The sequence below is a fragment of the Zingiber officinale genome, chromosome 3A (assembly GCF_018446385.1).
Source record: "Zingiber officinale cultivar Zhangliang chromosome 3A, Zo_v1.1, whole genome shotgun sequence".
Lineage (NCBI taxonomy): Eukaryota > Viridiplantae > Streptophyta > Magnoliopsida > Zingiberales > Zingiberaceae > Zingiber > Zingiber officinale.
In genome coordinates this window covers 150801332-150945510 of record NC_055990.1, presented here as the reverse complement: position 1 = coordinate 150945510, position 144179 = coordinate 150801332, and the positions used below count along the sequence as shown (strand labels likewise).

At 37.1% G+C, this 144179-nt stretch overlaps 10 protein-coding genes across 15 annotated transcripts; 3 read left to right on the top strand and 7 right to left on the bottom strand.

Annotated features, from left to right (window-relative positions):
- Positions 1-25728: 25728 nt before the first annotated feature.
- Positions 25729-33270, top strand: LOC122052823 (binding partner of ACD11 1-like). The gene is made up of 5 exons (XM_042614537.1): positions 25729-25883; positions 28193-28296; positions 28383-28458; positions 32101-32184; positions 32274-33270. Exons 1-5 carry the CDS (start codon positions 25878-25880, stop codon positions 33054-33056), a joined length of 1053 nt encoding a protein of 350 aa, XP_042470471.1. The 5' UTR covers positions 25729-25877; the 3' UTR covers positions 33057-33270.
- An 827-nt stretch (positions 33271-34097) lies between these two features.
- LOC122054128 (probable calcium-binding protein CML18) lies at positions 34098-35033 on the top strand. Its single transcript, XM_042615953.1, has one exon. It carries the CDS (start codon positions 34420-34422, stop codon positions 34912-34914), a length of 495 nt encoding a protein of 164 aa, XP_042471887.1. The 5' UTR covers positions 34098-34419; the 3' UTR covers positions 34915-35033.
- A 2408-nt stretch (positions 35034-37441) lies between these two features.
- LOC122052820 (4-coumarate--CoA ligase-like 6) lies at positions 37442-44402 on the bottom strand. Of its 2 annotated transcripts, none has more exons than XR_006132101.1 (7): positions 44344-44402; positions 41642-42798; positions 40144-40333; positions 38314-38459; positions 38022-38146; positions 37846-37948; positions 37442-37643 (listed from the first exon to the last, which is right to left on the bottom strand). XR_006132101.1 is itself a non-coding variant. In XM_042614531.1 (7 exons), the coding sequence occupies exons 2-7, from the start codon at positions 42686-42688 to the stop codon at positions 37527-37529; spliced, it is 1671 nt and encodes a 556-aa protein (XP_042470465.1). In that variant the 5' UTR covers positions 42689-42798; positions 44344-44402; the 3' UTR covers positions 37442-37526. The 2 variants fall into 2 exon arrangements, 1 of the variants encoding a protein (XP_042470465.1); XM_042614531.1 differs by having other exon boundaries at positions 38022-38089.
- LOC122052822 (ubiquitin-fold modifier-conjugating enzyme 1-like) lies at positions 44219-58313 on the bottom strand. Of its 3 annotated transcripts, none has more exons than XM_042614536.1 (3): positions 57919-58313; positions 57601-57772; positions 44219-44416 (listed from the first exon to the last, which is right to left on the bottom strand). In XM_042614536.1, exons 1-2 carry the CDS (start codon positions 58311-58313, stop codon positions 57643-57645), a joined length of 525 nt encoding a protein of 174 aa, XP_042470470.1. In that variant the 3' UTR covers positions 44219-44416; positions 57601-57642. The 3 variants fall into 3 exon arrangements, with proteins under 3 accessions (XP_042470470.1, XP_042470467.1, XP_042470469.1); XM_042614533.1 differs by having other exon boundaries at positions 57641-57772; XM_042614535.1 differs by lacking the exon at positions 44219-44416 and having other exon boundaries at positions 57461-57772.
- Positions 57461-64893, bottom strand: LOC122052821 (ferredoxin C 2, chloroplastic-like). The gene is made up of 7 exons (XM_042614532.1): positions 64549-64893; positions 64410-64473; positions 63973-64061; positions 59539-59607; positions 59387-59431; positions 57919-59137; positions 57461-57772 (listed from the first exon to the last, which is right to left on the bottom strand). The coding sequence occupies exons 1-6, from the start codon at positions 64819-64821 to the stop codon at positions 59093-59095; spliced, it is 585 nt and encodes a 194-aa protein (XP_042470466.1). The 5' UTR covers positions 64822-64893; the 3' UTR covers positions 57461-57772; positions 57919-59092.
- Positions 64894-78732: 13839 nt separating this feature from the next.
- LOC122052818 (rhomboid-like protein 14, mitochondrial) lies at positions 78733-82803 on the bottom strand. Its single transcript, XM_042614530.1, has 2 exons — positions 82386-82803; positions 78733-79718 (listed from the first exon to the last, which is right to left on the bottom strand). The coding sequence occupies exons 1-2, from the start codon at positions 82632-82634 to the stop codon at positions 78939-78941; spliced, it is 1029 nt and encodes a 342-aa protein (XP_042470464.1). The 5' UTR covers positions 82635-82803; the 3' UTR covers positions 78733-78938.
- Positions 82804-83070: 267 nt separating this feature from the next.
- LOC122052817 (charged multivesicular body protein 7-like) lies at positions 83071-88756 on the top strand. Its single transcript, XM_042614529.1, has 8 exons — positions 83071-83434; positions 83932-83991; positions 85181-85351; positions 85444-85626; positions 85785-85915; positions 86818-86986; positions 87095-87224; positions 88446-88756. The coding sequence occupies exons 1-8, from the start codon at positions 83228-83230 to the stop codon at positions 88646-88648; spliced, it is 1254 nt and encodes a 417-aa protein (XP_042470463.1). The 5' UTR covers positions 83071-83227; the 3' UTR covers positions 88649-88756.
- Positions 88757-89921: 1165 nt separating this feature from the next.
- Positions 89922-93098, bottom strand: LOC122052816 (glutamyl-tRNA reductase 2-like). 3 transcript variants are annotated; one of them, XM_042614527.1, is made up of 4 exons: positions 92953-93098; positions 92589-92824; positions 91538-91779; positions 89922-91430 (listed from the first exon to the last, which is right to left on the bottom strand). In XM_042614527.1, the coding sequence occupies exons 2-4, from the start codon at positions 92683-92685 to the stop codon at positions 90297-90299; spliced, it is 1473 nt and encodes a 490-aa protein (XP_042470461.1). In that variant the 5' UTR covers positions 92686-92824; positions 92953-93098; the 3' UTR covers positions 89922-90296. The 3 variants fall into 3 exon arrangements, with proteins under 3 accessions (XP_042470461.1, XP_042470462.1, XP_042470460.1); XM_042614528.1 differs by having other exon boundaries at positions 92944-93091; XM_042614526.1 differs by having other exon boundaries at positions 92589-93094.
- A 25461-nt stretch (positions 93099-118559) lies between these two features.
- Positions 118560-122644, bottom strand: LOC122052815 (protein disulfide isomerase-like 1-4). The gene is made up of 12 exons (XM_042614525.1): positions 121957-122644; positions 121549-121678; positions 121068-121233; positions 120858-120976; positions 120695-120775; positions 120096-120179; positions 119906-119980; positions 119678-119746; positions 119507-119587; positions 119298-119432; positions 119061-119117; positions 118560-118952 (listed from the first exon to the last, which is right to left on the bottom strand). The coding sequence occupies exons 1-12, from the start codon at positions 122547-122549 to the stop codon at positions 118764-118766; spliced, it is 1779 nt and encodes a 592-aa protein (XP_042470459.1). The 5' UTR covers positions 122550-122644; the 3' UTR covers positions 118560-118763.
- A 6219-nt stretch (positions 122645-128863) lies between these two features.
- LOC122052814 (probable aquaporin PIP2-2) lies at positions 128864-130262 on the bottom strand. Its single transcript, XM_042614523.1, has 3 exons — positions 129863-130262; positions 129294-129730; positions 128864-129202 (listed from the first exon to the last, which is right to left on the bottom strand). Exons 1-3 carry the CDS (start codon positions 130164-130166, stop codon positions 129089-129091), a joined length of 855 nt encoding a protein of 284 aa, XP_042470457.1. The 5' UTR covers positions 130167-130262; the 3' UTR covers positions 128864-129088.
- Positions 130263-144179: the final 13917 nt, after the last annotated feature.

Here is a 144179-nt window from a genome sequence, read left to right as displayed (position 1 = left end):
GGGACTCCTCCGGGGCGTGACAGTATTGGCGTACATATTTGTAAAATTGAGTTATATTTGCTAAATACAACTTGAACCTTCACAAAAGAAGTTGCGCTGTTGACTTACTATGATGGTTACATGAGTTTGTGTTTCTTGTAGAGTTTTGATTAGTTAGTGATATACATATATAATCGCAATATATTCCCCAAACACTTGCTTTCTTAACTTGCTGATGCTCACTCATACTTGTGTTTCTTGCAATGGTAGTTATCTCTCCAAGTCTAGATATGTAAATAAAAATGACTACCATGGAGTAACCTACTAAGGCGTACACTAGTAGCCAATAAAAGAAGACTAAATGATTATTGTTGTTCATAGACTTCCATAGCAAGAAACATTCATGTATCAAGTCTAGGTAAGAAAAATAACATATGAATTAACTAAGCATTGGGAACACTTTATTTTTACACTTTACAGTGGGTAAATGGAATTGTTAAAATTGTAAGTTCAAACTCAAATTGTTAAATCTTGATGACCTAAAAGTCACTACATTATGAAATTGTAAGTTAGCTTTAAATAATTATGTTATAGTTGATTAATTGCGTTCCTTCTTTTTGATAAGCTGCTCTTTGTTGTTTTGTCTTCAATGATAAGATTTATCTATAGTTACTTTTAATAATGTTTAACTAAATAGCTGAATTTAGGTAAAATGCAGAATGAGCGAAGTTGGATGTATAACAAGAATTTGCCTAATCGTCGGGGGTTAACTCCTGAGTTTATCACTGGCCTCAGGCAATTTTTGAATTTTGCATCTAGTCAAGTTATGTATATGGATGGCAAGAAGATAAGGTGTGCGTGTAGAAAGTGTCACAATGGCAAATTTTTACCCACCGATAAAGTTGAAGAACATCTTTGTAGATTTGATTTTACCCCGAATTATTATAATTGGACAAGTCATGGCAAACCGTTCATACCTGATGAGGATTATGGACGTAATTTCCAAGCCTCTATTAGTGGGGATCAGAGTTATTATGAACAATTCAATCCATATCAGAGGATGGTAATTGATGCAAGCTGTCAGAATTATATTCCTGAGACGCTTGGTGCAAGTTCTAGTTTTCCTCCAACAAATGAACAAATGTTTGCCACTAATACATTGCCGTTGGAGGAGCCTGATGTACCAGGTCTGGATGAAATATATTACAAATTTCAAGAAGTATTGAGTGTCGCAAATGAACCATTATATTCCAATTGTGACAGTCAAACTAAATTATCTCTCACCTCCAGACTATTAAATATAAAGGCAAATCATAATATGTCGGAAGATTGTTTTAATGATATTGTTCTAGCGTTTGACGATACATTGCCACGTGATCACAATTTGCCTCTTGATTTTTACAGTATGAAAAAACTGGTGAAAGATTTAGGTCTTCCGGTTGAAAGAATTGATGTTTGCAGAGATGGTTGTATGTTATATTAGGGAGATGATGCAGATGTAGAGGTTTGAAATTCTGTAATCAAGATAGGTATAAGACAACCAGAAGGAGTCAACAACGACGTAAATCACACAACCAGTTGTTTTATTTACCTTTAACTCCTAGGTTACAAAGATTGTATGCATCAAAGGCAACTGCGGAACACATGACTTGGCATGTAACTCATCAAACAAAAGAGGGTTTAATGTGTCATCCATCAGATGCAGATGCGTGGAAAAATTTTGATAGAACATATCCAGATTTTGCAAAGGAGACTAGAAACATTAGATTATGTCTCTGTGTTGATGGATTTGCTCCGTTTGGTAAATTGGGAAGAAATTATTCTTGTTGGCCAGTTATCTTAACGTCGTATAATCTTCCACCTGGGATGTGCATGAAAACACCTTATATGTTTTTAACATTGGTTTTACCAGGTCCGTAAAATCCAAAGAAGTTAATAGATATTTATATGCAACCCCTGATAGCAGAACTTAAACAACTATGGGATGAAGGTGTTCCTACATACGATGTTCATTCTAACCAGATGTTTATACTGAAGGCTACTCTTCTTTGGACAATAAATGACTTTCTAGCTTACGGTATGCTATCAGGTTGGAGTACTGCTGGGATCTTGGGATGCCCCATATGTATGGAGAGATCAAAGTCATTTAGATTGAAACACGGAAAGAAACTAAGTTATTTTGATTGTCATAGGCAATTCTTACCAACAAATCATAATTTCAGAAAGAATAAAGATGAATTCACTAAAAATAGGATCGAAAGAACACTTCCGCCATTGAGATTGACAGGTCTAGATATTTGGTACAGAGTGCTTCACTTTCCATCTGTTATTGAACAACCATATGGTATAACATATGAATATGGGAGTACACATAAATAGACTAAACGAAGTATATTTTGGGATTTGACATATTGGTTTGGTCATTTGATACATCATAATCTTGATGTAATTCATATTGAGAAGAATGTTTTTGATTATCTGATAAATACTGTGATGGATATCACCGAAAAAACAAAAGACAATCTCAATGCAAGAAAAGATATGCGACTCATATGTAAAAGACCCACTCTTGATGTTGATGAAAATAGTAGGGGACCAAAGCCAAAGGCAGTTTATACATAAATAAGGATCAACGACGTGCCCTATGTGAATGGTTGAAATCTTTGAAATTTCCAGATGGGTATGTCTCTAATCTTGGAAGATGTGTCGATATAAAAGAATGGAAGTTAATTGGTATGAAAAGTCATATTTGTTATATCATAATGCAAAGACTGATTTCTATTGCTTTTAAGGAACTCTTACCACAATTTGTATGGGGATCGATTACAGAGTTAAGTATTTTCCTACATGATATTTGCTCAACAGTTTTGAGACGTTCACATATGGAGAAGTTAGAGAGAGATATTCCAATCATTTTATGCAATTTGGAAAGGATATTTCCACTCTCTTTTTTTGACTCCATGGAGCATCTTTTGGTTCACTTGCCATATGAGGCCAAAGTTGGAGGACCCGTCCATTTTCGGTGGATATATCTATTTGAAAGGTAGAGTGTCTTTTTTGTATAATTTGACTGTTTGAATGTAAAAAAAAAAAAATTACTTCTACTCCTGGATCATATATTTAATATAATTTTATATATCTCCAACAGATTCTTATATCATTTGAAGAAAAAAGTGAAAAATAAAGCACGAGTTGAAGCCTCTATTGTTAATGCATACATTGTGGAGGAAGCCACCACTTTTGCATCATATTATTTTGAACCTCATGTTCAATGCAAAAGGCGAAGAGCGGGCAAAAATGATGAGGGTCCTATTGATCCAAATGTTACCTCATTTTTAATTTTTAACTACCTTGGTCGACCAAGTGGACCATGTAAACAAAGATACTTAACTGGTAAAGAATGGCGGGCAACCCAAACATATATTTTACTAAATTGTCCACAATTATCGTCATATTATGAGTAAGTATATATTTTTATTTTTATTTTTTTTATTTTGTCAATTGTTTGTGTAACAATATGTTTTTTGAGTAGGATATTTAAAAACTTATATTCTGAATTATCTGTTGGTGCAACCTTAGGTCAAGGTTGACCTGGGTGACTCGACTCGAGTTGACCTGACTCGAGGTATATTTTGATGTTTGACAAGAATGGAGAAGTTATACTTTGATGTTTGACAAGAATAGGAACTTGGGGGATTGTGGGTGCAACCTTTGGTCAAGGTTGACCTGGTTGACCCGACTTGAGTTGACCTGATTCGGGAGAAGTCCAAGTATGGAGACTTGGCAAGGAAAAGTCCAAGCAGGGAGCTTGGCACGGGAAAAGTCCAAGTATGGAGACTTGGCACAGAAAAGTCCAAGCTGTTGGTGCGGGAAGCATCCGACGATCGAACCTGAGTTTTGATAATAGCAAAGGATTCAAAGTTAAGGTTTGTGGTGATCTAACGTGTTGAATAAGTGTTTCAGGAAAGTACTAGCTGCGGTTAGGCAAAGGGAAAATCCTAAGGGGTGGTAACCTTAGGTCCTAGGGGGCGGTAACCCTAGGTGAGGGAAACCCCTAAGGGGTGGTAACCTTAGGTTCTAGGGGGCGGTAACCCTAGGTGGAGGAAAACCCTAAGGGGCGGCAACCTTAGGTCCTAGGGGGTGGTAACCCTAGGTGGAGAAAACCCTAGGGGGCGGTAACCCTATGTCGTAGGGGGTGGTAACCCTAGGCGGAAAGTCCAGTCGGTCTGGAGGACCGGACTGACATCAGGTAATCTCTCCTTAGGGGAGTAGGTGAGGACGCGTTCCCCGTAGAGGGAACAGTAGGCGTCGGGTCGACCTAGGGTTTCCGGTTGGGAATCCGAAGTCAGACTCGGACAGTCCGAAGACTGTCAGTTATTCCTTATTGTGTTTTATCAGATTCTAACACTGTCTTGCAGGGTATATTGCTCGGACTAACCTTTGTTTGCAGGTAAGGAACCTGCTGGAAAAAGGTGGTCCGAGCGCCCGGGATGGATCCGGGCGCCCGGAACAGGTCTGGGCGCCCGGGACCAACTTTTATCCCCTGCGCGACTTTGCGACGTGGAGCAACCTGGTTGGCTGGCCACGTCACACTCCAGGCGCCCGGAAAGGTCCCAGGCGCCCTGAACCTCATATAAAAGGAGAGTTGAGGAGCAGCTTCAAATAACAACGAATTCTAAGCTTTCTTCTGTGAAGTGCTGCCAATGAGACGACCTTGAAGTGCTACTACTCGACGTCGACAACCCAAAGCTCAGACTCTTCGATCTTTTGTTGTCGGTATTAGTTTACTTATTGCATTAATTGTAATTCAAATTGTAATCTTTCCGATATATAGTTGTTGCCCACCGAAAGCGGTCAAGGACTGCGGGCCTTCGAGTAGGAGTCGCCATAGGCTCTGAACGAAGTAAAACACCTGCGTCTCTGTGTGTTTGATTTTACTTTCCGCTGCGTTTCTATTCTGTGTTATAAATCGTTAAAATAGCCACGAGCGCTATTCCCCCCCCCCCCCCCTCTAGCGCTTTCGATCCATCAATTGGTATCAGAGCGGGGTCATTTTGAATCGGTGCAACCACCATTCAAAATATTTTTTCGTGGTATTTTTTTTTATTTATTTTCGGAGTCGATTAGAATTTAGCCTCATAGCTATATTCTAATTCTTTTTCCCTCGAATCGGTTTTTTTCTCGGAATTGGTGCAACACCACCCGAGTTCGTGATCCATTCTTTTTCCCTACCGCACTACTAAGCCAGGACCAAGTCCTGGGACAATTTTTTGGTTGTTTTTCGCTTTAGGTCTTTCTAAAATGGCTCATCAAGAAGGCTACAACACTGCTCGCCCACCGCTCTTCTCCGAAGATGATTTCGGAGATTGGAAGGGTCGGATGAAGGCGTATCTCCAGACTCACTTTGAAGTCTGGATGATCGTCAAAACCGGGCTTCAACTGCCAACTTACGGTGCCGGCAAGCCACTACCGTACGAGAACTGGGATGCGAACCTTATCAAAAAGGTAGAAGCAAACGCAAAAGCAACGTATACACTTCAGTGTGGCTTAACGAATAAGGAGCTAAATCGCGTCGGCCCATTCTCAAGCGCCAAGGAGTTGTGGGAGAATCTGATTGAGCTACATGAAGGTATTCTTGATACAAAAATAGGTAAGCATGTTTTAATAAACAAATTATTTGAGCAGACTAATGCTATTCCGGCCGAGGAAGGTATTACGATGGTTGCAGGTACAAGTAAGACAGAGGAAAAGATATGGTCCGAGTCTTCAGATGAATCCGGGTCCGACGAAGAAGAACCGACGAGCTTCCTCGCTCTACCAGTACAAGCAACCGTGGCGGAAACTGAGTCCGAGTATGAGTCAGAAACCGAGAGCGAATCCGAGACTGAGTCTGATCGAAGCCACGGATCCGCATCCGTTTCCGAAGGGTCAAACCCCTCTGTAAGTCAAAATAGGTTATATTGCATAATTAATTATTTAATACATAAAGTAGCTAAGTCCAAAATTTGAATCAAGTCGTTCCTAAAGGAGGTAACACTCCTTAAAGAGACGACTAATAACGAATCCTTGACTGATCTAGTTCAGACTGGAACCTCAACTCAAGTTCAATAACTTGAGGAAGAGAATTCCAACCTGAAAACTCAAGTCAAGGATTTGAAGACAACCTTAGAACGATTTTCCTTGGGATCCAAGAATCTTAACTTGATTCTTGGAACACAAAGGGCAATCTACAATCGAACTGGACTAGGATACAAAACGAAAAACAAATATAGGTCATACCTATCTCTCATACAAAGAACAAATAGAAAAATGGTCCAAGCATGGGTTGCCAAGTCCAACCTGATCAATCAAGTTGGACTTGGACAATATTGGGTCCCTAAGGATCAAATACATTACCTCAATAGATCTTATCGAGGCTATGATCCAGGGGGAGCTAAAACAATTCAAATTCGAAATTAATTATTAATTATTCAAAATTCAAATTCGAAATTAATTATTAATTATTCAAAATTCAAATTCAAAATTAATTATTAATTATTCAAAATTCAAATTCGAAATTAATTATTATAATTCAAAATTCAAATTCGAAATTAATTATTAATTATTCAAAATTCAAATTCAAAATTAATTATTAATTATTCAAAATTCAAATTCGAAATTAATTATTAAAATTCAAAATTCAAATTCGAAATTAATTATTAATTATTCAAAATTCAAATTCGAAATTACTTATTAAAATTCAAAATTCAAATTCAAAATTAATTATTAAAATTCAAAATTCAAATTCGAAATTAATTAATTATTCAAAATTCAAATTCGAAATTAATTATTAATTATTCAAAATTCAAATTCAAAATTAATTATTAATTATTCAAAATTCAAATTTGGAATTAATTATTAAAATTCAAAATTCAAAATTTGAAATTAATTCAAAAATCCAAAAATCAAGGAGGGTCCAGAATAGCTGGCAACTCCGAAATCTATTTACCCGATTAGGTAACCGAACTTAATCTACCCGAAATGGGTAAACAAGAGTAGATTACCCGACAGGGTAAGTAAGGATAGATTAAAAGAGTTAGATTTAACTTGAAACACAGTACTGGTGAAGTTTTTGGATGATAGTACGTTGGGGAAGCTTGGGCATCGCATGTCTAGGAAGATATGGCTTCGACCTGGTGCATTTGGCTAAGTGGAACTGACCGAAGCTACCCTTAAATGGATCCTAACTAGTTAGACCAAGGTTTAGCATTAAGTTCAATGGGTAGGACTATTTGGAAAACCTCGAAGGCATGGTTACTTTAATGAGTTCCTTGTGACTCACCATAGCCCAGAAGTTTATCTAAAGAATGCTTACTTGTTAAACCCAAAGCTAAACCTGAATCTAACACAAAGTTAAACCAAACCCTTAAATTGAACCTCAATTCATCTCACAAAAATTATAGGATTCCTTGATTGAAAATTCAGATTGGGTTAGATGACTAAGTAATTAAAAACAAACTGATAATTAATTCAAATTCAAATTAATTTCAAAATTACTTCAAAACTTAATTTTAAAATTCTTTTGAAAATCATTTAAAAATTATTTTAAAAGTCCTTTAAAAAATTATTTTGAAAATCATTTTAAAATTCTTTTAAAAGTCCTTTAAAAATTATTTTGAAAATCATTTTAAAATTCTTTTCAAAATCTTTTCAAAATTATTTAAAAATCTTTTAAAACCGAATTTTAAATCCTTTAAAAATTATTTGAAAAAACTCTTTTAAAATTCATTTAAAAAATCTTTTGAAAATTCATTTCAAAAATCTTTTGAAAATGCATTTCAAAATCATTAAATTTTTTTTTGAAAATCATTTCAAAATGTTATTCAATTAATTTAAAAGGGTTTAAAAATCTTTAATTCTCAAATCATATTATAAAATTATGATTGCAAATGTTAACTCCATCTCACGTTCACTCATATGCTAAACATGCTTGTTTATCTAGAATGAGTGAGATGGAAAGATAAGAAATTTTTTTTTAACCTCTCATGCTTGGACTCCTGAACTCAAAAATTTATTAAGGCATTTATTAAGGAGAAGTGATTTTAAATTGGTTTTAAAATTATTTTTTCGTTAAAATAAAATTTTAACTTGACCTCAAAATTAAAAACTATTTTTTACTTATCTTCAAAAATTCAGGTTATTCTTAACTTAACTTTAAAATTGAAATTATTTATGACCTGGCTCTTAAATTATAACTCTTCTAGAATGTTTTCAAAGCTAAGCCTTTATGTAAAACCTCTTTAAGCTAAGTACTTAATCAAGTCTTCTTTAACTAAGCTTAGTTAGACTATACTCTAAACTTAGCTATTTGGCAAGAAGTTTTCTCAAGGCAATCAGTTTTAAGCTGAATATATAGCTAAGTATTTTCAAATTTAGCTAAGTATTTTTTAAAGAAAAAAAAATTAGCTAAGTGTCTCTCAAAGCAATTGTTTTCAAATGCTAAGTTCTGCTGAAAATGCTAAGTATTTTTCAAAGCATTCTCAAAATTTCATCAAAACATTTTTTTAAAAAAACTAGGTCTTTTTAAGGTTAAATACTTAACAAAACTATTATCTTCATAAGTTTAGCTAAGTCTCTGATAAAAGTATTTTAAATTTAAAAATCTTAGCTAAACTGAGTCTTGATCAAGTTTCTTTTGCTAAACTCCCTCTTTAAAAACTAAGAATTTAAAGTGTTGTGATATCACAAACATTTGCTTAGTTACTTGTTAAAGACAAAAATAACCTTATGTTAGCTAAAAGTATCTCTCAAACTAAAGGAAATGGAAATATTAAGATTAAGCATACTTGTACTTTAGGGCTCTGATACCTTACTAAAACAAAATGGCAAGCTATTAAACATTAAGGTTATCGCTTCTCCTTTGCCTTAAGTATTCTTGAAATTCATTTCAAAAACATGCCTTAAACAACTTTTCAAAAAACTTCTCCAAATTTAAAACTTTCAAGTGTCCTCTATTTTGAAATTTTTTTTTTGAATTTTGTTAGAAAATTATTTAAGCTGAAACTTTTTTGAAAATTCGTTAAGTTAAAATTTTTTTCTTAAGTTAGAAAATTCTTTAAAGTTTGAAAAATTTTGTTAAGCTGCAATTAACTTCTTTAAGTTGAAAATTTTCCTTGGAAATTTTCTTTAAAAAACCTGAATATTTTTCCGGAAAATTTCTGAAGTTGAAAATTGTGTTTTGAAAATTTTTCTGTGAAAATTTTTGGAAACTCCTCAAAATACACTAAGTTAAAAAGAGCTCCTTTTTGCTATATCTCTTCAAGCAAAATCAATTCTAAGGTGTTTCCTTTCACTTGCTCCTTGCCTAAGTTAAAATGTTTTCTGCTAAATTCTGTCTTGAAAAGTTAAGTTTTTCAAAATTAGCTCATTTTTGATATATGGCAAAGGGGGAGAGTAGAGAATTCAAAGAAAATATTTTAAAGGGAGCTTGTATTAAGGGGGAGCTATGACTATTAGTAAAAAATTCAAAGAGAATAACTTATATTAAGGGGGAGCTATGTTTATGCTTATCTTGCTATCACGCTTATCTTGTTTCTTGTGCTTATACATAACTGCATATTTTTTACTTAACATTGAATTTCGGTTGCCATTATCAAAAAGGGGAAGATTGTTGGTGTGGGAAGCATCCGACGATCGAACCTGAGTTTTGATAATGGCAAAGGATTCAAAGTTAAGGTTTGTGGTGATCTAACGTGTTGAATAAGCATTTCAGGAAAGTACTAGCTGCGGTTAGGCAAAGGGAAAATCCTAAGGGGTGGTAACCTTAGGTCCTAGGGGGCGGTTGTCACGCCCCAGAGGAGTCCCTGTCCGAGAAAATTTCGGCAGCATCTCCCCTGTACGGTGGACAATCTGAAACTTTTCTACATCTCACAAATACCTCAGCCACAGGCGGCTGGAATAATAACAGTAAATAAAATCAATCACCACGCAGTTTATATATGTATTCAGCCTCTGGCTGTCACAACCACGCAGTTAATAAAATAAACAACATAGTAATACTCTGACTCGAAATCAACCCTACTCAACTACACTCGTAAAGCCCAAATCCGATTTTTCTTACCTCTTCTGCCGTCCAGGCAGGCATGTAGTAGAGTAAATCCAAATCATACTAAAAGTCCATCCAACGGAAAGATTCCATACAATATCCATATGTAAGTCCAAAACAAAACTAAAACAAAGTCTGATAGCGAAAAACTAAAATGAAACAACAACTCAAAAACCAGCAGCGGAGTAGCACTACGTGCAGTGGGGACTAGCGACTGGAACTCCCTCCTGACAGCATCAACCTGAAAATAACAACAATGGAGGCGGGGTGAGTCCAACACTCAGCAGGTACAATTGATATGCAAAGTAAAGAAACAACACCTAACACTAATCATGCGTACAGTCTCCTGATATAAGAAAGATATAAATATGCATCTGAAGTAAACAGGAGAATGCTGTACTAACCAGGTCCTGAGTATAAGGTCAAACAGTCCGAGTGGTATAGGAATCCTGTATGCATGTCAAACATAGGCATCTAAACAATATGCAGCAACCACAAACACAAGCAATAAATGCATCATGCATATGATGCCAATGATGCGTCCTGGTCACCCCTGACGCCAGTCGATCGTCTCATACAAAAGTGAGGCCGAGTGGGTAGGGCTGTGACAACCGTGCACTCTGTCGTCACTACTCTTGATGAGTGACCGAGTGGACGGGATGCTGTCGGAGTACACCTATCCTCCTACCCCAAATCATAGATGGGGGAGCGCAATGCTCTCAACTCCCGGTACACAATGACGGGGAGGAATCCCTGCCGGATAACACGTTGTGTCACACTACCCATGAGCGGACCAACGGTGCCTAACAGAGTCCCTGCTGCAACACACTCAGCCTGAATCGACCACTAACCCATGAGTGGTGGTGTGTGCAGATCCATGTAACTGGCGATGTGCTCAACAATAATGGAGCGGACTATCGCACAGCATGCAATCATGCAAATGATGCATGGCAATAACCATATAAACATCCTGACCTAATCCATACATATATAAAAATGCATCATAGGTCAACGAATCCAAAACAACCCAAAGGTATACAGAAGGTATAAAACCTAGGTCCTGAACATGGTAAAGCATGGTATATCACTACCCCTATAAGCATGTATAAACAGGTAAAATATACCTGAGATGCAAAACCAATCAATCAATCAAGCATGTAAGATCTGGGTAGTGATTAACCGAAACAGATAAGAAACACAATTAATGCAACCTGTTAATTTAATTACTAAGCATATCAAATGACATAAGTCAAAAGTACCCGCCTCCGAAAATAGAAAGGTCCAATCCGATATCGAGATACTCGTCTCGCGACCAAGTCCTGTAATAACCACATTTAATTTAGCTACATATATATCACATAGCTAAAGAAAATTCCTTATTTACCAGAACCCTAATTCGTTCCACTATAAAATTTGATTTAGGTCTAAACCTAAATCAACTTAAACTCTTCCAAATACGAACCTGATACCAGAACAAATTTATACACCTTACCTCTAAACAAACCATTAGATAGAAATCCAAAAACCTAAATCCAAGTACACCTGAATCTAAAACATGATTAACCACATGTTCCATTCTAAATTTATAGACCTCATCAATTAAAAAATGTATTAAGATTCCTACATCATACCTCAAGTTCACAGCCAATAGGGTTACTGGTTGAAGTGCTGCCGGCAAAGAAACCCTACTAGAATTTACCTCTCTGCCCTGTTCAAACATGTTGTCCACCACCCGAATACCCCAGTGCACAGAACCTCACCTCTTGGAATTCTTCCTCTGTTCAATTCTCAACCACAGATGGTTACTGCCGGAAGAAAATTCCACAACCAATTTACTTCAACAACCTAATGTCGCTGGTGAGCAAGGGAAAAAATATGAATCGATCCCATACATCTCAACCATCAAATGAAACATAATGCCTACCATCTTGATACACTTCTTCGTCTCTGCCGGCTTCTGATGGCGAAAAAAAATAAGATCCGGTGGTGAGGACTAAGGCACGGTGAAGAACTAGGGCTCGCCGTCGGCTGTGGCAACTTCGCCGGGAAGGCTCGGGTGGCATCATCGGCAGAGAAAAATCACGGCCGGTGCTAGGTAGAGAAGAAGAAGAAGAACAGTGGTGTCGCTTCGGCCAGAGGATAGGAAGAGAGGGGGGTCTCGGTGGCTGGCGGCTAGGGTGGCTCTCGTCGTCGGCGGCCTGGCTTCGGCGAAGGAGAGGGGAGAAGAGGAGAAAAGCACCGCGGCCGGCGGTTAGGGCAAGGAGAGGGTGCGGCTCGGCGTCGGGGGAGAAGAAATGAACGACGTCGGGGAGAGGAATAAAAGAGAAAAGAAAAACAAATAAAAAGGAAAAGAAAATAAATAACTTTTCCTCGCCTAAATGGGGTAGCCTAAACAGGCTTTCCCGGGCCCCGTTCTTGTCCCCGTTAACTCGTCCATACGAGCTCTGAAAAATTCCCAAAAAATGACCTAAAATTCCAGAAAATTCCCTTATTAATATTCGCCTATTTTTTGGTATTTTACAACGGTAACCCTAGGTGAGGGAAAACCCTAAGGGGTGGTAACCTTAGGTCCTAGGGGGCGGTAACCCTAGGTGGAGGAAAACCCTAAGGGGCGGCAACCTTAGGTCATAGGGGGCGGTAACCCTAGGTGGAGGGAAACCCTAAGGGGCGGCAAAATTAGGTCCTAGGGGGCGGTAACCCTAGGTGGAGGAAAACCCTAAGGGGCGGCAACCTTAGGTCCTAGGGGGTGGTAACCCTAGGTGGAGAAAAACCCTAGGGGGCGGTAACCCTAGGTCCTAGGGGGTGGTAACCATAGGCAGAAAGTCCAGTCGGTCTGGAGGACCGGACTGACATCAGGTAATCTCTCCTGAGGGGAGTAGGTGAGGACGCGTTCCCCGTAGAGGGAACAGTAGGCGTCGGGTCGACCTAGGGTTTTCGGTTGGGAATCCGAAGTCAGACTCGGGCAGTCCGAAGACTGTCATTTATTCCTTATTGTGTTTTATCAGATTCTAACACTGTCTTGCAGGGTATATTGCTCGGACTAACCTTTGTTTGCAGGTAAGGAACCTGCTGGAAAAAGGTGGTCCGGGCGCCCGGAACAGGTCCGGGCGCCCGAGACCAACTTTTATCCCCTGCGCGACTTCACGACGTGGAGCAACCTGGTTGGCTGGCCACGTCACACTCCAGGCACCCGGAAAGGTCCCAGGCGCCCTGAACCTCATATAAAAGGAGAGTTGAGGAGCAGCTTCAAATAACAACGAATTCTAAGCTTTCTTCTGTGAAGTGCTGCCAACGAGACGACCTTGAAGTGCTACTACTCGACGTCGACAACCCAAAGCTCAGACTCTTCGATCTTTTGTTGTCGGTATTAGTTTACTTATTTCATTAATTGTAATTCAAATTGTAATCTTTCTGATATATAGTTGTTGCCCACCGAAAGCGGTCAAGGACCGCGAGCCTTCGAGTAGGAGTCGCCATAGGCTCCGAACGAAGTAAAACACCTGCGTCTCTGTGTGTTTGATTTTACTTTCCGCTACGTTTCTATTCTGTGTTATAAATCATTAAAATAGCCACGAGCGCTATTCACCCCCCCCCCCTCTAGCGCTTTCGATCCATCACAAGCAGGGAGCTTGGCACGAGAAAAGTCCAAGTATGGAGACTTGACACGGAAAAGTCCAAGCAGGGAGCTTGGCACGGGAAAAGTCCAAGTATGGAAGCTTGGCATGGGAGGTCAGAGAGGGCTCGGTAGCTCGTTCTCTGGACTGGATGGAGTCGGAGAGGACTCGGTAGCTCGTTCTCCGGACTAAGTTAGAGAGGGCTCGGTAGCTCGTTCTCTGGACTGGATGGAGTCGGAGAGGGCTCGGTAGCTCGTTCTCCGGACTAGGTCAGAGAGGGCTCAGTAGCTCGTTCTCTGGACCGAACGTAGAGTTGGAGAGGGCTCGGTAGCTCGTTCTCCAGACTAGGTCAGAGAGGGCTCGGTAGCTCGTTCTCTGGACCGGACGTGGAAGTCGGAGATGGCTCGGTAGCTCGTTCTCCGGACTAGGTCAGAGAGGGCTCGGTAGCTCATTCTCTGGACCAGGAAGATGTTAGGGTTTAGGGCTGGGAAGCTCTAAAACCGACAGAGGCATTGGATCGGTCTGTTGACCGATCCAGTGATACTTTGGCTGTCTGGATCGGTCTGTCGACCGATCCAGTGATACCTTAGTTATCTGATCGGTCTCGTGACCAATCAGTAACCACACAGTAGCTCTCTGTGGGTTATCTGATCGGTCTGGTGACCGATCAGTAAGAAGAGAACAATAGGGGGATCGATAGGGGGATCGGTCTGTGGACCGATCCACCTATGGCCTGATCGGTCCACATACCGATCAGGGCTCTGCAACCACCTCACTGTGAAGAGTTGGGATCGGTCTGGGGACCGATCAGACTAGGGCATGATCGGTCCACAGACCGATCAGGGATTTCCTGGACCGATCAGGGTGGAGCTTGATCGGTCCAGGCCTAGCCGTTGAGACACAACGACTAGATTTCTGTCTTCTTCGCAGGTCCAAGTTATATAACGAGGTGGAGGGCCTTTACAGAACTTCTTCTTCTTCTTCCTCCTTGCGATCTGAGTTTTGTTGAGCTCTCTACTGCTGAAGCTTCGTGTGAGCTTCCCTCGGCTGGGTCTCCAACAACAGTTGCTGCTGTGGTTGGCATCTGTGAAGTTGCTGTTTCATCAACAGTCGACGAGAAGGCAAGCAAACTAGTGTTTTTACATTCATATTGTTCTTGGCTTCTTGCTATATCTTTGTACTCCGATCTTACTGTTGCAAGAGAGAATGTGGCGAGGTTTCTCCACCCAGAAGGAGTTTTTATTAGCCGGGTTTCCGGGGTCTCATCCACCGATGGATTGATAGGATTCGTCCACCTTACGAACACACCGAGGAGTAGGAGTATCATCTCCGAACCTCGTTATATCGTCGCGTTTGAGGTTTGATATTCTCCATTTTCGTTTCTACTTTTTATTTCCGCTGCGCTAACTCAAATTGTAGGAAAAAATGAGAATTTGGGGTCGGCTATTCACACCCCCCCTCTCTAGCCGCGTCCGAAGGTCCTAACATTATCGACACAAGAGTTAGATCGATTTTATGAAGAAGAATTTGCTGCATGGTTCAAATCATATGTAAGTAAACAATCTATATTTTGTTGATACATATGCATACTTTTAACAATTGGTGTTTTGACCTTAGGTTCAAGCTAATCAAGCTCACCTTGAGCAAGAATGACTAATCCATCTGTCATGGGGTCCAAATTCATGCGTACGCACTTGGCCAGCATATTTTATAAATGGATATAATTTTCATACTCATGACTATGGAATGGGAAAGAATACCATGAATAGTGGGGTGTGTGTATCGTCATCCAATGAAGGAGGTGCAAGCAATGATTTTTATGGTTTGTTGGATGAAATTATAGAAGTAGAATACCCAGGGCCACAAATGCAAGTTATATTATTTACGTGTCATTGGTTTGACCCTGTTAGAGGGATGAAAGTGCATCCATATTATAATTTAGTTGAAATAAATCATAAGAGATTTTATAAGAGATATGAACCATTTGTGTTGGCACAACAAGCGATTCAAGTGTTCTATTCTTCATATCCAAGTTTGAAATGCGATAAGATTGATTGGTGGGTTGTTTGTAAAACCAAAGCACGAAAAAAAATTGAGGCACGTTGGGAAACATTGCATATCATCAAGAGGAAGTTGCAAACACCTTTCAGACTGAGGAATATATTATTCCAACTTTACGAGATCCCAACGGTGTAGTAATAAATGTGGATAGAAGTGAAATTGATGATGATGATAAGGAGGAGGAGGAGGAGGATGATAATGACAATGATGACTTTGATTTTTGATGATGGGTAAGTTTTGTTAGCTTATTTAAAGAAATTTCCCATAATTTATTGTATATATTGTCTCTTTTATAATTTGATTTACTTTATCTATTAACACATTGTATTTGTTCCTATAGGTCATCAGAGGTGACATTTCATAAATTTCCCCTCCTCCCTTTTCCATAATCTTTACATAAAAATGGTAAGTTTTTAATTATCCTTTATTATGTATCAGATCTGTAATTAACTTTATCAATTTATTGGAATTTCTAGCATATATTTCGACGTGGTGGGCGTAGACGGCGACCACAGGACCAGACAAATCCATCACCTGCCAGTGAACCTATGCCACCCCCTAATCAGGCAAGACCATCCCATGTGTCTTCTCCACCGGCATCATATTCCCCTGCCAGTGTACCTATGTCACCCCTTTATCAGCCGGGGCCATCTCATGTACCCTCTGCACCGGTTTCATATTGGCCGCCGCAAGTACCATACCCAGAGCAGTTACCTGTCCACTCAGATCCTCTTGACTCAGCAAGAAACTCATTTGCTGAGTTTAGGAATGATAGAGTTCCTTTAGTCCCCATCGGTGATTCGTAAGTACTATAAAATATTTTATTTTTTAGTCCTATCTTAATTATTTAACATTGTTATTTTGTAATTTAATGCAGATTTGAAAATCTGGTACAAGTTGTTCGAGAAATAAATAGAATCGTGAACAACTATTGGGGAGGGGATTCTATGGCATATTCAAACACTCCATCGGCCACAAAACAACTTTGGTGGAGCGAGTTCAAAGTATATTTTCTTGAGTTTACTTCAATTTTACAGTTAATATATAATAAAATAAATTTCCATTTCAGTGCTTAAATACTTGGGACCCGAATGATGAAATGGAGATACGAACAAATATTTAAAAAGAAATGTGGCGATCACATTAGACATGTATTAAGTCACGCAAAGAATCAGGGGAAAAAGCCAAACTTCATCACCGAAGAAAATTGGGAGAGGATCACTATATTTTGGGCAACGGAGGAGAGTAAGCAAAGGAGTGACCTGAATAGAATGAATCAATCTCACAATTCTGGTGACTCAAGTGCTATATATGCGGGATGCTCCATTAACATAGATGAGCATAGACGGAGAATGATAATTTTTTCACTCTTTCACAGATTTTTAATATATATCAAATTATTTCATTATTTGAAATAATGTTTTTTTAGACCAAGGAGATAGGGAAGGAGCCTTCTTTCATTGATACTTTCACCCGCACTTTAAAAAAAAAGATAACATATGGAGTGGGGCGAGAGCAAAAGCAATCAAGGTTGGAATTAATATTTATTTTATCTTAATATATGGTTTAAATTTAATTAGTTATGTACCATCACTATCTTAATATTATATGTGTTTCTATTATATCTAATCAATATCGTATGTGTTTTACAAAACAGGAAAAATGTGATCAACTCGAGCTAGCCCAAACATGCTCACAAGCTGGTATCGATAGTCAGGGGTCTGAGGAGTCTGTTGGCAATAATTTGAGTTTATGGTTAGAGGCCAATGGAGGACCAAAAGGGGGAAGGATATTGGGGATGAGTTCCTTGAGCAGAACCCAAAGATTAGTTGGAACATCTTCCTCCACATTAGCACTTACGACCCAAATAAATACCTTGACCGATGAGGTTAGCAATCTGAAGGAAATAATATCGCAAAGAGACCAAAAAAGGGCGCAAAGAGACCTAGAACGGGCTAATTTGGAGAAAGATATTAGAGCTATGCGCTGACAACAATAATTAATCATGCAACACCTTCAGTTGAGCTCCGCTCAAAGTCAGAATCCTCCCAATGACGACGATGATGATGCCTACTGATCCGGTGGTAAGGATCGGGGGCCCCGCATAGGAAGGGGTCAACGACACGGGAGAGTCAAAGTCCCAGCTGAGCGGGGGAAGTCACCATGCCAACCGGCCGGAGTAAAGCCCGGGTCGGCGCGAAGATAGCTCGACCTCGGGTCGAGCTTCCGACGCTCACGAGTTCCCTTATCGAGGAACCGTTGTGCCGAGCGGCCTTCTCGCCCGGTCCGATGCGCATACACGCCCGAGCGCCTTGGAGGTCGAGCGACCATCCCGTCCGGCCCAGTAAAAGACAAAATATTTAGAAGAGGACAAAAAGGGAAGATAGTGATATCATTCTCGAGACACCTGCCGCCGACAAACAGCATGGTCGGCGGCCGAGCCGTACCGAGGATCGTACGATGGAAGTTTCCACTGTCGTGGCAGAGATATGCTCGAACAGTTGTGGTATGGCGTCAGGCACGCTTTTCTGACACAACCATTTTGAGGTATACTTTGAGGAGTGTGCACACCTCGAGAAACGTGCATGCGCCTCTCCAGGGTCCTATATATGGACTCCCAGACTTCGACGGAGGTATGCATTCTCATCTACTGTAGCTCTTGGCCTCATTGTGCTGTTTCGATTTCCCCTCGTCTGACTTGAGCGTCGGAGAGCCGTCGCCGGGATCCTCTTCCCGGCTCGGTTTTGTTGCAGGTTCACCGGAGACCACATCATCCCAGAGTCTACGCGGAGTCAGCAGAGAGCGCCACGCCCCCAGCATCCGTCGACTCAACTCTCGGACAGGATCACCTACGATGATAACGATGATGGTGGTGATGGTTTTTGATTATTTTAATTATATATGAAGATTATTTGTCTCATGTTTACTGTTTTACACATTAATCAATGGCTTGTTAACTTTTCTAATTTTTATTTTAATTAATATTGTCAATTTATTTTTAACAGGGTTGGTGAGGCGAACTAAAGGTCGGAGAAAAAAATAAGTATTAAGTAACATGTTAAACTTTTAATTTTATTTATTTATTTACTAATTGCTTTTAATTTATTGAAATTTGTTACTACTGCATTATTAGTTCAAATTCCAAATTATGATTACAGTTTACCTAGCAACCAAGTAACCATGAGTACTAAAAGACTAGTATCACCAAATTAAGCTTAACGAGTTTGTGTTTTCTTCATTTGAGCTATTTTCATATGTTAGGAAATTTTAAGAATACCTTTCATGCTCTCCATGTCACATGGACATAGAATATTTGTAGCTATTGATTGATATGGTGAAATAGGTATTATCATAACAATTTGATGTGTCAATTATATTATGTTGTATCATATTTACGATACTTGTACTTAGCTTCAAGATACTTCTTATAATTTTATTTACCGTTGCTATGACATGGATGGTTCATATCGTTGGTAAATAAGGTATTTATTTGAATGTTTAAGGAATTTCACAGTTATGTCTTGTTTCCAATATTTCTTGTTACATGGGCATATTGTCTCATATTTACAATCTTTCTTATTACACATGATCTGGTTTATTTGTTTGTTGTTATGTAGGCAAAGGAGATTTGAGGGGGAGCAAAGCTTTTGTGGCAGACAAAGATGACTTGATGTATTCTTAGTTTATTTACCTTCTTGGATTGATGATGGACTTATATAACATTGGATTGTTGAACTTGTATAATATTTTCTAGAAGCTTGAACAAGATAGATCTTGTAAAATTTGTTGAGATCTTTATATTTGTTGAATTATGAGTTGAGTTCAATTATTAATACTGTATGTGAAATTAGGATGTGTTGAATGTATATTATCTGTTATTTGAATTTGGTGTTTATGTATCTATGGATTGAATTGCAAAAATAAATTGAATCTGGAAAAAAATTTTAATATAGGGATGAATTTGGCGACGAAAACGATTTGTCCCCATTCTATCGTAATTACTGTACCTCGATAATTTTATGACAAATTTATTTTCGTCCCAGAATCTGGGACGAATCTGTGGATTTGTCTTAGAATCTGGAACGAATTCACAAAATTCGTCCCAGATTCTGGGACGAAAATTTATTTATTAATTGAATTAGTATTTTCGTTGCCAAATTCATCGCAAATGCTTATGAAAATTATCAACGAATTTGGCAACGAAAATTTAAATCGTTGGCAAATTTTGTTGGCAAATTCGTTGCCAATTTTGCAACAGATTTATTATTCGTTGCAAAATTAGGGACAAAATTGACAGCTACCGAATTCGTCCCCAAATTCGTTGCAATATTAGGGACAAACTTGACAACAAAAAATAATTTGTCACCGAATTCGTCCCCAAATTTGTTGCAAAAATAGAGACAAATTTGGCAAAAGAAATTATGTGAATTCGTCCCCAAATTCGTTGCTAAGTTTGCAACAAAAAAAATTATTCGTTGCAAATTTGTATGCTTTTTTGCGACGAATTTGGGACGAAAATTTTATTCGTCGCCAATTTCGTCCCCAAATTTATTGCCAAAATTGCAACAAACCATAATTCGTTCCAAAAGTTGGCATCAAACATTTTGGAACGAAAAAATTTTCGTCCCTGAATTCGTCCCAAAAAATTTTACAACGATTTTTTTTTTTAAATTCGTTTCAAAATTCGTCCCAGAAAACCTTTTTTTTTAGTGAAATTTCTTTTACATTATTTAATACTATTTAATTCCTGAGTTATTCCTGCATTAAAAATTTAATGCATTTTTTTTAAGTTATAAAAAAAACTTAACATTTTTTTTTCTTATATTGTTTCAATGAAACAGTAATATATATAAATATATAATTTTTTTAATGCATTATACTATTTCAACGGAAACATTATATAAAATAAATTATAAAACACTGATCTTAATTGATTAAAAATTAAACTTAATCGATTAAAATGACATAATCACGAGTTTAAGGTAAGAAATCATTTTTTTTAAATAATCAATTTTTATCGATTTTGTTCAATGTTTTAGGCTTGGTAATCTATTGGTTGACCAAACCAATCTATTAAACCATTGCTACATAGAAGATCAAACCTTTACTAGATTTTCTATACAAAAATTTCGAAATCAAATAATTATTTTATACTAGAAAACTTAATCTAGCATACAAAAAATAAATTGACGAAAAAACTTAAACTTTAAACCATGAAATCGATGAAAGAGAGTCATGACTCTGATATCAATTGATAGTTCTTGTAAAAACCTAAGCTGCATGAATTCTAAACAATCAAAATAAGAATTTGAATAGGCAAACCAAGAATATATAAGCATGGATCTTCGTTTCATTGAAAATATGACATAAGAAAGTAAATATTGTAATTACAAAAAACCTGAATGCAGCGGAATTATCATTGTTTTTCGTGTAGAGCTCGTCGATCCAACAATCCACCGGAATAAGAAGGAGAAGAAGGTTGATCTTCCGGAGGATTAGGGTTGATGGTGCCAAATCCTCTTCGTCAATGGGGAACGAAGAAACTTCTCAAAAATATTATAATCCTCTGGGGACCAACCTATTATATAGTACACATCTATTATCAACTCACAGATAATTATAGATGTAAGATAATAAGTCCATATATTTATTGAACATCTATTATCAGCATATAGATGATAATAGATGTCAGACTAAAGGTTTTATATATACATGGTCTACATCCAATAACCGAACCCAATAAGCATAAGTTAGATCATTTTAAAGGGTTCAGATCGTATTCACATATGCAACTTACAAATAAGCTCACCTGATAGGGATAATTATATCCAACAAATTCAACCTTATTCACTTATCATTCATATTATATCAACTATAAAATCGTAGTTGCTACAATCATTGTAACAACTACAATTTTGTAACTACTATAACGTGAATTCGACCTGCTCATCTAACATTCATGTTGTAGAAACTGTGAAATCGTAACTGCTACAATATGTATAATTGTTATGGTTGCATAGCTGCTATAGCATATCCGACCAATTCAAAATTTAGGGGAAGGTAGCATCAAAGGGTAGAAGAGTAAATGTACATAGTTGAGGAGTGAGATGTAGAGACACTCTCTTAATTAAAAATAAAGTGAAATGCCTTAATTAGAAAAAAAACAATATACATACTAATCTATATATATTTTGTTACAAATTTTTTTTTATTTTTTTTTTTATTTTTTTTGCCTTTAAGCTATATATATATATATATATATATACACACACAGAAATACTAGCCTGCGGTGCTTATGTTGCGGCATCGGAGCGGTTTAGTCCACGTATATATATATACGTCATATATATATATATATATATATATATATATATATACTGCCTTCTTGATCGGTCTCTGGACCGATCAGGGAACCTCCTGATCGGTCTACAGACCGATCAGGGAAACTCCTGATCGGTCTGTAGACCGATCAGAAAATGATCGGTTCCCTGATCGATCTCTGGACCGATCAGGAAGGCAATCTGCAGCGATCCGCACGGCTTTGTCCGCAGCATAGCATTTCTCTATATATATAGTATTTTATCCTTGGCGTCCAATGTGGCGACGCTTCCACATTGTCCATGATTTTTTAAACTCACGATTATATCAATAATATTTACTTTTAAGATTGGGATATAGTATTAAATAAAAAAAATCAAAATATATATGTTGGGTGCCCTATTTGGGCACTAAGCGTGCATGATTGACTACACATGGGGGGCTAGGAAGTGTTTCGAGTGCCCACATGCATGCTCAACATGTACTATATATATGCATGCTCAACATGTACTATATATATATATATATATATATATATATATTTATGAGTTAGAAGTTATGTTATAATAGATTTGACTTAATAAGATTTTTCCTCTAGGGTTTAGATTTTCCTCTTAGATTATAGTATTCAAGATTAAAAATTATAAATACTCATAGGATATGTTATATATATTTAGGGTTTAATATTTTAGGATTTAAGGATTAAGTTATAATAGGTTTAAGCTAATAAGATTTTTCCTCTAGGGTTCAAGCTTTCCTCTTGGGTTATAGTTGTTGGTGCAATTTGTACTAATGATCTAACTCAGTTTTTGATGAATAATGAGTTAAGTTAGGTGTCTTTTTTATCTAATTACTTTACCAAGTGTGCATGAGATGATGGGTCTGGAGGACCTGACGCCAAGCTAAAATCCAGCTAAGTCCGCGGGACTCGATAATTAGTGCAGAGCCTAGATAAGTCAAAGAGCTGACCTGATATATGGCAGGAAGTCCAATTGGGCCCGCGAGACTTGCCAGCTGGCAGAAGTTCAGTTGGGTCTGAGGACCTGACAACTAGTATGAAGACCTGGTGGGTCAAGAGACTAGTCAACTGACTGCAAGTTGGTAAGTGAAGGTAAGTCATTGGAGGAGAGTGACTCGGTGAGGACACCTCCTGGTGGGGGGGGGGGGGGGGGCAGTAGGCGTCGGTCCAGTTTAGGTCCATTTTGGATCCCTATACTGAGACCTTGACTAGATTCTAGTATCAGGGAGATAAGGTCTAATTACTACTCATTATTATTGTGCTAACACTTGTCTTGCAGGTTATTTGACTAACACTTTTTTAGGGCAAAATGAGCACAAAAGGCCTCAAGTGAACAGTGTCTAAGACGCCTTCAAACAGTGGAAGACGTCTTCACACTAATCATGGAAGGTGCCTTCAAGGCTATGAAAGGCGCCTTCCGCAGGATAAAGTTTAGAACTCGTCGGCGATAAGGAGCAACAAACTCGGGATTAGATTCTCATGTTGGAGGTGACTTCAAGCCTATGGAAGGCGCCTTCCACACCCTTTATAAGGGCATCTCAACCAAGGTTCAATACACAACTCATATAGAAGCTTTTAGCGTCCGATTGAGGTTCCGACTGCCTCGGCTTCTTGCTACAACTTTGCTACAACGTTGTTATGCCCGTCTACCCCTAAGAAGTTGCTCAAACACTGAGCTCGAGCCGACCGTCTCCGAAAAAGTGTTTGGTAACTTTAATTTTTATACTTAATTATTGTAAAATGACAAGTGTAGTGTGTTGCACTTGTTCTAACTTTCTTTGTACTTAATTCCCTCTTCCGGTGGTTTTGGAAGAGGTATTTTAGTGGATTACCCATCGATAGATCCTCAGGACCTAAGTCTTGGAGTAGGAGTCGTCGATGGATCTGAACCAAGTAAAATCGACTAAGTTTTCCTTGTGTGTTATTTTTCTTTAATCTTTCCGCTGCATAATTCTGTTTAACTCACGATTTTTGACGAGCATGATTCACCCCTCCTCACGATCCAACAATATTGTTCAAGATTAAAAATTTTAGATACTCACAGGGTATGTTCAACTTTAAGGAAATGTTGATTTTAAAAAAAATTGAATCTGAGGGCTTGGATCACGTGGTGCACACGTGTATATATATATATATATATATATACTAGTGTGATCGTAATATAATAATATATAAATTATTTGGGTCTTTGAAAATCTGAATTATTTGGATTTTCTAGTGTCACGTTAGAGAATGAGCTTCCCTATGCAAAAAATTATTTTAATTTAATATTATACTTATCTTAATAAAAGAAACTAAGAAAAGTATATTTTTAACATCGTCGGCCTAAAATATTTATAGAAACTTCTTTGATCATAGTGTTGTCAATTCTAAGATGTGGGACTAAAGAGAACTATATTTTTTATATAAAACAACCAAAGAAAATTACTAATAAACCTTGAAATTATTTTTAGTGTGAATAGAAAAAAGGACAATAACGTAAATTCATTTTAGGCTTCACCAAAGTTAGTTAGTAAAGGGGGGAGATTTTTAATAAAATAGTAAGATATATACTCATCTAGGCGCCCCAGTTCACTTTGTTGACTCAGGGCATTCAGATATGTGAGGGGCATCCAGAATTGTGTAGGGTAAAAATGTGCAGACTAAAAACACACCCACACATATATAGAACGAATATCTATTGCGAACCATATACTGCATGCTCATGCGCAACAGTGGTCTAGGCGCTTGGATTAATTTTGTTTTTAAAATTAACATTTTCTTAAAGAAATACTATACCCCATAAGTATTTAAAATTTTTAAGCTGGAATACTATAACCCAAGAAGGAAGTCTGAACCATAAAAGGGAAATCTCATTAGCTTAAACTCATTATAACCCAACTCCTAAATTTTAAAATCTTAAATACCCCATGACTATCTAAATTTTTTAATTTTAAACCTTATAATTCAAGAGGTAAGCCTGAATCCTAAAAGAAAAATTTTATTGATTCAATTATAATTCAACTCCTAAATTTTAAAATTTTGAACTCTAAATACATGTAACCGACCGAATTGTTAAATTTATCATATATTTATAATTTTTTTAACAAACCTATGTATATTTTGTTATTAATCAGGCATATACTTACTGATGATGCTCTTACAAGCATAACAAATCTCAAGAATTTGTCAACTTATGATATCATGGCCACATTGCCATATTCAATTTTTCTTTTTCTATTCCCGATAATTTAAATTAAATGTTTATAAATTAAATTGCTTCCATCACGATTATCCTTATAGGTCCTTTAATTATGTTTCTAATAATTTTTTATTTTTAAAAAAGTGTAACTAAGATTCTAATAATTAAAATAATTTGTTTCTTTAATTAAAAAAATCACCAGATATTACCAGTGGTTAAAGCATCGCAGTTGTCAATTTAAAAAATTATTAAGGCAATTTGTCCATCTACTTTTTTTTTGGTTATTTTTTAAAATTAATTTAAACCTACCTGTTCAGGCAAAGCCGTAGGCGTAGGTCATTGGCAGTGCCACGCACGTCGTGACACGTCACACATTCATCGCCCCACACCACGCGGTGAGAGACCGAAAACGGACACGGCAGTTGACGACGGCGGTCCGTTACATCCTTCATCAAACGGCCCATTCTCCATATATGCACATTCCAACGCATGCTTCCCCGTTCCTCTCCTTTCCTAAACGGATTCCTCCTGCACGAGCACCGTCCCTTCTCGTTTTGTCTTCTCTGTTTCCCCTCATTCGCCCCATCAACCTAACCTCTCAACTGCGTCGAATCGAAAGAAATGTCGGTGAGTTCTGCGTTGATCGATTTGATTACGTCTATTCGAAACGAGGCGGACATTTATGTTCCCCTCTTCGTTTGTTTTTTGTAAATCATCTGAAATTAGGGATTATGAGCATTTTATAACGTAAATAGTCGTAATGATTGAACCTAGATAGCACGATTCCGTTTGTAAAACATTTTCGTGAATAGTCAAAACTTTCGAAGGTAGAGAAAAAATTACTTTTTTTTTTTTTTTGGTGATAACGAGGTTGAGATTTAGAGTATGTGACTCGGGGTTGATGGAATAGTCTGTAACTATGGTTATGTTGAGTTTTATTATTATTACTATTTCGTGGTTGCATGGGGTTTCATGGATGGATATGTATCGTTGTTCATACGCTTGAGTAACATTTTTGATGACTTTCGATAAATCTATACACTTGGCCAAATATCCTATAAATGCAAGATGTCGATACACAAATAAGTAAACTCCTAAATGTGAATGCATCAACAATACTCCCCTTAAACTGAAAGTGGCATACACTGCAGCGATGATAAGCTTATTATCTTTTGATGGCTAAATGATCGGATGACTAGTAGAGAATCAATTTTTGACTAATGATGTGACCGATATGCCATACTTTAGCAATGAAAATGTAGTTACATGATTCTACTCATTATTAGAAAGATAACAAGTCACTTAGAGCTTATTAACAAAATATGAGGGCATGCTTGGTGCAATGAAAATCGACAACAGAGTGGAGGTAATAGGAACCAAAGTAGACACTTGATCTTGAAGGAAGCCGTGTGGGTGGAGTGAGAGTAGATCTCAACGTAGGGAGTGAGGGAAGGAATGATGGAGGAGTGGAAGAGGGGGGACCAATGTCTAAGTATAGGAGGGAGACCAGAATCTCCATGCAGTTTAATCCACTCTCACTCCACTTGCACCAGCCTCCTTCAGATTCAGCATTAGGATTCAATTTCTACCACCTTCAGTCCACTGCTGATCTTCATTGTTTTAGTTCCATATTTGATCTGGATCCTGCTTCTCCCTGTATTGTGATTCCATCAACATGTTTGAGATTTGACTCTTCAAATATAAAACTGCGGTTAAAACTGATTTTAGGGTTCGATGGAGGGATAAGATTCATGTAATATATCCCAAATGGTTGGAACAAATAAGATTTGATGATGACGACCTTGGTTATTGATGTGCCTTGACCAAGGTTTAAAGTATAGATACAAGTTGGTGCATTGGTTAGCTGATAGAACTATATATTTCTTTTTTTGTTGATTGATATGCAAGGGTAGTTTAACTGGAGATTGGCTTTTCATTGGAACAATTACTATATTGATGTGAAATGTTGAACACATAGGAGGGAAGAATCAAGAGAAAGTGGTGGCTTATATGGAGGAGTTGGTGGAAATTGATTTGTTCCAGTCATGTTGTGTTGAGAATGAGGAAATTGAGTTGTTCTAGTTGTGTATCTCGATAAAGATGGACGAAATTGATCTATCTAGATGAGGAGTTGGAATCAAAGATGAAGTAGGAGGAGGCCTCATGGCGCCATGAGGCCCTCACCTCACCTCACCTCATCTCATCTGAACCCTCACTTGTTCTTGGGATCATCAAGGAGGCCTCACCTTGCTGAACCTACACCTATGCCTTGCATTGCCATACCATAATCATCTGATCTTATAACTTCATGTCTGAATCTGTTTCATGTGCCCATTTGGGTAGTAGAACGTATATTTCATCCATGTAGATTCACACAAGATGACATTTTAAACCGTGCCCTTAACATGAGTATATTGGAAGATCATTGTTAATCTAAGATTGGTCAGCTATCTCATACATAATTTTAACTTTTCGATTAGATTTCTTGGCTAAGCTATTAGTGCTATGGCTTTCTGTATGTATAGTTTTATTTCTCAGTTCTTAGTTCTTATGTCAAAAATCAAGATACTGAATCAAGTATCATATGAGACTAATTCACTTTCAAAAATTTTGTTTGGGAAAGAAGAGGACAAGAGCTTTAATTTCAATAACTAAATTGCAAGCATTTGTATCCATGTAGGAACAAGAAACTTATGTGGGCATTATTGTTTGTCTCACTACTAGCAGAATATAACCTTTTTCTGTTAAATATAATTGATCAAAAGTTGGATAGAAAATGGGTTTCCTTTTCTATCCAAATAATCAGATAAAAGGAGAGCTTTTCTATCCAAATAATCAGATAAAGGGAGAGCTGAGGTTTCATTCATTCAAGATGTTGATTTATTCCTCGATCATCAGTGAGAAACAAAAGTTTTACAATTGTTATACATTTGCAGCTAACTACAGTGAAAATTAGCAATGTCTCTCCCAATGCATCAATGCAAGAAATTAAGGAATTCTTTTCCTTTTCTGGTGAAATTGTGTATGTTGAAATGCAAAGGTCTGCACTCATTTTAACATCTTTCCCATTCCAGTGTATAACAAAGTCTTCTCATCCACACTAAGTTTTTAAATACAATCATGCAGGGGAAATGAGTCTTCTCAAGTTGCCTATGTCACCTTCAAAGATTCACAAGGAGCAGAGACAGCACTCCTGCTTACAGTATGTTGGTCATAACATTATTGTCTTACTAGATATTCGTTTCTTATCACATGACACTGGCTACTAGACTTGCAAATGAATTTAGCTTATAAGTTTTCATGTGGTTAGAGGTGAGAATCATATAATCTAAAAACATGTTTTTTTTCCATAGATTTCATGTTTGAACATCACTAACCTTTTTTTTTTACAAAACTTATGGTTGAAATTATTAAAGTTGATTATGTATGTTAGAATTTATTGGTTTGATCTCACTTCTGTATTTGATAATGTGTTATATCAAAGTCCTATGTGTGAGGTATTGTTCTACTTTAAATTGAATAATACAATTTAATTCTTCTTAATTTGGTATTAGAGTCAAGTTCTCCTAAGTTTAGAGTTTCTTGAGTGATCCCTTAGGGTGTAGGTTTGATCTAGCAACATGGCATCTTTTACTTTTCTTGTTTCCTTTGCCTCCTCCTCCTCCATGCCTCACTTCTCTCATTCAATCTACTTGTACAATCTCATCTAGCAAACTTACATTCTTTGCCATCAGCAGTCTTAGTAGATTAATAAAACAACATTCACTTTAAGAACACAATAAGATCTTAGGTAAACCCATTGAGAGCTGGCCCTATGGTATTTAAAAAGCTCTAAATCAATACCCACCTTTGACCAGAGTTGTGTCTTGTTGTAATTTGTAAAACATAATTATTGATTCCATCATATAATTGAAGATAGATTTAAAGTTAGCCTTTTCTGATCAAGAGATATAAAAAATTAAGCCTTGGATTTAACTTTTACAAAATAAATAAAAAAGAAAATGAACTTGCAAGCAAGCTGAAGCTCATAGTTGTAAGGTAAAGTTTCAACCAGTTTAGTTTAATTCCAATCTTCTTCTTTAGGGATACAACTGATACACTTTCGTGTTAGCAAATCTTCTTCCTTAGGGTTATAACCGATGTGTTGTTGGCATACCGGTGTAGAGGGTTGTTATAAGCCCTTTTAATGCTATATTTTGACTTCAAATATCTCCTAAGCATGGGGGAGAAAGGAACTAGAGAAAACTCTTGGTCTCTAGAGACCTTAGAATGACTCCTCTTTTATAGTGAGCAAGTACATCTCTAAGACTTCATTTACTTGCAGGGTGGGAAATAGAAGGCAAGTGAGGAACAGAAGAGAGTAGAAAAATGATGGTGAGGTGGAGAATAGGTGTTTACTAGTAATTAAGAAAACAAAATAGGATAAGTTCAATAAATTATTTTTCTTATATAGGTTAGAAAGCAACTAAGCAAGAAACATCTCATGTTTTTTGAAAATGGAATAGGAATTGTTTTAGAAAATCTGTTAAATAAAGAAATATAAACTGAAAATTTGTCTTAATCAACCAATAATATTGAGAAAGATTACTTATAGGATAAGTGGTCAAGGAAGATATCTCAAATACCATTGTTGGTTTCATGGTATATGTTAGTATAGAAGATGAGACTGGAGATCTTTATCTATTTATAAACAGCCCCAGCAAATGGATGAATTTCAAAATGTTTTTTTTTTCATACTATGATATGCATGGGAATAGCTGCTTCAATGACATCTTTAATCCTGGTTGGAGGTTGGAGGACAAATTGTCAAACATCTAGCTTTCTCTCTCACTTGATGCCAATAAGAAATTGAAATAATTAATTAATTAAATAAAAACTAATTTGGTAGATTTTTAATTTTGAGTTTTATAATTAAAAAAACACAAAACATTCTCTTTGCTCGGTTGCAAGGCATAGTTAATTGACGCCAACCATTATAGGTAAGACAAAACAACAAATATATCTCACAAAGAGAGAGGACACGGTTGGAGAAATAAGAGCATGCATATTAGTGATTTGTCTCAAACCAGCACCTCTATTTCGAGCAATGTGTTTATGTCCTCTGCCTTGAGAATTGAGATAACCTGTCATTCATCTCCACCTCTATTACCATCTAGTCCAACCTTTAGTTCCTCAACCTCTTTGCCTTCACCTACATCCTACATGTTCCAGCTGATATGCTCCACTATCACTTTGTTGATATGTTGCACCTTCTCCCTTTGCCTCCTCACTACATGGGCTTTCTAGCCATCCAGGCCCATTGGATCTCCCACCTTTCCACCCAAGGCCATCACTTCCTTCTGACAAGCTCTAGTCCCTCCATACATTGAGAGGTTTAGTTGCCTAGTTCGTGTGAAAAGAGTTTGAAAACATGCTTCACTTTTCTAGGAAATTGAAGTACCATGAGAAATGCCTGAGTTTAATTTTTGCACTGGACCTAGCCAAAGCAAACTGCATAAAACAATCCTAAAGTTCGATTGAAGCCAAAGGGAAAACATGATAACCTTTAACTATACCAACTAATGAATCAACCTTCATTTTTTGGCTATTTTCAGATTCTGGTTTGAATTTCAATTTCTGAAATATGTACCATGCAAGTTTAAAGCAAGTTTTGGGGTTTTTTTTAGACAAAAACTGAATATATTTACATATGTTTGTAGTCATAAGGTATGGTCCCTTTAGATTTGGGTTTAGATTGTTCTCTCTATTAATACCCAAATCAGTTTGTTTAGGCCAGGTCAATTTTCTCAGAAAATCAGCTTTAGCTCAATCAGTTGCCGCTATTTGCAGGACCCGATCAGCTATTTTCAACAGAAAAGAGGAGCCAAGATAAAAATAACTAGAGAAAAAAAATGAGGAAAGAACCAAAAGTCTGAAAAATGAGGAATGCATCAATAGCTGTAAAAAAGCTTGAAATTTTAATATAAAATATAGATTTTAAGGCAAGTATTGAAGCATCACCACTTCCTCTCTCTCTTACTTCAAAGTTGAAGTACCACATTTTTGTTTCAACATCCCTTTTGATCTTATTCTTTTTTTGCATTCTATGTGCATAATTTTCATTGAGGTTTGCTAGTGCCTTCTTATTTCAATATTTTTCTCTCAATGTCAATCTCAGACTTTAGTCACCTTTCTATTCTTTGCTCAGCATTTCTCCTTTCTTAGAGTAGATATCTGAATCTTAAATCTCATTTTTCTTTTCATTTGCATAACCTTTATTCATTAATCCATCAATATAATTTCAAAAGATAAGTCTTTCATTATCCTCCCTGTATCTTCTTTGAAATGTCAAAATTTAATTCAGTTTCCTATGATTTATTCTCCTTATTTCTCGAAATAATTATAGACTTTATTCATTCTCTCCTCTACTGTTTTCTCCTTGTCATAAGAGCAGATTAGTTTGAACAGAGTTTAAAAAAAAAAAAAAATGCTCTTGAAAGTATGGCTCTATCAGTATATTTTTTGGACTTTTTTGTATTTTAGGTGGACCTAGTTGATATCTATTCTCCAACTTTAGAAGTGGTATAGTTAATAGTTATATGGGTATGATAATATTTTTGTTTAATGCTACTTGTGCATTTAATCATTAGATTTTTCCATTGGCCCAGATAACACTCAGTTCATCTTGGATATATATATTGGAGTCATATATTTGTGTAGCAGTTCTCTTTAGTTGGACAAAATAGTTGTAACCTTCTCAGCTGACATTATTATTCTAACTATTTCCTATTCTCTTTCAAATTGTTGATAGCGGGTCATACTGTTTCTTGTTCTCCTTTATAAGTTGGTCTCTTTTCACGTACAGGGTGCAAAAATTGTTGATTTAGTCATTGATATCACACCCGATCCAGACTACCAGCTTCCAGCCAACGTTTCAGTTCCTCATTTAGTACATTTTTTCACTACTATCCCTCTTATTCTTTTATCCTCTAAATTCGGTAGCTGCAAAAAGTAAATACCCATCATGATTGTATGCAGTCAAACGATAGCAGTGAGGCTGTCAGTGGCATTGGATTAGTCGTCCAAAAGGCAGAGAATGTTGTCAGCACTATGCTTGGTAAGGGCTTCATCCTTGGTAAAGATGCTCTCGACAAGGCAAAGTCTTTTGACGAGAAGCACCAGCTAAGATCCACAGCTTCAGCTAAAGTTTCAGAGCTGGACAAGAGAATCCGGCTCCGCGAGAAGATCAGCAAGGGCACTACTGCTGTCAATGAGAAGGTCACTGAAATGGATCAAAAGTATCAGGTCTCAGAGAAGACGAAATCAGCCTTTGCGGTTGCAGAGCAAAAAGTTAGCACTGCTGGTGCCGCGTTAATGAGCAACAGGTATGTATCCTCAAGTGCCTCATGGGTGACTGAGACCTTTCATAGGGTGGTCGCTAAAGCTGCTAGCAATGCTGGTTCAAAGACAATGGACCAAACTCAAAGTGATCAGGAATCAAATATTATCAATAATGGCATTGGATCGAAGGAAGTGGAGAAGGTTGGGATCGAGCAGGGAAGCACCAATGTTGAATTGAAGACAATCGATAAGGTAATGAACGAGCAAGAAAGTAGTGATGTCCAATTGAAGGCAATCGACAAGGTTCTCGAGAAGGAACCAACTGAGCAGGGAATTGATGCCCAATCGAAGGCAATCGAGAAAGAGCCAGAGAAGGAACTGCAGGATGACTTTGACAAGGTTCAACTATCAGAGACATCCACCAATACTTCATCTGAGAGTCAAGGTAAACCTGAGCCAGCCCCAGGATTGATCCAGTGATTTGTGATGCTTCTTATTTATAGATTGTGGCAGTAATGGCTGTAATCTAAACTTCAGAATATGGATATTGTACAATGTTCAGGAACAACTTGAGAGACAAATTGTTTTCGCCGTTTAAAATCGAAATTATATCCAAATATCTGTAGTGATGTTTCTTTGACGGAAAGAAAAATGTTATATCTGGACATTATCCAAAATCGAAATTAATTAACAACAGTAGTGTCATATCTGGACACACAAATGCATCATTCTGTATTATATATGCATTTAAACTTCAATTTATTTAGGATTAATATGCAGAAAACCAACGTTTTAAACTAGTCTTTGATAGAAGACATGCCCATACACATTGCTTTATGCTACCGGTAGCCACTAATTGACATTTAAAATTTAAATATGCTATTAAATTATATATTATAGGTTTGATCAAATTATAGTTTAGATGCTATCGGATTTAGATTTTATTATATGCTATTAAATTATATTCAAGTGTCACCTACTTATGATATATAATTATTATTTTAATGTATTATCAAATTATATTGTGTATACTACTAAACATGTATCACGCTACATAATTGAAAATAATAAAACTTATATAAAATCCATTTTAGATTTATGAGTGGATAGAGAAACACTTCTTTACAATATCATGAGGGATCAAGTAAATCAAATTGAGCACAGTTGAGTTTGATAATAAACAAATTTTTTCTTAAGATTTTCAATGTCTTATTTAATTTTGTACTGTGCCGGTTGTTTGATTTTATATTGTACCATCAGCCAAAAACACTAATTAATTTTGGTTTAACTAGATTTGTTAAGTTTGCATTAAAGGAGAGATTAGATAAAATAAATAAATCTTAAAATAAGGAATTTCCAGAATTGAAAAGTTTGACGGTGTGTTAAATAAATAAACCCATCAATTTAGGGTTGGGCTGGGTTGGCTTGCCAATTTTATTAATTAAAAGATCCAGCCAGACCAACCTGCGGGCGACAGTGATATGGTAGGTTTTTTTGACGGGCCGGGCCGTCGCCATTCCGAACAGCCGATTGGTTGAACCGACGCTAATTACGCCTCGGTATTCTCCACCGACGCTTTCGTCCCCAAGAAGTCGGGTCGGCGACGCCCTCAAAATGCAGATGTCGATGCCGATCCGATCGCGGAGGAGGGCGATTCATTCGGGAGCCAGTCCCTCTTCCGTCATTCCGCTTTATGATCTCGTTCTCATCGCCATGAGTATAAAGCTGCGATTTTGATGAGAGATCTGGGCTAAATTTAGATCCCATTTCCGAGGGGCAACCGCGGATCGGCAGCGGTCGGGAGGGACAGATATCCAGAAGTCGGAGCGTAATTGGCCGGGAGATGAGCAGCGGCGAAGATCCCGTGAAACTAGACGATGAGCAACTGGCGGAGCTCCGTGAGATCTTCCGCTCCTTCGACCGGAACAACGACGGGAGTCTCACCCAGCTGGAGCTCGGATCCCTCCTCCGCTGCCTCGGCGTCAAGCCCGGCGGGGATCAGCTCGAGGCCCTGATCCAGAGGGCCGACACCAACGCCAACGGCCTCATCGAGTTCTCGGAGTTCATCGCCCTCGTCTCCCCCGATCTGGTCGCGGCCCGGTCGCCCTACACGGAGGAGCAGCTCCGGCGGCTGTTCGGGATGTTCGACCGCGACGGGAACGGGTACATCACGGCGGCGGAGCTGGCGCACTCGATGGCGAAGCTGGGCCACGCCCTCACCGCCAGCGAGCTCACCGGCATGATCAAGGAGGCCGACCACGACGGCGACGGCCGCATCAGCTTTAAGGAATTCTCGCAGGCGATCACCTCTGCTGCCTTCGACAGTTCGTGGTCCTGAATCCATCTCATTAAATTACATTACATTACATTACGTCTATCTTTATGGTTCTATTTCTTGTTTGTTTGTAGATCTCCATTAATAAAAATCCAATTTTCTGCTGCTCTGTTTTTTCTTAATGACTTCATTTTCTTCTGTTTTTAATACGCAATTTTATACATTCTCCGAGGCTGTATCGGAAGACCACTTTCCCAACAATTGCATTTCATAGTTTAAATTAAAATCAACAATGTAGGAACAAATGAACTTCCATCTCAATGTAGGCTTAATTCTTTCTTCCTGTTTAGTGCATAACTACTAAGCTACTTGGTTGTCTTACCATCAATGATAGAAGTAATTGGGTGTTTAGGTACCTACTTAAACACTCAATTAAAGGGAAAGATACTAGCGGAGCGGAGAAGAAGAAAGGAAAAGTGAGATTATGAAAAAATAATAGGAATTTTACATTAGAGAAGAGATATTATGGTATATGCTAGAGTCGTCAATTTGAATTGGACCTTAGGATTAGTCTGTCCCATCAATTAATTTAAATTAGTTAGATTAAAATTTTATCAATTCATTTTAAGATGGATCTAAACCGACCGACTCTAATTTAAAGTTCTCAATATTTATTTATATTTTTTTGATAGGTTTGTGAGTGAGCCCATCTAATCGGCAACTCACTTTGGATTAAGTTAGGTTAGGAATTTCCTAGTTACCTAAGATGGTGGGTTGGCTCCTTGCCCCGTCATATGAGAGCTAGTATATGCTTGTCGGTTAAGATTTGAGTTTTTTAATTAGTTTGGTAGGTTTTACCGCTAGTATATGCTTGTCGGTTAAGATTTGAATTTTTTTTTAATTAGTTTGGTAGGTTTTACTAATTTAATTGAAAAATAAATTGATCAAATGAACGCTAATTCAAAGAGGTGCGGCAATGAGTATTGAAAAAGAGACAATTTGTGTTAGGATTGATGGCGCAATCTGCTGAAACTCAAGAGAGAAACAAAGTGAATAGTCAATCTTAAATATAAAAATTTCTAACAAATACAAAGACAAACTAATTGTTAGATCTTATGTGGGATGCTAGTGTCTTTAATTGTCAGTGTCAAATTCCAATATTGAAAGTTTAGATGGCCTCTCTTAGACATTTAGGTTAGACCACTCTGAGTGGTATCTCCAACATATAAAGTAGAAAGAGATTTTTTTCAATGGCTCTATTCTAATGTTGAAGACTTATTTAAAGATCTTTGTTTATATAGAAAATGGATAGAGAATAAAGCATGCTACGATACGTACAGACGATAGCATTGAAGTATTTTAATTAATAATTTCAGTGTAATATTTTTTTACAAGTTACTTTTATGCGCTACTTGAATTTTCCATTACAAAATGGAAATAAAATAGGTTAATGACAATTAAGAAATAAGCTCATCTTTTGGCCATTGATAGAATTAAATCGAACATTATAGTACAAATGAGGTCGCTATTTAGTTAAATTTACTCAATGTTAAATAACATACATCTGTGTATATATAATCATGAACTTATTTAATCGGGAACGATTCAAAATATTGAGCAGACACGACCAAATCGTGTTTAACCCACTAGAATCCGAAAACAATAAATTTAAATTACGACCTACTTGATTTTTTTTTATAGCACCATGAAAAGGCTCTAATAAAGTGCTTTTGAGTAGGGTTGGAAAAAATTCCGAAAATCCCGACCCTTCCCGAATCCCATCCCATTTCCGACCCGAAAGTTCGGGATTTTTCCCGTCCCGATCACTATCGGGAAAGGGATCGGGAAATTTTTTTTCTCCCGACGGAAATCCCGTCCCGACCCGATTATATTATAATATTATTTTTTATATTAAAAATATTATTTTTATATTATTTTTTTTATATTTTAAGCATCTAATCATTATGTTTGTTTTCTTTGTCTCTTTATTTTTCTCATACTTCATCATAATTTCGTTTCTAAATAATTTATTGGCAACGTGTGAAGAAGATAATTAGTTTATTTTAACATATGAAAATTGATAAAATGATATAAAGAATAATTTTTATGATTTTTTTTCTGTAGGTTGAATCCAAACATTTCTAAGGACTAAGGTCACCATATCATTAATTCATTATTGATATAATGACTGACATGATAACTTTTATTTTTGAATTTTCTTGTATTAGGTAAAAAGTATAAACTAAATAGTAGTTTTAGTTTTTTTTATTAGTTTTAATATATTTATGATATCCTAGGAAGATATTTTAGTTTTTAATGGTTATGTACCACGAAATCGTTTTAATTTATTTGGATTTTACTAAAAAATTATTTGAGTTTCCATAGATTTTTTTAAAAAAATATTTTTCGAGATATTCTTACGGGTCGAATATTCGGGATCCCAAACAATCGGGTCCCGACACTTTTCGGGTACGGGATCGGGAGAAAAAAAAATCTCAATGCTTATCGGGATGGGTATTGGATAAGGGGGTTACGGGACGGATCCCGATCCGATCCCACCCCTGCTTTTGAGATACCGTTCTTCCTAAAATAAATCACATAAGAATTCATTTTTAATAAATATATATATAAAACCAATTTAGGCAAAGTGGAAGCTGACTCGAATGGCCGTTGAACTACAGTTTGGAATAGGCTAAACTGTCACGCAGTTTCCTTCTAAGTACTTTTCCTGATGCTGATCTGGGAATTGAGTTAACAAAGACGACCTCTCTGACCTTCTTATATGGTGCCACCTTGAAGAAACCACCAAAGCCAGCAAAATTAATGAGAAACATTTAATATAAAAGCATAACAAAGGGTTAAACTATTTAAGTTACCGTTTTTAAATAAACTAGGAACTTGAGCAGTTGAGCAAATGAAATGGTTTAGGAATCTAAACAAATAATGGCGACCAAGTTCTCATTTGAATATGGATGTAAGTGGTGAATGTCGTACCTTATTAGCCACGAAGTTGATTATGTCACTGGAAGATAGCTTACTTCTTGAGCTTCTAACTATAAATGCCACTGGTATCTCCCCAGCTTCTTCATTCTTAGCTCTACAAAGCGGAAGGATATATTAGGATTAAAGCAGAGGACGGATACAAAGAATCTTCAGCTTTTATAGCTCACGATGTAACTGCAACATCTTGGACTTCTTGATGTGTGATCAAGAGCGCTTCTAAATCAGCAGGAGCTATCTGTGAAAATTTTCATAGGAATCGCATTTCCTCATTACTAATACTTGCAATAGGTACCTTGAGTTGGAGTAAGATAAACTCATAATCAAACGTGTAGATAAATAAAAATTCACTCCTTTGTATTTCTTATTCACAAAATGGTCATATATGTCATGATATAAATACTTGTTCAACAAACAAGAGCATATTTTCAGACTCTCTTTACAAAATGGAATAAAATATACCTGAAACCCTTTGTACTTGATGGTTTCTTTTAAGCGGTCCAATATAAACAAGAATCCATCTTGATCGAAATATGCTATGTCACCTGTTTTCAGCCAACCATCCTCCACAACTGTAGACAGGGTAGCGTTCTCATTGTTTAAATAACCTGTTAAGGCCTAAAGTGAGTGGTTTAACATCTGAAAGGCAGTAATTTAAGCTGAATGCAGACCAAAAAACTGAATGCTTGTACAGGTAAGTGTTCAATATTTGAGCATGGAATTTTAACGATGATATTTTAATCACCAGTTTGCGATTAACAACTGTGTGGTCGGTAAGTTTTGGTAAAGCTTACTCCTGGTAGAGTGTCGTATGTTGAGTGAGAAGAGTATATAGATGACCACTTTGCAGACTAGAGATAGAAAAGAGTACAGACAATTCTATGAATCTTTGCCACAATGAACAAGGAAAAAGGCACACAGGATTAGAATGTGTTAAAATTGATTGGCTAACTAGGTATCCCAAAACTCAAGCTGTTTGAAAAGAGACCAGTTTATATTTATATGATGGACCACTACAGTTGTCCATGTAGGACCAATGGGCAAGCCTCCTAACTTTAGCAAAATGTAATTCTTTGACAAAATTTCAATTGAACAATAGAAAGCTGGACTAAACTAATTGCACTGTAGATGCTTGATTATGCTGACTCTCGGGGATATGAATAAAAGGAATTTTGGATGGACTTCCATCTCCCTTCATTTATGAATTTTCCATCATATTCTCCAGGTAAAAAATTCAGAACTAATCAAACATAACAAATTTGTGCTGACTTGTAAGTTATTCACTGGATCCATATAAAAATTCAGATGATGTGGACCTTATTGTCCTACCAGGAAAGATTAATTGCACCTTCTCTTAAAGATCAATTTCAGCTCATTGAGAGAGTAATGATTATTTTTAATAAAATTAGAAAAATGAGTCAGTCAGTGTATAGGTGGAAGAGTTTGCAATTTCCAATAGAGAACTGAAGATAACAAATGAGAATATTTAAGTATTAAGAGCTAAATATCGAAAATGAAAGCCACAATCTAAGATATTTGAAATTTGAACATAAAAGAAATGAGACTTAAATTTTTGATGCAACACTAGGGATCAACGTCTCACATAGCACATGCAGACAAGATACTTGAAAGATTAGATAAAATAATATTAACTTCTTTTGTTGATTGGAGAAGCAATCTCTATGTGCATATGCCTTGTTTAGCATCCATTTTCTAGAATAGAGGAATGGATACGATATTAGTCCAAGGGCCCTACTTCCCAGAAAACATAGGAAATCCTCTTCTTGCAAAGGATAAAGTTAAACATGGTCTTTCATGTGCTGAGAATATTATCGCAGTTTATACTGAGGTGTCAATCAATATTTTGACCGAAAGAAATTTGTTCAAGATATATTGCCAACCAGATGATCATTTCAAGAGAAGAAATTGGATCTCTTATTCCCATTTATGTTTTGCATTATGTCCATGCATTTTCTTCGAATGTCATTTATGTTTTGCATTTTGTCCATGGTCTTATTCCCATAGAGTATTAAAAGGATGCTTCTCAGTTGCTAATTTTGCCAATGCATCCCCTTGAAGCAAACAAATAAAATCAGACTTCAAAGTGTCTAGATGAAGATTGAAACCATAGGCCCCAATATCAATGACAAGTTATTGTTTGATCAACTAGAAAATCAAAAGAACCAACAAAAACTGCGATCAGGAAGATCAAATAGAAATGGAAGGGAAGGGAAGGGAAGAATTTGGCAAATAAAATGTGTGCTACCTAATTGTATAAATTAGTCTACCTACCTTTCATAATTGCTGGTCCCCGTAGCAACAGCTCTCCGCTGCTACCTGGAGGCAAAGAGAACCCTGTTTCTATATCAATTACCCTAGCTTCCATGTTTGGAGCTAGCAATCCCACAGAAGTATGCTTTTTGGAGTTTATTGTATTGAAACCACGAGTTCCTACTGCAGAAGATTCCGTCAAGCCATATCCCTGGAAAAAGTTTTAATTAAAACTTCAGCTATTGAGCATCAAATTAAGTAAAGCATGGGATGATATATTTTTCAGCAATATTATCTGCCTAGAAGCTAGCCACATGCTGGCAGAGAACATTGATACAAAGTTACTTCATGCAACTATTTAAAGCAAGAAACAAGAGTCTGCTTGGACACAATTTGTGAATTTCTAGAAATTACATAATTTCTGAAAGAGACGGCGCAAGCTCACTAATTGACTGTGCAGCAGTAGTTTGAGCAGGGGAGTCAAAGAACGCACAGTCCCAAAAATAGAAGAAGACTTAAAGATGTGTGTAGAGGAACGCATACAAGATTAAGGTGGGATCCCAACATCGACCTCAAAGCCCAATGAAAATAGTTCAAGTGATGCAATAGTAGTGAGTTATCCTTGACCCTCACGTATGGTAAGTATAAAATAAGTAGAACTACGTCAATCCTATTCCTTTTGAATCCCTCTGAAGGAAGATACCTATAAATATAAATATTCCCCTACAAATTTGAGATGTAACATTCTCATACAAATTTAAGATATAACAAGGATGATCCATCTTTGCCTCACCCTCACATATGGTAAGTATAAGTAGAACGATGTTACTGATCCTTCTGAATGAAGCTATCTAGGAAAGTCAGATTCAGATTGCAAACATAAATATTCCCCTACAAATTTGAGATGTAATATTCTCATGAAAATTTAAGATATAATATTCATGTCGTATTAAATTGTTTTTATTTTCTAAATTTTATAATATTTTTCTGATATCTTTCTTTTAGAAAAATTAATCTATTTTCTGATTTTTTTTAAAAAAAATATATTTTATTTTGGTTTTTGTTATTTTTTAAAAAATTATTTTTTTGTCGCATGGACTTAGGTCGAAGCAAGCCAAGGTGCAAATCAACCAGGTCCGGGTCCATCAAACTACGACCGATTATACAGAACAACCAATTAAGGGTCCCGCAAACAGTCAAGTGATTGGAAGGATTATCAAAACTAAATTAAATATCAGTTTTTGGCAGAATGAAATCTATGTTAGGGTAAGCATTCAAGAAGTCAGATGTATGAATGTAATTCAGGGTAGGTAATGCAAACGGCCAAAGCTATAGGAAGGAGAATCACCAAAATCTAAATTAAATGCTAGTTAAAGCCATAGGAAGGAGAATCACCAAAATCTAAATTAAATGCGAGTTAAAGCCATAGGAAGGAGAATCACCAAAATCTAAATCAAATGCTAGTTAAAGCCATAGGAAGGAGGATCGCCAAAATCCAAATTAAATACTAGTTTCTCACCTGAATTAAATCTACGTGAGGATAGGCATTCAAGAAGTCACGCATCACTTTTTGGTTCAGAGGAGCCGCGCCGCAAGATACTTGCACTAGAGTCTCCAACCGAGAGCCACCAGTCCCCTCCGACCTTGCCAGCGATGCCAGAATCGGTGGAACCACTGGGAAATGAGTGACCTTCATTGCATCTATAACCCTCACCGCCTCGGCCACATCAAACTTCTTCATCACGACAATGGCCGCGCCGAAAGACAAGATACCCATCGAGAAGAGGGAAAGCCCGTAGATATGGAACATGGGGATAGCGGCGAGGTAGACATCCTTACAGCTTTCACGCTCGCACTGCGACGCCTCGAACCCCACAAAAAGCTCCACCGCGGCAATCAAATTTCTATGGGTGAGAACGACTCCCTTGATGTCTCCGGTTGTGCCCGACGAGAACAGTATCGCCGCCGCGTCCGTCTGACGAATCACCGGCCTCGGGGCGTCGGTAGGGCGGTTCGACATGAGACTGTAGAAATGAGAAAACTTGGACGGACTGGAATCGGGTTCTTCAGGCACGATGACAATCTTAACGCCCAATCCGGTCAAATTGGGCGCATTCTCGGCGGTGGTAAAAATTAGGGTAAATCGGCACTGTTTCATTTGTTTCACGACCTCATCGGGCTTGCTTAGCGGGTTCATGGAGGAGAAAATCGCGCCAGCGGCGAGGATAGCCAGGAAGATAACGGGGAAGAGAATGATGTTGGGTAGCAATACGAGGACGACGTCATTGGCAGTGACGCCGATCTGGGAGAGGCCAGAAGAGAAGGATGCGACCATGCGGCGAAGGTCGGCGTAGGAGAGTGAAGCGCCGGTGGTGGAGTCGACGAGGGCAGTGACGCCGCGATGGGGCTGGGATAGAACGAAGGAAACGAGATCGATGAAGGGGTCTTGTGGGAGGACCACGGGCGGGTGCTTGCTGCAATGGATGCCTGTCTCCTGGCAGAAAAAGGAGGGGATTTGCGAGCCGAAGTGAAACTTTGGAGAGTTTGCGGAGCTTTTGTCCGCCATGGAGAAGGCAGAAGCCGAGGTCTGAGAGGAAGGAGGATCCGACGTCCGAGACTAGGAGAGAGCGGAGCCGACCGGTTTTTAAAAAACAGCAACAACTTTCATTTTTGGCCCTGATATATTTGCCATTTTCAGCAGCATATTTTGAAATATATATATATATATATATATATATAAACCAAAAAGTTTTCTAAAAATAGTAACTACCAAACTTCCCGTCTATATAAAAAGAGCATGGTCCTTTCCAGATCTGAAATTTAAGGCATGAGCATAGCAAATAGTAGGATCGACAACTTCTTTGCTAAGTTCAGAATTAATGATCTCCTCCGTATTATTCTCTTGATACAAGAGCAAATCTACCAAAAAATGACTATTTTTTGTTAATGTAATAAGGCCACAAAACTCTAAAATTCAAACGAATACAAAGACAATACATAATGAGATTGTACTGGCAAACAAAGGAATGAAGGTGCTTTGGCTCAACTAAAAATTTAAGAAATTGGGATAGTTCATTTTTCAAGACTGGTTTTGCCAAAAGTTTCCTTCAAGATCATACCACTAATTCTAGTGCAGGCTATGGTATTTGCCAACAGCAATTCTTGGATGGATTTGGGTGGCTTTGATTGGAGGATCAAACTGTTTTTCAAACTGTAATTGAGAAGTTTTTTATTTGATGTAACTAAATCTGCAACGAACTATTTGATCTGCATAATCTCTCTGGCACTAGCTATAAAAGTGTACATAACACGTACGTTGCTCATTATTCCTCCTACTCTATAAAATTGGTGGATACACCACTTGGGACTTGGCTTTCCTTTCCTTCAAAAGGGAGGGAAAATATAACGCGAGGTTCACTTGTTTAGCAAGCATAGAACTGCACCTGAAAGATCCTGGTTTTGTTTATCATGCTTCCTTTTTATTGATGCCAAATCGGAAAGACCAGGAAGCTTTTATTGCTCCAATGAAGGAGAGATGAAAAGCACCTTCACAGAGCAAATGTTGGAAGCAAGATAATGTCTCTAAAGGTGCATTCGTCACCTTAACGATCCTCTTAGTATAGACTCCATAGATATAAAGAGAAGTAAAATAAGATAACGTCTCTAAGAATTGATGACGGAGGATGAAAACGGGAATGAGGATTTGATCCCCATTAGTTCGGGTTCGGGAATTCTCCGAATCCAAAAAGTGAAGATGGGGATAGGAATAAAGACGGGGATAGAATTTAGGGGCGGAGATAGGGATGATAAACCTGGTCCCGTCCCATTCCATTGTCATCCCTACTCCGACTCAAGAAGACACAAGGAGAAAGGAAAACGAGACGGAAGGGGAGGAAAGGAACGGAAATTCCAGATTGAGACGGAAGAGTGGCTTGGATGGGAAAACAGGAACTTCAAGGGGAGAGTAAATCAGATTAACGGTGGGAGAAAAGGTAGAGACGGTTTTTAGCTGCTTTTTTTGTTTTTTTTTTGGTCCCATAAAAAAAAATCAAGAAAAACTGAATTTTGTACATTGTAATAAACTATATATATTAAATAAAAGTAACAAAAAGGCGAAAGATTTGCAATAATAAGAAATTTAACTACAAACCCAAGATGTGTGCTGGGTTTTAAAATATAGGAGCTAGAAACAGTGAGGAAAGGATACAAGTCAAGTGTTACCGCAAATCTTAGAAGCAAGCATGGTTTTCCAACACCTGAATCTCCAATAAGCAAAAGTTTAAATAGATAGTCACTGCAAAAGAAACATGCCATGCTGTTAGTTGCATACAAATAGATCAGCAAAATCCACTGAAAAATAGTGTCAAAATTTGTAATATTAACAAGAGTGGGATCCTTGCAATGTCCCTTGCGACATATTTGTTGGATCAACAGAATGCTTGCCTTGTCTTATTAAGATTTCATGCCTAAACTCAACCAAGTATATATATCTTAATTGTATGAAGTTCGCAGTAAATCCATTGTGGTTGACCCAAGGGAACCTACTGTTCCACCTATCCACCATCACATAGAACTCATTGATACAGGTGAGTGAGAGACACGAGTGCCATCCTGTTCCTCAATCCCATGAGGAGCCACCAGAACTGCAATGGGAGGTTTGATGTGGTATCGAGAAGAAGGGAGAATCTTCCTTAGTTCCATGAACCTCCATCAAGATTGCAAGGATTCCATCGATTGTATGCAAGCAGCTTCATCCTAGACCTCATTATTCTAGCGGGTGAGAATGCATTATTTTCATAACGTTGCCATAATATTTGATCCAATAACGTAGACAGAAGTGGACAATGCAAAGGACTCAACCTCCAAACCTTTTATCTATCTAAAATCTAAGAAGGACAGAGAATTGACAATAAAACATGAAATCATGCATGTGCTTGATCATAAAATACTCCTTAGATTCAAAGAAAATTCCCATAGGATTTGTAACTGCTTGTGCTCTATGATTAAGAGAAAGCAATCAATATTCAACTGACACAAAAGGTCTAGTCAGCAAATATGACAGTATGAGCTGAAACATGTGTTGATAGGATGATAGAAAATTAAGAAATATATATATTATTATCCAAGAAATGACAGTAAACAGATAAAATGAAACAAAACAGGAGACCATGGCACTGGTATCAAAAGTTGTGGGTTGAAAAGGTCAAAGGAGATATAAGAGATGTCATATAAGACTTACTACACTTAAAATAGATCTAGGGGATCTTGGTGTTAAGTTTAACACCTCACATAATTCTTCCAACTTAATTAGTGTGGTAGATGGAAAAGTAAATACTGGATGATCAACTTAATTATGTGGAATTTTATTGGTTAATCAGATAGTTGGATCAATGCAGAACAGGAAGCCGTAAAATAGCAGAACAATCAAAATTGTGGGATACAAGTTAAAATTTTATTTGACTGCTAAATCAATGAAATGAATGTGAAGAGAAAGATCAGAAAAATAAAAATAAAAGGGAAAATAATGGAGAGGGATACTGTCATTGAATACGATCAGCAAAAGCAGAAGATTAACCACAGTCCACGATCACAAAGAACTAAATATTTTCATTGTACTAGGAGAACAAAAACAAATCAATTCCTTCACTGCATGTGAGAGCAGGTGTGAACTGGCAGTAATACATAAAAGAATACCTAATTTATCCAATTGGTTAAACATGAAGAATCGCCGTCAACTTCTGAAAGTTCTTGCTGAAGACGACACTGAAATAACGGCTCATAGGATTTGTTTTAAAACTCGGATCTTAACTAAGGGCATTCATAATTTATCATTGCCATAACACCCACCACTTCATAAAAAAAAATATTGATCCACTATCACATACTCATTATAACAACATCTTTCATTCATACACATCCCTTTTAATATTAACACTCATTATTTATGTGCCCCATAATTCATTGAATAATTTTAAAATTATATCATATTAAATAAATATATTTTAAATATGTTTTAAAATGTTTAAATTATTATTATTTTTAAATAATAATCTTACTTTTAAAATATAATTTTATTATTTTTCAAAAATAATATTAATTATTAATTTTATTGTTATTCAATTATTAATTTTAAAATTTTAATTTATTAATAAATAAAATTTAAAAATAGAAAAAACACATGTGCCCCATCCCACGTTACAATTGAAATTGTTTGAACGTGTTCAAAGTGGGGGTGTTATAACACCCTTCTACAATGGGTGTTTAATATTAAGGGGTGTTATAATACTTATTAACGAGTATTTTAGATGTTCTAAGAATCCTACTCATTCTGTTTCTTTTAAAAACAAGAGAGAGGAAGGATTGAAAAAAATAATAATAATAATAATTAGTCTCGTCGAACTGTTTGTTCTTCGTGATTTTTTTTTCATTTTTTCTTTTACATCTTCACAATATGATATTGTACTAAAAAGTACTTTGGAAAAATGGGTATTATACGAAAGAGGATTCGATTAGGAAAAAACTATTATTAGGGATCCATTTTAGCGCAATTCATAAGGTTATTTATCTCATACATCCTTACTGCTCATAAAATGTTTGTAAGAAATGATGATTTTTCAAAATTTTATCAAAACAGAACTTTGTTATCTTAATTCTGAGGAATTAGTTTCTCTTTCCTTATTATATTGTTAAATTTTTAGCAATGTAATGTTTAACTTTTATTTTTGTCCGGTAAACAAGTCAAACCTGACCAAGCTCTAGGGCTTTCAAGTTTAGGATTTTTAAATTTATTTGATAAGGTAATTGAGTAAAATGAAGCTGAGCCTAAAATAAACTAAATTATTGAAATGATTGTTCAAGCTTAACTTGTTTAAACTTATTTGAGTTGGGTTCGTTTAGATGCTATCAAATTTTCAATTCAAGCTTATTCGATTGTTTAAAACTTTCACTTGTTTGATTGGTTATTGAATTTGATAATTCAAACTTGTTTGTTCATGTTAAAAGTTTCTTTGTTTATTTAGTAGGTTGATAAGAGTTTTATTAATAAATATTGTTCGTGAATATTATTTACGAATGTTATTCATGAATATTATTCATGAATATTACTTAGAAATATTATTCAGGAATGTTGTTCTTGAACGTTAACAAGTTGAATATTCAAGCGTATTTGTTTATTTTAATGAGTTGTTCAAGTTTGTTTAATTGATCTTGTGTGTATTAAACCAACATAAATAAATTTTTACCAAATCAAATACCAAACTTGTTTACGAACGTTCTATTCATTTATAGTCTTACCTATTGGAGTAAAATGTGATATCGTTGATCCCAAGCGGTTAGTATTGCCGATCCCATGATAAGAGTTTTATTAATAAATATTATTCATGAATATTATTTATGAATATTGTTCACGAATATTATCGAGGAACGTTGTTTATGAACACTGTTTTTGAACGTTAACGAGTTGAATACATATGTGTTCAAATTTATTTATTTAGTTTAATGAGTTGTTTAAGTTTGTTTAATTGATCTTGTGTGTATTAAATGAATATAAATAAGTTTTTACCAAATTGAATATCAAACTTATTCACAAACATTTTGATCATTTACAGTCTTACCTATTGGAGCAAATGATAATATCGCTCACCCCAAGCGGTCTAGTACCTCCGACCCCACAACAAGATATACGTAAGTAAATTGATGGTACCCAGATTTACCCCGAGGGAAGTAGCGGATTCTTTCAAGCAATATAGTTGAATCCCTCCCTTAAAGGTTGAATAAACAGAGTTGGGCAATATCATGGTGATGTTACTTAATTCCACCAAGCAGCGTTAAAGGTCTGTCGAGTAATGAGATCATGTTTCCATAAAGAAATTGCATGGAGAATTACAGAACAATATTACTAAGGTTCACCGAGCAATAACTCTTCATCCTGTAAAGTAACTTTATGAAGAACTATTGGGCAATAACTCTGTGTCCCGCAGAGTAACTTTATGAAGAACTGTCGGGCAATAATTCTACATCCTATTGAGTAACTTTGGGAAGGTCTGCCAAGCGACATGTCTATGTTCCGCAGAACAACCTTATGAAAGTCGCTGAGCAATAACTCTAGGTACCACAGAGCAATCTTACAAGAATTGCCAAGCAACACCTCTATGTTCTACAGAATAACATTATGAAAGCTGCCAAGCAATAACTCTAGGTTCTGCAAAGCAATCTTACAAGAATTGCCAAGCAATAATTCTATGTCCTACCAGGCAATCTTACGGAGAAATGTCAAGCAATAATTCTAGGTTCCATAGAGCAATCTTACAAGAATCGTCGAGTAATAATTCTAAGTCCTACAGAGCAGTCTTACGAAGAACTACTGAGCAATAACTCTAGGTCTCACAGAGTCATCTTATAAGAATCCCCGAGTAATAATTCTATATCCCGCAGAGTAATCTTATTGAGTTGGTTGAAGTAATTACTTTGCGTTCCACAGAGTAACTTTATGAAGAATAGCTGAGCAATAATGCTAAGAGTTCATAGGACAATTATAGAAAGGTGTACAAAACAATATGTTGAAGATCATGGCTCAGCTAGAAAAAGGGGGGGGGGGGGGGGGGGGGGTAAATAGTTGATCACCCTAAATTGTTCGCTTCCTATGTATTCATTAGTGCAACGAAATACTAACCAAATATAAATACAAAAGCTAAACTAAAAACCAAAGACAAGAAATGCAAACCACAATGACACTCCTATTTATGTGGTTTGGAGATAAAGCTCTTATTCTATGGTTGTCCGTAAAGTAGACGATCTCTATCGATCGATGGATTACTCCCCGGAAACTCCGGCTAGTATAATCCTTCTTGTCGGTGGAGAAACCTCACCATAACTCAATGGATTGCTATGAAGGCTTGGATACTCTAATTAGGGGTTAACCACCTCTAATTTTGTCACCAAGGCCAGCCACCCCAAGCTCTATTATGTAGAGCCAAGTTGATTTTTCGTTATCAGTTGACTGGTCCTTGCACCAGTCGACTGGTGTTGGCCAACAACACTCTACAGAATCAGTGATTCTGCCAACGTCTCTTTACCAGTCAACTGGTAATATCACCAGTTGACTGGTCTCTCAACCGTCGGGTACAAAAATATTTTGTACCCTGCCCTAATCGATTGGTCCAGTTTTCAATTGACTGGTAAAACCCTAAACCTAGGGTTTCCCTTCTCGAGTACATTTCTCTCGCACTCAGACCCTCACGACTCGCTTGACTCTTCCTCGCAGCCTTAACTTCTTGCCTTCAAGCCTCCTTCCTTTAATTATCGGCCCTCGGATGCATTCAAGCTCGCGGCTTGTCCCAATGCCATCCTTCATATATCTCTCAAAGTGCGCTTCCCTAGGCTTGTCCTTGCTGCCTTGTCCACAGTCTCTCGGATGCTCCATCCTTCACTGAACCCGAAGCCATCAAGGTAAGTCATATGTGTATCTTACAAACCTACACAACTCAAATATACATATCAAATACGAGGATAAACTTAACTTAAACTTTTTGCTCAAATATCAAAATTCATGGTCACACCGAACCCTCAAGATTGCTTTCAACACAATATTATCAAGCAAAGTCCTTTATCATCAAATCTTTGATTGTCAATTCATAATGATAACTGAATGGAGAGATGTCCAAGGCGTTTCTTTTGATCCCCTCCCATCTTGAGTGGCGATTGACGATTGGAAAATAAGTGATGGAGGTTAGAGGTGGTTCCCTTGATTCTTTCTTCATAGCGCATGACACTTAGCGAATGGTGGATGAACATTGGTTGTCAGAGACGGTCTGCTCAGAATCCTCTTCACTTTACATGGCAGTCAAGGATTGGGCACATGATAACGAACCATCAGAAAATGTGTCCTCACTAACTTAGGGTGGAAGAAGTGGGAAGGCGCGAGGACAAGTGACGTGGAGATTCTTTTCTAACAACTATATAAGCACCTCAGACAGTAACTTCTAGGTATGATGATCTTCTTCTTTTAACTAACGGAAACAATTCTTTCTTCTTCAAGTTCTTCTTCTTTCTTTACTTTCCTTCTTTTTCGACGCTAATAACTTGAGCGTCGGAGGGGTCGACCCAACTCTAACCAATGTTACTATTTTATATTTATGAAGCAATATGAGAAAGGAAGACTTGCTGAGAAGGAAGAGACCAAACAAATGGAAAAATGAGTCATCATAAATCAAGGGGGGATTTTACCCTAACACAGTAACCCTTTGTATGGAAAGGTTAGACACCTAATAAAACATTTTATATCTGTTAAAAATTAATCCTAAAGCTTATTAAAGTAAATACTTTTGTATATACCAATTATGTCAATTGGTAATAGCATAACATTCTAAATCATATTAAAAATCCGTTCAAAATTGATCCTTGTGTCAAAAACCTAGCTACCATTGTGGCAAGGATTTTGTTTTTACCCAAAAAAAATCTGGGTTCAATTTATCAAACCCATGTTTTTGACTTTTGGTGGGCCCAATAAAATTAATTATTAATTTTTTAATATAATTTAATTATGTTTTCAGATTTTCTTTTTGCCTTGATTTTCAAACGTTCATTTGTTTTTTTGCAAACGTTCATTTTTTTAACGTTCAATTTTTCAAACATTCTTTGTTTTTTTTCAACGTTCATTTTTTTTTCTAACGGTCACCAATTTTAGATTATATATATATCTATCATCTCTTATAATATTTTCTCATTCTTCCTACCCCATTCTTATTTTTTGTAATCCATTTCATCCTTTATTCTTTTGAAATGGATCCAAATTATAGTGAAGGTTTTAGAAATTTTTTCAATTCTAAAAATGCAACTTCGCAAAGTTCACGTAATCGTCCTGATGTTCAATATTCTCAATTTTCCACTTACACACACTATCCTCAAAATTTTCCAAATATTCCATACATTTCACAATTTCTTCCAAATTTTCAAAGTTCTCAAAACTTGTCGGCTCCTCCGAGTAATGCCCCTCAACCTCCATTTTATATGTATCCTCTCGAATATTGGCAGTCTATGGCAAGCCAATTCGTAATGTCACCCACTTCTTATGGAATTTCATTTTCACAACCCTCATTCATGCTCTCAGATGAATCAAGAAGGGCTAGCATAGACATATTCGGGACCGACAAAGAATCAGTAACACCACTTAAGGTTCTAGAGTTGAGCAATGAAGGGAATTTGGGTGTGTGTAACACCAAACGAGCAAAGTGGTCATGGATGAAGAGATACACCTTGCAAAGTCATTGATCAATATTAGCACCGATCCAATCATCAGTAATGATCAAAAGAAACAAACTTTCTGGAAATGAATCGCGGATTACTACAACAAGTATCAGCCTGATGGATTTGTGGAGCGACCTTGGGTGAAGGTAAAATCACATTTCTATAGGTTCCATCCAATGGTGAATGAATTTATAGCAATATACAATAACTTTTATACATATCATGAAAGCAGGTGGAGCGATGAGGATATGCCTATGAGAGCACATACAATGTGGCAGGAAAATCATTGCAACAAGTCCTTCAACTATAAACATGTTTGGCGAGTTCTTAGAGATTATGAGAAATATGCTCCGCAAAGAGTTGATCATCGTGCTAACAAACAATCTAAGACCTTAGAATCAAGAGGGCACAGATCCTCATTCAATCTAGATGCTCCTATCGACGCAGATGATTGTGAAGTTCATATTCGTCCAATGGGACAAAAAGCAACAAAAAGAAAGGGTAAATCCAAAACTAGAGATATTGATGACATGGAATTTGATAATAAATGGCAAAAATTGGAAGAATTACCAAGAGAGCGAATTGAGATGCAAAAGCATGAGTGACAATGAAGGAGTATGAAATCTTTATGAAGGATACTAGTGGAATGACAGAAGATCAGCTTAAGTTACATTCTAAATTTTGTGAAAATATTAAAAAGAAATATGATATGTAGCGGATGTTTTTAAGATTATCTTTATAAAATTTGTTGATTTTATTTCATCCATGTAATTTATTTTTATCTATATTAATGTTATCTGTATTGAAATGAGTTTTCTAAAACTTGGAGAAATAATTGAGCATTATAACTAGAGAGTCAGCTTAAAAATAGCCGTTAACAAACTACAGATGGATAAAATTGATCGTTACTAAAGTAGTCGTTATAAAACTAGCTGATTTAAAAATAGTCATTACAAATTAGTCGTTATAAAAATAACCCTTACAAACTAGCCATTATAAAAATAACCCTTACAAACTAGCCGTTATAAAACTAACCGTTACAAATGCCTCTATATATTCATGTATTGAAGTTAGAATCCTTCATTCTACTAACATTGTCTTCTCAAACCACATTGATAGTATTCATTTATTTCAAATGCCTCACGATCCCAATCGCTCTAGGCGTTCTATTCTATGTGATCAGTGGAGAAATTTTTTGGTAGATTCAGATGATGACATGGATCAAATGATGCTGATGCTACTAGAGCATGAAGAAAAAAAAATCTAGCAACTCAAAGTTCTTCTAGCAGAACTCATAGAAGGTATTTAAATCAAGATCGTGAAGTTGGACATGATCGCCTCTTGAATGATTGCTTCTCTAATCAGCCAGTATATCTTGATGAAGTATTCCGACGGTGATTTCGGATGCGAAGAGAGTTATTTCTTAGCATAATCAATGCCTTGCGACATCATTCAGGATATTTTAAATGGAGCGTTGATGCAGCGGGAAGACGTGGTTTGCCACCCCTTCAAAAATGTACGGCCACTATCCGTCAATTGGCGTATGGATCCCCTACCAACATTTGTGATGAATACCTACGCATGGGTGAAACAACTGCTCTAGATTGCTTGGTCAACTTTTGTCAGTGTATGATTGAAGTATTTGGGCCACAATACTTAAGAAGACCTAATATTTCTGATATCCAACATTTGTTTGAGATGCATGAATAGAGACACGACTTCCCTGATATGTTGGGTAGCCTTGATTATATGCATTGGAAATGGAGAAATTATCCTGTTGCTTGGAAAGGCCAATTTAGTCAAGGTGATCATGAGGTCCCAACAATTGTGCTTGAAGCAGTTGCATCTGCAGACTTATGGATATGACATGTTTTTTTTGGAATCCCAGGGTCATGTAATGATATCAATATACTTAACGAATTACCTTTATTCAACGAAGTTCTACAAGGACATGCACCATAGATTAATTTTATAATAAATGATACACAATATACAAAAGGGTATTATTTAACTGATGGGATATACCAAAATGAGCTACTTTCGTTAAGAGCTTTCCGTGCCCCCAAGATTCCAAGAGAAAAATATTCAAACAAAGACAAGAAGCTACAAAAAAGGATGTCGAGCAAGCATTTGGAGTGCTCCAATCTCATTGGGCAATGATCAGAGGTCCAGGACAATTTTGGTATAAGAATAACTTGAAGGATATCGTGTATACGTGTATTATTTTACACAACATAATTATTGAGGATGAGGGGGATGAGGTAAGCAATTGGTCTAATGCTGAAGAAGATCTTCCGGCATAGATATTTCAAGACTCTACCCAAGAGTTTGAAGAATACCTTCGAAAAAACTGCGAGCTACATGAAAATCAAGTACATCATTAATTTCGAGCCGACTTAGTTGAGCATATTTAGACATGCTACGAGCATGATCAGTAAAAGATTATTTTTATAAATTATTTGTAATAATTTATTATTTAATGTTGAATTTCTTGTTTATACATTTATAATATTATTTTTTTTAACAAATTAGGTGATATAAGAATGACTCATTAATAAATAATTGAGATTTTTTTAAAGATATGTGAATTGTTGAGTGTGAGACCCATAAAAAAGTTAAGGGAGGTTTTTTAATAGTGGAGAAAAGAGTGAGATTTTTTTACTTTTGATATGATAATGATATGACATCATAAAAATAGAAAAAACCTCACTTTTGAGGTTTTTCATTGGAGATGCCCTAAGATGAAATTTACATATTTTGACTGAAACCTACTTACCGTTGGTGACATGGCACCACATTGTTTGTGGGTCAGTGGGAAAATATTTACCTAGTATCACAGAATGTTGTTACAAGATGATCCTTATTTATATGCGTCAAATAAAAGTATCCAATCTTATTGCTGTTCTCAATCTTGCAGAGAGTAACTCCTTTTTAGATTTTATTCTATCATCCTGGAAAAATGCAGGTGCTATCAAAAAGCAGAGGTATTTTTACTGAAAACTTGTGAAGCACCCTGGACCTGGAACTGGTTGCCCTTTTAGCAATAAGCTTATGTTACATATCAATAACAGTTGGTTTAATTGTGAAGTTTTGGAATGAGAGTTCCGTTTCAGTTTGTTTGTACTCGTGTTTTATATGCAAGGTAATGCCTTTTTCATTTAGTTACTTTATAGTGAACCATTTCTTGTCACTGTACAAGCAGCGATTCAGAACAATTACAAGCAGCTATTATCGAGGTGCTCATAGCATCATCGTAAGTCTGAAATTGAGATAAATATTATGCTATTGTACCACTTTAATCTCATTAAACAACCTGCTAATGCAAGTTAACAGGTGGTTGGGGAATTTTTATCCTCCCTTACTCCTCAAATGACCTATTTCCTTACATTCCAATTTGGGATGTAAGGAAGTTACCCTCTCTTTCCTTTCCTTCCCCTCTCTTCCCTTTCCATTAATGAACCTCCCCTCACCCCCATCCAAATAGAGACTTAAAATAAATCCTAGTTTTCTTTCTATCCTCTCCATAGCATGCCCTTGTCATATGAAGGTGCAATCCTTTCTTCTCGCCTAAGCTGAGATAAAATTTCGACATGCGACCCACCTATCGTTGTTATGTCACTCATGCATGAACTCGTCATTGTCTTTACTTCTCATTGTCATGCCACCTGCAACATTCAACTATGGTAGCAAAACAAAACCTTTTCCCTCAGCCCTCAAGCAAAAACCAATAACCTCTTAGGTTGTCAAGCATCAAAGAGTCAAATGGATATAAGAGATTTTATGGTGATGTACACCTAGTTGCTTCATAATCGAGCATTCCTTATCAAAGGGTGCCTCAATTGCTTCCTCAAGAGGTTGTGAACCCTCTGCCCTCTATTTCCTCCTCTCTACTATAAAAACAGCGCTATCAACATGGTAGTCACATGAAGCACACAACTTATTTGGCATGATTTCTAGATGCAAAGGATTTTTTATAAAAAAAAAAGGACCCATTTAAACATTTAAGAAAAGGACAATTTTTATATATTTTTTAAAAGATGCTAGAATTAGAAAAAAAGGATGGATGGGAAAAGGCTTTCAAAAAAAAAAAGGTCCACTTAAAAACAAAATAGAGAGGGAAGCATTAAAAAAAAAAAATCTTCTCCCACCCTTTTTTGTCTCAAAAACAATTACTTTCTATCTCATCTTTTTCTTCTTGTGTCCATGATTTAAGATAAGTTATAGCCTATAATTTCAAGTACCCATCCCCCTCTTGAAGTAAAATGATCAACAATTAAATAACATAGTAATGTTTCTCCCCTCTAAGCCAATGATTAGAACTTTAATCACATTTATTTTTATAATACATTTTCTATGTTAGTAAGTTAGTTACAACTTCAAACAGATAAGATTGGTCATTTTTCCTCTTCCTCTTTTTTTGAAAGCAAATGCCTTGTGTGTCTCATCTCTTGGAGTAAGATGGGCCTTCACTTAGTCTCTCACCCACTCTAAATTTCAAGAGTTGATGTTGGAATTTTAATCTATCATTTCACCCTCCAACCTCTCAGCAATTCTCATTCTTCCTCATAAACTTGTGAGGTGTCTTTAATCAAAGGGAGAGTGAAAGCAGATTATATGAAGTCCTATGAAGATCTTCACTAGCTTCACTTTTTTGGATGCAAGCCAGCTAAAGCCCTTCAATAATTTTAGTTTTGGAAGATCTATCTTAATAACCACAACCAACCAATAATTCTCAAATCAATCCACAGCCTCATGTTGTCATCCTACTGCCTAAGTACTGTGTCTTGATTTTTACTGTTGTTAAGTGTATTAGTCATTTTTTTTTTGTGGGATTCTTTCACAATCCATATAAGTTCGACATAATTGATAGATAGTAATTAGGCTCTAACAAGAGGAGGATCATTAAATAAAAATATTAGATATAGCCTAGTCTAAGGAATACCTTTTTATGGCAAAATTTTAGATAGAATTTGTAATTAGATACATGAGTTGTGTTTAAGGAGTATAGAAAACATAACTCTAATTCAAAACTATACTATCTAAATACAAAATTTTCATCCCTCTCAAGTATATTTATTTTCCCCCTACTAATCGCATCCATCAATGCTACTCCTTTCCCTAAAAGTATTCCCACATTCCAAGTTGCTAAACTAAACCTACAATCATAAGTAGTTTCTTTTCTTGCAGTGGCCCATAGCCACAACAACTCTTTTCAATTTTTCATTATATATGGTGATAGTAATTATGCTGATGTGGTGGGTTACTTCTAGGTGAACTTATAAATCACTTTTTGCAAATCGAGCTATTCAAAAGGTAAAGATTCCTCGAGTTAACATCTATGTTGAGGGTGACAACCTAACCTCAACAAATAACAAATACAGTTATCATCTATGTTAAAAGGTTTAAACACTTAACTTTGGTTGTAAAGGCTAGATGTGCATCTCAATTTTTCTTTTTCATCTAGGCATGGGATGAGCATTGGAAGTTTTTGCAAGTGAATAACAAAAATCTGAAGAGAAAGGTGTAACAAATTATTCATGAATTACTGCAAGATGTAGCCCAAAATGGTACTAATCAATGTGGCTGTAACTTAGGGAATCATGCAAATAAACAAGCATGTGATAGCTAACTAAGATTTATTTACAATTTTATTTCAATCCAACAATCAGGTAGAGCTCAGTGTATTACTACTGTAGAAGGCAAATACGAGGCTGTAACCTGTGGACCAAGACTGGTTTATACAATTTATGCTGGCCTGGGCAGTAAAATGAAGATGAGTGAATTCACATGTAAGTTAAAGCTTATGTTTGCTAATCACTGAAATGACAGGACGGTTCAATATGAGTCTTGATCAAATTCTGCTTATTTGTAAATGAAATGACTTACTGGAATAGCTTGGCATAAATACAGAGATTGGCTCCCCTCCAAATTCTAATGAAATAGAATCAACAACTTTGCAACATAAATAGCCCATCAATGAAACTGTTGTTGTAGTCCAAATTTACATTTAGCAGACTGTTTGTCTATGATCAACCTCACTTAGCATAAGACTCAATCATTGCATCGACAACATAAAAACATGTCGAGAAAAAACTTGGACAAAATAAAAGATTTAAGTTTTATTAGTTTCATCAAAAGGACGGCACACACATAATCCGGAACAACACAGCTATTGAAATTCAATTGTTACTGTAACATTAAGCAAACTTATAAATCAGTTTAAGAAATCTATACTTGCTCTAATGCTTAGCTTTAATGGCCATGAGAGACAAACCATCAGGATTCCGATGAGGAAGGCTCGTCATCTTTGTGTTTGACTACGCCAGAGTCGACAAGAATTGGCACCTCAGCAGCGAGCCAAGGCGCGAGGCCCAGGCAAAGGGCGTGAGCAATTCCAAACCTAGGGCTGTAAATTGACAATAAAATGATCAAATTAAGCGTGAAAAGAAATCTTATACAAGAAACACAACAAGAGAAATATTTTCAGATAACCAAATTAAGGAGGACAACGAGAGAGAGAGAGGATCCTTCTTTACTGTAGGGATGAAATACCAGTTCTTGGCCCAGAGTGGCTTGAAGTGGACGGTGAGGCAGATCTTGCCACCTCGGTACATCTTGTGGGTCTTTCCGTCGAGCTGCGGTAGCTCCAGCTCTGGGGCGGTGGCGGGATAAGTGACGGGGATGTCGAACTGCAGTTGAAACTCGTAGCGTCGGAGGTTGTGGACGTACCAACAGGTGCCAGTCCAATGCGTGCCCTCGGGATTGGCGGCGGAGATACGGAACCAGTCATTGTCGCGGGACTTGTTCATGGTGGTATAGGCGATCAGTGCGCGATACTCCTCCTTCAGCCGCTGCGTCCAGGCCGCACCGTCTCGAGGTCCCGCCCTCGTCGAGAGGAGAGGGATCTGCGTCAGCGCCGACTTCGTGCTCGAATCCCACCCCTCCATGGAACCTCCTCCGCTCTTCGATTCGATTTCCCGCAGCCTGTCGTGCTCTAAAAGAGGAGATCTCTACCCTTGCGGCTCTTTTACCCCTCTCCGGCTTCCGCGGGCGTTATTATTACGCAGCATAGCGGATCGGGGTGTGATCCGACCCGCTTGATACATCACGCATCCAAACCATTAGTGACATATTTTATTCTTTATTGATGATGCTATTATTATATTAATATACTCTGAATTAAGGTATAAGTTATAATGTTATATTAAATTTTCAATATTATAAGATTGTGACTATCCCTTCAAATCTACAATATGTAAATACAGTCAATTCATGCCTAAGTTATTTATAATAAAAACCTGAATTTAAAACCTAATTAGGATCATTTTAACAATTTTTAATTAGATACAATTCATAAATACAAAAACCTAAATTAACTTTTACAAGTTAATAAATATTCAGGTAATCGACTTAATAAATATTTCTGACTCCATCAGAACTCACCTTGATCTGCTACACGAAGCCGTAAGATCTGAATATATTGTAGCAGCTAGTAGAAAATATATATAGCCAACATAACTTTGATATTGAAGGGAATTGTAAGATCTGCAAACAGCTACAAATTATAGATTTCCTAAACGCAATTTTTTTGTGCAAACAAGCGAAGATTGATATTTAATATGAGGATCGAGTAAAGGTACGTGTAATACACACTAGATCAAAGACACAATCAGGAAAGAAAAGCTCAGCAGATTATGAGTAATAGTTGATCTTTCCAATTGTCCATTCATTCATCGCCCATAGCCAGCTCCAAGGCATAGTCATCTCTTTCCTGCAGTTTATGAAATAGCAGATTAGTAAGGAAGACTACACTGCTCTGATAAAATGTCACCAGGAAAAAAAAAGAAACAAGGAGGTGAACGACCTCAATCCGCATATATCAATGAAAGGAAGACCCACTAGAATATCAACTTCAATTTATATTACATAGGCATCAAACCATTTTATTTTTCAGTGTCTAAAGCAAGAAGATAACTAGTGGAGAGACTTTGAAGTATCGAGTCGGTGTTCGGAAACTTACAACTGGGCCTCGCGCAAAATACCGCCCGAATTGGAGCCAGTACACCTAAAAAAGAATGAAATTATTAAAGAGCAGATGTATTTAAGTTTCCATTACGTGCTCAAGCTATTACATGAGGAGAAAGCTCAATGCAAGATGTTATCTTGTAGTACCTCATCTTCATCTTGAGTTTCAACTTCAATATCAGAAGATGGAAAACCCACACAGAGTAATGCGTAACCCTGAAAAAACAACAATAGAACTACAGCAGTTGAACGCCTACCAGAAAGAAAGAAAGAAAAGAAAATCTCAACTCTAATCTCCTAATTTTGCAGTGTGGCAATGTTAGAATTTTGGAACCATAATTGTAATTATAAATGTCTAATGTCATCAATTAAATAAGTCATTATTTAATGTGATCAAATTTATGATTAAGGAATATGACTTAAGGGTTTAATTGTTGTGAATAAATTAATGTGGATACCATGTGCAATTTCTAATTTATTGAGGGGCCAAATTAGAAATAGGCAAACTTATGTTTCTATAAATAAGGGTTATGGTCCCAGTTTGCAGATGATGCTTTTGTTTTGTTTCCTCATCGACAAAATTCTCTGGATACTAAGGAAGATCTGCAAATTGAAAATCTTGTCCAAAATCGATTGCATACTATGGATTCTGGTACGCTTCTGTAATTTTATCTATCCAGTTTATACTTTCTTAAGAATTTGAATAGAATGCATAAGATTTACGTTGAGATTTCTCAACTTAATTTTCTATCAATTGGTATCAGACACAAACGTTTAGGACACATCTCTAGAAATAGAGTTGAACGACTTGTATCAAATGGAATTTTACACTCTATTGATTTTTCAGACCTAAATATTTGTATTGAATGCATTAAGGGCAAACAAACCAAAAGAAAGAAAGAGAGTGCATATAGAGCTACAGAAGTATTGGAATTGATACATACAGATGTTTGTGGACCTTTTCCAACACCTTCTTGGAATGGTCAACAATATTTTGTATCATTCATTGATGATTATTCTCGATATGCATACCTATTTCTTATTTATGAGAAGGCTCAAACATTAGACGTTTTCAAATCATTTAAAGTTGAAGTTGAGAACCAACTAAACAAAAGAATTAAGAAAGTCAGATCTGATCGTGGTGGTGAATACTTCGGTAGATATGACGGTTCAAGTAAGCAACGTCCAGGACCTTTTGCTCAATACCTAGAGGAGTGTGGAATCGTCCCACAGTACACCATGCCAGGCTCACCATGCATGAATGGTGTAGCTGAACGACGTAATCGAACTCTTAAGGATATGGTAAGGAGTATGATTAGTCATTCAACCTTACCAATGTCACTCTGGGGAGAAGCATTAAAGACAGCAGCTTACATTCTAAATCGAGTATCCACTAAAGCAGCTACTAAAACACCTTTTGAGCTTTGGACAAGGCGAAAGTCAAGTCTCAAACATTTTCATATTTGGGGATGTCCAGCTGAGGCTAGACCGTATAGGCCACATGAAAAGAAACTGGACTCCAGAACTATAAGTAACTACTTTATTGGATATTCTGAGCGATCACGGGGCTACAAGTTTTATGATCCTAAAGTAAAGACCATCTTTGAGACGGGAACTGCAACGTTCTTTGAGGATATTGAGTTTGGGGGGAAGAATAAAGTAACTGACCTTGTCTTTGAGGAGGAATGTATTCCCACTACTCTTCAAGAGGAAATAGTTTATATTCCTATGATTGCTTCTAATAATGATCAGGATTTTATTCTTGTCAGTGATCAGGATGCAATACCAGAACAACAAGACATTGTTAATCAACTCCCAGAAGAACAAACTCAACAACCTCAAGAACCAGTGTATGTAGAACAAGTGCCTTTACGAAGGTCCACTAGAGAAAGGAGGAGTGCTATTTCGGATGATTACATAGTGATACTTCAAGAACATGAGGAAAATGATGGTATGGCGGAAGATGATCCAATCAACTTTCGTCAAGCCATGCAAGATTCAAATTCTCAAAAGTGGATTAAGGCAATGAATGAGGAGTATAAGTCAATGCAAGACGATAATGTTTGGGAACTTGTCCTATTACCAGAAGGTGTGAAACTCATTGGTTGTAAGTGGATTTTTAAAACCAAACGGGATTCAAATGATAATGTGGAAAGGTATAAAGCACGTCTTGTAGCTAAAGGCTATACTCAGAAATATGGGATTGACTTTAAAGAGACCTTTTCTCTAGTTTCAACGAAGGATTCTTTAAGGACAATCGTGGCACTTGTTGCACACTTCGATATGGAACTTCATCAGATGGATGTCAAAACAGCTTTTCTCAATAAAGACATTGAGGAAACAATCTATATGGTGCAACCAGAATACTTTGTATTAGGAGATCCAAAGAGTATGGTTTGCAAACTTAAGAAGTCCATCTATGGGTTAAAACAAGCATCTCGTCAATGGTACCACAAATTTCATCAAATAATAATCTCATTTGATTTTGAGGTAAATGTGGTAGATGATTGTGTGTATCATAAGTTCAGTGGGAGTAAGCATATCTTCCTGGTTTTATATGTTGATGACATTTTGCTTGCCACAAATGATATAGGTATGTTAAACGATACCAAGAGATTTCTATCTAGATATTTTGAAATGAAAGATCTTGGTAACGCATCTTTTGTATTAGGAATCCAAATACACCGAGATCGTTCTCGAGGTATTCTTGGATTATCGCAAAAGAACTATATCGATAAGGTGCTTAAAAGATTTGGCATGCAAGATTGCAAACCAGGTAATACCCCAGTTGCTAAAGGAGACAAGTTTAGTCTTAAACAATGCCCTAAAGGAAGCCTCGAGACTCAAGAAATGCAAAAGATTCCCTATGCTTCAGCTGTAGGAAGTCTTATGTATGCTCAAGTTTGTACGTGTCCAGATATTGCGTACATTGTTGGAGTGTTGGGCAGATATTTAAGTAATCCAGGAATGGATCATTGGAAAGCAGCAAAGAGGGTAATGAGATATTTAAAGACAACTAGTGATTACATGCTCACATATAAAGAGGTCAGATACTCTTGAGACCATGGGATATTCTGACTCTGATTTTGCGGGATGCCAAGATAGCATGAGATCCACTTCAGGTTATGTTTTTCTGTTGGCCGACGGAGCTATCTCTTGGAGAAGTGCCAAACAGGCATTGACAGCTTCTTCCACCATGGCAGCAGAGTTTATAGCATGTTATGAGGCATCTAATCATGAAATATGGCTGAAAAATTTTGTCACTGGGCTGCGTATTTGGGGAAGGGTTGAAAGACCACTGAAGTTATTTTGTGACAATCGATCAGCTGTATTGTATTCTAACAACAATAGGAGCTCGACAAAATCGAAGCACATCGATATTAAGTTCCTTGTTGTGAAAGAAAGAGTACAAAGTGGACAGATTTCGATAGAACACATAGGCACAAACTCCATAATAGCAGATCCTTTTACAAAGGGTTTACCACCCAATGTCTTCTATGAGCATACCACTCATATGGGTGTTATTCAGTTTGGTGAAATCTAGATCTAGTGGGCGAGTTTGTACTATACATGTTTTCTATATATGTTTGGTTATGTTGATGAAACATATGTATTTGGAGATTATCTGATCATATATAAAGTTCAATGTTTACTTCATTACACTTTGTATAACTTAAGTTAAAGTTTTGATCTCACTTTGGTTAAAGAGGACCAGTTGAAAATTGACATGAATAGATCACCTTGCATGTAATTTTCATGCCACATATTCATAATTGATCTATGTCATTTGATTATATTGATGTACGTGACCATTGATGGTTTAGTTGTGAAAGATACAACGAAGACTACATTGATCCTATATCTATATAATTAATGGATGAGATTGTTAAGGAAACCCTATAGTTATGATGACAAAAGTTATGAGCTCATTAAGGTTAACATTTATAAGTTTACACATATGGTCCAGTGGGAGATATTGTTAGAATTTTGGGACCATAATTGTAATTATAAATGTCTAATGTCATCAATTAAATAAGTCATTATTTAATGTGATTAAATTTATGATTAAGGAATATGACTTAAGGGTTTAATTGTTATGAATAAATTAATGTGGATACCATGTGCAATTTCTAATTTGTTGAGGGGCCAAATTAGAAATAGGCAAACTTATGTTTCTATAAATAAGGGTTATGGTCCCAGTTTGCAGATGATGTTTTTGTTTTGTTTCCTCATAGACAAAACTCTCTGGATACTAAGGAAGATCTGCAAATTGAAGATCTTGCCCAAAATCGATTGCATACTATGGATTCTGGTACGCTTCCGTAATTTTATTTATCTAGTTTATACTTTCTTAAGAATTTGAATAGAATGCATAAGATTTACGTTGAGATGAATGCATAAGATTTACGTTGAGATTTCTCAACTTAATTTTCTATCAGGCAATTCACCAGAAGCAAATGAAGCTGATGCCACACTGTCAATGTGCTTCCAAAAGCACTACTATACGAATTAATGAAACGAATCGGAATATGTTCAAGTCACTCTAATTGGCAATAGGAAAATCTCAAAAATATATCCGACCTTATCTTTCAATTCTGCAGATATTCCAAGAGCTTCTGGTTGTCTAATTTGACCAGATTTTACTCGAACAGCACAGCTAGTACAGCAACCTGAACAATACCAAAATAATTTGGAGGATTACCTCCTGAAATATTTTGACAACAAATACATAGCCGATTCAAAGTATGGATTATGTAATCCCAATCACTAATATACCCTGTTTGTGTGAAATTTCTAGGATTCAGAAAACAGAAAATGATATTGATCATGCTTGATTAATCTATAGCTTCCAACGTTTAGATTCGAGTAGTTCCAACCTTGGATGCACGGTGAGTAGTTTAAATGTAAGAAATATCCTGCACGTAGTTTAATCATTTGGTCGAACAACTTAAAGGCGAGGATGGCATTCACTGAGAGCCAAAATAATTAGGGGTGTGGAAAGGCCACAAGTTGATTACCGTGCCTGCAAGCAAAGGGGAGGGATATGTTCTGCGCCTCCGCCGTGTGCAGTATGTATTGATCCTGATCTCAAAAACAGATGCAATGGCTAATTGGCAGAGGGGAATGGGCGAGAGCAAAGCCAGAGATGAGGGTTACCTCCGGCACAAGGAATTCGTGGACCGCGCCGCGCTGACGGTCGTGAACAGTGACCCGATGAGTCCTTATAGAAGTCGAAGCTGTCGTCGCCGTTGAGGGCTCCGAGGTTTGCAGCTCTCCGCGCGCGGATCTCAATGGCCTCCTAATCTGACGAAAGCAGGGGCGAAAGAGAGGATTTTGAAGTCGTGCTTGGCCCTGGCGGAGGCAGATTGAGGAGGCGGCCGGAGCGAATGGGTGGACCATCGCCGAGAACGGCGTCGCCACCGTGTTCATTCCTCAACGAGGCGGCGTTCGCTTTTCCTTCGCGGCCGCTGCTGCCGCTTTCATTTTACTTTCTTTCTGGCGCTCGGTTGCAGAATGTGGATAAGGGGCCACATCTATGGCGAATAACAAGGGGCCACATCAGCATCAGCCACGGGACGACAAGCCACCTGGATTGAATAATGACGGCAAGTAAAATAAAAAAGACGATAAAACTGCATAGATATCGATATTCTTATTTTACATATTAATTCAAATTTCATTTTTATAATTATATTATTAAAAAAATAAATTTTGTAAAAGACCCTAAAATGCCTTTTATTTTCTGGAATAGAAATAAATTAGTATAATTGATTATATCACTTCTAAATGTTAAATGTATATATATGTCTTCTAACAATAACATTTATTAATAATTTAATCAATTTTAACTACATTATATTTGTATAACGTTTCAAAATAATATTTATATATTTGGTTAGTGTTTAATTATGATGTTTTAATATTTGATAATATATTTAAGGTAAAAGACAATTTGGATTAATAGTATTAGCTTGTTTGTTTAATCATTTTAAAGTAAATACGATTCAAAACTTATTTATTTTGTTTTTGAATTTGTTTAGGATAATATATTAGTAAAGATAAAAGTTTCAAATTGACTTTCATTGGGAATGTTTCATTTTTAGAACTTAAACAAACATAATATTGAGTGGGAAATGTGATGGATCGAAAGCGCTAGAGGGGTGAATAGCGTTCGTGGCTATTTTTAACGATTTAAAACACAGAATAGAAACGCAGCGGAAAGTAAAATAAAACACACAGAGACGCAGGTGTTTTACTTCGTTTGGAGCCTATGGCGACTCCTACTCGAAGGCCCATGGTCCTTGACCGCTTTCGGTGGGCAACAACTATATATCGAAAAGATTACAATTTGAATTACAATCAGTGTAATAAAAGAACTAATACCGACAACACAAGATTGAAGAGTCTGAGCTTTGGGTTGTCGACGTCGAGTAGTAGCACTTCAAGATCGTCTCGTTGGCAGCACTTCACAGAAGACAGCTTAGCAATTGATGTTCTTTGAAGCTGCACCTCAACCCTCTTTTTATATGACCTTCCGGGCGCCTGGACCCCTTCCGGGCGCCTGGAGTGTGACGTGGCCAACCAACCCGGATGCTCCACGTGGCGAAGTCACGGCAGGGATAAAGTTTGGTCCCGGGCGCCCGGACCACCTTTTTCCAGCAGGTTCCTCACCTGCAAAACAAGGTTAGTCCGAGCAAAATCCCCTGCAAGACAGTATTAGAATCTGATAAAGCACAGTAAGGAGTAACTGATAGTCTTCGGACTGTCCGAGTCTGACTTCGGATTCCCAACCGGAAACCTTAGGTCGACCCGACGCCTACTGTTCCCTCTACGAGTAACGCGTCCTCACCTACTCCCCTCAGGAGAGATTACCTGATGCCAGTCCGGTCCTCCAGACCGACTGGACTTTCCGCCTAGGGTTACCACCCCCTAGGACCTAGGGTTACCGCCCCTTAGGGTTTTTCTCCACCTAGGGTTACCACCCCCTAGGACCTAAGGTTACCGCCCCTTAGGGTTTTCCTCCACCTAGGGTTACGGCCCCCTAGGACCTAAGGTTACCGCCCCTTAGGGTTTTCCTCCACCTAGGGTTACCGCCCCCTAGGACCTAAGGTTACCACCCCTTAGGGTTTTTCACCTGCCTAACCGCAGCTAGGACTTTCCTGAAACACTTATTCAAACATGTTAGATCACACACTAACTTAACTTTGAATCCTTTGCCATTATCAAAACTAAGGTTCGATCGTCGGATGCTTCCCGCACCAACAATCTCCCCCTTTTTGATAATGGCAACCGAAATTCAATGTTAAGTACAAGAAATATGCTGTTATGTATAAGCACAAGACACAGGATAAGCGTGATAGCAAGATAAACATAGCTCCCCCTTAATACAAGCTCCCTTTAAACTATTTTCTTTGAATTTCTCTACTCTTTCTTTGAATTTGAATTTCTATTTTTATTTCTTTCTTTGAATTTCTCTACTCTCCCCCTTTGCCATATATAAAAAATGAGCTAGTTTTTTTTTAAAAAAAACTTAATTTTTCAAGACAAAATTTTAGCAGAAACCATTTTAACTTAGGCAAGGAGCAAGGAAAAAAAAAATTTTAACTTCAGAAAATTTTCAAACAAAATTTTTCAACTTCAAAAATTTTCAAACAAGATTCTCAAAAATTTTCAAGAAAAATTTTCAACTTCAGAAATTTTCTAACAAAATTTTCAACTTCATAAATTTTCTAACAAAATTTTCAACTTCAGAAATTTTCAAACAAGATTTTCAACTTCAAAAATATTCAGGTGTTTAAAGAAAATTTCCAAGGAAAAAAAATTTTTAACTTAAAATTTTCAAAGTTTTAAATAGTACTGCTTTAACTTAAAAGTTTTTAAAAGTTTTAAAGAAAATAATACTGTAAAAATTTTAAAGTAGAGAACACTTGAAAGTTTTAAATTTGGAGAAAATTTTTGAGAAAGCTGCTTAAGGCATGTTTTTGAAATGTATTTCAAGAATACTTAAGGCAAAGGAGAAGCGATGACCTTATTTTTAAATAGCTTACCGTTTGTTTTAGTAAGGTATCAGAGCCCTAAAGTCAAAGCATGAATCAAGATTTGTTTTGATCAGGTATCAGATCTTTTAAGTACAGACATGCTTAAACTTATTATTTCCTTCACCAACTGTCTAACCGTTTAGCTACTTGCTGATTGCCTAGAGGACAGCATTGTTCACTTGGTTAGTCAAGTCAAGTCAATAGATCCAGTTAGATTTGACTAAGGCTGGAAGACTTGATTTGATTACTTTTAATCACGTATTTAACGCCCAGACTCATATTGATGCACAGAAATAAGCATTCTCGAGTCCAGGCTGTACCCTATACATCTCACACCGTTCTATGTTTTACAAACACAATCAAGGTAAACCTAGGTGTTTGTGAGATACTCTGGCTGAATCCTGGGGGAACATGATTTCTAGGGGGGAAATCCTAGGCTAAATCCAACTTTTGAAAGTCTAGTAAAGTAGGGATTTCAGAAATCAAAATTTGCCTAGAAAAAAAATGGGATAAAAAGACTAAACTATTAGATTAGGGTATAATCAATCAAGTCTGAAGTAAAAAGTCGACATAGATAAAGGAGTCATAATAGAGCTGCTACATGCTGCTACATGCTGTACTAGAGTCATAATAGATCTACAATCGGAGCTACTGAGATGATGAGGGAGGTGGTCCGGAACCCAGCGACCGGAGTAGTGTCAGGAGCTCAGTGTGACGAGCCCGATCGTCCTCTCGTAGATCTCGGCGCAGGTCGGAGAGCTCCTGCCGTACGTCTCGTCGTAAGTCGGAGACCTCCTGTCGGACCTCTCGTCGAAGATCGGAGACCTCTCGCCGCATGGACTGATGAAACTCGGAGCTTTCGTGCTGGAGACTTGACATAGCCCTCTCTAGTCCGGAAACTCGATCAGCTAGAGTGCAAGGAGCTGGGTGTGGTGCTCGAGGTGGTGGTGGGGCAGGAGCAGCCTCCTCAAGAAATAGTGCCAACATGAACTCATCATGCTCTGCCTCCTCCGCCTGCTGGTGCTGTGCCCCCCTACGCCAGGACATGGTACCCTCATCGTCTATATGGATATTTGCTAGGGAAAAGTTCCTAGCTCCTATGATGTCAAACTCGGTCATGTGACGGATGTCACCTTCGGTGACATCAATGTGCAATAAGGACATGTAAGCTGTCAGAATGTGACAGTAAGGCATATGTACTCGTTTGCTGGTCACGTATCCAGATGCGTAAATAATAGTGGAAAAGATGTGTAGGCTGATGTCTATGTCTAACCTCTGACACATGGCATAGAGAAGAAAGGAGTGAAATGGACGCATCACCGCAATGTCGTGAGTGGTCAGCGGTAAAATACAAAGTACTAGAACCCTATAAAGGGCATAGTCCTGAATTCTAAGGTTAAGGGACCTAAACTGGGTCTCAGTGGGATCACGTTTGTCCTCAAAGAAATACGAATAGATCGTATCGAGGGTAATATGTGAGTAGGGATCTCCAAAAGGTAGCTCCCTAGGAGGATAACATAAAAAGGTGCAGGGTGACTCTCGTAACCCTAGAAACTCACGAATGGTAGTGGGAGATAATGTGATATCCGTGCCAGCTGCCCTAGTGGTATAGGAGTAGTCGTCTACTTTCACTAGGTTGTTGTAAAATTCAGCACATAAACTTATGTTTACTGGGCTAGTGCACTCAACTAGGTTTCGCAACCTATAGTGGTTTATAGCCTCGGAGACTGGAATACAAGAGCGTAGAAAGAACGATCTATCTATACATTTGGTTCTAATGGCCATGTAATTTGTTGACATAAACTTAATCCTGAGTTTGTCGGTGGGAAACCTAGGGTCAATGCTAGGTGTAGAGGGCCCAACACCAGATTTAGAACGCTTCCTAAATTTCAAATTAATATTACACTAGGAAATAAACAAGCATTATAAGAAATAAAGTTTAGGAGGGGGATAAAAATTTTATCGAGGAGCCATTGTAATAAATTTTAGAACTGACGACCTCGGTTGAGTCACGACTCTGTATCAACCGCGGAAAATTTTAATTTTGAGAGTCTTCGCAGGTAAGCTAAGAAGCTTTAAGGAGGAAGACTTGGGTGCAAGGGTAGGGGGCGCCTGCTGCCCCCTATATATAAGGGCGGGCGGGGCGCCCGGGGTCTGAATACCGGGGGCGCCCGCCCCTGGTTTTTGACCTTTGTATGTTCGTTTTTTTTTAAAAAAATTAACTCAAAGATGTTTAAGTAAATTTGATTTTAAACATGTTTAATTGAGGATTATTTTAAATTAATTCAATTTTGAAATTGGTTAAGTTAATTTGATTTGAAGATGTTTAAGTAATTTGGAGGAATGTTTAAATTTTAATTTGCTTAGTCATCTCACCCGATTTATGTTTTTCAATCAGGGGATCCTATTATTTTGTGAGATGAATTAGTTCAATTTTTAGGGTTTGTTTAACTTTACGTTAGATTCGGGTTTAGCTTTGGGTTCAACAAGTAAGCGTTATTTGGATAAACTTTTGGGCTATGGTGAGTCACAAGGAGCTCATTAAAGTAACCATGCCTTTGAGGTTTCCCAAATAGTCCTACCCATTGAGCTTAATACTAAACCTTGGTCTAACTAGTTAGGATCCATTTAAGGGTAGCTTCGGTTAGTTCCACTTGGCCAAATGCACCAGGTCGAAGCCATATCTTCCTAGACATGCGATGCTCAAGCTTCCCTAACGTACTATCATCCAAAAACTTCACCAGTACTGTGGGTCAAGTTAAACCTTACCCTTTTAATCTATCCTTATTTACCCTGTCGGGTAATCTACTCTTGTTTACCCATTTCGGGTAGATTAAGTTCGGTTACCCAGTCGGGTAAATAGATTTCGGAGTTGCCAGCTATTCTGGACCCTCCTTCTATTTTGATTTTTGGATTTTTGAATTAATTTCAAATTTATGAATTTTGAATGATTAATTTCGAATTTTGAATTTTAATAATTAATTTCGAATATGAATTTTAAATTTTAATAATTAATTTCGAATTTGAATTTTAAAAATTAATTTCGAATTTGAATTTTAAATTTTAATAATAAATTTCGAATTTGAATTAATTTCGAATTTGAATTTTGAATTTCAATAATTAATTTCGAATTGATAATTAATTTTGAATTTTGAAATTTTAATAATTAATTTCGAATTTTTAAATTTGAGTTTTAGATTAAGTTCGAATTTTTAACTTTGAGTTTTTAGATTAATTTTAAATTTTTAATTTTGAGTTTCTGATTAATTTCGAATTTGAATTTTGAATTTTAAGTTTTAATTATGAATTTTTCAATTTTGAGTTTTTAGATTAATTTCGAATTTTTATTGTTTTAGCTCCCCCTGGATCATAGCCTTGATAAGGTTTATTGAGGTAATGTATTTGATCTTTAGGAACCCAATAATATCCAAGTTCAACTTGATTGATTAGGTTGGACTTGGCAACCCATGCTTGGACCATTTTTCTATTTGGTTTTATTAAGGATAGGTAAGATTTATACTTCTTTTTATATCCTAGTCCAGTTCGATTGTAGATTGCCCTTTGAGTTCCAAGAATTAAGTCAAGATTCTTGGATCCCAAGGAAAATCGCTCTAGAGTTATTTTCAAATCCTTGACTTGATTTTTCAAATTGGAATTCTTTTCCTCAAGTTTTTGAACTTGAGTTGAGGTTCCAGTCTGAGCTTGATCAGTTAAGGATTCGTTATTAGACGTTTCTTTAAAGAGTGTTACCTCCTTTAGAAGCGCTTTAATTCGAATCTTAGACTTAGCTACTTTATGCATTAAATAATTAATTAAACTATATAACCGACTTTTACTTACAGAGGGGTTCGGCCCTTCGGAAACGGATGCGGATCCGTGGCTTCTTTCGGACTCGGCTTCCGATTCGTCCTCACTTCCGGATCCGTTGGTGAAGTCCCGGGCTGTCAAGGCAAGAAAGTTCGTCTGTTCTTGTTCTTCGTCGTCAGATTCCTCGGAAGAAGACTCGTCCCATGTTGCCTTCAATGCCTTCTTTCTTTTGGGGTTCTTTGGATCCTTCTGGTTCGGGCAATTCGCCTTGATGTGACCCTTCTGATTGCACCCGTAGCATGTCACTTCGAATTTGACCTTCGAGCTTGGTTGGGCTTCTTTAGACTGAATGACCTTTCTGAGATCCTTTTTGTTGAAGCCCTTCTTTTTGCAGAGCTTCTTTACTAAGCTGACTATTTCGATTGTGAGTTCATCGTCGTCTTCTGAGTCTGGTTCTTCTTCTGACTCAGGTTCGGTTCTTCGCTTGACCTTTGACTCACGCGATCTCCCTGTTCCTGCAACCAAAGCCAACCCTTTCTCGGTCGGGCGTGCATTAGTCTGTTCGTGAAGTTCGAATTCTGCAAACAGTTCATCTAATTTAATGGTAGACAAGTCCTTGGAGACCTTGTAGGCATCTACCATGGATGCCCACAAGGTGTTCCTTGGAAAGGCGTTTAGAGAATACCTTATGATGTCCCGGTTGTCTACCTTTTGTCCAATCGCATGAAGACCATTGAGCAGATCTTGAATCCGGGCATGGAGTTGGGCGGCTGTTTCACCTTCCTGCAATTTGATGTTAAATAATTTATTAAAAATTAAGTCTCTTTTACTTACTTTGGTATCGGATGTCCCTTCGTGAAGTTCAATTAGCTTCTCCCACAATTCTTTGGCGCTGTTGAAGGGGCCGACGCGGTTGAGTTCTTCTTTTGACAGGCCACACTGGAGGGTGCAGGTTGCATTGGCATTAGCTTCCACTTTCTTGATCGAAGATGCATCCCAGTCCTCGTACGGTAGTGGTTTGCCGGCGCTGTCAGATGGTCGCTCGAATCCGGTTTTGACAATCATCCAGACTTCAAAATGAGTCTGGAGATATGCCTCCATCCGACTTTTCCAGTACCCGAAGTCGTCTCCGGTGAATAGCGGAGGGCGGGCAGTACTATAGCCTTCTTGAAGGGCCATTTCAGTTTTACTTAAAGCGAAAAAACAACAAAAAAATGTCCCAGGACTTGGTCCTGGCTTAGTAGTGCGGAAGAAAAAAAATGAATCACGAACTCGGGTGGTTCGAGGGAAAAATAATTAGAATATAGCTATGAGGCTAAATTCTAATCGACTCCGAAAAAAAATACCACGACAAAAATATTTTGAATGGTGGTTGCACCGATTCAAAATGACCCCGCTCTGATACCAATTGATGGATCGAAAGCGCCAGAGGGGGGGTGAATAGCGCTCGTGGCTATTTTTAACGATTTAAAACACAGAATAGAAACGCAGCGGAAAGTAAAATAAAACACACAGAGACGCAGGTGTTTTACTTCGTTCGGAGCCTATGACGACTCCTACTCGAAGGCCCATGGTCCTTGACCGCTTTCGGTGGGCAACAACTATATATCGAAAAGATTACAATTTGAATTACAATCAGTGTAATAAAAGAACTAATACCGACAACACAAGATTGAAGAGTCTGAGCTTTGGGTTGTCGACGTCGAGTAGTAGCACTTCAAGATCGTCTCGTTGGCAGCACTTCACAGAAGACAGCTTAGCAATTGATGTTCTTTGAAGCTGCACCTCAACCCTCTTTTTATATGACCTTCCGGGCGCCTGGAGTGTGACGTGGCCAACTAACTCGGATGCTCCACGTGGCGAAGTCGCGGCAGGGATAAAGTTTGGTCCCGGGCGCCCAGACCTGTTCCGGGCGCCCGGACTACCTTTTTCCAGCAGGTTCCTCACCTGCAAAACAAGGTTAGTCCGAGAAAAATCCCCTGCAAGACAGTGTTAGAATCTGATAAAGCACAGTAAGGAGTAACTGACAGTCTTCGGACTGTCCGAGTCTGACTTCGGATTCCCAACCGGAAACCCTAGGTCGACCCGACGCCTACTGTTCTCTCTACGGGGAACGCGTCCTCACCTACTCCCCTCAGGAGAGATTACCTGATGCCAGTCCGGTCCTCCAGACCGACTGGACTTTCCGCCTAGGGTTACCACCCCCTAGGACCTAGGGTTACCGCCCCCTAGGATTTTTCTCCACCTAGGGTTACCACCCCCTAGGACCTAAGGTTACCGCCCCTTAGGATTTTCCTCCACCTAGGGTTACCGCCCCCTAGGGTTTTTCTCCACCTAGGGTTACCACCCCCTAGGACCTAAGGTTACCGCCCCTTAGGGTTTTCCTCCACCTAGGGTTACCGCCCCCTAAGACCTAAGGTTACCACCCCTTAGGGTTTTTTACCTGCCTAACCGCAGCTAGGACTTTCCTGAAATACTTATTCAAACATGTTAGATCACACACTAACTTAACTTGAATCCTTTGCTATTATCAAAACTAAGGTTCGATCGTCGGATGCTTTCCGCACCAACAAAATGGACCTAGAGGATTTATATAACTTGATCACATATGGCAAATATTTGGGATGATCTGGGCCTTTATTAGGTCAACTTAGACTTTCGAAGGCAAGTCAACCTAGACCTTATAGATTGACCTAAAAATATCTTTTGAAACATAGATTTATCATGACTCCACCTAAGATTGCAATTTTGATGAGCTAACTTGCAAAAATATAACTTGGTTGATCTAGTATTTTAGTAGATTGAGTTAAATTATCTAAGGTAATCCAAAATTATTACAGGTTAAACTAGATTTAAACGTTGACATTCAACGGCCATAGCTTGAACTGAATTGAGCTTTTATGAGATAGACCTTAAGTGAATGTGATGATTGGACGATTGGAAACATAATTTCAAAAGTTCTTTTTTTGACTTTTGACATCAAATCTCACACAAAAATACTCAATCTGGCATGGAAAGCTCTCTCGACTAATATCTTCTCACCTAGGATTTGATCTTTACTGATAGTCTAGATGATATTTATAAGAGAAATCATATTTATTGTTTAGGAAATAGAGTGATTGTTTCTAGAGGGTATTCGAAATTAATTTTATTAACATAGTCAATGGTAAATTGATCTAGTTCGCACCTCGAAAAATCTTACATAGTCCATCCTAATTGACATTTTAAGAGAACGTCACCTCCAAATGTCGAACTTATAATTGTTTTGGTGTGGGTTGTTAGGAGACAACAGATATTACTAATTTGATAAATTTAGTGGAGATCAGCACAAGTAGAAGTAGGCCTGGATCGGTACGGTATATCGTACCCGAAATCAAATACTGTATACCGTATCGAAAAAATCGGTATTCTAAGAAATGATATCGATACCGTACCGACATTTCGGTATACCAAAATGTCGGTACGGTATCGGTAAAATACCGTCATGCCGAAGTTATATATATATTACATATAATATATAAAAAATAATTCTCTTGTAATGAAGGCAGTGATCATATAAGAACAAGAGTTGGGATTTCGGACCCAAATATGCAAGATTGAAGATTAAACCAGTAGTTAGTGGTCCCAGAGTGGTGGCTCGCCGGAGATTTGTCGAAATCTTGCCAGAAATAACTAAATGCTAGCTGGAAAAATAGAAGAAACATATAGGCTTCAATCCCTACTAAAAATACCATAAATCCACCAAAGAAATAAAAGCTAAAACTCACCGGAAAATCGGACAAGAACTTGCGCAAGCATAACTCTCATAACAGAGCTCGGTGATTAGATTTCTTCAGATTCAATGAAGGGAAAAAAATATTACGGCTGGAGAAGAAGTTTCTAAGTTGTTGTGCATCTTTTCAGGCGACTACGTGCGGTGGTCGACTGTGGAAGGAAAGAATCGCGAGTCGCGACGTGTGCACCGACGACGCAAGGAGAGAACATGGTTTGGGGCCGTTTAGGGTTTGGTTTAGGCTTTAGGGGAATCTAAATTAATCATTTAATCTATAGTTACTCAGTATTTCGGTATACCGAAATATTTTAAATCGTTACCGTTACCGTTACTGACAAATTCGGTACGGCATGATACTGTACCGAATTTTTCGGTATACCGAAAATTTCGATATATACGGTATTTTTTCGGTACGATTTTTTGGTATTTCAGTATTTCGATATTTTTTTCCAGCCCTAAGTAGAAGTGTTTTAAAGTTGGCGATTCTCCATTAACTTTAGGGGTGTATTCAATCAAGAGCTTTAATGATTTTTATTGTTTTTTTAGTGATAGATTTTTATAGAATTGATAGATTTTTATTAAATTTTATAAAATTATATAGAATTATGAAAAAAATTTTATGGAGTTCTAACTTTTTTTAAAAAGATTTTTATTAAATTTTTTTCAAGAAAATTTCTAAATTTCATAATTTAATAATATCTTATAAGTCATTATCTAAAACTTCCGTCAACTATGACTATCAGAAGAAAAAAATTATTTCCATATTTTTTTAATTTGAAAATTATAAATAAATATTTGGAAAAAAAGATGAAAGTAAAATTATTCATTATTATTTTTATCATTTTCTTTTTTATTTCACACATTTTAATACTCTTTTAGCAGCATAAACAAATACAAATGTCATATTCAATTTATAGAAATCAAAATTTCAATTAAACATAAATAATTAATTAATCAATACTTTTTTAATGATACACAATATCAATATTAAATATCCGGATAATAAAAAAATACTAAGCATTTATGATATGTTTTCAATAGTTTTTTACAAAAAAAAATAAATATAAGGTTCATTATTGCCAATATGATGAACATCCCTGTACATTTGATTCACTATTGTATCTCTTTCTGTATTGGTATTTGCTCATTGTTGTTCTTGCAATCACCATCATAAACCTGTTCTGGTAAAGATGATGAAACTTCATCATCTGGTTCAACTGGAAATTCATCAAAGCGACACTTTTTATGAAGAAAATTATACAATCTGGCACAAGCCAAGCTCAACGTATGTTGTATATGAAAATAGATGAGCTGTTTTGAATATTTTAAACTGCGATTTAAATATTTCAAATGCCCTCTCAATGAAGCTCCTTAAGGAGGCATGACGAAGTTTGAACAACTCATTTTCATTTTCTAAGTGATGATCTTGTCCAGTGAATTCTTGGAAATGATAACGTACACCTCGAAATGGAGCCAAAAATTGACGTTAATTCAGATATCTACCATCTACCATCCAATTAACAAAAAAAGAAAACATGAGAAAAGATCAATTTTTATCATCACACATATAAACAAAATACGCACATACAATTAGCAATCACATAGTAATCAAGGTAGCTGATACTCAAACGAGAGTGGATGCTTCCAATAGCAAATTCCAAAAAAATACAAAGCACCACGATTTCTTCCGGACGAATCGAAATAATAAAGTCAAATGATATAATCCCAATAGATATTCATCTGTCTATGAGAGAGAGATCGAAATTTTTATCCTTTTCTTTTTTATTTCACACATTTTAATATTCTTTTAGCAGCATAAACAAATACAAATGTCATATTCAATTTATAGAAATCAAATTTTCAATTAAACATAAATAATTAATTAATCATTATTTTTTTAATGATAAACAGTATCAATATCAAATATCCAGATAATAAAAAAATACTAAGCATTTACGATATGTTTTCAATAGTTTTTTACAAAAAAAAATTAAATATAAGGTTCATTATCGCCAATATGATGAATATCCCTGTACATTTGATTCACTATTGTATCTCTTTCTGTATTGGTATTTGCTCATTGTTGTTCTTGCAATCACCATCATAAACCTGTTCTGGTAAAGATGATGAAATTTCATTATCTGGTTCAACTGGAAATTCATCAAAGCGACACTTTTTATGAAGAAAATTATGCAATCTGGCACAAGCCAAGCTCAACTTATGTTGTATATGAAAATGGAGGAGCTGTTTTGAATATTTTAAACCGCGATTTAAATATTTCAAATGCCCTCTCAATGACGTTCCTTAAGGAGGCATGATGAAGTTTGAATAATTCCTTTTCATTTTCTAGGTGATGACCTTGTCCAGTGAATTCTTGGAAATGATAACGTACACCTCGAATGGAGCCAAAAATTGACGTCTATTCAGATATCTACCATCTACCATCCAATTGACAAAAAAAGAAAATATGAGAAAAGATCAATTTTTATCGTCACACATATAAATAAAATATGCCCATAAATAAAATACACACATACAAATCCGCAATCACGAAGTAATCAAGGTAGATGATACTCAGACGAGAGTGGATGCTTCCAATGGCAAATTCAAAAAAAATACAAAGCACCATGATTTCTTCTCGACGAACAAAAATAATAAAGTCAAACGATATAATCCTAATAGATATTCATCTGTATGTGAGAGAGAGATCAAAGAAAAGCCGAGGAAACGGAAAATAGATAACTTGATTAGTAGATGGAGCTTGAATTCAACGGCCGAGGAGGTTGATCTAGGAGTAAGGAAGAGTGGAGGAAGGGAAAAGAAAAACGACAATGATCAAAAAGAAAGAGACATGTTGAGTTAAAAGTCCATATAAATTTCAAGAATGAATAGATGACTTTTTTTTTTTTTTTTAAAGTTTACCAAAAATTTAAAATTTATACCCAAAATTTTTTAAAAGAATTCATAAAAATCCTTAATAGTTTAGATACTAAAAAATTTTCAAGTTTTACCCTTATGATTTTTTAAAATTTTATAAAAATCTAATTTAGATATTATTAAATTTCTATATAGTTTATAAAAATCTAAATTGAATATACCGAGACTTTTAAAATTTATAAAAATTATTGAAAGTAATTAAAAATGGAAGATTCAATACACACTCCTTAGTTCAGTTCGGTCTATAATAGTTGAGCCCATAGCAAAAATGAGATGGATCGGTGTGGTGTGGATTATGTTTCAGCTCAAGGTAGTAGAGCCAAGAGGTTTATGCAACTCACCCGAGGTGGCTTGGGTCTTGCCTCGATGTTTTAGACTTTTATAAAGGTGCTTGTTCGAAAAAGGAAGAAAGGAAACTTGCCTCAATGTTCCCTTAAAGCAAAGGATTGGACATCATTAAGAGAAAAAGGGGTATGACCTTATAACTTGGCAAATCAAGAGGCATAGAGATCAATAAACTGAAAACAGACTTGTCCTGAAAAAAGTTTTGTAACTAGCCCTGCTATGACAATCAATATCAGATTACAGAGAATAAAAAGAAACTCACTAGATGTTATGAACTCGTTATTCATTTTTGGCCGTGTCCCAGTTATCACTAGATCATAAAGTGGCAAAAGAGGCCTACGAAATGAACCGTGTTGATATGCAAAAGAGGTCTACATCCATTTCCTACCAGATACACCGGCAAATTTAGAATATCAACTATGGAAACATGTACGAATCGAATCACATCAAATTATTTCGTGTAATATATCCATTTATAAAGTCAGGAACTCTTTATATACTTCTGAATTGGAAACAAGACAAAAAATTGATATCTAAAAAATGTCTTGGGATCTCAATCAAGGTACCAAGGCCTGTAAACAAGCCTATTCACCTAATAGGATAGCACAACCTGGATTTCTCCTACGGTTGTGAGAAATTATGAATCATCAACCAAATCTTTCAAGCCTGCGAAGACGGAGCTCCTCTACCGATAGGTTGTTGTTTGATGGATTTGACTGTCTGACTTGGCGGAATCCATCGCCCCAACGAGGTGTGCTGCACATCTCGCATACATCATCGTGCATTGAGTTATCATACGTGCATGTATCACATCTCCAAACACCAGACTGGAACCTTGGTTGTGTGCTTCCAACTCTTCCTCCACCTGATATGCGACGGCGTTGTAAGTTGAAAATATTCTTGACAAACCTTAAAGGCCAGCTTACAACACCAAATGCTTTTCTTATGAGTGCAGACAGTGGATCCAGCCCTCTATATGAACTTCTCAGTTTAAGATACAGAAGACCAGCTAATATCCCACCCAAGTGACCCATAAAAGACACGCCTGGTACTAAAACTTGGATAAGGATCAATTCTGCCCATGCAGCATACCGTGTTGGGATTACCATACTATGTACATAAGTGTACTCATCAGAATATGCATTCAGTACGACCTTCAGGGCAAATAGAACACCAGAAAACCCAACAGAAAACTCATTGTAGTATGCTCTCTCATAGCCAAAGAAAATAAGCAAACCTCTAGCCATAAGTAAAGTAATGCCCTGTGACATCCCAAGCAATATTGCAACCATGGATACAAACTCCATACTATCCATTGATGTCTCGAGCTGGATACCCTTCCACAATAGAGACGTCATATTGTAGAAGAGATGTGCATCATCCAGATGATAAAATGGTGATAAGAAAAAACGCTTCAGATCACCATACTGCATTATAAGAAAACTGGAAATAGTAAGAGATTTTCCTATTTTACTAAAAAAAATCAAAGGTATGGAAGCAGGAAGAAGACAAGTCAGTCAAAAGTTGAGAGTAAAAAGACCCAATATTAGAATGAGAATTATAAACTCTAGAGTGTGAATTCACAAACCACACTGCCGGTTGTGCTTTTTCCATAACAATAAAGTGCATTGAAACTCTTTGCAAGAACAATAAGACTAACCACAAATTGCTCCAATGAAGGCCAATCAAAAGAAACTATACGCTGGAGAATCATAATATGTGCCATTAGTTGTTCATTCAATATTACATCTACATGCCCATTGGCACAAAATGATATTTTATAGTTAGATGAATTGGATAAGTTAGAGTTAAATATGTCAGCAATAGAACAAGACAACGAAAACTATAGTTAATGAAAAAAGTTATTTAAATATTACAAGTACCCAAAGTTAAATAGAAGGATAAGCTCAAATAGTCAAGGCATATAGTGATGATGGTGATGATGATGATGAAGAAGAAGAAAATAACATGGACAATTGGGATAAAGAGAGATTGGATATTTGTTGACATCATGAACTTCTTACATTTATAGAAAATAAATATGATTATATAATTCAACTGATGGCCGTCATAATTTTAATCAGGGTTTACCAATAAAAAAAAAAGTGACTTAGACAAGTATAATTGAAGAAATAAAAAAATGTACAAGGATTGTATGGATTATCCAGAAAGATATGCTAAGAATGCTGAGACATTGCACCTTTAGCTCCATCAAACTAGGATGCAAATGGTGGAGGGTTCGATTAAGTCCACAGAACTATGCCTATAATTGCATGACCATGGATTCTAACCATATTTGGTTCAAGGTGAGAATGAGATGTCATCACCACCAGAGTGATAGTTTGGACTAACTATTTGTTGTTGTTGTTCTTGTCAACAATGCATTTCTGATGCATGTATGAATTGGAACAGGAATACGTTATTATACAGCACAATTGTGAAATTAGTGGTTAGTTCCTAGATGATGGGTATTTTCTGTCTAATGCCTATATAAGGAGGTAAATTTCTTGTATTTGATTATCTTATGCCAAACTGAACGCCTCATGGATCACCTTTTATTATCCTCTCTCCATTTCTCTTCTTCTCGCCATGGTATTAGAGCCAAGTTTGATCCATCAATTTATAATCATTATTGCTGCTTGTATCAATACAGTGGAACACACTTAAATTTAGGTCTGTCCATTTTTATGACTACCTTGGCATAGGATTATCTCATATTAGGAGGGAAATTATTAAAGAATCATCATGTCCATAATGGCAATAAGCAACATTATAGAAGATGACAATATCTATTCTCCAAAACAATGATAATACTGTGATTTGAGAGAATTAAAATGGAGACAGAAATGAATTAACTGAGAACACATTAAGAAGTTTGGTAATATAGTTGCACAAATATGCAAGTTAAAGAACTTCATTTATTATTAAATCTATCTTGCACAACCTGGTATCCCATTAACTCTATCAACCTTTCCCCTCTGGGTAGATGACCAAATACACAATGTTGTGCAACCTGGCATCCATAATGTGCAGATGGATTGGATCTCCTGTTCAAATTTTTTTTGTTTGATTTCTCTTTGGCATGGAGAAGTGATGCAATAGAAACTAGAATAGGCAGTCAATCTGTTGTTCTGATTTGAATTGAACTAAATCTCCTCTTTGATCCCCTATTATTCGCTCTCCTATCCTCATATTATCCTCTCAATGCAGTCACGCAAAATGTTTTCATTCTAAGTTTTCTGATCGATGCAATGTGAAAGATGATAAAATGAGAGAAAGAGGTTAAGGTGGCATGGACAAGTTGGCAGAAAATTTGCAGATTTTATGGTTACGAAAGCCTATCAACAAGACACCAGGGGGGTGAGGAAAAGCAGAAAGGGAGAGAGAAAACGATGTGAATCTAAATTACATATGTAGTGCGGAGCCTATGACTTCACATGTATATATGCAGGATAATATCCTTGCAACAATCCAGCACATTTGATTCTTGTTCTGTTGGTTCCACTTTACCATCCCTTGCAAAGACTCTTTATATTATTGAGAAATTTTTTTTTTTTACAGAAAATAATTTTCGCACCATATTTTCTTATGGCAAACAAGAATAATCACATGCAATCTACAATTAGTAATTAAGAGTATTAACGAACGTGTATACCCTCATTGAATTGCATATCAGAGTTGCAAAACAAAATAAATACTCAAAAAGATTAGGAAAGGTTAGGAAATAAGTTAGCTTAAAATATTTAGGCTTACTAATAAAGAGCTCGATTGCAAGCAAAAAGATTAATCATTATAGAATTTAAACACGATGGAAGTGGCATGACTATAGAAACTGAGATAATTAGCACTTCACGAAAGCAACGATGAATAATTGCACAAGAAAAAGCGTATTGATGACTAGAGAACCCATTGAGTGGTTGGAATTGAGTCCCAAAAAAAGGGAATAATTTTTGTGATTGAAAAGGTAAGAATCCATGCAGAAAACAGACTAATGACAGAAATCCGGTAACGTCACAAAAATTACTTGGCTTTCTGCAGTAATAACTCTTTCACGTGAAATTCTGTATTGATGCTATCGAAGAGAGCAGGTTTACCTTTACGATGAAATGGGGATTGAAGGAGACTTCATGTAAAGTAGGGAGCAGGCGGTCGAGGAACGAGGGACGGACGTAGACAATGGTATTGGCGAGTAGGAGGCCGGCGGTGACTGGGGGCTTGTGGCCGAGGCGGTGGAACTCGGACGCCACTTGCAGCGCAAGCAGTGGCAGCATCCCCCTCGTCATCCGGCCCCATGCCCCACCGTCTCTGTTGTGATTTCTGCTTCTGAAGTAGTACCAAGACATGGATTGGTTGCTCCGCTCCCCGCTCCTTGCTCTTCTCTGATCGAGGCGATCGCGGTCGTTGCCTCTTTCGCTGTCTCGTTAATGGAAGAGGGAAGGAATCGCGTGCCCTTCTTTTCTTGGACGCCAAGAAATAGCAGGCGGATAGTCGCAGGGATGGAAATGAGAGACCGAGATAAATCTCGAAGCACCGGGCCCGACCCAAGTCTACATCGAAATTAAATACATGACAAAACAGGAAAATAAAATTAAAAAAAAGCGCTTTATTTTTTTAATTTAAATAAACAAAATTTGACTAAGAAATTGTTTAAAAATAAGCCTTTATGATCCATCTGGTTGGATTTAGATTTAGTCTCTGTTTACTTGAGAGTCTGTTTACTTGGGAGGAGCACGGAGGAGCCCGGCCCGATTGCACTAGATGTAAATGCAAGCGCTTGATCTACCTCTTCGCCTTTCTCGAACCTTCCTAAATTTTGCCTCTCGTCTCCTGGTACTGGACACCCGCACGACCTCGCCCCTCCGGAATCCTACAGAGTTTCCAAAATTCAATTTCTCCCCTCAAGAAATGAATAAGATCTAGCATTGTATTGATCTCGATGAGTCGGGTCATCGCTTCTTCTTCGACGGTAGAGGAGCTCGTAAGGACTGAGGTGCCGGATTGGGACGACGAGGTCACCGCGGTAGCCCGCTTCAAAGCCTTCAGCGGGCAGCGGACGGATTGGGAGCCGAAATTTGTCTTCTGGCGGGATCTCATCATCAGAGTCGCTCGCCATCTGGGCGTCTGCACCCTGAGAGTCTCCGAGGTCTGTGATTTGGGTGCATTTAGCTTATCACTGGAGTGAGAGGAGGATAGTTGAGTTCTTTCTGCTACATGGATAATTTGATACTTCAGTTGGTCTAATTCACCCACTGCTCTAAATGATAATTTTAGTGACCATTTTTCTTTGTTTATACTTAAAATTCATTGACTAGTGTAACTTCAACAAATAATAATACTAGTTTTCCTGATTTATTTTATAGAATTATTATATTTTTATCCTTGAAAGATGGCAATTACTGTTGTATATTTGCTCATTTTCAAGCCTAAGTTAATAACAGCCATTTGGCCATGAAATATGTTATGTTTATGCAGCTTGATGTTTTTCTCCTTTTTTCCCTCCATAACATCCTGTTTATCATATATGGTTTTGACAAATGGCCCCATATTATCTATTAACCACTTTGGTGATCGATTTAGCTATGTGGTATTCTAATAATCTATGAGTTATGATTATACCTACTTTTATGCTCTACAATGTAGGTGAAGAATACATGGTTTTCTAGAGGAGGATTGACTCCCTTGTGTCTTGACAGGGTCCTGGTAAGCTTAATTAATCATTAGTTCTTTGGATTTGTATTCACATTTATTCTATGTCAAGACATTATGTTTTGCTATTTTAAGCCTACCATCATATATGTAGTTGAACATTGCCAGCTCTTTCCAACATAAACTTGATATTGCATGAGAATGATGTATATACATATCATTTCGTCTAGTGTCTAGAAAGACTTCTTTTTTTTTTTGTGCTAGCATTGATACTTGTGGGAGAGCCAATGTTTCTCAGAAAAGATATCTTTTGTGAGTGCAGAATTATCTCCTTCTCTAAGAAATGTTGTCCCATTGTCAGCCAGAAAATTATAACTCCATCCTAAAGTTCTACCTAGCAGTTTGTTAAAGCTATTTGTCTAAGTTTTTTCTTACATCAGAAATCCTATATTAGTTTGTGTATAATTTATTATTTAATTAGTCCATCTTCTCTCCATTTGTTCTCTTCTCCTTGCTGTCTGAACTTGGTATTTGATTAATAGCAATGCTATTTTCACATCTCTCTGAACTATGCCTTGGATTTAAGTGTTGAATACACAGGTTTACTAGCCTGCTGACAGGGTTTGGTAGCCGAGAGAAAGAGAGAGAGAGAGAGAGCAAAAGAAGGATGGTTTTATTAATAGTTACATCTAAACCTTGTTGTCCCATTTAGTTGCCCATTCCTGATTCTTTCCAAGATCAGGTGCCAACTGGCCATGTTTGCATCCAGCTCTTTTTTCTGTCGTATTTTGGAGTACAATTTTAAAAAATATTTAGTTGCATTGCATCTAGATTTTTATGATTTTTTTTTAACTTATAATACCTAAAGTAATATTTGGACTTGTGCCAGTAATTTAAACAGGTTGAAGAGTCTCTCTCTCACTGGAGACATCAAAATTAAGAAACTCAAACTCATTTATTAATGCTTAATGAGACTGTAGATCTCCTAACTCCTAACTTCTTGGAAATAGATGGTTGAGATTAGTAAATCAAGTCTGTAGAAGGCTACAGAATTTAGAGTCATGACGTTGCAGGAGTGACTGTTAAATACTTTGGTTGTCTTAGTTTTGAAGTAAACTCAATGTTGTCTGGAAGTTACACCTTTACCTGAAACAAATTTCTTGTTTGAAAATTGTTCTTTTAATTGTAGTGTTAAGATTCTTGCTTGTAATTCTAGACTTACCTTACTCAATGTTTACTTCAGCAAGAAATGTATTGCAATGGTGATGTTTTATTGAGACAAGATCTAATTGATCCGTCCCGTGGCCATATCTATCGGTTGCTTAGAAGAGCAGGGCAACTTGTTGGTGCATTTAGATCATCATCTTTAATAGACAGTGTTGAAGAGTGTCTTGTCCTTAAGCCACTACTCCAAGTAAGTAGCAAAGTTTGTTTTATCAATTTGTTCAAACTCATAAATGTTATGTTTTAAAATAAAAGATCGGTTTGTTCCATTGACTATTGCAGGAATATTCTTCTAATGTTATTAAAAATCTTTCTGAAAAGCATTGGACTTCTACTTGTGTTGTCACAATGGATGAGTTCAAGACTGCCTGTAAAGGTTCTGGTGAAGCTTCTTTGATCTTAAGTTATCTTTGTGAGAATGGAAAAGCACAATATCTCTCAATAAGGAAGGAAGAGATTATTGAGGTAAATAATCTGTGCATCATTTAAATATTATAACTGTCACACCCTCACTGTCATGTTTTAGCACTTTCAGTGTCCTAAGTTGTGTTAGTATGCATGCCAAAAATCATTCTCATGCAATGTGATAATTTTCGTTTATCCACTTTGGCTGCTTCCTCTAGGGCGTGAAAGTGTCCTTGGTGCCAGCTCCTGTACCAAGTGTCTCCGGCCTGGATTTTGACGCTTTACATTTAGTATGGACAGCAGAAAAGTTGCAGCGGCAAATTAATGTGATTGATAGCCGTTGGGAGCTGTAATTTTTCTCTTCCTCCTTAGTTCTGTTACATCAGAGATAGAATATTAATCTAAAATAAAGTACTTAATGAATACTAATCTGGAGAGGTAGAATCCCATAGTTTAAGCTTCTCTGGTGCTGTGCTAACAAAGAAAATTCAGCTGGTGTATATTGTTGAATATTGATCTCATGGCATTACTAGTGTAGACTGCAATGTTGTACTATGTTTATTTGCTAGCAAACTTGATTTGGCGGCTCTATGATTCCAATAACATTTTCACATGGCCTGGCGTGTTACTTTCATACATCTTACTTTCCATACATTTATTTCTTATCTGGATGCCAATTATTGATGCTGGTTTAACACAATAGGCATTTTTCAGTGACCAAGTTATATCCCTATAATTACCCATTTGACACAATAGGAATTGTCATACTAAGTTATATTCCTTATTCCTACAATTACCCATTACCTTTATGGTCTACCTGAACTTGTAACTCAATGGTCTACATTTTAGCTTTGTGTAATATTTAAGACGACTGCAAGTATGAAATGGTAATTGATGATGCCTGCGTTACTATTTTTACCCATGGTTGTTTCATTCCTCATGTACCGAGTCACTTTAAGTATTTTTTTGCATTTTTCATTCTCTTAGAAAGTTGCTATTGCAACTTCAATTATTAGAACACCTGAGGAAGCAAATTCCAAATAGGACAATTGTATATAGAAAACTATGTGATTCTCTAGTTTCCAAAAAAATTGGAGAGGAAAAAAACAGCTCTCAAGGATATCTGCAGATTTACATTTTGATTATTTGGAAGAGAAACCTATGGATCTTTTTTAGAACATGAAGTACATTTTTCTGTTCTAACAACCTGCAAAAAATGATCTCAGCATTATTTTCCTGTGCTTTCTACAGTTCTAGAAAAATGGCATTGACATCCTTTAAGTCGGGAAATAAACAAGCTGCCTACAGGCACATACGACAGTCCAAATTGTTGTCAGAAACCAGATCAAAACACAGTTCCTTTTTGGAACGGGTGGAGGAAGTTCTCAGTGTCATTGCTGATGCTGAATCTACTAAAAAGGTTACTTTCAAGGGGAAATGACTGGTTGATAATGTATCTATTCACTCACTCACTCGTGGAAGATATCTCTAATCAATGATTGGTTCTCTTCCACCTTGAACTTATCAGGTTTCTGAAGCTATCCAGGTAGGTGTTCAAGCAATAAAGGAATGTAATATTAACGTGGAGGAAGTGCAGGACCAACTCCAAGAACTCGATGAACATATTAAAGCACAAAAGGAAGTCGCTGAAGTCTTAGGTAATGCCTCATATCTTTTCAACAGGACAAAGCAAGAAGGGTTTATAGTCATTACCATTCCTGGCCATTTAGGCTTGTCTTTCTGTTGGGGAAATATTTCCCAATTTTGGCCAAAAGCATTCACCCAAATCGTACAGAAAATGTTGATTTGGGTGGAATGCATCAATTTTATCTAGATAAAGAATTCAAAATGAATTTTTGTGTTTTACTAATTTGTTATTTTTTAGTGTTTTCACAAATTTAACATCTCTTCCTCCTTTCCCCTGAAGGAAACATGGGAAAGATATCTCTCCTAGTTTCTTTCCTCCAAGATATCCTTTCCCTATAAATTCATTTCTATGCTCTTCACTCCCTTACATTTTCCCTCTTTCGTAGGAAAACTGTCCATCTTAGCCCCATTAGACAAACTATCATCCCCAACCCACCCATTAATTCTGCCTGGCCACTACGCTCATATTTCTTACGGAGTGGAAAAAAGAATAGAAGAGAATAATGTAACAGCAAGGTGGGTATTAGTTTTGCTTTATTTTTCAAATAATGCAAACAAATAAAGAGAACATTTATAAAGTTTCAATATGGCAATCAAGCAAACTATATTTGAGATGATGTTTGAAAATGAGAAAAAAAAGATGGAGGAAAGATTTAGTAGAGCATATGGAAAGATAGGAAATTTTATATCATGGAAACAAATTCAAAAATTTTGAAAGGATTTGACATAGATGAAATATATTATATATAATTTTAGATAATATGGCATTTTGGTATCTTGGGTAGGACGTGTGGACACAGAATACCTAATCTACCGTAAGCATTCTTCAGTTTGTGAAATTCAAAATGAAGCTGCCCCAAAGGTCCAGTATCTGCTATAATCAAGCACGGACTGCAACTGAGTTGGTGTTCGTTCAATATTGTCATCCTCACTTATATTTACTGTATGAATCATCATTCGTTTGAGCAAACAAGATAGTATATGGTAGATATTTCTAGGTTCTATTTGCTTGCCTATGTATACATGCAATGAAGTTCCTGAAGTTAGAATTAAAATTGTTCAAAATGAATATAATATCATGATAATCTAGTGAAATATAGGATTTGCTTGGTCAATTTCTCAACCGCAGGAAAAAAGTGGTTCATGATTCACAAGATATAATTGCCGACTTATTTTTGGGGCTTGGATTTATATATTTAGAGTAATGGAGATTCCTTTTTTTTCCCTTTCAGAATCCACACCCTTACAGACACTGGACACGAATGACGAAGACATTGAAGAAGAATTCAGGAAGCTGGAGCTTGAAATCTCGGATGAGATTCACCCACCCGAGCTCCAGGAGCCTGTTGGCCAAGATGTTAATGGAGCAAGTTCACAAGTGTTCTCCGAGATATTGACCCAGGACCTGTCTAAACTCAACCTTGAGGCGGCTTAAGTTTGTTTAACATTATCAGCTGCATCTATTGATCTTGAAAACTTGAAAGATTTCTGTAAAGTACCAGATAATTCTATAAATATATATTCAGTTATGCATTTTTTTTTATCTAACCCTTGCAAAGTCCATCTAGTAATTTTTCTGCTCCAATTGTATTAAAGGTGATTATGATCATCCCGACGCTTCTCACAGCCTTTTAATCTATGATTCCTGATCATATTGTAGTCAGTCCTCAATCCCTTTAATCTATGATTTTTTTTTTTTTGCCAAAAGCTATGAGTTTGCCTGGCAAGTTTATCTTGTGATTTAATTTTTCCAGGATGTAAAAGAGTTGCATCTCATGCTTCGGATGAAATCAACGAGTTGAACTTCAAAATTGCTTTCTCACACTGGCGATGAAATCGAGCTGAGTCAAAATGTATCCAAATTGGATTAGGTCGGATTGTGTAGCATGTTATAGCAATGTTTCTGGACGAGAATTGCATGCCATGTTGAGAATGGCATCTCTAATTTTAATTAAAATTTTAATATAAACTATTGTAAATATATTATAATTTTCGTTTTTATACTAACTTTATCCGAAAGCATATATCATTTAATAAACTTTTAATTATGTCTCTATAAAAACCCACGCAGTAAATGAATTATAGGCTAATTTTGAAATAATTGGAACCCAAAATCTAACAAAAATAGCATGTTGTGTTTCTCCCCAACTCTATCTCAAACTTCCAAATGAACAACAAAGTTTTATTTTACCTCCCATAATGTACATTATATATATACACACCAACATTTTTATAATTGCCATTTTAAAACCTCCAAACTTTAAAATTATTGTCAAAATAACTTCTTTATCACTAATTAATAGTGATCTTAGTTTTTTTTTTTTTTTTGACTAATCCGCCTACACTTCAAGTGATTTGCAAATTAACTTATGCTTTGAAAATAGAAGGGAAACTTCTTAAAAGATGAATCAATCCCTAGATAAACATAAGTTATGCGAATTCTAACGACACACTAATTTAAAATTTATTTTATTCACTTTGAGCTTACAACTAAATAGATACATATCAAATTATTAGCTAAAAAATTATTTTAATGAAGAAATTATTACAAGTGAAACATAATTAAATATACAAAATAATATTTTACGAGGGAAACATCAATGTACAAAATATTGTTATAATAATTTTAGCTAAAAGCAGTTTAAGGTGTAATAATTTTAAGCAATATAACAATTTTAATTAAAACTATTACAATAATATTCAACCAGTTAGATAAAAAAAATAATAATTTGAAAAAGAAAAGTTAGGATACAACACCTGTTTTTTCAGCATAGATGCTTTTTTCACAATAATGAAAAAATAAAGCACCCCTTTTATTTGTTTTCCCCATAATTTAAACTATAAGCTATCGCATAAATGGTCTTGCCTCTTTAGATGCCTGAGCCTTGAAGCATCCACCATCTCTCTAGGGAAATAATTTGGAAAGGATAAGACTCCAATATTAGGCGAATCCGAGATTAGATTTGAGGAAATTCTCTTATTGAAGCATGTGAATTGTAGGATGAGCAGACTGACAAAAAGAATTTCTGGAAACGAGCAGATAATATCAAAGTTCACTTTCTCCAAAAGTTTCAAAAATCAGCTTAACTTTGGGTTTTCTCCACTTTGTTCTTGATCTTCTGCTCTATGATTGCTTTTTCAGTATCTAGACTGAACATTCTGTTAAGTGCATGCATATTTTCTAGGGTCTCGTCAAGAGTTCTGCCGTCATTGCCATCGCATCGCAAGTGCTGTAGCGGACCATGAAGCAGCTTATTCACAATACCGGTGCTAAGATCCTCAATGGCTCTTTTCATATTCTTTGTCAAAGCATCATTACCAATCTTCTGTAAACATCTCTCAAGCTCTGAAGCACGAATTCTATCTGCATGTGACCTTAGCTTCTTGATGGTTGGCACAGTCTCCAAAGAGTCTCTCCACGCCTCAAACCGTTTCAATTCTTGAGAGATTATTGACTGAGCTTCCATTGCCTTCCTCAATCGATCTTCTTTGTTGGCTTCCACCACCTCCGTGAGGTCATCAACATTATAGACTCGAACATGCTCAAGATCTGCGACACAAGATCCTATATTTCTAGGAACAGCAATGTCCACAAAGAGTCTAACTCCACCGACTACCTTGTCCACGGGTGGAAGAGCTTCGGCATGTTCTTTCAAGAAAAGTGGTGTTGCAGATCCAGTGCTCGTGAAAACAACGTCTGCTTCTGCAGCTGCATCGAACATGTCAGTGAAAGGTTTGTAGATGATTTCAACATCTTTTATTTCCTCACGAATAGCATTAACTCTCTCCTCTGATCTGTTCACAACCACGATACTTTTGGACCCTTTTGCAGCTAAATGTTTGATGACTAGTTTGCCCATCTTACCAGCCCCAATCACCAGCATTCTTGCAGATGTTGAATGTGACTTTGGAAGCTTCATAAGAGCCAACTCAACCGCAGCTGAACTCACAGAAACTGCACCAGATGAAATGTTGGTTTCATTGCGAACTCGTTTTCCAGTTGTGATTGCATCTTTGAACATCCTGTCAATATTCTTTCCCAATACTCCACTGCCTTGCCCAACTCTTACAACTTGTTTAACTTGTGCAAGAATCTGACCTTCTCCCAATACAAGAGAGTCAAGCCCTGCAGCAACTTCAAACAGGTGCTTGGTGGCATCAGTATCACGGAGCATAAAAAGATGCTCTCGAAGCTCTGTTACTGGAATCCCACTTGTCTACACACATTGCAAAAGAAAATAAGCATCGATCAAGATGAAAAAGTTGGACGGAATCACAATGCAGACATCTGTAAGTACTTGTTAAAAATGATAAAATTAAATACCTTTGCCATCCAATCGATAACTTCTCTGATTCCTCGGTTCCAAGATAAGGCAACCACATATATTTCTATTCGGTTGCAGGTACTGAGGACTGCAGCTTCTTCTATATGATTCAAACTGCACAATTCTCCAATAGCACGAGTCCATTGTGCCTCTGGAACAGCAAGTTTTTCACGCATCTCAACAGGTGCTGTATGAACACTAAGACCTATAACACCTATGCTGCTCCTTTCATTCATGTAACCTGCAAATCAAGAGTCAAAATAAGTTGAGAATTATGTGGAATAAACATCTTAATCACTGTTTCCAAATCATGCTCAAGTTGTAAAATAGCATTGGTTAGAATTATGAGGAGATTCATACGAAGAAAATTCTCCTCACACAATGAGTAGTATATATAGTAGGGCAGCTCAAGGATAATATGTACAGTGAGATAATTTGGATGCCGAACAACTAGAATGATATTACTTATTGGAGATAAACAAACTGCTTCACCATAGTCTAACCCAAGTGTGTAAGAGTTTTGAAGCTTTCGAGGATGGACCATCATCCTTAGAACTGTACGCGACTAATATGGTCAGATTAACCTACTTAGATCATACAAAAAAATTCCAGTTACATACTTAGAACAGAGAGCGGTGCTGCGTTTCTGGTAAGTAGGGAAGGCTAAACTTATTAAAGGAAGACAAAGAACTGAAAATAGATCAACATCAAAATCCCTATTTTAACTCCGGAATAGGGTTAATGTAGATAGGAATCGTGACTAAACTAGGAACTTCGGAAGTATTACTTTCGTTTTAAAACAAATTTGTTAATCTCACAAATCCAAACAGACTAAACTCCTCAACTACCAAAACTGATAAACCCAGATCGTTTACACACATCTGGCAGCATAAAGTTCAACCCACGGCAAAAGGGGCAAAAGAACGTTTTCCTACCAGTAAACTTCTAGCTTTGACAGATAGATCTTCATTCGAAGAATTAAGTCATAGATTTCTAACGTGAAAAATGGGGGGAATAAAAAAGGACAAAGGGAAGTGAATTGCTACTTACGATCGGCGGAGATCTTGAACTGCTCGAGCGCCGAGGCGCTAGCTCCCGCGGATTGCTTCTCCTCGAGATCCACCCCGGCGTCGGAACGCGGGCTCATTCGGAGAGCCAGCTTCCGCCAAGGTCCTCTCGTGCCGACGCGATAAAAGGCACCGGAACTCCTCGGAAAGGAGAATGTCCTGGTGGAAGAGCTGCTTCGAAGGAAAGGCCCCGTCCCTGCAAGGGTTGTCGGAACGCCACTGGAAGCCGCCATAGACAACAAATCTTAGCAGGAGTAGGAAACCCTAACTCAGAATCAAAGACCCAAAGGAAAAAATAAAACAAAAATCTGGCAATCGATTTGCGGAACGAGAGAGACAAATTAAACCAGAGAATGCGATCGGAAGAGAGAGGAGACGATGGGAATCATCTCTCTGAAATCGTCTCGCTCTCTCTTCCTCTCCAGCTCTCCTCTTTAGGGTAATGTGCGTGTGGAGTTGGTCGTCGTAGGCAGCGCGACGAAGAAGAAGACGGAAAGAAAATAATAGAAATTAATAAATAAAAAAGGCAATTTCCTTAATTTAAAAATTGGGAAGGTGGCGGTACGTGGGGCACGTCGACCCGGTAGTAAAATAAATGCACGTACTCGTTTTCCTTACACCTCTCAACTACTATCGTCGTTCAACGCCTGTTATCCAAATTACTAACCAATGAAATCACGGCAACTCCTTGGGTTCGAACATACAAAAGATAGGAACTAATTTAATTTTTGGATGGGGGTTGTTGGGGCGAGTGGAAAATAAATGAGAGATACCCGATCTCTGATTAGCCAACCTTGGTGCGTGTTCTGTCCACGCTCCTTCATATGCTATCCTGTTCTCCCCAATTCCACTATTACGTATCCTATTTCTTTTTCTCAAAAAAGAAGAAAAAAATATTTTTTGGAGAAGGAAACGACGAGGAGATATTTACGCCTTCCTTTGATAGTTGGCGAGGTTTTACTTTTTTTTTAAAAAAATAATAGCTTAAAAATATGGCAGCAATATTTGAGCTTTTAAAACTCGAGAAGTAAAATTCATCTTCTGTCGACGATTTCTTAATTATCTGCGCGTAGTTTTCAATCATACTGTAAATTATATTCTGGATTCGAGCAAGAAAATGAGAAATGGGATGAATCTTTCTTCTTCGGTAAAAATTAATTTCCAACAGCAAAATTAATTTCCGTTTAGTTATGTCCGCAAATCGAATTGGCCGGAGCCTCAGAAGATCTCGTAGAGACCGGTGGAGGTGTACGCCGACCGCCGCTCGTGGCGTCGCCGCTTCAAGCACACCATGACGAGCGTTGCCGCAACTGCCGCCGCCGCTAGTACCCCGATCGCGATGCCCGCCTTCATGGCCCCGCTCATTCGGCCTCTTCCTCCTCTTGCTCCATTCGTCGTGTCTTGGCCGCTTATGAGCTCGTCGGCCGCCGCGGGCTCAGGGGAGAATGCCGACGGCGGAGTCGGAGGCATGACGGGGCTGCCTGGGGACGACGGAGGCGGAGATGAGGAGGGGAGAGGAGGCGAAGACTTTGGCGTTGGAGCAGGGGACTCTGGCGGCGGAGACTGAGAAGAAAGCAGCACTGAGAGTGAGAGGGAGGGCGCGAGGGAGATGTGGCTGGAATGCGGTTGCACGTCCGGCGGCAGAGGAGAGGAGGTGACCGTGAGGTGAAGGAAGAAGAGCATCACGAAAGGAAGCAATGCAGGGGGTGCTCCTGCTCCGGCCGGCGACGCCATGACCATGGTAGAAACCGGAATGGCAAATTGAAGTGAGATTGAAGAACAAATCAGATGAAGGAATTGAATCATTTAATCAATAGCAAGGGATGATCCAAAGTGGGAGTCGACGTGCATTCGGATCCAAAGTGGGAGTCACGTCCGCTTTCAACTGGTTTTAGTCGAATTCTTTATGACAAAAAACTTAGTTTATTATTTTAATTTAGAGCAAAAGAAGGAAATTCATACATCTTCTGTGTCCCCGTATCTTTTTACTATGGTTAAATCACATCTCAAATATGTAGTATGTCATGATTATTCGATCGACGAGAGAACATAAGGACACCTCATTTTTAGGACAAAAAATCTCAACGATTTTCCGGAAAGTATTTTTCATTTCATAGAATTAAGGTCTCCTATCATATGCTCTAAATTAATTTTAAAATATTTTAATTTACATATATTCAGTGGATGCGAGATTTTATATACTAATCTTTCAATTTTAATTAAACTTATTTAACCAGTCAATTTGTTTTCTATACTTATAGTTATTTTCCAAAAAAACTAATAACTATATATATATTTTTTTAGAAAAACTAAACCAATCAGATAAAATGGTAATAACATAGATAAATTAACATGACAGTAATTTGATTAAATTTAAATTATTTAATTTTAAAAATTATAATTTATAAAACTTGATCCTTCTCCGAGATTCTACCAAGAGAACTTGCTGGCTATTTTGCTAGGGAGTTAATTCGAATGGTCAAAATGTAGGTTTATCAAGAATTAAAGAAAATAAAAATAATGTCTCCTTCCTTTCTTATTATCATCCTTCTATACATTATTCTCTTCAACCTTTCCTTAATTAAAGGATGTTGAACTTCTGAACTAGTCATCGCGTGCGCTTTCCAATTTATCTTGATGGTCAGTGAGAAACTTCCGTGGGACCGAGTCGGTCACCCACAGGGATAGTCAATGAATCTAACTGAGATTATTATTTTTTTTTTCTCTTCAACATTTCTTTTTCCTCATTAATGAGGTGGTATATATTTATTATGATAGAGAAATGAACCAATAATTGGTTCATAAATTATAAGAGCATTAATTATGAGAGACCTTTCATCTCCAAACTTTAAATGAGGTTATGATTGATGATAACACAATGAACACACATGATTAACAATTTAACTTTTCCGCATGTTTCCCTTTCTCCCGTATCTATGATCTCATCATAAAGGAATACTGAAAATAAGCGGCGTTTAGGCATTTAATACATGTCATAATAACGCACAGAGTTAATGCAAAGAGTATCCCGAACGGTGACTCGGGATTAGCTTCCCGAGTTAGTAGAATGCCCGAGCTATTACTCAGTTTCTAAAACCTAAAAAAGGATACCGGAGCACTAAGTGTAACTCTACGTTAGACCGCTCGGTAAGGCTTAGAAACACTAAAAGCTTTTCTGGTGAATAACTTATCCACACTCGATTAGCTTGATCATTGCCCGAGCGGGGTATCTTCGCTCTTTGACATTGACTTTGACTGCCACCTCACTTGGTATGTTGACTCCTTGATGCCACATGACATCTCCTGTGGATCACCACATCATAAGTCCCCTCCTTAGTACAGTCGAAGGAAGCGTATGACTGATTGACTGGAGATATGACTTGGATACATATAAGCTGATTATCGCTACCATGTGGAGAGAGAGAGAGAGATCATCTGCCTTTATTTATTGCAAGTGAATTCGAGAGATTTGTTTATTTATGAGTCGTGGTGCACATTAATGAGGCGTGCCATGATTGGTGATGTGTCATCCTTAGCGAACCAATAATCGCACGTTCAGGTCGCCATTACTGAAATGAGGTCATATCTGGTCACGCTCACATCAAGTGATGTGATTATTGGTAGTTCCAAAGTGCTAACGCAGGCGAGTATACTCTGCATGCTTCTCATTGTTTACACCACATCTGATGACGTCAAATAAATCCTGTCCCTATAGCAACTTTTGATCCTACGGTCCTTGTTGAGGAATCCTTGCTATATTAGGGTTTTTAAGCATTTCATCTTCTTCATCGCCCCTGTCCGAATCTTCGATAGCCATCGCCTCTATATGAATCTTTGACGGTTCTCTTCCTCGTTTAAACGTCTTGCTCTTCTGTAAGCCCTCACTCCCCATTGTTTGCTAATTTCTTCTTCTTCGTCTTTGTAAGTCCTAGGAGCCAATGACCTTCACCCCATGGTATGAAACCATGCAATCCTCTATGACCAAGGAGTTAAGAAGGGAACTTAGATTAGATTATCGCATCTCTCAAGATTATGCGATTCGAGTGCCTAGAGGAGACCAAGTTCTCTCTATGCCTTCATCTGATTTTACCATATTTTTTTATAGCCAAGTAGAGAGTGACCTTCGCTTCCTTGTCCCTGAGTTTTTTAGTGATGTGTGTAGGTATTTTCGGATTTCTCTTCATCAATTGGCACCGAATGCTATTAGAATTCTATATGGGGGTGAGTATGATTTTTCGATTATATAATATCCCGCTCACCCCTACTTTATTTCAGTACTTCTTTCATCTGAAGTAAGTTAAGTTTGGAGCCTTTCATTTTATGTCCCGAGCAAGATGTAAGTTTTTATAAGGCAACCCCTTGTCTTGCAAAGGCAAGAAAAATAAATTTGTCTATTTGAAACTGTTGACCCCTTTCAACTTCTAGACCGATTGGAGAGGAGATCTCCCAGAACCACCACCACTCGAAAAGTATACGAAGAATCCTGAGTATCAATGGGCGTTAGAGACACTAGTCAGTATGTGCTTCAATTGCACCACTATCATTCAAAATGAAGGTCTTCTTTACCGGGCTCGTTTAAGTCTTAACACAGTCAATATGAAGAAATCGCTCCGTAAGTGGTTCCTAGTCTTCATCTTCTATGAGGACTAACTTACTTTCCTTATTAATATACAGAGGCTACAATGCTGGGTGCATCAATGAGCAAGCTCTTTAAGGCCAGCCGAGCAGATTTTTAAGCTCTAGCTACTCCCGAAGTTTCATTAGACGCTGCTGATGTTGCTTCAAGCGAGGCCAATCTGCCTCCCTCTCGAGAACCCTTAAGTACGGGTGTTGAGATTGCCTCATCGAGTCGGGAAGCTACCACCTCTGAGACAGATTCCGAAGCCCAGTAGCCTATGGCCAACGAGCAGAAGATATTATTCATTTTGTCTCTTAGCAAATTGTAGACTCAGCTCCTCCCTCGATGGTTAAAGTGGCCCTTTCCTCGGTCGACGAGGAGATCGAAGCACCGGCTCCCCCTTTGAGAATTAGGAGGGGCAAGCACCCCGAGCCTCCAAACCAAGCGACAAATCTACCCGAGAGACCTTCCTCTCGACCGAGAACAAGCATTACAATCGGGAGCTTTTTGGAGAGCCTTTGATTAGTCCTCCTATCACCTGTTAGAGTGTATACTGAAAGCCTAAGCTTTTGTAAAACATTTATTTTGAAAAAAAGAATCATATTTGGTCAAATTGTCTATATTTAGTTGTAGTTGTTCAATTAATTTATATTGTAGATAGCATAGTATGTGGTGCCACATACAGAAGATGATGTTATCAATACCTTATAAATTATAAACAGTAGCTCACGACCAAAATGGAAAGGAACAAACCATTGGAAGGTCGTAGTGTAATTAGGAATTAGTTTATCTTAATTATATAATTACACTAGTACACTTAGAGTGTATTGAGTATGACCATTTGAGGTCGTTTCTTTTATACTGACTTTATAAAAGAACAAATACCTCAGTTATTATGGAAGTGTGTGCTCTTAATCCTAATATAATAACAAGCATATATATTTGATATTTATTTCTTTAATTTATCAATGGGTGAGATTTAGTTCGATGAATCAATAAGCCCGATAAGTTGGGAAATGATATCACTTATAGTGTGTGTTATTGATTATAGAAGGAAACTGTGTCCTAGTAATGTAGGTTGATAATGTCCCCAAGATGAGCTCATAAAGATTGTCATGTTAAACCCTACAGGTGGACTTAGTCCGCCATGACGATAAGGATGAGTGGTACTATTCTTGGATTAAGATATTAATTAAATGAGTTGTTAGTAACTCACTTAATTAGAGGACATTCGACATCTTAAACACAGGGAGACTAACACACTCATAATAAGAAGGAGCCCAAAAATGTAATTTGGGATTGGTGCGGTAGTTCAATAATAGTTTTCTAGTGGAATGAATTATTATTGATAAAATTAAGTTGTGTGTTCAGGGCGAACATGGGATGCTTAATTTTATCGGGAGACCAAAACTAATTCCTCCTCTCGGTCCCTATCATAGCCTCTTATTTATAGAGGACTATACCCACCTATACCCACCTTCGTACCCATGATGTAGGGGCTGGCCAAGCTAGCTTGTGGTTCAAGCTAGGGCCGACCAAGCCTTGGTTTATGGGTGGCCGCCCTAGCTTGAACCCAAGCTTAGGTGGTCGGCCCCCATTAAATTTAAAAGAATTTTAATTTTAAAATTTTCTTATGTGGAAGATATAATTTATTGGAGAGAATAAAATTAAAATATCTCTTTTACAAAAGATTAAGAAAAGAGATTAGATCTCTTTCCTTATTTGTAGAGAGGAAAGATATTTTATTTTTTCTCTTTGTAAATTATTCACATGTTGAAAAATTAAAATTCTAGAAATTTCTTTTTATCAACCATGAAGGGATTTTAAAGGGAAATTTTATTTTTTTAAAATTTCCGAAGACAAATAAGGAATTTTTAATTGTTGATTAAAATTGTCTTGTTTGCTCTCCATGAGGTGGCCGGCCATATACAATTAATTAGGAAATTTTATTTAATTTTTCTTAATTAATTGTTATCAAAGAAAGTTAAGGAACAATTAAATTTCCTTATTTACCAAAGCTAAGGAATATAAAAGAGAGGGTTGGGGTGCCTTCATAAGACACAACCTCTATTATTCTCTCCCTCTTTTCCTTGGTGTTGTGGCCGGCCATCCTCTCTCCCTCTCTTCCTCTTTGTGGTGGCCGAAACTCTACCTTGCTTGGAGCTTTTGTGGTGGCCGGATACTACTTGGAGAAGAAGAAGAAGAAGGAGAGAAAGTTTGCATCCCTTGGAGCTTAGTTGGTGGAAAAAGTTCTTCATCCTTGGATTTTGGTGCTTGGCCGAAACTTGAAGGAAGAAGAAGAAGGTGCTAGGTGGTCCTCATCTTGGAAGATCGTTGCCCACACAACGTCCGAGGTTAGAAGAAGAATACGGTAGAAGATTAAGAGGTCTTTCTAAAAGGTATAACTATTATTTTTCCTTTCCGCATCATACTAGTTATTTTTGGAAATAATACCAAATACAAGACGCATACGATTCTAGCATTTCGAATTTATTTTCGATGTTGTGTTTTTTTGTTTTTTCTTTTCCTTGTGATTCGATTGTTCTTTTCGGTTGACTTAAAGTTATTTAAGGAAATTAAATATTAACTTTCCTTAAAAGGCTTTGTCTAGTCGGTGGTGGTTGTTCCCATATCCAAGAAGGTCATGTGCCTCGCCACGTCAGTACTGGGAGCCAATTTTGGAAACTAATATTTAATGAAATTAATAACCTAGGTGATTTGGATCGAACGTGTTAAGTTCCGCAGGAGATCCGAGTCTAAACCTAAAAGAACAAATAGATTAAACTTTGGATCAAACGTGTTAAGTTCCGCAGGCGATCCAAGTTTAATTTAAAAGAACACATGGTAGCTAGGTAAAGATTCAGACCTTTGTACAAAATTTTTGTACAGTGGAACCATTAGGTTTACCGAGTAGCAACCAACAACCATCTCTGTGCCTTCTGTATTTGTGACGTCGTCGATCTTTCCAATAAGCCTGAGAGGAAGTGACCTCACACTCCAGCTAAAAATGCCTTCGATCCCAGTCTTCGCACGGATTCCTCCACAAGTCCAAGCCGATCGGAGGAGATGGCTCGCCAAATCGGTATGCTACATTTGCTGAAGACTGATGATTACGCCAAGTCTTTAGACAAAATGGATCTGCTAGAAGTTAGCCACCGAACGAATGGTACCATACTTAAGGTATATATCCTACACTCGTTACCTCTACTGCTTTACATAATCCATTAATGTAGATGGAAGTTTTGTGTGTAGTTATAGTCAAAACACATGTACGTCCATAGCCGCATTCCCACGCTAATTAAGCAGATCGATCAACTACTGCAATAAATCATCGATCTGGAAACATGTATTGAAGCACCAACCTGAGCAATCGAAGAGGCTAAAGAAGAAGCCACTTGGGCATAAGTGTTGTCTAGGGCATAAGTGTTTTCCCTCCAAGCCAATCTAAATGATGCAATTCAGAGGGAAAAATCCTCGTAGTCTCAAGTTATCACGCTAGAGGCTAGCTGGGTCGAGCTTTCTTCTCGACTCATCGAACAGGAGATCTGGCTGGCTGTCTTGGAGAAACAAGTAACTGATCTGCAAGGTCAACTAACACAGGCTGATGGAGAAGCTGCTAACCTTCTTGAGCAGACGACCAACACCATTCAGAGTGAGGTGAAGGTAGCGACTCTTCTAGAGGATGCTCAATCAGAGTTGGTTTCTTACAAAGCTCAAGAAGAAGAGCGCCGAACAGCTTTCAAAGCAGATTTTTTTTAAAGTCTGAGGAATATTCTGATCTGCTAGCCGCTCAGATTTTGAAGAGACTAAAGCAAGACTTTGATGGAGCTTCCCAACAATTCTTGAAGACAGGAGTAGTTCCCCCAGGCACCAAGTTAGATTTGCTAGATTTAGAAAAAGTGTGGGAGTTACTTGAGTATGAAAATACTCTGTGAGTAGAATAATTTGTAGCTTAGTTAATTTATACACAACTTTCGAACTCTTGAAGTCCTTCGAATTTTAAGTCTTTAGAACTTATAAAAATCCTTGCCTTACTCAATTTGTAATTATATAGGCTAGTGTCCCTTAGCTTCTGTATGTCCATTGTTTAATCAGGGAGAGAATACCGTGTTTCACAAATAGATTGTGATTGTCTTCCCAGGAGCATAACACTTAGAAATTTTGCATTCTGCAACTCTAGCTTCCACTCGGGAAGGTTGAACCCTCATTTAGAGGATAATGTTGGTTAGCTTCCACTTGGGAAGGTTGAACCCTCATTTAGAGAATGACTTTGGTTAGCTTCCACTCGGAAAGGTTGAACACTTGTTTAGAGGATGATTTTGATTAGCTTCCGCTTGGGATGATTGAACTCTCATTTAGAGGATGACTTTGGTTAGCTTTCACTCTAGAAGGTTGAACCTTGTTTAGAAGATGACTTTAGTTAGCTTCCATTCGGGAAGGTTGAACTGTCGTTTAGAAGATGACTTAATTAGCTTTCATTCTGGAAGGTTGAACCCTCATTTAGAGGATGAGGTTGGTTAGCTTCTGCTCGGGAAGGTTGAACCCTCGTTTAGAGGATGACTTTGGTTAGCTTCAGCTCGAGAAGGTTAGACCCTCATTTAGAAGATGACTTTAGTTAGCTTCCGCTAGGGAAGGTTGGACCCTCGTTTAGAGAATGTGAAGACATTGCTGCTTAAAGGTTGTGTCGTAATGAATTTTTATTTCTAAGAAAGAAGCATACATTTTTGTTTTCACTAAAAAAGAAACATAAAGGATATCAACTTCATTGGCTCATATAAAACTACAAATGGTTGGCACTCCAAGGTCGGGGTAGTTTTTTCCCATTCAATTCTTCCAAATAGTAACTTCCTGAGCTTAATTTAGTGATTACCTGATAAGAGCCTTTCTATTGTGGGTCAAGTTTGTTAACATCTCCTACCGGCTTGACTCTTCGCATACTAGATCTCCAACATGAAATGAGCGAGGAATTACTTTCTTGTCATTGGCTCATACGCTTGCTTTATTCTTTGTTTGTATGCGACGAGCCGAGCAGTAGCTTTTTCTCTTACCTTAGTCAGTAAGTCAAGATCAATGAGGCACTGTTTGGCATTTTCCTCTTCATCATAATTTTGCCGCTGAACTGGCTCTTCCCCTATCTCTATAGGTACCACTATTTTTGCACCATAAACCAGATGACAAAGAGTGTCACCAGTGCTTTCTCTAGGAATTGTTCGATGAACCCACAAGATACTTGGTAGTTCTTCAACCCAACTGTCTTTTACACGATCCAGCTTGATCTTAATGCCTCGAATAATTTTCTGGTTAACTACTTCTACTTTCCCATTACTCTGAGAATAAGTTACAGAGGTGAAGGTTTGTTGAATACCCAGTCCTTCACACCATTATCGTAGCTTACGTCCTTGAAATTGTTGACCATTATCAGATAGTATTTTGTGAGGAATTTCATATTGGCAAATAATGTTTTGCCATACACTTTCATAACTTTGAGGCTTCACCCACTTGAAAAAACAGTCCACAATAACCAATAGGAATTTCTTCTGCCTTGGACTGGTCGGGAAAGAGCCTACTATGTCCATTCCCCATTGATCAAATGAATATGACACGGTAGAGGTTTTAAGCCGCTCGGTTGGGCAATGTGACAAAGGTTGATGCATTTGACAATGCTCACAAGAGACTATAAATTTAATTGTGTCTACTTGCAGTGTGGACCAATAATATCCCACCAATAATACCTTTCGAGTCATAAATTTTCATCCTATGTGGTTTCCACAAATGCCTTCATGAATTTTCCTCATGACATAATATATTTTATTGGGTCCCAAGCATTTAAGTAAAGAATGGGTAAAGGCTCGAAGATATAATTTTTCCCCGATCAAGGTAAACTGAGGAGCTCTTCTCTTAAGTAGCCGAGCTTTAGCTGAGTTAGTTGATAATGTCTTATTCTGGAGGAAAGAAATCATCAGAATTCCTCAATCTTTATCTTGGTCGGCAGCATTGATCAGTTGAGCTATGCATAAAGTCTGAGAACTCGGGCTATCTAACGTCCACGAGGCTAAAGCACTTGCCATTTTTGCTAGTTTATATGCTTTCATATTCTTCGCTTAGGATATCTTTTGAAGGCTCACTTCTTGGAAGTCAGTCTTTAATTGTTGAGACGCCTCCACATATCTTTTCAACTGCTCATTTTGGATTTCAAAGGTATCGTTCAACTGTTGTGCCACGAACTATGAGTCAAAATAAATAACTACTTGGGCAGCTCTACTCTTATTGCTGATTGAAGACCAAAAAATAAAGTCTCATATTCAGCCTCATTATTAGATGCTCGAAAATTGAGTCGAACAGCTAACTGTATGACCTCTCTCAGAGATGAAATTAATAAGACTCCTACTCTATTAGCCCACTAATTGGAAGAACCATTCACATATACTTTCCAAGTTTCATCATAACTTGGATTGGATACCTCTACTATAAAGTCTGCTACAGCTTGAGCTTTAATTGTCGTACAAGGTTGATATTGGATGTCATATTCTTCAAGCTCCATTGTCCATTTTACAAACCGCCCAGAAACTTCAAGATTAATAAGAACTTGGCCAAGCTGGCTGTTTGTAAGAACAATAATAGGGTGTGCTAAGAAGTATGGTCTTAACTGCCGAGCTGTTAAGACCAATCCTAATGTCAATTTCTCTAATACGGAATATCTTGTTTTTGTATTTTTCAATAAATGGCTGAAAATATATGACGTATTGAATAATACCTTCCTCTCGTAACAAAACTGAGCCAACTGCTTACTCAGTCGCAGATAAATATAGAAACAATGTTTCGCCTGCCACTAGTTTGGATAGCATGGGTAATCAAGTAAGATATTCCTTGAGTTTGTTGAAATCTAAAACTTTGAAGCCTTATGAAAGATTTTGAAGAAAGATAAACTTCGATCGACCATCCAAGAAATGGACCTTAACAGAGTGGTCACTCGACCCAATAACCTTTGATCTCCTGTAGGTTTCGAGGAGAAATCATACCTTGCAAAGTCTCTACTTTGTCTGGGTTGGCCTCGATCCCTTGCTTTGTCACCATATATCCCCAAAAATGCCTGCTCTTCAATCTAAAGACGCACTTCTTCGGTTTCAATTTAAGCCTGTGCCTTCTCAGAGTGTTACAAGTTTTTTGAATATCAATGATCAAGTCTTAACCCCGAGTTGTCTTAATAAGTATGTCATCCACGTAAACTTCCAGATTTTGCCTGATTTGATGTTTAAATACTCGATCTATCATCCTCTAATAAGTGACTCCTGTATTTTTGAGACCGAATGATATAACAACATAATAAAATGTTCCATCGGCAGTGATGAAACTTACTTTTTTTTTTAATCATTTGGATCCAATGGGACTTGATGATATCTCTGAAAGGCATCCAACATACAAACGTACTTGCACCCAGTGGTTGAATCTGCTATCTGATCTATTCAAGGAAGAGGATAACAATCTTTTGGACATGCTTTATTAAAGTTCTGAAAATTAATACAGACTCACCACTTGCCTCCCGGCTTTGGCACTAATACTACATTTATGAGTCAGGTCAGGAATTGCACCTCTCTTACATATCCCGCCTCTAGGAATTGATCAACCTTTGGTCGGATAATTTGATTCTACTTTGTACTGAAATGCCTCATCTATTTGACTAGTCGAGAATCTAACAATATATTTAACTTATGCACTATCAGCTTGGGAGAAACCTCTTTGACCTCCTGTGATGACTAGGCGAAGACTTCATAATTTTTCTTCAAATAGTCTATCAGTTGTTGCTTCAACCCTGTCTCTAGATCAGCGGATATTCTTGTAACCCCGTTCTCTCGCTCGGGATGTATACAAATATCCTCTTGTTCTCCTTCTGGGCGGTGTGACTTTTCTTCCTCATCTAGTCGAAATAATGGAAACTCCTGAGCTATTTGTAAAGTCTTTATGGTTCTTCGTGCCTTCTGTGACTCATGCCAAATAGCATCTATGTAGCATTTCCGAGATGCTAGTTGATTTCCTTTTACTTCACCTACCTGATCTTATGCACTATCAGCTCGGGAGAAACCTCTTTGACTTCTTGTGGTGATCAGGCGAAGACATCATAATTTTTCTTTAAATAGTCTATCAGTTGCCACTTCAACCCTGGTTCTAGATTAACGAATATTCTTGTAACCCCGTTCTCCTGCTCAGGATGTATACAAATATCCTCTTGTTTTCCTTAAGGGAGGTGTGACTTTTCTTCCTCATCTATTAGAAGTAATGGAAACTCCTAAGCTATTTGTAAGGTTTCTATGGTTCTTTGAGCTTTCTGTGACTCATGCCAAATAATATCTATGTAGCATTTTCGAGATGCTAGTTGATCTCCTCTTACTTCACTTACCCGATCATCGATTAGAAACTTGATCTTCTGATGATAAGTGGAGACGATGACTTGGAAAGCACTCAGTGCTAGCCTCCCTAAGAATAAGATAACATTGTACAAGGAGACAATGTTGACTACCATGAATAACATTCTTCTGGTCCTTTCCAGATCTCGAGCAACATTCCCGAGCGATAAAGGAAGAGAGATCATCCCGAGCGGTTGGACTTGGTGTCCCATAGACCCGATCAGCGGTGTAGTCAACGACATTAGTTCTTCATCATTAATTTGCATCTGGTCGATAACTTTTTTGAAAATGATATTCACAGAGCTTCCTAATCCATAAATATCCTTTTGACAGTATAATTTACAATTAAAATTTCTATTACCAGAGCATCCTCATGTGGCGCCTCGATTCTTTCTAAATCTTCTGGCCCAAAGTTGATAGAAGGGTCGACTCTCCATTCACGACTAGTCCCCACCACATGGATCTCTAGCCATCGAGCATAGGCTTTTCTAGCTCGGTTTGAATCATGATCAGTTGGTCCACTTGAGATGATACCCATAAGGCTTTTCACAGGTTCACGAGCGATTGCTTTCCCTTTTTCTTACCTCCTCCGTTCGTCTTAAGATGATAGAGAAGCTTCTCTTGGCCCTTTTGACGACTCCTGCCCTAATTGCTCTCTTTGAGCTGATAAGCTCTCATTCTGACTGGGTTGGGTAGACCAGGAGGTAACATGCCGGGCATTCCTCTGTCATGTCCGAGCGATCGCTCATTTCTAATGGCTCTTATAAGTGTATCAGACTTAGTGATATGACTACGAGACTGATGATAAGTGCAGAAACGTTCTTGTCTTGGAGATGGAGAGGTTGCCTTTATATTCTGAATGACTCCTCTTGCTCGATGATCCTTTGGTTTAAACGAGTAATCTTCTTTGTCCTTTAATGGGAGAGGAGGTGCCTTTCACTCTAGCTAGTCATCTTGTTGATTCGGCGCTCCAGGATCTTTCCTTTGAGCCAATTGAACTTCCTCCATGTTCACATATTTGACAGAGCGACCAAGTAGATTATCAAAATTGGTTGGAGGCTTTCTCACGAGGGGACTAAAAAAATCTCCTTCCATTAGACCTCGTGAGAAGACATTTATCAATATTTATGAGGTGGCTGAAGGAACATCCTACGCCATCCTATGAAACCTCTGAATATAATCTTTCAGCATCTCCTTCGGTTTCTATTTTAATGTAAAGGAATTCATGGAGGTTTTGTGATACCTGTAAGACCGTTAGATTCGATAGAGGGGGGGGGGTGAATATCGATTCGAAAATCTCGAGTTAAGACGCAGCGGAAAAGTAAAGAAGTAAAGAGATGAACACTGTTGATTTTTACTTCGTTCGGAGCCTGTGACGACTCCTACTCGAAGGCCCGTACTCCTTGAGTACTTTCGTTGGGCAATTCACTAGCAATTCGGATAATTACAATTTACGTACAAATATTGCTAATGAAAAGAAAGAAAACAAAGCTAACCGACAAACAATGAATTAAAAAGAGAGCCGGAGTGAGTCGTCGGAGCTTTGTGAACGTTGTTGGAGCGCAGAGCAGCAGAGTGATTGGACTCAGAGTTCTCAGAAGACTGATATCTTGAAGCTCCTGCCTGGGGCTTCTTTTATATGCTGCTCCGGGCGCCTGGATCCCTTCCGGGCGCCTGGAGTGTGACGTAACACTCCCAACCAGCATGCTCCAAGTGTCAACGTCGTCCTGGGGATAAAATTTGCCTCCGGGCGCCTGGATCCCTTCCGGGCGCCCGGACTTCCGGGCGCCCGGACCCTCACTGTTCCCTACCTGCAAAACAGTGTTAGTCCGAGGCAAATAAACCCTGCAGCACAGTTTGTTAGCACATTTTTACAGATACGCTAAGTAATAAAAATTAGCATCAAGAGTATGACTTAGATTCCGTCTTTCCGAGACCGGAATCTAGTCACGATCTCGACTTAGATATCCGAAATGGATCTAAGCCGGATCGACGCCTAATGTCCCCTTCCCGGGAACGCATCCTCACAGTCACTCCCCTCCAGTGACTTACCTCACTTACCTGCCAGACGTCCGGTCAGCCCGTCGACCCGTCTGGACTTCTCGCCAAGCGTCCGGTCAGCCCATCGACCTAGCTGGACTTCTCGCCAAGCGTCCGGTCAGCCCGTCGACCCGCTTGGACTTCTCGCCAGCTATCCGGTCAGCCCGTCGACCTAGCTGGACTTTTCCTGCACACTTGATCAAAGTGTCAGACAACAACACAACTAACTTAACCTATTTGTCATTCATCAAAACCTGGGTTAGACCGTTAGTGCTACCCGCACCAACAATCTCCCCCTTTTTGATGGAATGACAACCTGGTTAAGTTAGTGAAAGCATATGTACGAAACAACATGCATTTGTGTGGTTTTAAAGTCAGTTTGTGTTTTTAAATTGGTTTAGCTAACTTAACCACCTAACCCTTCTCCCCCTTTGGCAATCATCAAAAAGTAAGCAGGGGTAAACAAGCATAGTGTAGAGTAATTCAAAGATACTGATAAAAGTACAATGTTTAACAGCAAGTTAAAAAATAGTCAAGTTGACTTGGGGGAGTTTAAGCTTTTGAAAATTTTGTTTAAAGCATTAGCTTTTAGTTTTTAGAAAGTTAGCTAAGTGTTCATTTTCAAACACAAGTTTTCAAAAACCAGAGTTCCAAAACTAAGTTTGAAAAATTTATTTTTCAACACTAAGTTTGTAAACGATTTAATTTAAAACTTAAGTTTTGACAGTGATTTAAGTTTGAAAAAATCTAACTTTTATAATTTTTAACACTTGAGTTTTTGCAAATCAAATTTCAGTTTGTAAATATTGATTTTGAACTTTACTTTTAGTTTTCAAAGGAGTTTGGTAGAACTAATTTTGATAAAGTAAAATAATTGATTTTTAAACTTTGATAATCAAAATTAAGGGAAATGATTTTGAGAAGCTTAGTTTGTAAACTTAAGTTTTGAAAAATCTAATTTCCACAATTTTCAAAACTAAGTTTTCAGAATCAATTTTCAATAAAAAGTAAAACCCAATTCTTAAAAACAACTTAGTTTTATAAGAGTACATTTTTCAAAAGTAGGTTTAAGAAATTTTTAAGAGAACAAAATTTAAAATATTTTATATAAAGGAAAATTTTTAATTAATTCCTCCCCCTGAACCTGACATAACTTTAACCAGCTGTCTAACCAATTAGGTACTAACTAACTATCAGAAGATAGTAGCTTTCACTTGGTTAGTCCGATTAAGTTAATTACAACCAGTCAGTGTTTGACTTGACTGATGAACTTTAATCTGATTAATATCTGAATTGTATTTAACGTCCAGACTTATGTTGATGCACTGAAATTAGCATCTTAAGTCCAGACAGTTGGCCTATGCATCTCACCCCTTTCTATGTTTATCAAACACAAGCAAGGTAAACCTAAGGTGTTGGTGAGATGCTCAAGAACTAGACCTATGGGCACGTGAATTCTAAGGATTCAAAACTAGTCTAAGGCCAAAACTGTTTTTGAAAAATCTAAAAATGGAAAGTTTTGAAAACAAACAAGTTTAACCTATAATTTGATAAAACCATTTTTGAAAGTATTTTGAAATTTCCTAGTCTATTGAGCACATCCCTAATTGTCGTCGTAAGTTGCTAAATTCACTCTCAGGGAGTGGTTTTGTAAAAATGTCAGCTAAATTTGATTTAGACTCAATGTACTTGAGTTCAATATCACCTTTAGTAACATGATCCTTGATGAAGTGATGCCTAACTTCAATATGTTTGGTTCTTGAATGATGTACAGGATTCTTGGTTAAGTTAATTGAACTTATATTATCAATAAATACTTTTACATTTGTGATATTTAAGTTGAAATCTTTTAGAGTATGCATCATCCATAATATTTGTGCAACACACTCGCCTATAGCTGTATTCTGACTCAGTTGTAGATAGTGCAACACAGTGTTGCTTTCTACTAAACCAGCTGACAAGGGATGGACCAAGTAGTTGGCATCCACCACTTGTGCTTTTGCGGTCTAATTTGCATCCGGCATATCTGAGTCAGAATATCCTATTAATTCAAAGTTGTTGGTCCTAGGATACCAAATTCCTACATTTGTGGTTCCCTTGAGGTATCTAAAGATTCTTTTGATTTGAGTCAAATGAGATTCTTTAGCACAGGTTTGGTATCGAGCACACATACTAACTGCAAATAAAATGTCAGGTCGGCTTGCAGTTAGGTAAAGTAGACTACCTATTGCGCTCCGATAATGTTTTAAGTCTACTGATTTTCCATTAGGATCATCATCTAGGATTGTGTTTACGGCCATAGGTGTTTTTATTTCTTTAGTATTTTCCATTCCAAATTTTCTAAGTAATTCCTTAGTATATTTTTGTTGATAAATATAATTTCCTTCATTTGTTTGTTTGACTTGTAACCCTAGAAAATAAGTTAATTTTCCTACCAGACTCATTTCGAATTCGTGTTCCATTAGGTTTGTAAATTCGTTTAAAAACTCTGAGTTTGTTGAACCAAAGATGATATCATCTACATAAATTTGAGCTATAAAAATATCTTCTTTTATTGATTTCACAAATAGTGTTGGGTCAATTTGACCTTGGTTGAACTCTTTAGAGGTTAAGTAAGAGGTTAGTCTTTCATACCATGCCCTAGGTGCCTGTTTAAGTCCATATAATGCCTTTTTTAATTTGTAGACATAGTCAGGGTGTTCTAGGCTTTCAAAACCTGGTGGCTGACCTACATAAACTTCTTCTTTTATCAATCCATTAAGAAAGGCAGACTTGACATCCATTTGGTATAGTTTGAATCCTTTATGGGCTGCATAGCTTAGTAACATTCTAATGGACTCTAGTCTAGCTACCGGGGCATAAGTTTCATCATAGTCAAGTCCTTCAACTTGACTGAACCCTTTGGCAACTAACCTGGCCTTGTTTATAGTAATTTCTCCAGTTTCACTTAACTTGTTTCTAAATACCCATTTGGTTTATATTATTTTCTTATCGTTAGGTGGAGGTACTAGGTCCCAGACTTCATTGCGCTCAAATTGAGCTAATTCTTCTTGTATAGCTATGACCCAGTCTGGGTCAAGTAGGGATTCAGCTACAGTTTTGGGTTCAATATTTGAGATTAACGAGATTTGACTTAGGTTTCTGAAAGATGACCTGGTTTGGACTCTAAGGTCTGGGTCACCAATTATTTGATCAGTAGGATCGTTTGGGTTGACTCTTATGGTTCTAGAAGGTTGACTTTCTTGTAGTTGTTCTTCTTCTTCATGATTTTGGGTTTGGTTTGTTCCTTCAGAATTGATATGTTCGTGAACAGGGTCAACTGGTTGAGGTTGGGCTTGTTCTAGGTTTTGATTGGATTCTTTGAATTTTACATTGGTGGTTTCCTCAATTCTTAAGGTAACTTTATTATAAATTCTGTAGCCTCTGCTATTCAGAGAGTACCCTAGAAAAATTCCATTTTCTATTTTGGAAGTGAATTTGCCTAAGTGTTCTCTAGTATTTAGGATAAAGGCTGGGCAACCAAATACCTTAAAGTGTTTTATATTAGGTTGTTTGTTGTAAAATATTTCAAAAAATGTTTTATTGTGTTTTTTGTTTAGTGTTGTTCGGTTTTGTACATAGCAGGTGTACTAACACCTTCGCCAAAAATATTTAGGTAAGTTGTATTCGTTTAGCATAGTTCTAGATGCTTCAAGTAAAGTTCTATTTTTCCTTTCTACAATTCCATTTTGTTGGGGAGTTTTAGGGCAAGAAAATTCATGATGGTAGCCATTTTCAAGGCAAAATTTATCAAAATTATGATTTTTAAATTCTCCTCCATTATCACTTCTGATTCTTTTAATTTTTATGCCTTTTTCATTTTCAATTTGTTTGCAGAAATTTGTAAAAATTTTAAAGGTTTCATCTTTATTTTTTAAGAATTTGACCCAAGTGAACCTAGAATAGTCATCTATTATAACTAAACAGTATAGACTTCCATTTATTGATTTAACTCCATGGGAGTTAAATAGGTCTAAGTGTAAAAGTTCTAGGACTGAGTTGGTTTGGGATTCATTAATTGGTTTGTGGGTAGATTTTGTTTGTTTGCCTTGTTGACAAGCATTACATATTGTTAAATCTAAGTTAGGTAATTTTGGTAAGCCTCTAACTAGACCATTTAATTTACTTATGTTTCTGAAATGTGTGTGTGACATTCTTCTATGCCATAGCCAGGTTTCTTCTTTTTGTGTCAAATAACACTTGGCTGAAGAAGTGGTTAAGTTAATGGCATAGATATTGTCTTTTCTAAAGCCTTTTAGGCTTATAGTTGGATTATCTAGATGTTTGATCAAACATTCTGTGGATAGAAATTTTACCTTATACCTAGTGTCACATAATTGACTTATGCTCAGAAGATTGTATTTAAAATTTTCAACAAGTAGAACATTTGTAATTATGAAATCTATTTTTAATCAATATTACCTATACCAATTACCTTGAGTTTACCGTTGTTTCCAAAGGCAACTGTTCCTAGGCTTTTGTAGGTTAATTGAGTGAACTTGGTGTGATCTCCAGTCATATGTTTGGAGCAACCACTGTCCAAAATCCACTTGGTTTCCTACAACAAGTAGGATTTTTATGTTAGTCTTAGTTTATCAATTTTTAATCAATCATTATTTAAGTAGAAAAATCTTAATTTTAAAATTTTGAAATTAATTTAAGATTTAGAATTTTGAAGTTAATTTTTTTAAGTTTAAAATTAAATTTTGAAATCAATTTAAGTTTTAAAATTAAAATTTTGAAATTAATTTAAGTTTTAAAATTCAAATTTTGAAATTAATTTAAGTTTAAAATTGAAATTTTGAAATTAATTTAAGTTTTAAAATTGAAATTTTGAAATTAATTTAAGTTTTAACATTTTGAAATTAATTTAAGTTTAAAATTAAAATTTTTAAATTAATTTAAGTTTAAAATTGAAAATTTGAAATTAATTTAAGTTTAAAATTGAAATTTTGAAATTAATTTTTAAATTTAAAATTGAAATTTTGAAATTAATTTAAGTTTTGAAATTTTGAAATTAATTTAAGTTTTAAAATTAACATTTTGAAATTAATTTAAGTTTTAAAATTGAAATTTTGAAATTAATTTAAGTTTTAAAATTAAAATTTTGAAATTAATTTAAGTTTTAAAATTAATTTAAGTTTAAAATTGAAAATTTGAAATTAATTTAAGTTTTAAAATTAAAATTTTGAAATTAATTTAAGTTTTAAAATTAAAATTTTGAAATTAATTTAAGTTTTAAAATTAAAATTTTGAAATTAATTTAAGTTTTAAAATTGAAATATTGAAATTAATTTAAGTTTTGAAGTTAAAATTTTGAAATTAATTTAAGTTTTAAAATTGAAATATTGAAATTAATTTAAGTTTTAAAATTAAAATTTTGAAATTAATTTAAGTTTTAAAATTGAAATTTTGAAATTAATTTAAGTTTTAAGATTAAAATTTTGAAATTAATTTAAGTTTTAAAATTGAAATATTGAAATTAATTTAAGTTTTGAAGTTAAAATTTTGAAATTAATTTAAGTTTTAAAATTAAAATTTTGAAATTAATTTAAGTTTTAAAATTGAAAATTTGAAATTAATTTAAGTTTTAAGATTAAAATTTTGAAATTAATTTAAGTTTTAAAATTGAAATATTGAAATTAATTTAAGTTTTGAAGTTAAAATTTTGAAATTAATTTAAGTTTTAAAATTGAAATATTGAAATTAATTTAAGTTTTAAAATTAAAATTTTGAAATTAATTTAAGTTTTAAAGTTAAAATTTTGAAATTAATTTAAGTTTTAAAATTAAAATTTTGAAATTAATTTAAGTTTTGAAATTGAAAATTTGAAATTAATTTAAGTTTTATTCATCTCACCCGATCTATATTATCAATCAAGGAATCCTATGATTTTGTGAGATGAAATTAGTTTGATTACAGAGTTTTGTTTTAACTTGTGTTAGATTCAGATTTAGTTTTGGTTTCCACAAATAGGCATTCTTCGGATAAATTTCTAAGCTTGGTGAGTCACATGGACATCATTAGAAGTAACCAACCTTTCGAAGTTTTCCGAATAGTCCTATCCACGGAACTTAGTACTAAATCTTGGTCTAACTGGTTAGGATTCGTCTAACTGGTCAGTTCCACTTGGCCAAATGCACCAGATCGAAACCATATCTTTCTAGACATGCGATGCCCAAGTTTCCCTAACGTACTATCATCCAAAAATTTCACCAGTACCATGTTTCAAGTTAAACTTGGTCTCTTTTTAACTTATCCTAATTACCCTGCCGGGTTAGTTTGTTTTGGGTTACCCTGTCGGGTAGGTTAGTTTTGGAGGTGTCAGCTATTCTGGAGCCTCCCCCTGAATTATTGGCCATTAATTTAGATTTTGGGTTTGTGTCGATTCTTTTTGTAGTTATAATCAACTTGGTGATAATCTAAATTTTGTTGAGTTTTGAATTTTGATTTTAATTTAGATTTATATTTTAGTTTTTGATCTGATTTATTCAAGTTTATATAATGTATTTTATCTTTAGGTATATAGAATTGATTAAGTCCTACTTGCGTGGTTAAGCACGCTTTCGGGACCCAAGCTTGTTTAGTTGCTTTGTGTTGGGTTAATAATGATTTAAAGGTTTTGTTTGAGTTTGACTTATATCCAAGTCCGGTTTTATTATAGCATGCCTTTTGGTTATTTAGAATTAAATCTAAATTTTTAGATCTTGTTATGAATTTTTCCAACAATTCTTTTAACTTATTAATTTCATTTTTTAATGATAAATTCTCCTCCTCAAGTGTTCGATCTTGAGTTGGATTCGAATTTTTTAATTGTTCCTTGAGGTTTTGATTTTCCTCAAGAAGCGATTTATTTTATTTTCCAATTTAACTAATTTTTTATTCAAACACGAGATAATTCTAAAGAATTTACGATTTAAGTTTAGGTATACCTCTTTGGAACCTTCGGAAATGAGTACGGACTCGTGGCTCGATTCGGGTTCGGACCCGTCTTCCGATTCCTCTGATTCGTCTTCCGTTTCAGCTTCGCGAGCCATCAGCGCGAGGTGACTTTGGTTCTTTTGCCTTTCTCCCTCCGATTCGTCTGAGGAGGAATCGTCCCATGTTGCTTTGAGGGCTTTCTTCTTTGTTGACTTTGGTTTGTCAAGTTTCAATCTTGGGCATTCGTTCTTGTAGTGCCCCTTTTTGTTACATCCGAAACATGTGACATTTCTTGAGTCGGCTGGCGAACTGATCTTCTGAAGATCCTGTTTGCTGAAGCTTCTCTTTTTCCTGGTGAACATTTTCCTTACCAGGTTCACCAGGTGTTCTTCGTCTTCAGAGTCTTGATCGGAATCTTCTTCAGATTCGGGCTTGTTCTTCTTTTCTTTAGAGGAACCTGCAAATAAAGCTACACCTTTCTCGACCCCGGCGTTAGTTTGCTCATGAAGTTCTAATTCACAAAAGAGTTCATCCAATTTTAATTTAGATAAATTTTTTGAAATTTTGTAGGCATCTACGATTGATGCCCACAAATTGTTTCGCGGAAAGGCATTTAACGCGTACCTGATTAAGTCTCGGTTCTCCATTTGGTGGCCTATCGCGTGGAGACCGTTGAGGATATCTTTGACCCTCGCGTGGAGCTGACTTGCCGTTTCTCCTTCCTGCATTTTTATATTAAAAATTTTATTTAACAGCAAATCTCTTTTTGTTACCTTCGCGTCGCTTGTTCCTTCGTGCAGCTCGATTAGTTTATCCCAAAGCTCCTTAGCATTTTGATGCGGTCTGACCCGGTTCAGTTCTTCTCGTGTTAGTCCGCAGTGTAGAGTATTGATGGCTTTGTTTTCAATTGATGCATTTTTCTTTATATCATTTGTCCAGTCTTCAGGGTCTACTATGTTCCCGGAGTTGTCTACTGGAATTTTGTAAGCCCTTGTGACGCTCATCCATTGGTCGTAGTCTGTCTTCATGTAGACCTCCATTCTCCTCTTCCAGTACGAAAAGTCATCCCCGTTGAATAGGGGAGGACGTACTGTGCTGAAGCCTTCTTGTTGAGACATCTTATCCTGCACACACTAAATTAACTGGAAAACAAAATCCCAAGACTTCGTCTTGGATTAGCAGTGCGGGAGAAATAGAAACTCTAAGTTGGTGTTGTACCAATTTAGATTTTAAATGCAACGAGAAAAAGTCTTCCAAAAAGATAATAATATCAGTTTTGAATTGTAAAAAAAATGATTTCACCCCCTGTCTGATTGGTGGTTGCACCAAATCAGAGCAGAACCTGGCTCTGATACCACTTGTAAGACCGTTAGATTCGATAGAGGGGGGGGTGAATATCGATTCGAAAATCTCGAGTTAAGACGTAGCGGAAAAGTAAAGAAGTAAAGAGATGAACATTATTGATTTTTACTTCGTTCGGAGCCTGTGACGACACCTACTCGAAGGCCCGTACTCCTTGAGTACTTTCGTTGGGCAATTCACTAGCAATTCGGATAATTACAATTTACGTACAAATATTGCTAATGAAAAGAAAGAAAACAAAGCTAACCGACAAACAATGAATTAAAAAGAGAGCCGGAGTGAGTCGTCGGAGCTTTGTGAACGTTGTTGGAGCGCAGAGCAGCAGAGTGATTGGACTCAGAGTTCTCAGAAGACTGATATCTTGAAGCTCCTGCCTGGGGCTTCTTTTATATGCTGCTCCGGGCGCCTGGATCCCTTCCGGGCGCCTGGAGTGTGACGTAACACTCCCAACCAGCATGCTCCAAGTGTCAACGTCGTCCTGGGGATAAAATTTGCCTCCGGGCGCCTGGATCCCTTCCGGGCGCCCGGAGCCATTCCGGGCGCCCGGACCCTCACTGTTCCCTACCTGCAAAACAGTGTTAGTCCGAGGCAAATAAACCCTGCAGCACAGTTTGTTAGCACATTTTTACAGATACGCTAAGTAATAAAAATTAGCATCAAGAGTATGACTTAGATTCCGTCTTTCCGAGACCGGAATCTAGTCACGATCTCGACTTAGATATCCGAAATGGATCTAAGCCGGATCGACGCCTAATGTCCCCTTCCCGGGAACGCGTCCTCACAGTCACTCCCCTCCAGTGACTTACCTCACTTACCTGCCAGACGTCCGGTCAGCCCGTCGACCCGTCTGGACTTCTCGCCAAGCGTCCGGTCAGCCCGTCGACCTAGCTGGACTTCTCGCCAAGCGTCCGGTCAGCCCGTCGACCCGCTTGGACTTCTCGCCAGCTATCCGGTCAGCCCGTCGACCTAGCTGGACTTTTCCTGCACACTTGATCAAAGTGTCAGACAACAACACAACTAACTTAACCTATTTGTCATTCATCAAAATCTGGGTTAGACCGTTAGTGCTACCCGCACCAACAATACCATCTATTGCTGGCAAAGTGATGTAGAAATATAGTCCGAAATTCTTCAAACGAGTGAATAGAATTTGGTGGGAATTAAGAGAACTATCTTTGTGCCGGTCCTGCAAGAGTAGTTAAGAATACTCTACATTTTACCTCATCTGAATACTAGTGCAGCTACGACATGCTTTCGAACTTATAGATATGATCTTCTGGATCTGTAGTCCCCTGGTATTCTCCAGTAGTAGGCGGTTGATAATGACGAGGCAAAGAATCTTCTAGGATATCGCGGTTGAAAGGTGAAACAGCTGAGTTTCCTTGTCGACCTTTCATTTGAGCCTTTGGTCGGGCGGCGTTGCTCACTGGAGTGTTCTCGGCAGACGATTCTGCCGATTGGGCACCCCCAATCTGCCCAACTCCTGATCCCCCGTTCAGCGTTGGTGTCGGTCGGGATAAGTGGGACTACCCCATTTGTATGGGAGGTATAGTCAAACGAAGTTGTTCCTAAGGTGTAGTTGCTTGCAGTTGTGACATTTGATTTACATGCTGCTGTTGTACTTGATTTACTTGATATTACTCTAAGGCGCCTTTCACAACATCCGCTACAATTTTGCTAGCTCCGTTTTCGTTAGAGTAACATGTCCAGTGTCCTCCATGAGTATCTCAGTTCAGGTATGGAAGTTCCTACAAATGGTACCAATTTAATCGTGCTTTGAGATTCTACTAGGAGGACTCGCTGGCGACTTTGTTAGAGAGTTAACTTGAAGGAGTAATGAGCAATACGTAGGTTCATCAAGAATTAGAGAGAAGAAAAATGATGCCTCTTTCCTTTTTTATTACCCTCCTTTTATACATTCCTCTCTTCAACCTTTCCTCTTCCTTGTTAATGATGTGATATGTATTTATTACGAAAGAGTAATGAACCAATAATTGATTATTAATTATAAGACCATTAATCATGAGAGATTTTTACCTCTAAAATTTAAATGAGACTATGATTGATGAAGACATAATGAATGCACATGATTAATAATTTGACTTTTTCACTATTCCCCTTCTCTCATATCTATAATCTCATCATAAATAAATACTAAAAATAAACGGTGTTTAGACATTTAATACAGATCATAATAACGTACAAAGTTAATATAGAGAGTATTCCGAATAGTAACTCAAGATTAGCCTTCTGAGTTGATAGGATGCTCGAGTTATTACTCGATTTTTAAAACCTAAAGAGGGTACTGAGCGGTAAGGCTTAGAAATATTAAAAGCTTTTCTGATAAATAAATTGCTTATATATGTCATAATGCAACGTAAAGGAGTGAAGACGTACGACTAATCTAAAACAAAAGCACAGCTACACAGATGAGGGAAAAAGTAGTGTAGAACAACAAGAGAACGAAGAGAAATTTGTTTAGCACTGCATTCTCTACTTGATGTCAACCTTTCATACCAAAAAAAAAAAGGTCAAAAAATTGCAGGAGTGCTTTAATAAACGGACAAATATATAAATTAAAGCCAAAATTAGTTGGGCAGAAAGAGAAAATTAGTTCTGATGAATCATCCTATTTCACTGGAGCGCATCCAGACTTGTTTATTCCTCTGATAAAAAAGATTACTTTTACAAGTACATGTTTAACTCAAGACCAGGAAACTGCAGGTATGTTACTAAGGTGGGACTGCTGCAGCATCAATGTTACACCTTGAGAGATTTATAATTCATCTTTCACGTCAGCACTGGCACTTCCTTCGCTAGCTGACACGGAGGATTCGTTTTCGATGGTTGATGATGAGTTTTCTTTTTCAGCTGATGCTGGCCTCTGGAGCTTGAACGGGATTGTTGCATGCTTCTTGATGAACTTGTAGAATGCCGTGACTGTTCTATCTGTGTCAACTGTGATCTGCGAGAATGAACAATAGGTCATTGTCATGCTTCGAGTGATACGAGGCTCATGAAGAAATGGAAGAGATGAGAGAGAAGAAATCTACAACATCAAGTTAGAACTTACAGGTTCAAAGCTCTTGTTTCCAGCTGGGAAGAAGAGAAGTGTTGGGAAACCATCACTCTGCAACCAGTTAAATAGATTAAGTTAGCTTCCATATTTAGTGAGCTCACATGTTGGACATACCTTAGCCAAGCCAAAAATCCATATTGAAACTCATGCACTTACCAGGCACTTGAAAATTAAAACTAATTTAGAAATTTGACTTTGAAGGGATTACTAAGCACAAGTTGAATTCAAGACCTTGGCCCGAGGGTGCTCATTTGTGGTACCATCCATCTTTGCTATCACTAGGGACTCGATCTCTCGAAGATGTTTGGCAAGCTTGTTATATGTTGGTTCTAGTGCTTGGCAATGTCCACACCATGGTGCATAGATCTGCATAAGATGTGAATCAATAAGAAAAAACAAATGATAATGGCTTACATCCCTCAGATAGATGAATTATTTACCTCAAGAAGTACATCCTTGGACTCATCCAATACAATCTCATCAAAGTTCTTACCAACAACAATTTTCACATCTCCGTCATTCTGTGCCAATCATTAAAAACTTATTTTCTTGTATATGAAACATTCTCGCAAAGAAAAACACAACTTGAAGTGGAAAACTGCAGAGCTTACAGTCTGGGGGATTGGGTCGGACCTATAGAAGGGCTTGAGTTTGTCTTCCACAAAATCCTCAGCAAATTTCTGAAGTCAAGAAAATAGACTATATTGTTTAGAGTTCATGGATAGCACAACATGCAAAAATTAGCACATTGATATATAAATATCACTGTAATTCGAGTTAAAAATTACTGAAAATCATTGTAGTAGTCTAGGATGCAGGCATAATATAAGGACATTCACCTTCAAAATATCAAGATTGATTTCACCATCAAGGATGAACTTCTTAGCATCTTCATTTCCCGAGTATCCCAAAACCTAGACATGACATAAAACAAAGTTATTCATAAGGTACAAAAGATGACAAATGAACCACCTTGGGTAAAATTGAGGTGATCATGACTGTTAAGAATAAAAAAAGAGAGCCAATTACCTGTGGAGATTCAGTTACTCCAAAGTATTCTGACACTGGTTTGCCAACGTCCTCATCATCCATCTCCACATATACAAAGATGAGCTATAGACATAAATAAATAAAAGAAACTCACCAATCAGATACTACAAATGGATTAGTACACAAACCCACCTAAATCTTAGGCATTGTATCAAAGAACAAAAGCAATAATTTCAAAAATGGATGAAAAAAAACTAAGAAATTACAGTGATAAAACTGCATTCGTAGGTCAGAATATCATCAATCAAACAAGTAGTTGGGAAAGAATCAATTACACAATATGCCAGCTTTCTTGGGGCAGAGACTTAGAAATCTCTTCATGGCTTATCATTGACATTGACTTGTTAAATTCAGTATTCATATAGGAAGCCTGAACTTCAACCAATATGCCAACAGTTTAATTTATTTATTGGAATATTATACTCCTTTTCATTATAGTCATTTGTTTAGTCAGCACGAATAGACAAATTGATTTGTCTCAATTAGAAAAAAATTATGAAAGTTGATTGAAAGAATGCTAATCTTTCTCAACAATTTGCAACAAACAGAAACTGCAGAAATCAAGTACCATCACCCACCTTTCCCTTGAAGAATTTTGCAACCTCCTGAAATGCTGGCACCACTTTCTTAGTATCATTTGAGGTAGAAAACAGCAAAATCTGAGTAAAAATGGCATACTCCAGTCAATAAAATACATTTGGTTGAAATAAATAAGACTAGTTATGGTGTTTTAAGGTCAACCTGCTTTTTGATAGGATTTTCAAAAATTTCTGGAGCAGAGTCCCTTGTAAATGTAGTCACCAAAGGAAGCTTGTTGGAGAATACAAAATCAACAATTTCTGACTTTCTGAATTTACCATCTATTATAAATTGAAAAAAAAGAGTCAAGATCTAGCTCTTACACTTGATTTCACATGTACAACCTTCAAATAGAAAAACAAATTAGCATACCATAGTAGGATATCTTTTCTTCCTCCTTCTTCAATAGCACCAAAGAAGGACGTTTAGAGTTGGGATCAATGTGAAAAAGCTTTGCAACAGCAGGATTGGAAGTTTGGTAAAAGTTGACACCATCTTCGAGTTTTGAAGCAGCAGAAAGCTCCTCACTTTCAGCACCCTATAGAAATTAATAGCACATAAAACTTGCTAATCTGAAAAAAGTGGTTGTACTTGACAAAACTGTTTTGCAGATTGTTTCCTAAAACCTTGCGGTAAAAGATGATATGTTACATCAATGTATTCTCAAGAATATAAACGACAGTAGTGTACATTTAGATAATGACATATTTACTCAAGCAGCATAGACATTATATGCATTTGATCCTCTTTAACATCCATTGTCCGAATAATAGACAAGGCTAAGGGCACTAACTAAAGATGAAGGTTGTTAATGACTCTAAAACTCAGAAGTCAAAACGCATTATAGGATTACCACCAACGTGTCAATAAAGCCCAAGACAAGTTTGTTTTCAGAAGTCAGGATCTTTTCTGCCTCCTCAACAGTAGTTATATTTAGGACACCTGGTCCGATCTTCTTCTTGATCCAGGTGATAATTGCGTCCCTGGTCGATAAGCATGATTAATATTGTGCTATTATACCAGAGAATTAAAGCTAAAGCAGGAACTTCTATCAGAAAACGAGCATGAGAAATGATACTCAAAGAGAAGTGAAATATATATAGGAATATAGAAATAAAAGCGATATTGGGTAACTAAAAAATCACGAGACAGAATATTTTTGCAAAAAATAATTATTGAAAGCAATCCGGTAGGTCGGCGCGCATTGGGGCGGACAAGCCCAGATCTAGTGGTAGGGCTAAGACAATATCGAAACACTTACTTATTCCTCTGCCCAGTATATTCCTTGTGGACACCATCGATGAGGAAAATTACGGTGGGGAAACCCTGCACCTCAAAGCGCTGCGCAAGCTCGTTCTCCTCCGTGGCATCCACCTTGGCGAGAACCACGTCCTCGTCTCGGAGAGCCGTGGCCGCGGCGGCGTACTCCGGCGCGAGGGCCTTGCAATGACCGCACCACGGTGCGTAGAACTCCACCATCACATGCCGGTGCTTGGACACGAATTCGCTGAAGTTGCCGTCGGAGAGCACCACGATGTCGGTCTCATCGATCGCGGGCGTGGCTTCGTGCGTTTCGTGGTCGGTTCCGTCAAAACCTTCGTCCGGGTAGTGTCCATCTAACTCACCCTCCTCTTCGGTCTCCGAATACGACTCGTCGGAGTGCTGTTCGAAGGCATCATCCCGATGAGCACCGTCGGATCCGTCGTCGTCCTCCTCGAGGAAGCTGAGGTCCTCCTCATCGTGGTCCAGATCGGAGTCTCCCTGGCCAACGTAAGCGGAGGGAGAGGCGAGGACAGCTTGGAAGAGTAGGAGAGACGAGATCGCGAGGACGAGAAGCAGTTCTCGAGTCGCCATGTTTCTTCTCGGGTCAGAGAACGAGAGGAGAGGAGAGGAGAGGGAGGAATACAGTCAGTGTGGTTGGGTTCGGGAAGAGTATTACGGCACCGTCCGTAACGCATGAAAGGAAACAGACTTAGCTGACTCAGTTGACCCGGCTTTGACACACGGTGATTATCTATTGGCAGGAGCAACGTAGGCACTGAGGCTTTGGCCATTAGTATTTTACCACGTGTATTGAGTCAGATTCATTGTTGACACATGGGCAATAGAACGGGATCACAGTTAGTAGGTTTTAAAAGGCGAGAAAGACAATCTGATCGTTGATACTAAATTGGACGGCGACGATTGGGAACAATGGTAGACTTGCGCAGGTTTTAGAAGGTGGACGGGATGGATAGAACAGCATGCCACGTACCTTTACGGGCAGCACAATTTGCACTTTCCATCGCTAACGAGAAATTGACATAGGCCAGGTCAGGTGAGTAGGGGCTACCCGTTACTCAAATCGGATCCGATTCAGTCGACTATGAGTTTAAAATCCGACCCGACTTAGTTCGTGAACTGGTTCCAACATCAGATCCGACCAATTTCTCCAACAGGGAGCCGAGGTGTGGACAAATCCGGGAAACAGCCTGACCCATTAACCCAGGCCGGTTCGATACAATCGGAGAATTGGGGCTTCGCCGCCGCAGTTTATCATCTCTTCTCCATTCGCAATTGCAATCTTCGGAATCGTCGGCGGCAATCATGATCAGCATTGTTACTCAGGTGAAGTTCAACAAATTTCCTCTCTCTTTCTTCGCTTTGTTGTTCTCTCTTCTTCCCTGCGCTTTATCGATCCAAGTCCGCATCTCTTGCATTTTGTTCGTGAGCCTTTTGCTTGATGGAGGTGTATGTGTCTGCAGGAGCGTCTTCTTGGCGCGGCCTTAGGAGCAACCTTCACGGCTTTGGTCGTTCTCGAGAATCGAAAGGCTGTACACAGATCGATTGCTTACGACAATCCTGTTCATCATGAGGTAGGTTTGACTTCGTTCCTTGATTATATATCTGTTTATTCGAGAAATTTAAAGGCAATTTATTATCCTGGAGCTCATGTCTTTATTTAATTGCTCTACATCTTGGATCACAAACCTACTAGTCTTGCAATTGATCTTGGTTCTGAGTACCGTGATTTGAATCCTTGCCGAGTGGCAAACTAAGTCCAGGGAGTTGTTATAAGGACCTTCTATGGCTTGTTCCAGTTCTACAATAGAACAGAGTTATTTGCCATTTTTTTATGTTTGGATTTTTATTAGGAAATGAGAATTGGAATTCCATTTCATACGTTTAGAATTGTAACAGAAATATTTGATGTTATTTGTAGAGTTTTAAATCTCACAAAATCCTAAGAGTTGTCAAACAGAAATTTGACCAAATGTTTAAATCACAATCTGAGGTAAGATGATGTTAATCACCATCTTTTGTATATTTAACACAATTGGGTACTCCATTAGTTATATAAATTTCAAGTTGATCAAATTTAATAGTTTCAAACAAGCTGCTAGGGCATTCAATTGGAGTTGCTAGATCAATTCCCGCAAGGGCTTCAGTTGAACACTTAAAATGCCTTCCCTGGTCTTGTATGATGGGTGATGTGGGTATAATTACCCACTAATCCTAGAGCCATGCGATGGAAAACACTTGTACTTAATGGTGATCAATAGTGTGAATGGGGCTTAATTCAGGTACACTATGGAGTATGGAATTAACTTGTCGAAGCTAACACATTTCTGATGAACTAAGTCAATAGGTAAAAACTTCTGTCACTCAGACTCAAGTACAAGTATCCAACACGAGCATATATATATTTTTTTTCTTTTTGCTAAATGAGAACGTGGAGATTTTTGTCAAAGAAGAATCTAAATTTAGATATGGGTACAGGGACAACCTATTATGTAGCCTACCGCTACCTAGCTAAACATATCATTTATAATAATATTTTCCCCAAAGCAAAAGCCCCAAGGTTATACTCCCTCCCATTATCTCTTGTGACTCATGCCTGAGAGGTTTTAGCTCTTTTGATCCACGTCATCGAGCGATCAGATACACCAAGCTCCTCAAGCTTCCTCTATGCCACTTGACTAATGCTCTATGCCTTGGGGTTGTTCAAGATCCTCCAAAGCTCCGCCATTCATTTTAGGTCCCCAAGTCATCGAGCACATGATGTTCATATTCACAACAACAACCACCCAATATTTGATACCCTAGAGACCTCTGAGCTCCTCCAAAGCTCTATCACTTGTTTAGGTTAAGGAGACATTAAGCTAAACACAATTCAAGCCCGTTGAGTCAACAAGATCCACGAGCTCTATATGCACTATTTTTAAGTTCTTCCACACCTGTTGCTTATATCAGTAATGCATAACACCAAACTCAAACTATATTGTTGAAGCATCAAAATAATATGGTTGAACTTGAAACATTATTTTATAGATTTGACATAGATGATTTGACTAGAGTGAAAGAGGTGAATAGAAAGTGAGCCATTGATTCAACCTCTCATAAAAATAAAAATAATGAATAATATGAGTCTGCTTATGTGTTTGATTGTGTCAAGGATAATCACAATGGAAATAAAGAAAGTAAACACAAGACACAAAGTTAACACCAGAATAAAACTTGGTTTGGAGGTCTCACTCATGTTCATGATTATTCTTGTCCTACTGTAGTTCTGTACTAGCTTTCTTGATTGTTAATGTGAATGTCTGCAGTGTCCATGAGAGGTACTCTTCCTACCAGTCGGAATTAGCCCAGGTCATATGAAAAATAGGTCAACCTTTCATTGTTGTCCACAAAAATTTCAATTTACATGGCGTGGAAAGTTAATCATCTATTTTTGAGAAAGATTGGAACTGGTTGATCACAGTTTCCTAATATAAACATGTGCCTGCACATGATGGACTTGTGCTTCAATATTTGGCCTAAGAATTTTTGCTGCTCTCTGCTATTAAGGTACCTACAATATTCATTATGGTATGTTTTTATTCTTCAATCAAACCACCACTGCTATTTTTAGCTGGGATGGCTTCTCAATGCTTTTATCCTTCCTTGAGCATGCGCCTTAAATTAATATTTTTGTACATAACTGGCGAGGAACTAAATTTATTCAACAACAAATCAATGGAATTGCTAATGATTTCCCTTTCCATTCAGGTTAAACTAGAATTCGCAAGCAGAATTTTGGAAACTAAAAATGAGCTGTTTGATAGGCTGTCTAGGATGATGGCATAAAGTATATATATACCCTAAAATTTGTGTTGTTTATGCATGATAGACGTTAATAACAAGTCGTGTATTATACTGTCAGGGCCCTAATTTTTATTGGGGCTAATTATTTTTAATATATTAAATATATTTTTATGTATATTTTTTTTAAGAGAATGGAAAAGAATATAGAACTCATATGATAAAAGATTTGCACGATCTCATTCTCTAAAATTCAGGTCATTATTTTTAATATATTAAATATATTTTTATGTATATATTTTTAAGACAATGGAAAAGAGTAGAGCCCACATGATAAAAAATTTGCACGATCTCATGCTCTAGTCAAAGCTTTGATTTTCTCATTATGATTCCAAGAGTTTTTTTTTTAACATTTTAAATATATTTTTAATTATGTAAGTTATTATATAAAATCTAATCTATTCCTCTTAAATATCTCTCAACACTAGCCTTCTCTTGTTACGTTTCTCTTTTGTTGGTGACGTTTTCTCCTTTGATCAATAAGAAATTTTTTTATCTTATTCTTACAATGCAAAATAAAAATGCTAATTTTTTTCGAGTTTCCTGTCTCCCTCTTTTCCAACTCCCCTTCTTTGTGATTCTCTCGTTCGTTGAGATTAGGGAAGAGAAATTGCACCTAACACTGTCACATTGATCCTGTTGGTGCTACTATGCTCCTTGCTTGATTAAGTTCGAATGTTGATGCATTCGTCCATATTGTGTTTGATCAAAATGGAGGATTTTATTACTTTTTAGCAATAACGGGTTAGATACTTATACCATTTCGTTTCCTTGAAAGACATTAAGTTTAACTTTTATTTAGATGTATTTACAGTAACAAATTTTTCCATTTCCCCTTTGTTTCCATTCTATCATTTACAACTATTCTAGTTTAAGGGATGAAAAATATGATTTAGTTTTCCTTTTGCTCTATGCCTAAAATGACTTTTATTTAGTTCTTGATAAATGATAATTGACTGATTTGGTCTCGTTGCGATATTCATTTTCTAGGGATTGTATTGAGTTTTTTCATTTTGTACATGTATTTTTATTTATTTGCTTTTTGTGTATCATGAATGATGATGAGTTGAGGACAGGAGTATGATTTTTTCTATTGTTGTCCCATTTCATTGTTCTTATTTCCTCAATTTTGTTCCTTTTTGTATTGTTCTCTCCTTCTTGCATTTAATTAATTAGGCGTACTTTTATATTTTTTCATTTTTTAAACAATTCTGAATATACTTGTTTTCAGCTAAATGAATTGTACACTTATTATCTCCTTGAGGTGTATTATTATATCAAATAATAATACTCTATTTAATACCATAAAGCTTATACTTCTTTAAATTAGGTTATTAAAATTTAAATATGAAAAATTAATTAATAATTTTGCATCAAAGTCAGAAAATTTAATTTTATATAAAAATTTATTTTTTAAAAAAAATTATATTTTAATTGTTTATTTTTTTTAACCGCACTGTTTTCGGTCCAAAGTCCGAATGTTTGTTGGTTTTGAATGAAAAAGGTCGAGGAAATTGTTTTTTAATCAATGTTAAAGGTCTATTTTTTTTTCCACTTAGACCCTCAAATAGGCTTTAGCCGCTTTATGTCTTGCATGTTTACACAGTTTATGTTAGTGATCTGCGATCCTTGCTCCTTGCTCCTTGCAGCCTATAGAGAACATGCTTGGGAAAAATATTTCTTCTGAATTTGCTCACATGTGGAACAAAGGGATAGACATGACACTGGGGAAGCTAGTTGTCTACCTAAGCAACCGAGGATGGTAGTGAGTTAAATTGAACATTTTAATCAATTCGCAAAGCAGGCTTTGTTAGTTGCTTCAATATGAATGGTGTTTTTTCTGGCATGATGTTAATGTCATTAATGCTATCATTTGGTATTTCTTTGTTGAACTCTTGAATGTCGACCTGAATCTATGTTTGCTGAAGTTTTACACGGCAAAAATCCAATGTCTGCGCTGGAAATTAAGCTTAAGAAGTGCATAATGTTTTCATTTCATAATATTTGCAGTTTTTTTTATTTGCATAAGCAGTGTGCTTGCGTCTTGTTCTCTCCAAATCTTTTATTGTCATTATATTTTGATGATTGAAAAAAATATTTAAATGAGTTAAAAAAAAAGTTTTCTCCTGGTTGAACTAAGGTGTTGGAAGAAAGGATCTTCATCTTTGTTGAGGCAGTGCCAAAGATGTAGGACGAGCGAAAATGACTGGTAAAGGGACACGAGAGGACTTATGCCAATTTTTACACCAATTATTACAGCTTGAAACTTGAACATCTCCCAGAATTTAAATATTATTACGAAGAAGATCCAGAGAAAAAGAATCTTGATATAAGAGGATTAATGTGAATTTTAGTCAAGTAAAAGTGTATATGAAGTAAAATTTTACAAATGTTTATAATGAATCTTAAAATACTTATCCTATTCAATAATCAAGATAATTAGTTATTAATTTTACTAAGTAATATTTGATTATATATATATATATATATATATATAGTCGTGATATGCTGTGGGCCGCATAGTATATATATATATAGTCGTGATATGCTGTGCGCCGCATAGTGTGTGACTGTGCGCGCGCAGCAGCATATCCGACTTTTTTTTAAAATTATTTTTTTAAAATTTTAATTAAAAAAATCAATAGTTATTTATATAAATTCCTAATGCATAAATATATCCCCTAAACATATTACAATACTCTATAAATACTTAAATTTATTTTATTTTTAATTTTTGTTTTTAATTGATAAAGAAATCACGTGCATTAATTGTCCACAATCATGTCTATGTTGATTATTAATATCGGTAAATTTCAATGGTTCTGGCCAGTTAGAATGTGATATAATGTATTTTATTATTACATATAATTTTAATTAATGTATATCAATTAAAATATAAATATAAAGAGTTTTATTCTAACTGGTCATATTCTTGTTTAGTATTGTCCTATTAATATAGTTCTCCAGTAGTTTAGCTAGGTCTCCTCTCGTTATTAATTGTCCTAGTACAAAGATGACGCACGCCACTTCTCTAAATAAAAGAGATCGTATTCTGTGTGATTCCCATTCTCGCCAACCGTTTGTCTTTTTGGAATTTTTGTTTCCCCATCCATGAATTATTTAATCAGAAAACAACTGTTGAATCTTGGAACATTGTCTGCTAACTTGATGCAGTTGAAAGTGAAACGGAGAATGTTGTTCGTTTTCGTCCACATTTTTCATTATTTTCCATTGTCGACCCTTCACAATGGCTACAGTAGATAACGATCTCAAGCGTTGCTGCGAAAGGAACCCGATGCCTTGGCGCCGCTCGCCCTCAAGACGTACTGGTGATATGCCGCTGCGATCGCAGCCCCAATGAATGGCCCCACCCAGAAGATCCACTGCCACATTCCAAATAATATTCCACGTCGTTATTTGTAACTTTTTTTTTACCATTACAATTTTTTTATTCAATTAATTATTATTAATTACCTGGTCATCCCAAGCCTTGTCCTGGTTGTAGATGACCGCGGCTCCGAAACTCCTCGCCGGGTTGATGCCCGTGCCGGTGATCGGAATCGTCGCCAGGTGCACCATGAACACTGCGAACCCGATGGGAAGCGGAGCCAAAACCGGGACGTGGGAGTCTCGGGCGTTGCGCTTGGGGTCGGTGGCGGAGAAGACGGTGTAGACGAGGACGAAGGTGCCGATGATCTCGGCGGCGAGGCCAGTTCCCTTGGAGTACCCGTCGTTGAGCTCGTTGGCGCCGCCTCCGTAGCGCACGTAGAACGCCCGCTGGAACCCCTTCACCAGCCCCACCCCGCAGATGGCCCCCAGGCACTGCGCCACGATGTACAGCAGCGCCCTCACCAGCGACACCTTCCTCGCCAGAAACAGCCCGAACGTCACCGCCGGATTTATATGCCCGCCTGCAAACGGATTAATTCCAGAGAGGAATAATTTCAATTTTCAATTTTCAATTTTCAATTTTCAATTTTCAATTTGAGCGGGTCATTTGTGATTTCGTTAGAAGCAGAGTAAGTAATTGATGGGTGGATCACCGGAGATGCCGGCGGTGCAGTAGACGAGGATGAAGATCATGCCGCCGAAGGCCCAGGCGATCCCGAGTACGCCGACGCCGTTGCATCCCGCGTCGGTGGAGTTGAGTCCGGGGTCGGACTGGTGCTTGTACCCGATGACGGTGAGGACGGTGACGTAGAGGAAGAGCAGGGTGGCGATGAACTCCGCGATGACGGCGCGGTAGAGCGACCACTTGGTGAGCTCCTCTGTGTCGATCAGCGGCGCCGGCGGTGGGTCGGTGTAGTCCTTGGCGCTCTCTTCCGCCCCCTCAATGTCCTTCGCCATGAATATGATCGATTGACTATCAAACAAGCTTCAGTAGAGTACTGTGGAGTTGGAAGAGGGAGACTTTGAGCTATTTATGGGCATCGATCCACACTATTTTTCTCTGCGGATGGATCGATCGATTGATGTTAATAAATTGCCGACCAGGACCGACTAAATCTTCATCATTAGATCATCATGCTATAAGAAATGTGCGGATTAAGAGAGGGGGCACTCGAAGGCCGAATAGAGAACTGACACGTGGAGTGTGAATGCCCGACCGGAGCAAAAGAAGGTGGCGGTTTGACGGCGGCCGCAAGCGGGAAACTCGTCGTTGGATTCGAATTTGTGGAAATAGATTTGCGGCGCTGGTCGAATTGGCGGTGGAGTTCGAACGTCAGCAAATTTAAGAAATCCAACCACGAAAATCCAAACTGATTGTTGATCAATAATTACAATTTAAAGACAAAAGATAAATTTTTAATTGGCTAAGTGGTCTCTTGCTTAACAAACCTCTTAAACTATTTTTAAGCATATCAATGGCCATTCCAGAATGTTAAAGAAACTCTAATCAGGAATTCGTTTTTTTTTTTTCCTTTAATTTTTTCTTTAATTAATATTTTTCTTTGCATCAAAAAGCATGTGATAACTACTTTATGCCTGAGGATGCTACTAGATAGTTAATTTTAACTTTTATTTTTAAAATATAAATTCAAATAGATAATTATTCATCACTGTGTGGGGGAAAAAAAAGGATTTCAAAATTTTCAGGTAGGATTTCTCGATCAATCTTCTTAATGGTGCATAAGTTTCTATCATGATTTCTACCTGGCGTTATCTTTCAAACTGTTGAGGTTCCATTGCAATCTGTATGCTCAGCTCCATATTGAATTGACGATCTGAGACACAATCCATCATGAAATAGTGCTATACTGCTATGTTTCTTTTGAATTGTGACAAATAAAACAATATTGATTTATATTAGATTTTGGAATGAGAATATATGGGCAAAATTCAAAGGCCGCCCGGTTTGTTTTGAGAACTATCTAAGGAATGTGTTTTTTGTTTTTAAACTCCACCATCAATAACCCATTAGAACAATAACATAATTTCCTCATCTTAAACGGCCCAACACTAAAAAAAAAAAACACAACATAATAGTGACGAAATTTACGACGGGATGAAATCTCGTTGTTAACCAATGACAGAATCGAGTATTCCGTTGTAGTCAACGATGATCAACGACGGAATACTTAATTCCATCATTAGTTAATAACAAGGGCATAGCCATGATTCAAAGTTATCTGGGTTGACCATAAACTATAATTGATATTAAAAATTAATTAATTCAAAAATATAAATAAAATATAAAAGTATGTGAATATTAAATTTTCAAAAACATGTAGAAATAAAAATATTTAATATTCAATACATTCAAAAGCATAGAAAAAAATATTATTAAAGTCGTGCTCTTCAATTCTTCTTAGAATCAAACTCATTAATTATTATATCATTATCAATATTTTCAACCAACTCCCGTTCAATGTAAACGACTATAGAATTTGTTAAAAACTCTTCTTCAAGTTTTATAGCTGAAAATGCTCATTTTGTTGTTACTGTAGAGATGAAAAGAGTTAAAACAAGATAAATCAACATACTAATTAAAAAAAATATTAGATTTAATATAAAAGTAAATGATATAGTTATAATATATAAACTATAATGAGAAAAAAATTATATGTCAATTAAATTGTAGTTTCCTAATTTATTTGTTTCAACTAATTTTTGACATAATTAAAAAATAGTTGATAAATTCTAAAATCTTTCATGGTCAACAACATCAATTTTATAGTGATCCAATTGCATTCTCAAGCGGTGCAAATCTTATGTATCAAAATCAAGAGGATAGAATTTCTTAGCAAGTCAATAGATGTGATCAACATTAGAAGCTTAAAGTTTTATTTAGGTTCCAAAGTACAACTAATCTAAAAAATTTCGACTGCCTTATCCTTGAATTTACTATTAAGTCTTCAACTTGAAAATTTATTGCAGCAGTAAATACATCAAATCGATAGTAGTACTCAACTGTGATTCAGCCATTTTGTTGATAAGAATGACTTATAACAGATTTATAACAAGCTTCCATATGAGGTATCTCAACATCATACTTGGCACAAACTTTTTTTTCACATAACTAAGTAGAATAACAAATCATTCTCTCAAAATATGAAGCAAAGTTTCAGTAGTTGAAATATAGTCCATTGCATTTAAAATATCTAGAGACTTCTCTTGCTATGCTAGACAAAGTAGATTTGTTAACCCCATTATCTTTTGCATCAAGTGTAATATGAATATGAAATCAAAAGACTTCATCATAATCAACAAACCACTAGCTGTTGGTGCAGGAAGCATCCGACGATCGAACTTATGTTTTGATTATGTCAAAGGGTTCAAAGTTAGGTTGTCTTTTGATCTAACATGTTTGAATGAGATTGCAGGAAAATTCTAAGTGTACTTAGGCAAAAGTCCTAGCTGCAGTTAGGAGGGTGGAAAACCTTAGGGGGTGGTAACCCTATGTCCTAGAGGGTGGTAACCCTAGGTGAAGAAAAGTCCTAGATGAGGTTAGGCGGGTGGAAAACCCTAGGGGGTGGTAACCCTAGGTCTTAGGGGGTGGTAACCCTAGGTGAAGAAAAGTCCTAGCTGTGGTTAGGCAAAGGGAAAACCCCAGGGGGTGGTAACCCTAGGCGGAAAGTCTTGGCGGATCGAGGTCTTCGGGCAAAAGTCCTGGAGTCGAAAACTCTAGGTGAAAATCCCGATGTCGCGGATCGGGTGGAAAGTCTGGGTGGGTTGTGGAGCGGACACCTAGCGGAAAGACTTGAAGACTCGGGCGCTGAGCAAAAGCCCAGTTGATTTGGAGGATCGAACTGACAATGGGTATACTCTCCTGAGTGGAGTAGGTGAGGACGTGTTCCCCGCTGAGGGAATAGTAGACGTCAGTTCGACCTAAGGTTTCCGGACAGAAATCCAAAGTCAGAATCGAACAGTCCGGATACTGTCAAATACTTCTGTTATCATGTTTATAGTATGCTAACTCTGTTTTACAGGATATGTTGTTGTTTTGTGAACTAGCGTATTTTGCAGGACGTAAACAGAACTCAAATCCCCAGATGAACAGTATTCGGGGCGCCTGCATGGAGTTTGGAGACACCTCGGATGCTTTGGCAGAAGCTACGCAGAAAGCCGCATTGAAGGCGCCCTCTTGGAGTGCTGAGGCGCCTCGGGCGGACTTGGAGGCGCCCTCAAGGGCATCGGAGGCACCCTTAAGAGGATAAGCAGTAGGCGAAGCGGAGCTTATCCGTACTGTGAATCCGCCGGTGATGGAGGCGCCCTCAAGGGCCTTGAAGGCACCCTCAACGACTTATATAAGCCTGTCTTGAGCATAGACTTACAACAACACATTCCAAGCAATCCTTTAGCTGTGCACTGCTAATGAGACGATCCAGCTGAGCTATAACAAGACCCCGATGACCCGAAGTTGTGAAGTTTCAATTTCTTGTTGTCGATATAGTTTTTCAGTACAGTTATTGTAATAATCTCTTGTAATATTTACGAGCTTATAGTTGTTGCCCAAAGTAAACGCTCAACGAGCGTGGGTCTTGAAGTAGGAGTCACCACAGGTTTCGAACCAAGTAAATCCCTGTATTTGCTTGTGTCTCTGTGTTTTGATTTCCACTGCGTTTATTCTAAGATTTTCGAAACGAAAAGTGAAAACTACGAGCGCTATTCACCCCCCCCCCCTCTAACGCTTTTCGATCCAACACTAGCTTCACCACAGATGGAGTTTGAGGACCCATCATACACCATGTTTTCTAACACGATAATCACAAAGTCATACATATCAATTATATTACAAATTGAGTCAAAATTAGAACTCCAATGAGTCTTTCTAGATCATAGTAAATTTTTAATTTGATTACATCTTCTACCAGTATCACATTCACCAATAGCTGTAACATGCATAACTTTAACTCTTTGAGCAGAAAGGAACTTAGCATTATATTTAGGAGATGTGTTAAAGATATTACAAATAGAATTCAATTCGGAAAAGAATAACCAAATGGATACCTCTTTTTCACTAGCTGCATTTAATTCTAGTTGAAGTCGATGATCAAAATAATGTACATAATATGTACATGAACAATCTTTCAAGAATAGAACTTGTAATCCATTCTAAGAGTCACGCATATTGTTAGCACCATCATATCATTGTCCCTGCATGTTGTAGATATGCAAATCATAATAACCAAGAGCATTAGATATTGCTTTCTTAAGTGTTGTAGCAGTTGTATCAGTCACATGTACAATGGCAAAAAATTGCTTTCGTAAAAAATCATTAATATCCACAAACCTTAATACAATAGTCATCTGCTCTTTGTTAAATGTATATTGCTTCATCAACTAAAATGTATATTTTGCATTCTTGATTTCTTTATGAATCTAGGTTCTCACTTAATTGACAAGAATATTCAAGATATCTTTTGGGATATCTAGTGAAGTATACTTTACATTTTTTTTAGAGTCTTCTCTAAGATGATGCCCCCAATATTCTCATTCATTTTTTTTTCATAAATTTTATCATCTCAATAAAATTTTCACGATTATTAGAAGATGGAGATTCATCATGCCCTCTAAATACGTATGCTTACAAAGTGAGCCATCGAATGCTTTCAATAGTTGTTGTAAGCCACAATTTGTTCTTCTTCTTTTCTTTTGAAGATTGTGCATTCATCACTTTGTTAATATGACGTAATATGTTCATCAAATTATCAAGATATTCCATAACATTATTATGTCGTGGAGTATTGCATTCTATATGCATCAAAAATGCACACCTATCACCGTCATTAACTCGCTTCCAATATTTGAATCCATCCATCATAAATGCAAGATTACGAGGATGCTTATAATAAAAAAAGAAACATGGAAAGCAAAATGTAGCATCTTTCGAAGGTGAATACTCTAACCAAGTAAAAATTTTAAACCAATGACTTTAGAATCGTTGATTTTGACTTCTGAATTTGGTCGATGGATACTCATTCTTAATAGGTCTATATGTCCCCATCTTAATATAAGCTCATATAATTTCATCCCTTTGATTAACATGATATTTCTATATCAAAGTATGTAATGTTGAATCAGGTTCAAGAGAATTGACATCAACACCAATTATCGAAGATTTATTAGATTGTTGATCACTTTAATTTGATATCTCAATATTAGATGGAGAATGCACTTGACTTGTCGATGTTTACTCTTTTGCTTAAAAAAAAAAGAGTTGATAGTTTTTCTTTTTTTCATTCCCTGAGTTTCCTATATTAAAGTGAATAAATACAAAAATTATCGTCATCCAATGATGAGGAAATACCCCTTAATGGCAAATTTGATACAACATGATACAAAAAATTTCCTGAATTTTTTTTTGATACAACATGATACAAAGTTATATGCATCGAAGCAATAATAACTAAAAGTAACCAAGTATATAAATAAAAGTAACCAATTTAATAATCTAATCTACATGTCATCGAATCATTTTATCTAACCGAGTAAACTAATTATTATTAATCAAAGCAATTAAACTGATTAATATTTAATAATCTAATTAAATTAACCTTAATTAATTAACTAATTTATTAATCAAAATAAATTCAATTAACCTATTAATTATCGATCTGGCGATAGTTCCCAGTGACGAGTGGTGGCAAAGGGTCAGGGCAGCTATGGGTGGCCCGTGGCTGACGTTGGTGTTTAGGTGACGATGATTGCAGTCTAGTTGCGACAACAGGATGGAATCGACGTAACTTGCGGTAGGGAGAGTAGCGACAATGAAACTCTCGACAAGGAGAGCAGTGAACATAACATGTTGGTAGTCAGAGAGGAAGGCAGGAACAATAGGGTTGGGGGCAGCGACGATGGTTGTGCAGTCGATAGATATTGTGCATGGTTAGGGAGAAGGGAGGCCACAATTGTGCTCAGCGTCAAGTTGCGGTCGAACATGTACGAGGTGAGACAAGGAAAGTGGCATCGACGCTGGCGTAGGCTGTCATGCGGGAGATAGCGATTTGCGTCGTCATCGTGAGGTGAAGTAATCGCAGGGTAAAAAAAAAAGTCTAGATTTGGTGGAGGTGTGGGGCTAAAATTTTTTTTCAATTTTTGTTTAAATGGGTGGGGCTGGGCCCACCTAACCCCAAGAGTGGCTTCGCCCTTGGTCAACGAAGATTAACGACAAAAACTCAATTCCGTCATTGGTCAACGATGATTAAAGAAGGAATACACGATTTCGTCGTTGGTTAATGACGGGGCATCATGTTGCCATCGTTAATCCTTTTAGTCAAGGATCAATGATGAAATCCAGTTTCCATTGTTGATCATCATAGACCAATGACGAAATACTCAATTTTGTCATTAACCAACGATGGAATACTCGATTCCGTCATTGACCAAGGATAGAATTGTCATTTCCGTTGTTGGTAGATGATAATATTCAGTTTTCATCTTTCATCAAAGATAAGGATGGAAATGGTTCAAGTTTAGGTCAGATTCCAAATCCTCCATAACCATATCCATCGAATATTCGTCCCCATACTCATATCCATTAAAGGATTAGCCATCTTCTAGCTATACTAAGAGCATCCACACCACCTTATCTAAAATCAGTTACTACCTTAAATTTTACATTTTTTTTGACAAAAAAATTACTTACATCATATTCTCTTTCAATTATCTAAATTTAGATTTATGCTATAGTGCTTCTCCAATTATAGAGAATGAAATTCTCTACCCTAAAAATAAAATAATATTTCTTTTCAATCTCTCTTCTTCCTAAACTCTCTACTATTACAAATATAATAATAAAAAAGTGGAAGACAGAGAAGAAAATAATATAAAATAAAGATAATAGAATTTTTTTGGTAGATAATGTAGTATGTAGTAAAAAGTGATTGTCTAAATTTAATAAAGTGAATGATTTACCTCAAATTTAAGAGATATTATAGAGAAACTGGTATGGATACTCTAATAAATTTTCTTCTTTCCATCCAATGTAATTATCATCATTCAACAAAAATATATTAGAATTAACATCATATTATATATATATATATATATATATAATTAAAAAAATAGATTAAACATTTATATTGTAGTGTCTGAAACTGATTATTTTAATTAAGAATATTTATGTAATTAATTCATATTTAATTAGAAATTGATTAATTTAAATAGATAGATTTAATTAATTTATCTTATATTTATGGTGTTAGGATTTATTATTGTTTTAGTAAATTGTTGGATATAAAATTTACTAAAGATACAGGAAATCCAAATTATGTATAAAAATTTATATGTAAAAAAATTTATATGATTTAGCATATATAAAAATTTATATGACATAGCATGTATAAAAAAATTTATATGACTTAGCATGTATAAAAAATTATATGACTTGCCATGTCACGCCCCCAGGTAGTCCCTGTCAGAGAAAATTTTGACAGCATCTCCCCTGTACGGGTGACAATATGAAATTTCCTACAATGCCCTCAGGGCCACATATTCATCGGCCAACACGGCCGGAACAATAACAGTATAAATATAACAAACATCCACGCAGTTTATAATGAAAACTACACATAAGCACAGATAAGAAAAACATCGCAAAAACTCCTACTCAACTACACCCATAAAACACAAAACCGATATCCTACTCAACTACACTCATAAAGCACAAAACCGATATCATCCAAATATAAATCCATCGATAACAAAACATACAAGATCCACATGTCAAGCTATAAGTCTGAAAAGCAAAGTCTAACACAATAAGTAAAACCCAAACTGTGCGAACTCGTCGCGACGCGCAATGGTGGGGGACTAGCAACTGGAACTCCTCCGGACAGCCTCAACCGGAAAAGAATAATAACGGGGTGTGAGTCCAACACTCAGCGAATACCTAGTTGACATGCATAGTAAACTATAACAAATAGCCATAACTATGAGTACAGTCTCCTGATATAACATATAGAAAATGCAGAACAGAAAGATAAGGAGTAAATGTACTAACCAGAACCTGGGTATAAGGGTATCAAGGCCGTCAAACCCAAAGTATCATAAAACCTGTATGCATGTCAAACAATGCATCCATCCAATATGCAGCATATAAAGTACAACAACCACAAGCAATAAATGCAAATAATGCATATGATGCCAATAACATGTCCTGGTCACCCCTACTGTCAGTCAGCTATCTCACATACGATGGTGAGACCGAGTGGGTAGGGCTGTGACAACCGTGCACTCTGTCGCCATTGCTCCTAATGAGTGACCGAGTGGACGAGATGCTGTCGGAGTACACTTATCCTCCTACCTCAAACATAGTGAGGGAGCGCAATGCTCTCATCTCCCGGTACACGATGACGGGGAGGGATCCCTGCCGGCTACCACGCTGCGTCACACTACCCATGAGCGGACCAACGGAGCCAAACAGAGCAACCTGCTGCACACACCCTGCCTGAATAAAAACCACTAACCCATGAGTGGTTGTGTGTGCAGATCCATGTAACTGGCGATGCGCTCAACAATAATGGAGCTATCAACCGCTCAGCATGCAATCATGCAAGATGGTGCGTGTCACTAAGCCAGGAAATATCCTAATCCTATCCCTCTCCAACAATGTGTACCAAGATATGAGGATCAAATAGTATGATCTAGGTACACATGTCAAGTAGGGTATCTAACCAGTCCAGTATATCATAGAGCATGACATGTCACTATCTCTATAACATAAAGGTAATAAACAGATAACAAATAATACATGCTCGGAAGTAAATAGTGACATGTCAATGCAGATATAATCATAATTATTACTACTTGTTAAGATCTACTAAACATATCAACAAGATGTATCAAAATAGATAGGTCAAGGTACCCGCCTCAATAGAAGGGTCCAATCCGGTCCACATCCGACGTCGAGATGCTCGTCTCGAATCAGAGTCCTGTGTTAAATAACATAAATATTTTATTTAGCTACATTCATAAAAATAGCTAAATAAAATCCCTAAGACTAATTTAGGATAAATCCCTAATCACATATCCTCAATTTACCTTTTTAAATCTAATAGTTAATTAGGGTTAGTAACTTAATCCCCAGTCAACTCATTAGATTAGAAATCCAAACCTAAATCCACTACAAATTCTTTCCTTTCTTCACAGTACACATTCTTACCTTAGAATATAGCCGAAATAGAAAGCTTACAGCCTTATAAACCTCCACCGACAGCTACCAAGAATCACCTATACATCCATAAAGTAAACTCGGATCAACCCAAGTCTTACCATTAAACATCAAATTGTTGAAACTCAACACCTGGAATATTACTCACCTCTTCCTCTTCAGCAGATAACAAATGCCCTGGATCGGGCACAGTCAACAACGTGCTGCTGATATGGTGGTAGCCGAAACCAACTAGGTCACTGCCCTCCTACAACCAATCCATAATACCAACCAGTTAGACATCTAATCCATAATTTTTCCTACATCCAGATTGCTATTGAAGTTAACCAAAAATCCTTACCTAACCTCCTCTTTTTCGGTGATGGCAGCACAACAAGAAATCAAATGTTGGTGGTCGGAGGTGAGAGTGGGTCGGTTGCCGGCGCTAGGACAGAAGCGGCGCTGCTAAGAGGCGGCAGAGGGTGCGGTGGCGGTGGCTAGGGCACAACTCTCTGGGAAGATGGCGCCACCAAGGTCAGCAGAAACACAGTGGAGGAGAGGAAAAAGAGAAGCTCGGCGTCGAAGAGGAACGTCGGCGCGTTCCTGATCTCCCCCGATCTAGGGCTTGGCTGGCGACGTGCGGCTTGGAAGCTAGGGCTCGGCGGTGATTTAGGGATCTCGGTGGTGAGGAGGCGACGAGGGCAGAGGAGAGGAAGAAACGGCCGACGGCGTCGGCGCTTCCGTTGGGGAAGAGAAAAGAAATGGCCCGCAGGTGAGGCAGGAGTTCGGCGGGTCGGGAAAGAAAACGGAGAAAAGAAATAAAGGAAAAGAAAAGAAAAATAAAAAGGAAAATCAACATTTTCTTGTTTAAATGGGGTAGCCTAAACAAGCTTTCCCGGACCCAATTTTATCCCCGCAACCTAAGCCATACGAGCTCCGAAAAATTTCCGAATTTTTTTTAAAAATTCTGAAAAATTTCCTTATTATTATTCGCCATTTTTCGGTATTTTACATGCCATGTATACAAATTTAGTAAGTATGGATGAAACATTTAAAGTATGGGTCAGACATGGAAAAACCTATATAATATATACCTTGGATTTTCACTACCTCCTAGAATCCTAATCATCACCTTGAAACCCTAGCCGACCCTAAGGTTCTTCCCCACCATGGATTTTTCTGCCAGCTCAAGCTCTAAGAGGAGGAGAAGAAGGAGAGGGTTGGTAGCAAGGAAATCAAAGGCATGTTCTATATCTCATATCATGTATTAATTAGTTCATATAAACTTTGGATGTTCTTCCATGTAGGTTTCGGTTTGGACACCTATGACTTTTATATTTTTGGTGTAACATATGTGTTGTTGATGTGCGTAGATTGTATACACTTGTTTAGCTTGTTTTGACGCACATTCACATATTTTGTGCATGCTTTATCTATGCATTTTCGTACTTCCAGCTCTGCTTTTAGCATATTTACTTTTTTTGTTCGGAGATTTGCTTCTGTGCATTTTCTGTACACAGGAGTCGATTTTGGAGAAGAATTAATGTCCGAGGCAAAAATTTACTATGGACGAAGGAGGAATCCTGAGTGCCACACGACCCTGACATGGGGGGTTGCCCAGGCCATGTGGAGATCACCACCCGTGTGGCTGCAGCAAAGGAGGAAGTGGCCATGGCCGTGTGAACATCACACGGTCGTGCCAAGTTTTGAAGCCAACAGGAGCCAGGCCATGTACACCACACGACCGTCCAAACCCTCCAGAGCTGAAGCAGTACACGACCGTGTAGATCTACACGGCCGTGCAACATTTCCAGAGGCCAAGAAAGCCCTGGCCGTGTCCCAGACACAACCGTGAAAGAGTTCCAGAGCCGGAGGTAGGACAGGCCGTGTAGATAGACCTGACCACGGTTCCGAACTGACGGTTCGACGGTTCGGAACCTCCGGTTCGACGGTTCCAGGCAGGTCGACCCTTAACCTTAACCGCCCAAGACGGTTACAGTTCACGGTTCAGAACCGCCGGTTCACGGTTCGATTCATGGTTCATCACGGTTCGCCACGGTTCAAGATTAATATGTTAAAATAAAATAAAAATTAAAAATTAAACATTAAACATTAAAAATTAAAAATTAAAATTTATTAAAAAAAGGGCTTGCACTTATTTAAGTTGCCTACGTATCCCTTTAGGGGAATCAAAGCCCACGTAGTTCTTTTACATTTTTATCCTTTTACATTTTCATTCACTTCCATTTCCTGTTCCTGTCGTATTTGTTCCTTCAGTATCAAAATCTTCAACTTCGTCATCTGAAAGTTGCATTCCTTGGATTCTTTTCTCCGCTCTGGTACAATCGTCCAGTAATACTTGGGCTTCCAATGAGTCGGGAGACAAAGTTGATCGTCGTTCATCTAATATGTTGCCGCTGGCACTGAACGTCTGCTCCACAGCAACAGTTGACACTGGACAAACTAAAATTTCTTTTGCGATCACGGAGAGAACGGGAAAGCTTTGAGCCTTCTGTGACCACCACTTTAAGATATCGAAGTTTTCGCTATCTGCTTCATTAAAATCAAAAGAAGTCGTAAAATAATTCTCAAGTTCCTGTGTGGAACTTGAGGATCCTCGTGGACGTTTTGTCCGTTCTTTTAATAAGAGTTGTGCTTTTGTAAGTTTTAAATTACTACTAGTAGTTTGTTGAATTTCAGAAATATTAATTTGTGTTCCATATTTTGCATAATATTGATTATAAATATCATATAAATAAATTATAACATTATATATAATATTAACTGGATCAGGGGAAGAAGAATCTTTAATTGGAATTAAAGCGTCATAATATAAAGTTAACATTTCTTGTAAAACTTCTAATTTAAATCTAGGATCTAAAGCAAATGCAATTAAATAAATTTCAGGAATTAAATAAAAATATTTTTCCCATTTAGTTTTCATAGCTAAAATGCAAGGAGATAAAGATTCATTATTAATATGTTCATTTAAAACTAATACTATATTAGAAAAAAATTTTAAAACTAATTGAGCAGTGGGATAATAAACACCGGAAAGTTGTTCGGTTGCATCATTAAATACTTTTAAAATTTTACAAATACTACTACAAATATTCCATTGTTGTGAAAATAAATATATATTAGTATTAGTGTTTTGTGCAAAAAATGAACATAATAATTCTTTATATTGAAATGAATCTTGTAATAATTGGTATGTTGAATTCCAACGTGTTGGTACATCACGTGGAAATTTTTTAGGTCTCATTCCATTAATTTTACAAAACCTACCCCATTGTTTCATTATAGATGGATGAGACCATAAATAAGAAATTGCAATTCTAATTGGTTTAATATAACTTTCTAAAATTTTTAAACCATCTTGAACACATAAATTTAAAATATGGCATACACAACGAATATGAAAAAATAAACCTCCAATAATAGGTTGACAAACAAATTTTAGATCATCTATACAAGCGGTATTAGAACTAGCATTATCTAATGATATTGAAAATATTTTATGAGTTAAACCATATTCTTCTAAAATTAAACATAATAATTGTGCGATATTATGAGCATTATGTGATTCATCAAAAACTCTATAAGCTAATAATCTTTTTTGGAGGTTCCAAGAGTTATCGATCCAATGGCAAGTCACACCCATATACGAATGTGTTTGCCAATGATCACTCCAAATATCGGAACATAAAGAAACTTTATTATCTAATTTACTAAATTCATCAATTAAATTCTTTTTTCCTTGTTTTACTAATTTTTTAATTGTACGAGTAAGTGTAGTTCTAGGAACACGTTTAGCACATGAATTAAGAGATTCTTTACAAAAATCTTCAAACGTGCATTTAGATCCAAAACTAAAAGAAAGATGTTCTACGGAAACAAATTTAGCTAATGATTCTCTTAATTTATTATCCGAATATAAAAATAAACCGGAATCGCTACTACCGCTAGTTGAAGAAAATCTTGATAATTGTGTTTGAGAACGGTCGAGTCCATATTCCGTCGGGTGCTTCGTTTCTACATGTCGTTTCAACGACCCATAGCCGCCGCCGGCTTGGAATTTGTAGGAAGCATTGTAGTGCTTACATTTTGCACGCATTTCTCCCGACGGAAGAGTGACTTTCTCAAAATGTTTAGTAAAAATAGAAGACTTTAGAGGAGGAAGTTCCCGAACCTTAGAAGTAATTGCATCGGTACTTCCTTGTGTTTCGGGTGTCGGATTCGGAAGATGCTCGATCTCATCATCGGTGGATTGAATGTTGGGGTCCTCCTCCCGCGGATTCATTATTTGCTTTCCCTTCCGAGCTCGAGATGATGCACCTCCGCGGCCTCCTTCCATTGTAATTGAAAATTGAAAATGAAAGCGTGTAGAGATTAGAGAATACGAAAATGAGATTAAGAGTAGAGAAGATGTGTGTGAAAAATGATGAAATGAGCTCTCTATTTATAGAGTTTTGATAGTAACGGACACTAAATCATAGCCATTGATCAAAAAATGGTCAAATGATCCTAACCGTTGAAAAAAAATACCCAAAAAACCCTCCCAACGGCTACGAACCGCCTGTTAACCGGCGGTTCCAACGGCTATGAACCGCCGGTTAACCGACGGTTCAAGCCGTTTAAAAAAAAAAAAATTATTTGCGGCTGAACCGCTGGTTCAACCCACCGGGTTTACAGCCCATGAACCGGAACCCGGTTACGGGCCCGAGCCGGGTCCGGGCCAGACCCGGCCCGGGGTAGAGTCTACA

Coding starts and splice junctions, on each gene's coding strand:
- LOC122052823 (XM_042614537.1), top strand. Junction 28,297..28,382: donor GTGTATGTTGAAATGCAAAG/GTCTGCACTCAT, acceptor ACAATCATGCAG/GGGAAATGAGTCTTCTCAAG. Junction 32,185..32,273: donor ACGTTTCAGTTCCTCATTTA/GTACATTTTTTC, acceptor GATTGTATGCAG/TCAAACGATAGCAGTGAGGC.
- LOC122054128 (XM_042615953.1), top strand. CDS start 34,420: ATGAGCAGCGGCGAAGATCCCGTGAAACTAGACGATGAGCAACTGGCG.
- LOC122052820 (XM_042614531.1), bottom strand. CDS start 42,688: ATGGCGGACAAAAGCTCCGCAAACTCTCCAAAGTTTCACTTCGGCTCG. Junction 40,334..41,641: donor CTCACGTAGATTTAATTCAG/GTGAGAAACTAG, acceptor AACTTTTTCCAG/GGATATGGCTTGACGGAATC. Junction 38,090..38,313: donor TCAAGTACAAAGGGTTTCAG/GTATATTTTATT, acceptor AAATTTTCACAG/ATAGCTCCTGCTGATTTAGA.
- LOC122052822 (XM_042614536.1), bottom strand. CDS start 58,313: ATGGAGGGGTGGGATTCGAGCACGAAGTCGGCGCTGACGCAGATCCCT. Junction 57,773..57,918: donor CCACTCTGGGCCAAGAACTG/GTATTTCATCCC, acceptor GTCAATTTACAG/CCCTAGGTTTGGAATTGCTC.
- LOC122052821 (XM_042614532.1), bottom strand. CDS start 64,821: ATGAACACGGTGGCGACGCCGTTCTCGGCGATGGTCCACCCATTCGCT. Junction 64,062..64,409: donor CCCCTTTGCTTGCAGGCACG/GTAATCAACTTG, acceptor GGTATTGTTCAG/GTTGCTGTACTAGCTGTGCT. Junction 59,432..59,538: donor AAACTCAAGATGAAGATGAG/GTACTACAAGAT, acceptor ATTCTTTTTTAG/GTGTACTGGCTCCAATTCGG.
- LOC122052818 (XM_042614530.1), bottom strand. CDS start 82,634: ATGTCTTGGTACTACTTCAGAAGCAGAAATCACAACAGAGACGGTGGG. Junction 79,719..82,385: donor ATCCCCATTTCATCGTAAAG/GTAAACCTGCTC, acceptor CTTATAATGCAG/TATGGTGATCTGAAGCGTTT.
- LOC122052817 (XM_042614529.1), top strand. CDS start 83,228: ATGAGTCGGGTCATCGCTTCTTCTTCGACGGTAGAGGAGCTCGTAAGG. Junction 83,435..83,931: donor GCACCCTGAGAGTCTCCGAG/GTCTGTGATTTG, acceptor TCTACAATGTAG/GTGAAGAATACATGGTTTTC. Junction 86,987..87,094: donor ATGCTGAATCTACTAAAAAG/GTTACTTTCAAG, acceptor TGAACTTATCAG/GTTTCTGAAGCTATCCAGGT.
- LOC122052816 (XM_042614526.1), bottom strand. CDS start 92,838: ATGGCGGCTTCCAGTGGCGTTCCGACAACCCTTGCAGGGACGGGGCCT. Junction 91,780..92,588: donor GTTCAAGATCTCCGCCGATC/GTAAGTAGCAAT, acceptor CTTGATTTGCAG/GTTACATGAATGAAAGGAGC. Junction 91,431..91,537: donor TTATCGATTGGATGGCAAAG/GTATTTAATTTT, acceptor CAATGTGTGTAG/ACAAGTGGGATTCCAGTAAC.
- LOC122052815 (XM_042614525.1), bottom strand. CDS start 122,549: ATGGCGACTCGAGAACTGCTTCTCGTCCTCGCGATCTCGTCTCTCCTA. Junction 120,977..121,067: donor AGAAAAGATATCCTACTATG/GTATGCTAATTT, acceptor AATTTATAATAG/ATGGTAAATTCAGAAAGTCA. Junction 119,747..119,905: donor TCAATCTTGATATTTTGAAG/GTGAATGTCCTT, acceptor TCTTGACTTCAG/AAATTTGCTGAGGATTTTGT.
- LOC122052814 (XM_042614523.1), bottom strand. CDS start 130,166: ATGGCGAAGGACATTGAGGGGGCGGAAGAGAGCGCCAAGGACTACACC. Junction 129,731..129,862: donor CTGCACCGCCGGCATCTCCG/GTGATCCACCCA, acceptor ATCCGTTTGCAG/GCGGGCATATAAATCCGGCG. Junction 129,203..129,293: donor ACAAGGCTTGGGATGACCAG/GTAATTAATAAT, acceptor GGAATGTGGCAG/TGGATCTTCTGGGTGGGGCC.